General features: G+C 39.6%; 6 protein-coding genes and 1 long non-coding RNA gene across 13 annotated transcripts; 6 read left to right on the forward strand and 1 right to left on the reverse strand.

Annotated features, from left to right (window-relative positions):
* The first annotated feature begins 1916 nt into the window (after window positions 1-1916).
* LOC131537401 (uncharacterized) lies at window positions 1917-8314 on the forward strand. Of its 2 annotated transcripts, none has more exons than XR_009270271.1 (3): window positions 1917-3254; window positions 7934-8019; window positions 8130-8314. It is a non-coding gene; the product is annotated as an uncharacterized LOC131537401 (long non-coding RNA). The 2 variants fall into 2 exon arrangements; XR_009270270.1 differs by lacking the exon at window positions 1917-3254 and adding an exon at window positions 5780-6181.
* An 18445-nt stretch (window positions 8315-26759) lies between these two features.
* Window positions 26760-48187, forward strand: LOC131537678 (phospholipase A and acyltransferase 4-like). The gene is made up of 6 exons (XM_058771270.1): window positions 26760-26975; window positions 27418-27523; window positions 28203-28438; window positions 28619-28751; window positions 32387-32605; window positions 48076-48187. Exons 1-4 carry the CDS (start codon window positions 26967-26969, stop codon window positions 28724-28726), a joined length of 459 nt encoding a protein of 152 aa, XP_058627253.1. The 5' UTR covers window positions 26760-26966; the 3' UTR covers window positions 28727-28751; window positions 32387-32605; window positions 48076-48187.
* On the reverse strand, window positions 44139-66521 carry LOC131537677 (chymotrypsinogen B2-like). Of its 3 annotated transcripts, XM_058771267.1 has the most exons (7): window positions 59899-60464; window positions 57386-59859; window positions 48678-48698; window positions 48425-48590; window positions 48070-48338; window positions 47813-47955; window positions 44139-46252 (listed from the first exon to the last, which is right to left on the reverse strand). In XM_058771267.1, the coding sequence occupies exons 2-7, from the start codon at window positions 57567-57569 to the stop codon at window positions 45953-45955; spliced, it is 1083 nt and encodes a 360-aa protein (XP_058627250.1). In that variant the 5' UTR covers window positions 57570-59859; window positions 59899-60464; the 3' UTR covers window positions 44139-45952. The 3 variants fall into 3 exon arrangements, with proteins under 3 accessions (XP_058627250.1, XP_058627252.1, XP_058627249.1); XM_058771269.1 differs by lacking the exons at window positions 57386-59859; window positions 59899-60464 and adding an exon at window positions 66019-66521; XM_058771266.1 differs by having other exon boundaries at window positions 57386-60464.
* On the forward strand, window positions 61609-65536 carry LOC131537679 (phospholipase A and acyltransferase 1-like). The gene is made up of 3 exons (XM_058771271.1): window positions 61609-62020; window positions 63696-63925; window positions 64063-65536. Exons 1-3 carry the CDS (start codon window positions 61915-61917, stop codon window positions 64156-64158), a joined length of 432 nt encoding a protein of 143 aa, XP_058627254.1. The 5' UTR covers window positions 61609-61914; the 3' UTR covers window positions 64159-65536.
* A 15060-nt stretch (window positions 66522-81581) lies between the features above and the next one.
* Window positions 81582-93432, forward strand: LOC131537589 (gastrula zinc finger protein XlCGF7.1-like). Its single transcript, XM_058771159.1, has 2 exons — window positions 81582-83040; window positions 91372-93432. Exon 2 carries the CDS (start codon window positions 91377-91379, stop codon window positions 92238-92240), a length of 864 nt encoding a protein of 287 aa, XP_058627142.1. The 5' UTR covers window positions 81582-83040; window positions 91372-91376; the 3' UTR covers window positions 92241-93432.
* Window positions 93433-101361: 7929 nt separating this feature from the next.
* LOC131537570 (gastrula zinc finger protein XlCGF7.1-like) lies at window positions 101362-108042 on the forward strand. 2 transcript variants are annotated; one of them, XM_058771128.1, is made up of 5 exons: window positions 101362-101617; window positions 102687-103564; window positions 105544-105622; window positions 105909-105992; window positions 107910-108042. In XM_058771128.1, exons 1-3 carry the CDS (start codon window positions 101560-101562, stop codon window positions 105547-105549), a joined length of 942 nt encoding a protein of 313 aa, XP_058627111.1. In that variant the 5' UTR covers window positions 101362-101559; the 3' UTR covers window positions 105550-105622; window positions 105909-105992; window positions 107910-108042. The 2 variants fall into 2 exon arrangements, with proteins under 2 accessions (XP_058627111.1, XP_058627110.1); XM_058771127.1 differs by lacking the exons at window positions 105909-105992; window positions 107910-108042 and having other exon boundaries at window positions 102687-105587.
* Window positions 107935-136612, forward strand: LOC131537549 (gastrula zinc finger protein XlCGF57.1-like). 3 transcript variants are annotated; one of them, XM_058771083.1, is made up of 6 exons: window positions 110926-111157; window positions 111238-111690; window positions 121994-122079; window positions 135143-135248; window positions 135932-135971; window positions 136077-136612. In XM_058771083.1, exons 2-5 carry the CDS (start codon window positions 111312-111314, stop codon window positions 135967-135969), a joined length of 609 nt encoding a protein of 202 aa, XP_058627066.1. In that variant the 5' UTR covers window positions 110926-111157; window positions 111238-111311; the 3' UTR covers window positions 135970-135971; window positions 136077-136612. The 3 variants fall into 3 exon arrangements, with proteins under 3 accessions (XP_058627065.1, XP_058627066.1, XP_058627063.1); XM_058771082.1 differs by lacking the exons at window positions 110926-111157; window positions 135143-135248; window positions 135932-135971; window positions 136077-136612 and adding an exon at window positions 107935-108103 and having other exon boundaries at window positions 121994-125722; XM_058771080.1 differs by lacking the exons at window positions 135143-135248; window positions 135932-135971; window positions 136077-136612 and having other exon boundaries at window positions 121994-125720.
* Window positions 136613-137637: the final 1025 nt, after the last annotated feature.

Genomic DNA, 137637 nt, shown 5'->3' on the forward strand with positions numbered 1-137637 from the left:
TCCCGTCCAGAAGAACTTAACAAGAGTCTTTTGAATTTCATCTATTATATTTCTTGGACCATTTAAAACCATCAATTTCTGCCAAAGGGTGGAGGCTATAAGATTATTAGCCTATAGGATAACTGTGGTAGCAACCATTTCCATTTAGACAACTTATCAAGCACTCCCTCTACTAAACCTTCCCAATTTTTCATCCTATATTCATCTTTTCCAAGTTATACTCCTAAGAATTTAATACCTGACTTCCCCCATTTAACATTTTCTGGGAGTTCAGGTAAAGAGCTTCCTTCAGAGCCATACCATAAAGCCTCTGTTTTGTTTTTTCCAATTAAGTTTGGCAGATGAAGCTCCTTCATAAATCTTTAGAGGTTCTTTTAGACCTTGAATATCATAATTATTTCTGACCATAACAGTTATATCATCTGCATAGGCTGAGAGCTTAATAACTTCAGCTCCTGCCCTGCTGGAAAAACCAGCATAGACCAGCGTAATTCCTATGCTGGTTTATGCTGGTATATGCTGGTTTGGTGCTGGTTTAGCTGGTGGACCAGCATGGTCTTGCTGGTGATGCTGGTCAACCAGCATGGTCTTGCTGGTGATGCTGGTCTACTGGTCTTGCTGGTGATGCTGGTCTACCAGCCTGGTCTTGCTGGTGATGCTGGTCAACCAGCATGTTCTTGCTGGTGATGCTGGTCTACTGGTCTTGCTGGTGATGCTGGTCTACCAGCCTGGTCTTGCTGGTGATGCTGGTCTACTGGTCTTGCTGGTGATGCTGGTCAACCAGCACGGTCTTGCTGGTGATTCTGGTCAACCAGTATGGTCTTGCTGGTGATGCTGGTCTACCAGCCTGGTCTTGCTGGTGATGCTGGTCTACCAGCCTGGTCTTGCTGGTGATGCTGGTCAACCAGCACGGTCTTGCTGGTGATTCTGGTCAACCAGTATGGTCTTGCTGGTGATGCTGGTCTACTGGTCTTGCTGGTGATGCTGGTCAACCAGCACGGTCTTGCTGGTGATTCTGGTCAACCAGTATGGTCTTGCTGGTGATGCTGGTCTACCAGCCTGGTCTTGCTGGTGATGCTGGTCTACTGGTCTTGCTGGTGATGCTGGTCAACCAGCACGGTCTTGCTGGTGATGCTGGTCTACTGGTCTTGCTGGTGATGCTGGTCTACTGGTCTTGCTGGTGATGCTGGTCTACCAGCCTGGTCTTGCTGGTGATGCTGGTCTACTGGTCTTGCTGGTGATGCTGGTCTACCAGCCTGGTCTTGCTGGTGATGCTGGTCTACCAGCCTGGTCTTGCTGGTGATGCTGGTCACCAGCATCCCAGGTAGCCAGCGGAATCAGGCCGAATGCGGCTGAGTGTCGGCTCACTCGGCAGCGGCTTGCCAGAATTGAGCCAGGTCCGGCCTGGCACAGTAATGGTTGCCAGATTTGGCTAGGTTTTGGATCTGTGGATCTGGCCCGATTCTGGTTGAGAAACGGCACATTTAGCCACATTCAGCCCGACTGTGGGCCAGAAGTCTCAGTCCTAAAATGTCAAAAATTCAGGTTTTACTTCTTATTTGCTCCTTATCTGAATATTTGGTCCCCACAATTAAAAAAAAAAAAATAAAACTGTACACACACAATCAATCAATTAGGCTGAATTATAAAATTACAAAAATATATATTTTTAAACAAAATACTTTAGAGTTGTAAACCTTTTGCCTGTCAAAGTTATTTATTCAATTTTATTATTATTTTAATATTTCTATAAATTTTTAGGCTGACCTCAAATGGACTTTGCTTATAATTTAAAAATGTTCCCTTAATCTAAATTGACACTTTCTGACTGTGTGTGATTGCAAAAACTGATACCTCAGTAAGAAGTGGTAAACTTTTACAAAATATGATTTCAGATGTGTGAAACTTTATTATTAATAACTGTAACAATATATATATATATATATATATATATATGTGTGTGTGTGTGTGTGTGTGTGTGTGTGTGTGTGTGTGTGTGTGTGTGTGTGTGTGTGTGTATGCGCCTTTGTTCTGCAGTGAGGGGCTACTGCATTTTTGTGACAAATCAGGACATAGATGTGTATAATGACAAGGGTATGACAGGTATTACAAGGTGAAGGTGACATCTCAGGACATTGACCCATGTCCCCACTTTTCAAAACGCTTATAAATCATACAGAATTGAGTGTATTGAAAATCTGAAATAGCAGAAAGTCTCCTGTAAGGGGTAGGTTTAGGACAATAGCACATACAGTTTGTACAGTATAAAAAGCATTACGCCTATGGAGAGTCCCCACTTTTCACAAAAACAAACGTGTGTGTAATTTATTTCATTTTTTTTTTTTTTTAAATAATCTAAGATCAGGCTACAATCATTACCTCATGTTATATTTTTCCTGGCAAAAAATAAAAAATAAAAAAAAATCAATAGATATAAATGTAACTTAACTATTTGACACCTCACGAAAGAACCGGAGGTTATATAAGCTGCGGTCGTCACGTGACGCGCACAGCCGGACTCTGAGTGGACGAGCTTTCACGAGGTAAAGTATTTTTTGTGTACACAAGTATAAAATCGACGGCCTGTCATTTAAATGTACCATAAGCCTACTGTTCACTGTTCAAACGAGCCGTTCCGTCTTTATTTTGTACGGTCCGCTCTTCAGCGCCGTTAATTACCGTTAATTACCGTTAATGCCGTTCTGTGTGACGTCATTTGCGCAGATCTGCTAAAATTGAGAAAACCTCCTTTCGTTTCACATTCATGTCGGTCAAGGTAACGTTAGTTTAAAAAAATGTAGCCATTTACAATTAATATTTTCACATTTAAGCAGTGTTGTCTCAGATTTGTCTGAGTGAGAGCGAGCGACACTGACTCACACTGAACGCGCTCTCTCTCTCTCTCTCTCTCTCTCTCTCAGCGTGTGTGATCGAGCGAGCGAGAGACAGAAGACTCACACAAGCCAATGTAGCCTATCCTTATGAGATAATAATAGTAAAAATAATAATATTTCTGCTTTTTAATAACAAATAATTACTATAAAAGTAAAACATGTATGCATGTGTATACACCAGGGAAGAAATACAAGTCATATTCAAGCAAAGTTATAATTATTTTCAAAAATGAAAATATTTATTGTTTTTTTCTTTCTTTTTTCAGATTGTCATCCGATTGTTGTAAGTGATCAGTCAAGCAGTCATCCTGCATCTTGGATTTGCCATGTTCAGTTTGTACAAACATTATCTGATATTGAGTGAGGCTTTTTCTTTTGCTCCCCTTTGTTTGTGTGTCAGTAGCTGCTGCACAGAACACCACAGCACAGCACAGCACACCACAGCACAGCACACCACACCACAGCACAGCACAGCACAGCACAGCACACCACACCAGAGCACAGCACACCACACCACACCACAGCACACCACACCACACCACACCACACCAGAGCACAGCACAGCACAGCACACCACACCACAGCACAGCACAGCACAGCACACCACACCACACCAGAGCTCAGCACAGCACACCACAGCACACCACACCACACCACAGCACAGCACAGCACAGCACACCACACCAGAGCTCAGCACAGCACACCACACCACACCACAGCACACCACACCACACCACACCAGAGCTCAGCACAGCACACACCACACCACAGCACAGCACACCACACCACACCACACCACACCAGAGCACAGCACAGCTCAGCACACCACACACCACACCACAGCACACCACACCACACCACACCAGAGCTCAGCACAGCACACCACACACACCACAGCACAGCACACCACACCACACCACACCAGAGCACAGCACACCACACCACACCACACCACAGCACACCACACCACACCACACCAGAGCTCAGCACAGCACACCACACCACACCACAGCACAGCACACCACACCACACCACACCACACCACACCAGAGCACAGCACAGCTCAGCACACCACACCACACCAGAGCACAGCACAGCACACCACAGCACAGCACACCACACCAGAGCACAGCACACCACAGCACAGCACAGCTCAGCTCAGCACACCACAGCTCAGCACACCACACCACACCAGAGCACAGCACAGCACACCACACCACACCAGAGCACAGCACAGCACAGCACACCACAGCACAGCACAGCACACCACACCACCAGAGCACAGCACAGCACACCACAGCACACCACACCAGCACAGCACACCACACCACAGCACAGCTCAGCTCAGCACACCACAGCACAGCACACCACACCAGAGCACAGCACAGCACAGCACACCACACCACACCAGAGCACAGCACAGCACAGCACACCACAGCACAGCACAGCACACCACACCACACCAGAGCACAGCACAGCACACCACACAGCACAGCACAGCACACCACACCACACCACACCAGAGCACAGCACAGCTCAGCACACCACACCACACCAGAGCACAGCACAGCACACACAGCACACCACACCACAGCACAGCACAGCACACCACAGCACAGCACAGCACAGCAGCACACCACACCAGAGCACACCACACCACACAGAGCACAGCACAGCACCACACCACACCAGAGCACAGCACACCACACCACCACAGCACAGCACAGCACACCACACCACACCAGAGCACAGCACACACCACAGCACAGCACAGCACACCACCACACCACACCAGGCACAGCACAGCACACCACACCACACCACAGCACAGCACACCACACCACACCACACACAGCACAGCACAGCACACACAGCACAGCACACCACCACACCACACCAGAGCACAGCACACCACACCACACCACCACAGCACACCACACCACCACAGCACAGCTCAGCACAGCACACCACACCACAGCACAGCACACCACACCACACACACCACACCAGAGCACAGCACAGCTCAGCACACCACACCACACCAGAGCACAGCACAGCACACCACAGCACAGCACACCACACCAGAGCACAGCACACCACAGCACAGCACAGCTCAGCTCAGCACACCACAGCTCAGCACACCACACCACACCAGAGCACAGCACAGCACACCACACACCAGAGCACAGCACAGCACAGCACACCAGCACAGCACAGCACACACCACACCAGAGCACAGCACAGTACACCACAGCACAGCACAGCACAGCACACCACACCACACCACACCAGAGCACAGCACAGCACACCACACCACCACACCAGAGCACACCACACCACAGCACACCACACCACACCAGAGCACAGCACACCACACCACACCACAGCACACCACACCACACCACAGCACAGCACAGCACACCACACCACACCACACCAGAGCTCAGCACAGCACACCACACCACACCACAGCACAGCACACCACACCACACCACACCACACCAGAGCACAGCACAGCACACCACACCACAGCACACAGCACACCACAGCACAGCACAGCACAGCTCAGCACACCACAGCTCAGCACACCACACCACACCAGAGCACAGCACACCACACCACACCAGAGCACAGCACAGCACAGCACACCACAGCACAGCACAGCACACCACACCACACCAGAGCACAGCACAGTACACCACAGCACAGCACAGCACAGCACACCACAGCACACCACACCAGAGCACAGCACAGCACACCACACCACACCAGAGCACACCACACCACAGCACACCACACCACACCAGAGCACAGCACACACCACACCACAGCACAGCACCACACCACACCACAGCACACACCACACCACACCACACCACACCAGAGCTCAGCACAGCACACCACACCACACCACAGCACAGCACACCACACCACACCAGAGCACAGCACAGCTCAGCACACCACACCACACCAGAGCACAGCACAGCTCAGCACACCACACCACACCAGAGCACAGCACAGCACACCACAGCACAGCACAGCACACCACACCACACCAGAGCACAGCACAGCACAGCACACCACACCACACCACACCACACCAGAGCACAGCACAGCACACCACACCACACCAGAGCACAGCACAGCACAGCACACCACAGCACAGCACACCACACCACACCACACCACACCACAGCACAGCACAGCACAGCACACCACAGCACAGCTCAGCACACCACACCACACCAGAGCACAGCACACCACAGCACAGCACAGGCTTTGGCTTTGTAAGTATATATATTTTTAAGCTGACTCAAACATTTTCTCAATTTTTTTTTATTTAGGTTCATTAAATATATGTCATGCAGCAGTTATTTATTTATTTATTTAACAGGCTTGCATTATCTGATCTGTTTTAAAAGTTATGTATTTTGTAGTTTGTTAGTGAATTTTAATTATTTAATTACACAACATATTATGTGAATAGTGTAATAATGTTCCTGGTACATTTCTTCTAATATTTTTGTGATTACTTTTTCTTCCTACCTGGTCTTTATGCTAAGTTAGGAAAACCAGCTTCATGTTTAAATAGGCAAACTTGTGCCACATATACCAGACACACACACACACACACACACACACACACACACACACACACACACATATACCAGGACAGCCAGGCACAAGAACAGTTTCTTCCCCAGATTTTCAAATAGTTGTTGTCAAATAGTTAAATGTAAAATAATCTAAAAAATTACCCTTATGACTGGTTTTGTGGTCCAGGGTCACATATTAAGTCCTGTTTTCCTTGAAATTGAACAAAATGAAGTTTTTTCCCTTTGAATTAATTAGATTTTTCTGAGCCCATTGGCAGATATTTGTTCGTTTTGATCGTGAAATCACTTTATTTTGATCAGTTTCTCAGAAAACAAGACAGAAATACTGAGGAAGAGCATCGGTTTATTGAAGGTTCAGTAAATGTTATTTAGTTACACACTTTGTTAAAAGAATGAAAAAGTAATGGAGATCTGTTGAAAGTTGTATTTTCAAACTTTGAAGTGTTATTAATTTGCATTTAGAGACCATATTGACATGCTGCATTCAGTTTATCCCTTAAATCTTACATTTTTCTTTACCTTCATAAAATCTGCATAAACCCTGTACCTGCTAATATGCATCACTCAAATATGATTAAATACATATTTATTTTTTCTTTCAATAGTGCCAAGTTATAATCACTCCAATCCAAGTCATGAATGTGCCAGAATGAAGGAGTTTGTCTTCACATCAAAAAACAAAACATAATAATAATAAATAAATAAATAAAATACATTTAAAAAATACAATAAAGTAAAATAAACAAATTCATTACTTAAAAAAAACATTAACTTATACTAAACACTAAAACTATATAGATATAAAAAAAAAAAAAAAAAGACAAACGCACAACAAATTTTAACTAAACATTTAACAAAATTCAGCTCAATATTAAGTTTGTTAAAGTGCTATAATAACAACTAAAGCTTAATGAAAAAAAAAATATATATATATATATATATAAACGCACAACAAAATTACTAAAACTTTAACTGGAATTTTAAAATAAATATTGAAATAAAATATTATTAACTGTTAAGGTCTTTGCACACAGAGTCTGAAATTTCGTCACGCATGGAAACCAGAGGCGGACGAAGTACACAACTCCATTACTTGAGTGAAAGTACAGATACTGCTGGTCAAATATTACTCCATTAGTCAAAGTTGTAAAGACAGAATTTTATTTTAGTTACAGCACAGAGGTACTTGCTTTTAAAAGTACTTAAGTACCAAAAATAAATCTACAGAACAGTTAAATGCCTTTTTATTCTCATCTTATTTTTATTATCTGTGTGTCGTTGTTGTCTCTGTGAACTGGAAGCTTTTGACACTAAAATAAATTGTTTGTATGTGCAAGCATACTTGGCAATAAAAGCTCTTTCTGATTCTGATATATATTTTTTATAAATATATATTTATTTATTTTTCTGCAAATACTGCAGTGTGCTGGATGGAGAAACTGAGAGGTTTATAAACAGAAGGCATGGAAGAAGAGAGCAGGTCCTAAAACAAAGAAATTCTTCTTAAGGTATGCTCCAAATTTACCATTTACCATCGAGTTCACTGAGATCTGACTAACTGTGTGTCTATATGTGTCCCCTCTTTATCTCTCTTTCCTTTTTTTCTGTTCTCTTTTAGGATAAACCTGAGGTCCTGGGAGTTCTTAGAGGTTCTAAAGTGTTTTTTATGCATTTGTTGATGTCAAATTTTCAATAATATATTCAAATAAATTCTCATAGTTTTTACATTTATATGGTGTCATTCCAACTGGGGGGTATTGAAGGGGGAACTGTGTGTGTGTGTGTGTGTGTGTGTGTAATATTTGTGGAAACAACAATACTGGCTTTAATAATACATTTTTGTAGTTTTAGAGAACCAATTAATTACATGAACAGTTTTTTTTCCATGTAGGCTATATATATATATATATATATATATATATATATATATATATATATATATATATATTAGTGGTGGGCATAGATTAATTTTTTAATCTAGATTAATCTAGATTAATCTTGGAATTAATCTAGATTAATCTAGATTAAAATGGCTCATTTGAATTCTGCCAAGTAGATCAGAATAAGTTCACTACTAGTAGTAAACAACTAGCAGTCATCAAGAATTTAATATTGATAATAACATTGAAGACATTGTATGATTATTCCTTAAAGATAAGGTTTTAATAGTTTTAGTAGTAGTAGCCTATTACGTTCTGCCCAATGTCTTCAAGTGAAACCGAACTTTTATTTTGACGGGTTGCCGTGAATACCTTTACGTTTCTGTGTGTATATGATATGAGGATAGTTTTTCTCAAATGAAACGCTCGAATGCTCGTGAAGTGACTCTCAGAGCAGTTCTGGAGTTGGTCATGTATTTATGTCCTCATTTAGTGAGGCGACAGACCGCAAGCGTCACGCGCTTCTGCATGAGTAAACAAACCCGCGCGTCTGCGCCATACATTAACACAGAGACACGCAGAAGTCATATTTAAATAGACGTTTTGCGGCTTAATATTTACAAATAGGAGTGGGGTGTGCTTACTTGTGTGTGTGTGTGTGTGTGTGTGTGTGCGAACGGGCGGAACTCCGCTGTCTTGGCGATACAGAGAGCGTGACCATGTAACGTAGAGACAGAAATGACTTGCCGATTTCCATTGGGAAGCTTCTTAAAAATATATTTTCCCTGAAGCAAACCCGGCGGCTTCATAGCTGCATCCATTTTAGCACGCATACACACAGGTTCGAAGACTCGTTCTCGCCCCCTACAGTGCAATTCGGCTCGGTATACATCCGCGCTAAAATATCAAGGTGAAAGTCATCATAGCTTGCGTAGTATAGACCCAGCTCCCAACCCAACTTTGAGGATAGATTAACGGCGATATTTTTTTTATCGCCCGATAAGAGTCTCGCGTTAACGCAGCACGTTAACGCCGATAACGGCCCACCACTAATATATATATAATATTGTTTTGGTAAATTTTGTTGTTGTTGTTATTAATTTAATTAATATTGGTTTGTATTTCATATACATTTCCATTTGGTATCCAGACTCGGGCCAGTACCGGCTAATTGTATAATCTATGCTGGCGTGATTGTGGCCTGATGACGGCAGTGTCGGCTCAGTTTCGGCAACCGGACTCGGACCAGCGTACTCGGGCCGATTCTAGCGCGTCATTCACTCCCGGAATTCACAAGAGTCCGGCAACCGCATCCGCATCCCATGCTAGTCACCAGCGTACCACCAGCATCCCATGCTGGTCACCAGCATACCACCAGCATCCCATGCTGGTCACCAGCATACCACCAGCATCCCATGCTGGTCACCAGCGTACCACCAGCATCCCATGCTGGTCACCAGCGTACCAGCGTACCACCAGCATCCCATGCTGGTCACCAGCATCCCATGCTGGTCACCAGCGTACCACCAGCATCCCATGCTGGTCACCAGCGTACCAGCGTACCACCAGCATCCCATGCTGGTCACCAGCGTACCACCAGCATCCCATGCTGGTCACCAGCATACCACCAGCAAACCATGCTGGTCACCAGCATAATACCAGCACCAAAACACAACATATGCTGGTCTTGCTGGTATGACCAGCTATGCTGGTCTATGCTGGTTTTTCCAGCAGGGTGGTTTCTCACTTACAAAAATGCCTGATAATTTAATTCTTAATAAACAAAGTAGAGGCTCTATTGCCAAAGCATACAACTGACCAGACATAGGACAACCTTGTCTTATCCCTCTTTTCACTTCAATTGGTACACTTAAATCTCCTCCAACTTTAACCATGCTCATAGCATCAGTATATAATATTCTGATCCATGATAAAAATTGTTCACCAAACCCATAACACTCAAGAACCTTAAAAAGATAATGATGATCTACACGATCAAAAGCCTTCTCCTGATCTAGAGAAAGCAGGCCAAAATCAACATTATATATTCCAGCATAATCCATAATATTCCTCATTAAAAACAAATTATCATAAATAGACCTTTCGGGTATACAATAGGTTTGATCTTTCTGTATTAACACATCAAGAACACATTTAAGTCTATTTGCCAAACACTTTGATAAAATGTAATGATCAGAACATAAAACAGCCACTGGTCTCCAATTTTTTAGCAGACAAAAATCTCCCTTCTTTGGAATCAAAGAGAGCACTGCTCGTTGACAACTTTTTGGTAGAACCTTTGCTTTATAGCTTTCCTGCTAAACTTTAAAGAAGTCTTTTCCGATTATTCCCCAAAAAGTTTTGTAGAATTCTGCTGGTATTCCATCAATACCTGATGCACGACCAGATGAAAGTTGATTCACTGCATTTGTAACTTCCTCAAAAGTCAAATCAGAGTCTCTTTGCGTTTCGTTCCTCCAGCACAGGCAAATTACTTAAAAGTTCATCTGCAACAAGATTTCCTGTGCACTCTTTGGCATATAAATCCACGGAGAAATCAACCGCCAGTCTCCTCATTTCCAAAGGATCTGAAGTCACATTTCCATCAGGTGTACGTAATGCATGTGTGGCGGGGCGGTGCAATTTTGAAACACAAGCCCAAGGTTTTACTAGTAAGAAAGTCCGACTACGCCACCCTAGGAGTTAACCCCAGGGAAAATACTCAAACCACTCAAAAATTTAGTAATAAAGCACACAGGTTCGGTTCCCTCATATAATTAGGCAAGAGACGCGAGTCAAGTATAAAAATACAAATGTTTATTAAATACAAAGATGATTTAAAATGTTGGACACTAATATGAGACACTAAAAACCCCACTTCAAACAAAAACAAATTACAAGAGGCAAATATAATAACAAAAACCCACTTAGTATGTAGCAGTTATGTGTATATGCAAAACAAAACTAAATAATACCAGCAGCGCTGAGGCTCCCCACGGCGGGAATCAATGTAGAGTTCGGTTTTACAAGGGAACGCGTCCACACGCACACACACTATCAAACACTCAAAGTGTACACCGCACACGATAAAGAACCACCACCACCACGAGGAGGAAGATCAAGCCACCCGTGGGACCCCAGCTCCTGCAATAAATCCAAAATTAATTAAGAAACTATAAAAATGAACATGGAAATGGCAATATGGACCTCACTAATGAAGCAAGTCCTCACAACAGTGGATGTCAATAACAAAGAGATAAAGCAATATAACCTTACAAGGATCAAATAGTTGGTCACCTGAGATCATCACAAAACCACTTGAACAAAATAGATGATCACACACAAGTAGGGTTGCATTAATGAATGATTGATCACATGCATCAAGAGCTATAACCACTTAACTGGGTTTACAGAAAAAGAAAAGAAAATCAAAATCAACCAAGAAATTAATTAATGGCGATGATCGAGTCTGCGCGGCTGTAGAAGCAGCAGCACTTTACAGCAGCAAACAATCACGGCATAGAACGAGAGGGAGAATCCTACAACGAACACAAAAGGAGACGTTACCAATCATATTATCCCCACTCCCAATTATAATTGCGTTTAAACACTTACCATCAGGATATCACGCCAGATAGCAAGCTTTATAGGCACGGATCTGTCACAGTCCACCAGCAGCACAATGGGACACAGGAAACCACGCCCACTTTAGCATATGAAAAGAAATGTAAAACCCACAAAACCATACTAGCCCTATACAACGAGCTCCCAAACATAAACATACACATACCCGAGAGGCGAACAGTCATCGAATCCACCAGCACCCAAAGACAAAGCTGCACTACGATCAACAAAACGATTTCAGGTTACGCACACCCTAACCATTTCTAAATTACCACCTATTACAACATAGCACACTTACCTACAGCCACCGTCAACACAGGCAAATAAAGGGGGGAAAACGGACGTGACGCATCCCAGGTAACAGCCAATCGGTCTTTAAATAGAAGGTACTACACTTGCTGATAGGCAACCACTGCTGTCAATCACATAATCCCGTTACACATGCATATAGTTAGTATGAAAACACTTCTTATCCAAATTAAAAAAGAACTTTGTAGGAGCATCCATATCCTGTAGAGAAACGTAATGTGATCTAACAAGAGCTCTTTTTACTTTTTTGTTTAACATATTGCTTAGCTCTTGTTTCTTCTGGCTAAGATCATCTTGTAGATTTACATCGTTTTGATTAATTAACATATTCTGAATATTTGAAATATCATTCTCTAATTTGACCTTACATGAAGTGTATACAATAAATTGTTGACAAAAGTTTAATCTGAATTTTCCCTATTTCCCACCACTGAAGTAGATTATCATAATCTTTTTTTTCCTCAACCCAGCAATTCCAAAACAATTTAAAATCCTCATAAATATTAACATCTTGAGTTAAATTAACATCAAAACGCCAGTAATAAAATTGTGGTTTTGTTTCAGAAACAATAGCATTCACAGTAATAAGCTGATGATCAGAGATGATACAATGTGTGATATATGCTCCTATCACCCTATTACATTGATTATGATGTAAATAAAATCGATCTAAACGTGCCGCACTAATTCTACCTACTGCCACTTTAACCCAACTATATTGTCTCACATTTTTATGTTTTTCTCTCCACACATCTACTAACCCTAGCTGAGCGATTATTGCTTTTAAAACTTTCGCAGATGAAGGATGTGGTTCTTCTCCATTCCTATCAATAACAAAATCAAGGGTGCAATTAAAGTCTCCTCCAACAATTAAAAAATCTTCTTGTGGTAGAGAACCAAGAGTATTATTAAGCATCTCAAAAAGTCTAATTCTGTCCCTACCAACATTTGGTGCATAAATATTAACAAAGACAAAACTCATATCTTTTATCTTAGCTTTAATTAAAAGAAGCTGCCCTCTTTCCAATTGATTAATAGATAATAATAGATATATATATAGATAATATATAATATGACTAAGAACAAACAGACCATCAGACCACAAACCCCAATCTACCTCATTATTTACATCACTGTGTGTTTCTTGTAGAAACATCACATTAATTTCTTTGAACTCTATACTTTCTTTTAGCAATAACCATTTATTTCTATCCCTAATCCCATTTACATTAAGGGACCCCACTCTTAGGATATCCATAATAAGACTGGATAGGAAATTAGAGAAAAACAATAGTGTGAAAAAAAACAGACAAAATTGATATCCATTGTGCCCTTATTTTAGTTTACTTTTCATTGCCCGGTGTTGCTCCTGACTGGTTTTACTCCTTGCCTAATTACTGTTATATATATATTTTTTTTAAATATATAAACCTTTTCTACTGAGACAATACTTCTAGGCTACATTCTAGTCTTACTTTCATAATGAATAACACAGATTTATCCAGATTAGGAAAAGACTTGCCAATTTCAGCATTTTTACCCTTTGTCTCATCCAAGAAAGCATTAATTTGCTCAACCGAATACAAGTCACTTCCACAATTAGTCACATCAAAGTCAACACATGAATCATCATCTCTACAATTCTCTACAGTTGCTTCTGACATATCATCCATTTCTTCACTTTGCCCATCAAGCATTTCATTTTCCTGCTCTGGATCTCCACAAACATCTCCCCTATCAACAACATCACTGCAACCTGGAACCTCAGCATCATTCACAATATTTTCAGAAACATTTTGCCTTACCTCAGTGTTAATGTCTGCCTTTTCAGGTTGTTGTGGTGTACTTTCCGTCACAATCTCCGACTTATCGGATGGGCCTTCTCCTTCAGTATTACGTGCTTTGTGCGGGCAGGAGAAACGTTTGTGTCCAATATCTCCGCATTCAAAACTCCACAAAGTCTCCGTGCTAGCATACACTATGTATGAGTTCTCTCCATAACATACCCGAAACGACACATTGAGCGTTTTAGTGGGAGTGCTCAAAAACATGTAAACTTGTCGCCTAAAAGATAGCAAGTGCAGCATTTTTACAACCTAATGGAATCTCTTTTATAGTGCCGGCAATTTTACCAAATCTAGTTAATTCTTTAATGATACCCTCATTACCAACAAACGGGGTCAGATTAGAGATTATAACTTTCGTTGCCGGTGTTGTGCTGAATTCTGACCCCCGCCAGATTATTACCTCCCTAGTATTGGTAGGTTTAGGGTTAGGTGTGGGGGAGGGGTTAGGATTAGGCAATCAGGTTGTGATTTCAAGGAGGGGGGTAATAATTTGGCAGGGAGTCGAAAATGGGCACAACACCGGGGCCAACAACGGTGTGATAGGCACGTACGTTTCATTAATCCAAATGCCGCTTTCAGTCAAGTTTTTCACCTGATTTTCATTTCTCAAAGAGACAACGACTGCCTTATTCATTTTTGAAGCAGAACTAATATTTTCATGACCAACCTCAGCTCCGACCGCAAGGAGAACATCTTCAATCGATGTATTCATCTCCGGTGTACACCTGAATCCATTCCGGAGGGTGAGAGGCGACGCACCCCCTACGGGGCTAGACGTCACACTGCCTCAAACACACACACACACCACGCGATATATGAAAAAACCTACCCTACTTGCTAAAACTGTGTTCAAAAAGGTGTGAAAACAAAAAATAAAGAAAGAAAAAAAAAAAAAAATAAAGAAAGAAAAAAAAAAAACAAGAAATAAGAAATTAACTTGGAAAAACAGAAAATTAGTAAATGCTCTCCCACACGTGTCTCTCACACATGTAGCGAATTAGCTTAAAAGGGAATTGTATATAAATAATTACAATTAATTATGATTAATTACAATTATTTATATTTATATCGGCTGACAGTGATAACTGTAGTAGAATTAAATTGCCATCAACTGATCTGGTCGTCCAGCGACCATTCAGTGCAAATTCAAATCAACTCTAAGAAAGGATATTTTCGTGGCCACAGAAAATACTTTCTTAAGTATTAATGCATTAGAGCATGTAGCGAGGGTCAGAATCGTAAAGGGACATTAATTTGCAAGGCAGAACCAGAAACTCATGTAATTTGTGCACACAACTTTTATTAACTAAACGCTAACACACATATAACTAATCTAAACAAACAACAAACATACATACACTCACGCGTATATACAAAAGGGGAGCTAATGTGGATGAAAGAAGCCATTAGAGAAAACAGAATGCAGTTATAGAAAGAGTCGGTTAACCACCTGAGTAAAACCATCAGCGCCGTTTATAACGGGGTCTATAACTTATACTAAATCTCTGTTTAGTTTAGTTAGATGTACCATACTTGCACTTCCACATGTGTCTGGAATGCAGTCTCGGAGGAAAAGTCTTGGTTTCAAGTCTTGGACTCGCGATCACGTTCTTCTGGGTTGAAGAGTGATGAATTCCAAAGAGGTTATTCTTGTTCTGAGGTCCGTGTAGCAAAACTTAAGTGTCCCGAAGAGTTCTAGCTCACATCCTTTTAGAATCTAACAGAACCGCAGACTGAGATATGTTGGAGCCCACTGGGCACGCCGGCACCAGCTCAGGCTCTCCACACGGCCAGTAGTCCGGGATTCTTAGCAGAAGAGAGTGCGCAGAAGAAGCAACAAAAAAAAAAACGCGTGGAGCTGTGTGTGAGCTCTTTAAAGTCTGCGAAGAGTCACACCTCTCAGGATGGGCTTGACCAATGAGAAAGGCTGAATTTCCAAGCGGGAGTTTGGAAATACTGGGGGGCTTTATGGCCCTTTGTCTGAGAGCATGGTAATTTGCAAAAGGGGTTGGATTGAAAGTTATTATACAGACTATTAAAGATTCTTAGGACACTGATATGTTGCATAGGTATCAACATGTAATATTCACTCTCACTTAGATCATCCAAAGACGAATTGATAGAGATCAAACATGTTACAGTTAGAGTGATATTAACTAGTGATCTATTATAAGCATGCATAAAACAGTATACAATACAAGAGCAGTAATAATATACACAATGACCTAATGATATGTGTTCATTCAAAGAAAGGTTTTTCTATGAATTAATTAAACAAGAGTCCATTTTATGGCATAATGTCTTTTTCCTATATGAAGTGAGTGATGCTTGACCATTTGCATTCCTTTGAGCAATAAAACTAGTGTTATCTGATGGGTTGCCATGGCACCGGGGGGGCCTGGAGGCGTTCCACAGACATAGGGGCACCTAAGGATGTGTACTGGGTGAGGGGTCTGTGATTGTTCGTTAATCTAATAACTAATTTCATTTGTTAAATCAAATCCAAATTGTGTCTGATTGGTCCAAATGCTACACACACGCACCCACTCCCAGCATCCACTCCAACAGAGAGAGAGAGAGAGAGAGAGGTGTGCGCGCGCTAGGAGAGCAAGACCTCGTGCTCGCTCGACAGTACCGGTGATTCTCAGAAAATAAATAATGTTTGGGCGCTTTTTTGAAGGGAAAAAAGTCGCTAAAGGGGTCTGCAATGTTGCTAAGTTGGCGACGCTGTGCATCTCCATTTCTCCAACTACAGTTGGGCCACGGGTCAAACAGAAAATACACGCTGCGTTAATTGTGCATTAAAAAATTTGTGCCGTTAAAATGAATTTGCGTTAACTTTGACAGCACTAAATTTTATGTTTTCATACAGACAACAGCCGTTTCTCAATATGCGTTCTTGTGGACTTGTGAAACATCATTGCCCAAAAACCTGCGTAATTTTCTAAATATTACTGTTATTGTGTCATGAAATGTAGTTTTAAGAGTTTTTCAGGCGAGAATGTAGTTGTTTAAAACTCAAATCTGCAGTTTATTTATAAAGACAATTATGTCATGTATTGTGCTCATGTATCCGCCTCGAGCAGCCTTAGCTTGGCTAGTCCTCCCGACATCTGCCGCTGGCTCTGATGTCTCTGTAGTGATTAAACATGAGAAACAATTCATTTTGGGTATATTTAACAGGCATTCATGGTCTCATGAATCTATGATTTGTTCCTGGTCATGTCGTTATTAAAGGAAGAAAAAGAGTCTGCTGTCGCGTGCGAGTGATGAGACGGACACAACTTCTCTGCTGAAACCTAAAGCTGGACGCAAGGAAAGTGCACAAACATCCAAACCATCATCATACCCCGGTGAGAACTTTAATTTCGATTCGGTAAACAAAAGGATGTGGCTGATGTAGCAGCAGATGCCGAAACAGTTCGTGACGCAGCAAATGTGTTTGTGTTCGACACTGAGAGATCCGCGGCCTTTCTGTTTATCTGTTCATCGCTTAACTATTTCAAGTTCAAATGATGACTAATATAGTTCAGTGCTGCAAATATCAATGTTATTGAGTTGCTTATCTTTGATAGTGTTTGATCGCTGGTATAGTGACGATAGAATATTGTTTATTTCTGAAGTTCATTTGCGAATAAGCCGATCGTTAAAATAATATAATTAACCTGAGTTCATAAACATGCTATGAAACTCTTAAATGTTCAGGTTAATTGTCAGTACTATGCTGCAAATTACACTTTGACAAGTGTACTAAGTAATAAATAACAATAAAATTGAACAATGCTGTATGATAAAAATAGATACAAAGAATCAGAATGACAACAGTGGTTGTTTAACGAGTTTATTTGCAATTCATTTACATATGTTGTACCTTTGTTTCTCTTTAAAGGTTTTTCACCTTTCTGCTACAACTTATGTCAGTTTTTTCCAAAATTGAACCAATAAAAAGAAGAGTGGAATCCAGTTAAGTGAAATTGTGCATGAAAAGAAAGAGCTTGACGGGCATCAAGGGCCACCACACACAGACGTGTCGAGGAATTTGGCAAAAATATACTTGAAAAATACTGGAAAGTGCACTATTACAAGAAAATTACAACACCCATGATTCATTTTTTACAGTGTAGGCTAATATAGCACATTTCAGGCTACAGTATGGCAGTGGTGGCTGTTGGCAAATTTTCTAGGTGGGGCGCCACATCCAAAAAATTTAGCATACATCCCTATATGATTTATCCCAGTATAACAAAAAGAAAAGGATTAAGACATGAAACATTTTAAATAAAGAAAATTGTTTTACCAAATTCAAGATTGAGGATGATTCTCACAAAACTATATTTTCTGTAAGCTTTTTTCCAGAAAAATTAAAACATTTTTTTTATTTTAATAATAATTCAAAATTGATATATTGGTATACAGTGCAACAACAAAATCTGTGAGGGAAAAATAAATAATTGTTACATTTGTTTAGACCATTTTCTATACATATATAAATAACTACAAGTCAAGCTGTACCAAGCAAGACCACACGGAGACGCCAACAGACCACTATCCCAGTCGCCTTAAAGTTATATAAATATACGCGGATCTGTATTCAGAATTATTAAACAGAGGAAAACACAAATAAAATAAAAAAATCTATAAAAACATCATGAATTTGTCGAGTGTGGTGACCTGAAGGCAGCTCAACATGACCAGTGAACAGTTCCTCTGTCAGAGTGAATGTTGATGCCAATACACCACTGTACATAGCAAACTCCTATAAAAACACGCTTCTTCAGCGAGTGTCCATTATAAAACACTTGCCAGACATTCGATCATACTGAAATGTGCTCATAAAGCTATCAGAGAGCACACATACATGGTTTGTTTATTTGCACACTAATAATAACGGACTTGCGCGCATCTAATAATGTAAGTTATGATTCATGTATGTCACTGATTGTAATCGTCTTTACCTCCATTACAATCGTCATCCATCAAAACTTCACTGGTAAGCCCATACAGACTAGTCCTGACTTCATATTTCTTCTTATTAGCGGTATATCCACATATTAAAAAACAACACTGACAGATAAACCACACAATCTTATTTCAATCAAATGTGCAGGACAATTCTGTTTCTACAACAGCAGAGTTTTCTTTAAGAATGTCCCAAGGAGATGACGTAGCGACCAGAAAGTTATAAAGGCACCTGCGGTGGAGACAGTGGCAGCTTCAAAGTGAAGGAAGCGCTCGCAGGGGTGCAGGAAGTATGGCATGCGACGCAGCGTTTCGTTCCCTCGGGGAACCATGGTTACATACGTAACCTGGGACGTTCCCCTTCGGGAACTCGAGCTGCGTCGATAACGCTTTGGGAACAACAATGCCCACGCCACCATACTGACAAATCCCTGCCTAGTGTGGAAAGGCACAGCTTAGGCAGAGAGGACTGAGGAGCCAGGAGTGGCATCAAGGTCAAGGCTGTAGAACCTGACAAAGGTCAGAGGGGTGGACCATCCCGCAGCATTACAGATATTGTGCATTGAAACACCAGATGAGAAGGCCTTAGAGGCCGCCATACCTCTAGTAGAATGAGCCCTGACCCCCAGAGGTGAGGGGAGATCAGAAGACTCGTATGCAGTGGTAATAGCATCCACTATCCATCTGCTGAGGGTCTGCTTGTTAGCAGGAAGACCCATCTTATAAGGACCGTAGCACACAAACAGTTGGTCCGACTTTCTCCACAGGGCAGCTCTGTGGACGTATGTGTCCAGTGCTCGCTGACGGCTGTGACACCAGGAAGTGAACAGTTGCCATTTAGCAGTGTACGATTTCCTCGTAGAGGGAGCTCTGGACTGGAGGATGGTCTCCACAACCTCGTTTGACAGACCGGATGCTATGAGTTGTGCCCCCTCAGGGGCCACACCCACAGTTTCAACAACTCTGGGCGGGGGTGAAAAATAGTGCCCCCTGCCTGTGAGAGGAGATCCCGCCGGACGGGAATCTCCCAAGGAGAGTCTTCTAGAAGGGCTACCAGGTCCGCAAACCATGGACGGCCCGGCCAGTACGGGGCTACTAACAAGAGACAAACCCCGTCCCGGCAAACTCTCGCCAGAACTCCCGGGAGCAGAGCAATCTGGATGTGATTTGGGACACGACTTGCTTGATAGTAAGCATCTTGAACTTGAGTCTCATGACTGAGTGGTTCAACAATCGCAGATCTAAAATAGGACGCAACCCCCCATCCTTTTTCGGAACGATGAAGTAACGGCTGTAGAACCCGGATTCTCTGTCGAGAGGAGGGACCACCCCGATGGCCTCCTTCCTCAAGAGAGTAGCTACTTCTTTTTCCATTACCAGAGCCTGCTCGGGGCCCACGAGAGTGGGGAACACCCCGTTGAATAGAGGTGGACGTGACCCGAACTGAATCTTGTACCCTCTCTCTACAGTGTGCAGGACCCATCGAGATACATTTGGCAGAAGCTTCCACGCTGCCATATAATGTACTAAGGGAACCAGTCTCTCGAGACTGGCCTCTGGTGTACTTTGAACTGCTAGCTCGGTGCCCTGAAGCGGAGGACCGGCAGGGGATGGCCGATCTAGCTGTTCTAGAGACTTTATTGGGGGTAGCGAGCCCCTCAGGAACGCTACGTTTCCGGGCGGAGGCTGAGGGACATACTCGCCGGAGACCGCTGCGCCCTGAAGCACCGTGGGTGGCAGGGTTGGCAGACCGATCTCCTGAGGGCACTGAGGAGAGACGGGCACCATATAATGAGGTGTGTACCGCTCTTCCCCAGAGGGGCCTGCCCTCCGACATCCTGGACTGAAAGCGTCAGGACCTTTTGGCCGAAGCCTTCTTATTGAAAATGATGGTCCTCAGATCCGTCATCTCCCTTGCAGATTTTGACCTGGAGTGCCGCCCCCCCTCATGACTTTCTCTTTGAGGAGGTTTACGAGTGGCAACGCTCCATTTTTGGACTTCTCGATATGAGGAGCTGGTACACGGCTGGGGCTGATTCCGCCTATCAGCCCCACTTTGAGAACGGTGAGGGAGAAATCGCTGAAAAGCTGCTGCCTGTTTCTTAGCCTCCTGAAACCTGTTGATGACTGTGTTTACCGCGTCGCCGAACAGGCCAGAAGGCGAAACAGGGGCGTCTAGTAGAAAGACCCCGTCTTTATCGTTAATATTAGACAGGGTCAACCACAGATGTCTCTCTGTGGCCACAAGGGCTGCCATAGACCACCCAATTGCTCTGGCGGTCTCCTTTGTAGCCCGAAGAGACAAATCTGTGGCTGTACGCAATTCAGCGATATCATCGTTCTTAATATCTTCTCCCTCATCCATTTCTTTTATCAGGTCAGCCTGGTATGCCTGCAACACCGCCATAGTGTGCAAGCAAGCTCCAGCCTGACCCGCTGCCGTGTATGCTTTACCCACCAAAGCCGAAGAAGTCCGAAGCGGCTTGGTGGGTAACACCAGGCGAAAGATAGCCAGCAAGCGTATCCTCGACCTGGGGAATCTTCCCATAACCGCACTCATTCAGCCCTACTATGTTTGAATAATATGAAACATATGGACTGAAGAGGCGGGCCGAGTATGGTTTATTCCACGATCTAGATACCTCAGTATGCAGATCGGGGAAAAAAGGCCCCGGCGTGGAGGCAGTGACTTAGGGTGCAGGAAGCGTTCATCTAGCTTGCTTTTAGAACGCTCCTGTTGATCTTTCTCTGCTGGCCAATCGATGTTTAACTTGGCCACAGCTCTAGTCACTACCTCCAACAGCTCCTCAAACAAGACAGACTGTGGTGGCAAGTCCACAGACTCGTCTCGATTGGCGCTAGTATCATCTCCCTCCTCAGAGGAAGACAATACAAACACTGAGCCCTCTCTAGGGGCAGAGGAAACCATTTCAGAACGTGCCTCCGTCCCCAAAGAGTGAGAGCTAGATCTGGCAGGGGAAGAAGGAGAAAAGGACGTGCCCGTCTCCATTCTTCGTACCAGATCCATCTGCGATCCCCACGATTTAAGGCGCTGCTCTGCCTCGGCAGAGGCGGGACCCGAACCGCGGGGAATGCTGGCAAGATCACCCTCCTCAAAGAGTGATCTCCAGGAGCGAAGCGTCCGCATTGAAAGACGAACACAATGCGGACAGTCGGCTCCCTCGAGCTGACTGCGCGTGCTTCAATCCCAGACAAGCAACGCACAAACTGTGTGTATCCCCACCCGTAATGAAGCGAGGGCAGGGAGGAACACACAGCCTGAAACGCTGCTTGTCAGACTCATGTTTCTTGCCAGATGCCATATCAATAATACGGGACAAACAACAGTAAATAGGACGTAACACACATAGAGCGCTTACTGAACAACAGAAGCTGCCGCTGTCTCCACCGCAGGTGCCTTTATAACTTCCTGGTCGCTACGTCATCTCCGCCAGTGATGTCAGCTGGGATTCCCTCGAACGGATTTCACACGAGTTTCAGAGCGTGGGAACACAGGGGCGTTCCCAAAGCATTATCGACGCAGCTCGAGTTCCCGAAGGGGAATCATCCTGGGTCCAATTCGATTAATATTAAAATAAAGTGATGCATGATAAAGACACCCAGTGCTCTTATGCTGATGTTGTTGGTTCACAAAATCAAAATTGTGTAATTGTCTGTTAAACATATATACATATATACATGGTGGGAGAGTGAGGGCAGGTAAAATTTTTACCTTGAGAAATAAACAAAATACCAGTCTCACCCCAACTACGCCACTATAGGAATTTCACCCAAAGAATTAGAATGAACCACCTTCAGAGGCATACACAGATTCGTATCACCAATTAGAGTCAGAGACAAGGGTAACAATACAAAAGTGATCTCTTTATTGACAAGTCTCGAATAAAAACAAATTTAGGGTGTATTCACACCAGGAAAGTCCAATAGTTCACTTGCTTTGGTCCGGACCAAATAGAATGTTTTTTTTTTTTTTGTTTGGTGCGGTTCGCTTTCACACTGCCCTTTTTGCAAGTGATCCAGAAATTATAAACAAAACCACAAGTGTGCTAAGATCATCCGTTCATTGGACAGAAATTCTCAAGCAGGGAAAAACAGGAAGTGCAAAAACAGGCTAATCATGGAGATCTTTCGTAGTGCAATTTTTATTCTTTTACTGATTTGCTGTCATGAGATAAAAACGCAATATGAAGAAACTTATGAGCATCATATATGAGACAATGTCATACAATGTTGTAATTATGACTTGCCAAAAATGAAATCTATAGATATGAAATACTCAAAGCATATCAAAATGTTAGTTTAAACATTTAACCTAGATAAATGTGTGCTAGGCACATATCCAATCATTTGTGCGGAGAGTGGAAGCTGAAGAGCGCTTCAGAACATCATACAAATACGCCGTAATTGTTACTCATAAAGGTAATAATAATACATCGTTCGGAACTGTAAAGGGTATATTTGTATTTGTGTGCACTCACAATATCAAGAAAACGGGCTTTTCTAAAATAAAGAAAACTAATAGGATGCGCTTCCCGTCAAAATGAACCATAACTCAGTGAATGTTTTCCTTACAGACATGATGAATATATCTATAGAAAGCTTTGAATTACTACAAAACGAAATCATATCCAAAACAAAAACTCTTTCATTATAATCCGTAAAGATGCATTTCTTTCTAAAGGCGCGTCCAATGAGGAGATGGCAAGTCAGGATTTTTAACTTCATCTTTGTGACACTGACTCAGAAAACACTAGTTTATTAATAAATAATTCAAATGTCTCCTTACTATTTCCCCCAGACACATTCATTGTAACTTTTGCTGGGGCTTTGCGGCAAGCTTTAGCCTATTTAGTGCGCTTATGTCACATTGCTGTGGGCGCTATGGTCACGAAAACTCATAATTTGCACGCGTTTTTAAGCATTGTGGTTTGAAAACAAGTAATTTAAGTGATTGAAATGCAAACAACAGCACTATATGCACGAGCTGTGTGTTTTCTGAGCGTGCTTTCTGAAATTGGATCGGATCGAGGCCGGTTCATATTCACACCTTAAACGAACCGTACCAGAGTTCGTTTGGAAGCAGACCGAGACCACCTCTTCAGCTGGGTCTCGGTACGCTTGTTTGGTGCGCACCCGCTGCATTCTCACCTGCCCAAACAAACTGCACCAAGAGGGAAAATGAACTCTAGTGCAATTCAACCGAACTAAATGAGGCAGGTGTGAAAGCACCCTAAAATAAATACTGAAACATTGGTTTCAGAATTTTAGCCACTCAAAGTCTTGGAACAAGTCAAAGGCCAGGGACTAGAGCTTACCAGTAGAGGCGGATAATCAGGCCACACTACCCGCAGGTGAATCACTGTACACACACAACGAATATTAAGACAAAATCACAACACACGGTGGAATAGTCACTGCACACTGTGAGGAAGATACCACCACCTAAAACAGAATCAGTCCTCTGCCCCTGGTGCTCAGGCCCTGCCACGACAAAGAAGATACACATCAAATAAATCACTTTGGGAAATAGATGGATTTACAAGCTCAATCAATCAAAAACAACCAAATAAATTACATTTTACAACCAACGAAACAAATACAAATCACAAGTATCATCAAAATTGAAAGAAACAATAAACAATACAAACCTAGAAAACTGGAGAATAAGACTTAAAAGAAAAAAAACAATTAGAAACAAAATAATTCAAACTTCAGGAACAAAGCAAACAGAAACACAAAAACAACGTCAAAGAAGAAATCAAAAAAAAAAAAAAAAAAGGAATTTGGAAACAGGACAGCACCGCAGTCGTAAATGAATGCGAAGCACCCCAACTAAAATGCAATTACAGGCCATCACCAAACCTATAAACAAAAAGAGACTGTTACTCTGTTAGATTTCTCTCCCATCCCAGTGTATCCGGGCATAAACAAATACCTACCGACCGTCGAGGGGGTTAATGTTTTACCAAGAGCCAACAAAACCGTAGCCTTTCCGACAAAGGCCAGTGTGGAAGAACGATCCAGCAGCTGCGTCAGGTTCTCACAACTGAGAAAGGGAGTAAGTTAACAACATTCCCAAATCAACCAACGTTTCCAAACTGCGTACATCGCATAATTATAAGTTAGTGAGAATTTAACAAAACATCCTCCTAGGGATGGCTGATGCAAAGCTGACGTTTCGACATGGTGTCGAGATCCCGAAGCGCAGATGTTACTGCTCCGAAGCGTGATTCCAAACACCCATGTCACGTGAACAGTTGCCAACTCTCCCGAGACAAATAAGCAACCGCAGCTTCAAAAACAAGCCCAATATATATATATTTTTTTGATGATTTATCATCATCAATATTATTTATCATCAATTATTTATTACCAATAAATGAGCCTGCAACATATTACACTGAAACCACTCTTTTATCTGAAAAGCAAAATCAGAAGCTATTTTACAAAAATTAGCAAACTGCAACAAAAGTGGGAACAAAACTCGTCTCCAATCACCTGTGAGCAGAATAGGATTGGAGAGATGAAAAAGGAGAAAAGCACAAGAGCTTCAAAGAGGAGCTGTAACATAGCCACAAAAGGTCATTACTGAAAGGTGTGGCCGTTTACAGAGTGCTGTATCAAAGCATATTAAATGCAAAGTTGACTGGAAGGAAGAATTTGGGTAGGAAAAGGTGCACAAGCAACAGGGATGACCGCAAGCTTGAGAATACAGTCAAGCAAAGCCGATTCAAACACTTGTGAGAGCTTCACAAGGAGAGAAGCTGGAGTCAGTGCATCAAGAGTCACCACGCTCAGACGTCTTCAGGAAAAGGGCTACCAAGCCACTTCTGAACCAGAGACAACGTCGGAAGCATCTTAACGGCTGTGGAGAAAAAGAACTGGACTGTTGCTCAGTGATCCAAAATCCTCTTTTCAGATGAAAGTAAATTTTACATTTAATTTGGAAATCAAGGTCCCAGAGTCTGAAGGAAGAGTGGAGAGGCACAGAATCCATGTTGCTTGAAGTCCAGTGTGAAGTTTCCACAGTCAGTGATGATTTGGGCTGCCATGTCATCTGCTGGTGTTGGTCCACTGTGTTTTCTGAAGTCCACAGTCAACGCAGTCATCTACCAGGAAATTTTAGAGCACTTCATGCTTCCTTCTGTTGACAAGTTTTATGGAGATGCTGATTTCATTTTCCAGCAGGACTTGGCACCTGCCCACACTGCCAAAGGTACCAAAAGCTGGTTCAATGACCATAGTGTTACTGTGCTTGATTGGCCAGCAAACTCGCCTGACCTGAGCCCCAGAGAGAATCTATGGGGTATTGTCAAGAGGAAGATGAGAGACACCAGACCCAACAATGCAGAAGAGCTGAAGGCCACTATCAGAGCAACCTGGGCTCTCATAACACCTGAGCAGTGCCACAGACTGATCGACTCCATGCAACGCTGCATTGCTGCAGTAATTTAGGCAAAAGGAGCCCCAACTAAGTATTGAGTGCTGTACATGCTCATACTTTTCAGTTGGCCAAGATTTCTAAAAATCCTTTCTTTGTATTGGTCTTAAGTAATATTCTAATATTTTGAGATACTGATTTTTGACTTTCATGAGCTGTAAGCTCTAATCATCAAAATTAAAAGAAATAAACATTTGAAATATATCAGTTTGTGTGTAATGAATGAATATAATATACAAGTTTCACTTTTTGAATGGAATTAGTGAAATAAATCAACTTTTTGATGATATTCTAATTATATGACCAGCACCTGTAAATGTTTTGTGTTTCTAACAAGATTCGAGTGAAAAGCAGAAGAGCAGTTGGAAGTTGCCATGGACCAGGTAAATATCATTTAATTAACTCAAACAATTGGGAAGAATAAAAGAGAACATCACTTACAGAAAAATAGATATTTTTGTTGTTGTTGTTGTTCTGTTGTTTTTGATAGACTGTTTGATACTATTAATCAATATTAATGAGGGTGGTCGCAAATCAGTATTTGCCTCTATTTAGTAATAGAGAAAATTTGAAAAGGTTCAAAAACTACGCAAGTTGTTCTCAAAGGTAACAGAAATAGCTAAACTTAGATATAATTCTCTCTGAAACGAGTGTATATGTCTGTGTACAGTAGCTATTTTTAACAGTTTCACTTTCTTGTTTTTATCTATTTACAAGCACAATGATAATGTGTTATTTTACATAAAATAGTATTATATTATAAGTGGACTAATTTAAATGACTCTGTAACTTTTTTTATATTACACCTGATATTGTCTCCTATAGGATTGCAAGTTGAAGCTTGGAGACCTCATTGAGATCTTCAGAAACGGATATGAGCACTGGGTGATTTATGTTGGAGAAGGAAATGTGATTCACCTGGTCAAAAACCGTGAGTTTTTTTGTTTGGTTGTTTGTTTTTTCATGCTTCACATGCTGCCAATTGAGCTGACCTTGTATTGGATCTGAAACTTTCCATTTAGGTCTCATGAGTTATGAGTTTTAATTTTGGCTATTTGCACTAAGTGTAAATAACAATGGGTTCTATTTAGGCTAAAATAGCAGGATTTTCTGCTAATACTTATTGCAAATAGACGCAATTATCTGCACCACAGTATTGTAGTACATTAAAACAGTATGCAGTAATTACGTATTGAGTGTAAATTATAGTTTTAATTCAATTTATTAAATGTATGCTGCCTTATTGGGAATAAAGCACTCCCTACACCTACCCTAAGCGATACTTTATTTTCAACTTTTCAATTATTTCCTTCATTTTTATAAAAAAATAAATGCCTTTCCGATATGATATGATTTGAAAAGGGGGAAAAAAGTTTGCCAGAAGGCGGATTCGAACCCAGTTGATTGCGTCAAAAAGAGTTGAAAAACACACGCTGTATCCTCTGCACCACTGGAGCTAACGATGGCCAGCCATCTTTTGTAGTGTTGACTAGCCCAATCACACATTGGTGGGCGGAGATAGTGTAAATAGCCTCTGCTGCCAACAAGGCGGGCTACTGCACTTAGTGTAAATAGACACTCTGTTTAATTTTTCATTTATTTCTCTGTAGCTGATCATTCGGACACTGGAGCTACAGTGAAGAAAGAAAAACTGCGGGATGTGGTTGGCTATGATGGTTACCGTATCAACAATCATCTGGATGACCAATATGAGCCACATCCCCTTGAAGATATTCAGCGGAGAGCAGAAAGTTTTGAGGGAAAGGCATTTCCATATAATGTGCTAAAAAGCAACTGTGAGCAATTCGTTACGCTGTTGAAATACGGAAAGCCACAATCCCAGCAGGTACAGTTTGGCATGACCTCACATACATAATTATATTGTACTCATAAATGTCTCAAAATCATAGGATTACGGACTATTATGCCAAAATGTTTTAACTTATTTTAATATTAGAATTAAGTTCACAACAGCAATAAGTTTCCACACAGTGATGTTAAAAATACTTTCTGTTCATCCTTATAGGTGCAACATGGAAAGGACATTCTTATTGCTGGTCTTCTTACTGCAGCAGGTGTCTTTGGAAGCCTTCTTCTAGGAACTTTAACAAAAAAACTCAATCAGGATCAATAAACATGGAAATGGGAAATTAAGAAAAGTACAGAGCAGTCTTTTGATTCTTTAAAGTCAGTAAATGTGGTTCATTTGATTACATTTAAATAATTTAAACAAACATCCTTACTGGCACCGGGATCCTTGCTTTTATTAATTTTATTATTTCAAAATTCAAAAGACGCTCACACAATGAGAAGCACACACAAACAGTGGGAAATGAAGAACTAAAAGTACAATTGTGGAGGCCTTTGATTATTCAATATTCAATAAAAATAATTTAAATAAACAATTAAACTTAAATGTAAGTATAGACACAAGTCAAGTCACCTTTATTTATATAGCGCTTTTAACAATACAGATTGTGTCAAAGTACTTTAAGTCGAATTGGAGGATAGAGTGTCAGTAATGTATAATAATAGGATTAAACACTCAGTTTTCAGTTAAAGGCATTTCATTATTGAATTGCAAGCACCAATGACCCATGTATCTCATTGTTCCCTATCTGTCGGTCACTACGAGTTATGTCGTGACGACATAGGGGATTTACTTGGGAGCCCAAATCATCTCTGATTTAAGAGAAAACGCCAATGAATATTGGCTAGTGGATTTTGCATACCTGCGCCACTCCCCGTGCACACGGGTATAAATAGGCGGCAGGTGCATCCACTCATTAGGCTTTTTGCTTCGGAGCCGAGTGGATGAGAAGAGTGCTGATCTCCACAAAAGCCTTTCATCTTTATTTTGTTCCTGGTTGGCGTCACGGTGCAGTCAGCGGATCCCTACCAGCAGCGATTCCCCTGGGCACTTCAACAGAGAGCAAATTCTGAAAGAGCAAAATCACGAACGGTCGCGTCTTTTTCAAGATGTCGTTCCGTTCGTGTATTCTTGGTTGCGGTCGTTACCTGTCTGCGGATGACGGACACGATCATTGTCTTCGGTGTCTGGGTCTCCAGCACACCGAAGCTGCGTTCGTGGATGACTCGTGCGCCTGTTGTGGGCGCATGAGCATGACATCACTGCGATCTCGCCTTTCTTTTCTGAAAAGATTGGCACCCTCTGCCGCCACCCGTCCCGATCTCTCTAGCTCGAGTAGAGGATCGCTGGCTGGCGCTCTGGGAGATCTGAGGGTTACAGTAAGAGCTTCTCCGCCGGGTATGTCCCGTCCGGCTCCCGGGTGATTTCGCTTGTTCGTCCCACGGGGCGCCCAGCATTTCATTCGGTGCGCCACCCGAAGATACGATGTCGATCGCAGCATCGGGGGATAGGCTTACGTCCTCTGAGGATGACGGTGCGTCAGGGCTGCCCCCTTCGGGTGTGGTTGCTGCCGCCGCACCAGACCCAGAGTTGACGGCCATGCTTGCCCGGGCAGCCAAGAGCAGGATGATTGGTTTCTCGGAGCTCGGAATGCTCCTGTCTTGTGCGAGGAGATTGCTGTCCTCCTGGCAAAGGGTGCAATCGAGCCGGTCCCTCCAGCCGAGATGAGGCAAGGGTTTTACAGCCCTTACTTCATCGTACCCAAGAAAGGCGGTGGTCTTCGACCAATCCTGGACCTGCGAGTCCTGAACCGGGCCCTACACAGGCTCCCGTTCAAGATGCTGATGCACAGGCGCATTATAAAATGCGTCCAGCCCCAGGATTGGTTTGCAGCGATCGACCTGAAGGACGCTTACTTTCATGTTTCGATCCTTCCGCGTCACAGACCATTCCTACGGTTTGCGTTCGAGGGTCGGGCATGGCAGTACAGGGTCCTCCCCTTTGGGCTTTCCCTGTCTCCCCGTGTCTTCACGAAGGCCGTAGAGGGCGCCCTTGCCCTGCTAAGGGAAGTGGGTGTCAGGATCCTCAATTATCTTGACGATTGGCTCATTTTGGCCCAGTCGCGAGAACAATTGTGCGATCACAGGGACCGGGTGCTCCGGCACCTCAGCCAGTTGGGGCTTCGGGTCCACTGGGAAAAGAGCAAGCTCTCCCCTGTGCAGAGAATCTCTTTTCTTGGTGTGGAGTTAGACTCGGTGAGTATGACGGTGCGCCTCTCGGAGGACCGCACCCAGTCAGTGCTGAACTGCCTAAGTTCCTTCAGAGGCAGGACTGTGGTTCCGCTGAAACAGTTTCAGAGGCTCCTGGGGCATATGGCATCCACAGCCGCAGTCACGCAGCTCGGATTGCTTCATATGAGACCACTTCAGCACTGGTTGCACTCCCGAGTCCCGAGGTGGGCATGGCGTCGCGGTACACTTCATGTGAACATCACACGGGAGTGTCACCGCTCCTTCAGCCCCTGGACGGACCTTGCCTTTCTACAGGCCGGGGTGCCCCTAGAACAAGTGTCCCGGCATGTCGTTGTCACGACGGATGCCTCCAGTACGGGTTGGGGCGCTATATGCAACAGGCAGGCAACCTCGGGGCCCTGGACAGGGCCTCGACTGCTTTGGCACATCACATACTGGCCCACGCGGACCTGGTTTCCCGAACTCATACTCCTTGCGACAGCTCTTCCCTGGCGCATCTCTCTGAGGAAGGACCTCCTTTCTCAGGGGCTTGGCACCATATGGCACCCGCGTCCAGATCTGTGGAACCTCCACGTGTGGCTCCTGGACGGGATGCGGCAGACTTGAGCGGTCTCCCACGGACTGTGATAGAGACCATCACTCAGGCTAGAGCTCCTTCAACAAGGCAAGCCTATGCACTGAAGTGGGGTCTGTTCGCGAACTGGTGTTCTTCTTGCCGAGAAGACCCCCGAAGATGCACGATTGGAGTAGTGCTTTCTTTCCTGCAAAAAAGGTTGGAGCGTAGGCTGTCACCCTCCACCTTGAAGGTGTATGTGGCTTGTAGAACCTGGTCTAAAAGAACGCACACACATGAGTTTAATTTAAGAACATTCCACTGGAACTGATCTTCCATCATCAGCTCGTAAAATGAGGAAATGACCAACACAATACCTAACTACATAATACTACTATTGTTAGAAATTGCAACAAAATTAAAATAGAAATATAAACTTTTGAACTGCGGGTTTCGTTTGGTCAGAGGAGAACTGGCCCCCCGACTGAGCCTGGTTTCTCCCAAGGTTTTTTTTTCTCCATTCTGTCACAGAGGGAGTTTTGGTTCCTTGCCGCTGTCGCCTCTGGCTTGCTCAGTTGGGGACACTTAATTTCTAGCGATTATCGCCGATTTGATTGCACAGATACTATTTTAACAAAAGGTTGAGTCTTTGGTCTCAAACTCCCACAGTTCAGTTTACTTCAAATTAGTCTTCCCATTAAAGCCATTATATTGTTCATTCAGACTGATTTGTGAATGCAGAATGTGCACAAACACAAGCTGATGATCCTGAATGTCTTGTTGAACGAGTGTTGATCGTCTGAGGCTCATCAATATTAACAGCTGCTGCTGAAAACACTCTTTATTTCATGTCAATAGCTCCTGTTCTCACCTCATTATTATGCTGATGTCTTCAGATCTCCTGTAAATTGCCACTTAAAGCTCATTTCATTGGTGTCAACAGACAGAGGGAATTTTTTGCTCACAAATATCTACATTTCTTTATATTTTTATGCTTTCAACTGTTTTTCTTACCATTAGTTTTATCTGGAAGAATTAACACAACATTATTTATATTCTGTTATCCATCAATATAAAAATGAACTCAGTAACTCAGAGATATATTTTTGATTTTGGCAGATCAGCTCCTCCAACATTGCAATTCATCAATGAAGCTCCTCCCATCATCAGTGAAGCTTCTCCCACTGTTCAGCAATAAATGCTGGACGATTCCCATCAGAGCATCAGGAAGAGCTGAAATCTGATCCAAGACTGAGTTTATTAAAGAGGACAGAGAGAAGATGAGAGATCCAGAGCCCTGCAGAATCAAACACACTGAAGATACTGAACAACAAACAGGTTGGTGTTTATTCTTCATTCATGATGCTGAAGAACATTCATGTTCGAAAGATTTAAGTACTTTATAAGATGGATACAAACTGTTTATCAAAATCTGATGGTTTAATTTTTAGTTTAAAACAAATGGTCAGTAAAGGAAGGTTTGAGAAACTTGTGTCAACATTAGACAATTATTTCAGTTTTTTTACTTTACATTTATATTATACCTGGTTTTCAAGTTTCTGCATCCAAGTTACCTGAATGTTGGACATTTCTCAATATAGTTTACAATATTGTGATTTTTGCCATTTCTTTTAGCAATAAACAGTAAACACCAAACTTTACAGAATTGCACTTAGAACATTTATGCATATCAGATATACTGGAAGACACGATTAAACGGCAGAAATCTGAAATTCCTATATATTATATATATATATTAGGGCTATATATATATATATATATATATATATATATATATATATATATATATATATTAGGGCTATCAATCGATTACATTTTTTTAGCTCCCTTATCTACATCCTGGTTTGTGTGTCTTCACTGAATGCAAGACTCAGAATGCAGAAGCAATGGATATAACTGATACAACACATTCCCCGCTTTTAATATCTGAAGAATTAATGCAACAGGACACAGCTGATCACTTACAGTAGGTAGTCAACCAGAATGCCTATTACCGCCATGCTAGCCACCGCGGTAATGCCGCAGCGGCAAATACAAATAACTCAGATGTGAAAGTCGTTCGCGAAATCACCACCAGGTGGCGCAAAGGGACGGTTGACACGCTGGGGTTTTTTTGTCCTTCACCCACCCGCTCGCTATTCACTCTTTGTTCACCCGCTGTCCGCTTAATTAGAATAATTTCTTCCTGACCCGACTGTTCTCACTAAATTTAGATCTCGTTTCCAGAATCTCACATTTAAATTTCCGCTACTGAAAGAGAGATATAGGCTAATGAATAAAAGTGTAGCCTGCACAAAATTGTATTTGTTATTTTATTTGTCTTGTCATTCGTTTAATATTTACAACACAATAGGAAAAAGTGTTGCAGAGAGAGAAAAAAAGTTTGTACAAAAAAAGTTGTACAACTTACTTTTTGTAGTAAGTTGTACAAAAATAGCCTTTTATTAATCTTGTCAAAATACTAAATTTGTTTGACATTTTTCCGTTAACACGGTAGGAAAAGTGTCGCAGAGAAAAATAAATAAATAGGACATCTGTCATTTAAAATGATAGGTTAAGCAAAATATAAACAAAACCGAGTTGATCAAGGACAGATCCACACTTTGCTCCACACTTACTCCCCATATCTCCTCACTGGACGCACCTTTAGAGAGAAATGCATCTTCATGGATTACATAGGCTAATGAAAGACTTTATAATTTTCGATTTGAATTATTTCGTTGTAAAGTAGTATTTTATAGCATTCTATAAATATATTTATTATGTCAGTGAGGCAAGTATTTGCTGAGTTTCAGTTAAATTTTTGTGAAGTGTTCCTGCTCAAGATCAAGAGCTTGTTTGTTTTCTTTAATTTAAAAAGCAACACATTTTTTTAATATTGTGAGTGCACACAAATAAAACTATTTGAGGCTTTTAATGATGTAAAATTACAGCGCATTTTAATTTTCCATTCTTAAGAAAAACAAAACGCAAGTGATCTCACTAGCGCCTCCATGTCCTTCAAAGCGCGCTTCAGCTTCCACCTTTAGCACAAACGATTTTATATTTATCACACATTTATCTGAAATTTTTAAATGTATATTGTGACATGCATGACGATTTTTTATGTCCCATATCTTGTTTATTTGAGAAGGCTAAACTGATCAAACATATGCTCAACTCACTGTCTGGCGCTGGCCGCATGGTATTTAAAAAGATAATAAATACAACTTGAAATTAACAAACATAAAATGTTCCAATCATGTTTCTAAATTAACTTAATAAAGAAACGAAACGAAATATAATCACTTTGCCATTAAAACCAAAACTGAACTTTTTAATGGCTGCAACAGCAGCTGTGTAAAGGAGAAGAGAGAGAAAGTTTGTCTCGGGAGTCGGGTAGCAAGCGGCATTTTATAGACCTGCTCCAACACACCGGTCTGTAATTATCAAGCACTGAACACCTTGGATTCACCTTGGTTTCACATGGGCTACAGAGTGGCATGGGCTCAAAATAGGCATTTTATCTGGGGCCCACATGGGTGAACCCATGAACAACTTTCTCACGAGATCCCATCCCCACGACATCAAACTACCGCGAGATGCAGCCCTGCCTCGAGCTGCAAGCAGGGTGGATCCCGAGAATTCATTCAGCATTTCCCATCCCCACGCGCACGCACTGCGTCGCGCCGACGCCATTACTGCTCACTGACTTGTCACGTTTCATTTAATCTGTTCGTAAACAATGACGTGTGCAAACAGAGAGAGTTCAGTGCGCTGGCGTCCAGGTGCGGGTTAACAAATTAAACATTGATTTAATGTTATACACAGTAATTGTTATGGTTACATATACATAAACGTAATTTTTTGAGGTGCATTACGCCTTTATTATTATGAAGTGAAATTAATGACTAACCATTCTCTTGCTTTATGGACACAAAACCAAAGTTACTTCGTCCAGTTGTGGTCAGCAGGATCACTGGCACGGAAAAACGTTCTTTCTTTATCAGACGTGTGTGTATTCTGCAGCTGAAAACACACTGCTTAATGTTACACATTATAATTATTTACATCATTTTATTTACATATTACATCAGTGATGCTCAGAGCAGGCTACCGATGGTGATGTACGGCCCTCAGACAGAACAGGAAGGTCGATCAGTGACAGCAGAATAAGGATGGAGCAAAGCGTGGATGATGCGCTGTCCTTGAAGGACGGACTCGGTTTTGTTTATATTTTGCTTAACCTATCATTTTAAATGACAGATGTCCTATTTATTTATTTTTCTCTGCGACACTTTTCCTACTGTATTAACAGAAAAATGTCAAACAAATTTATAGTATTTTGACAAGACGAATAAAAATAGCTAACAGGCTTTTTTGTACAACTTACTTTTTTTCTCTCTCTGCGACACTTTTTCCTATTGTGTTGTAAATGTTTTGTTAAAAATGAAAATTCGTTGTTAAAAAACGAATTATATCCTGACGAATAAAAATAAATACAATTTTATTAGTTTTTATATTACAAATACTATTTCGTTATATAATGTATTTGTTGAATAATGAAAGAACTTGTGAGTTTAAAATTACAGACGTTTTATTAATTTGTCCGGTATAGGCTATTTTGTTTAATTGTTTTGGCTAAATCCTGGCCAGGTTTTATTTATTCGTTTCTTGTTTAATAATGGGAATTAAATAATACAATGTGCTCACATTTTCACTAAAATTAAGGAAGGAATTAATAAAAATAAAAAAAATTCTACGATTTCCTAATTCGGGTATGTTATGTGCAGGAGTTGTCTAATGTAGCTAGTTCCTGTTAAATAAGGATAGATAACAAAGTAGATCCATGACATGTAGAAACTGTAATGTTTATTGTACGAATTAAATGTAGATTTTAAACATTTGTATTTGTGAGAAGTAATGTGAGACTGACATTTACTATGCTGCTTGAGTTCGTTCTGAATAACAAACGCACTAAAGTACTAAATTTCCTTCTGTGAATATGAATTATTTTAACTAGTTTATCTTAGATTATAGACCAACTGCAACCAATTTCGGCAGAGTGCTATGCAAAACGCGAGGGAATGTGCTCCAACGCATTCAAATTCTTACTTTTCAAAGTCTGTGGTTAAAGCGCCACTTAGCGGTAAAAGGCAGCAAATACACTTTTTAAATGTTACCGCCGCGGGAACGGCGGCGGTAGAAGTATTATTCTGGATGAGTAACATCTGTAGCTGTGTATAGGTTTATACTGTTTTACTTCATTTTTGTATGCCTGTGTTTATGTAGCACCGCTATCCTGTGAGGCACGACATTTCATTCCACTGTATGTCCCCACATGTAGCGGAATGACAATAAAGCTTAACTTGACTTGAACTTGACTTGACATGTCTTTGTCAATTTAAAGCACCCTTGCTAAATAAAAGTATTTGTTTCTCTAATCCCCCCCCCCCCCAATCTTTTGAATAGTATAGTGTATAATGTTACAGAAGCTTTTTATTTCAGATAAATGCTGATCTTTAGATCTTTCTATTCATCAAAGAATTCTGAAAAAAATAAATTAATATTGATAATAAAAAAAAATAATAATAATAAATGTTTCTTGAGAAGCAAATCAGCACATTAGAATGATTTCTGAAGGATCATGTGACACTGAAGACTGGAGTAATGATGCTGAAAATTCAGCTTTGATCACAGAAATAAATAATGTTTTAAAATATAGTTCCTCCTTGGGAACTCGAGCTGCATCACCTTGCTTTGGGAACGCCCCTGTGTGACCGGCTCTGAATCTGCTGTGTAATCTGTCCAATGGAAGGGCGCAACGTCATAGGCAGGTGACGTCAGACACCAGGAAGCATAAAAGCACGTGCGGCAAAGCCGGCGTCAGCCTTCTGTCATTCAGAACCGCGCTCTCTGTGTGTCTGTTTCTTTTCTGTTGTCTGCAAGCACTTTCACAGAAATACATAAACTGCACTCGATAAGACACTACACTGATTTGCATACACTATCATGTCTGTGAGTGGCTATAAGGGCGAGGGCAAGTCACGCTTGTTCAAGCCGTGTGTGTCTCCCTGCAATCGCTTCATCACGGCTGGAGACACACTCGAGCGTTGCGTGGCTTGCCTGGCTTTCTTGCGCGCTCGGCCGCCACCTCCACGTCGGAGCCTGCCGTTTTTTCCCGATCTGCATACTGAGGTGTGTAGATCATGGGGAAGACTGTACTCGGCCCGCCTCGTCATTCCCGCGTCTGACTATTATGGGAATGTTGCGGGTTTGAATGAGCGCGGCTATAGGGCGATGCCAAAGGTAGAACAGACGCTCGCGAGCTATCTGGCTCCTGGCGTGGTATCGTCCTTGAAGGCTCCGGCCCTGCCCACAAAGCCTTTGCGTACAACATCTACGCTCGTGGGGGTACTCAGCAGCGGGTCAAGTTGGTGCGTGTCTGCACACAATGTCTATGTTACAGGCATACCAAGCTGATCTGCTGAAAGAGCTCGATGAGCGCGAGCAGGTGAGCTCCGATGATATCGCGGAGCTCAGGAGGACCGCTAATTTGTCTCTCCGCGCCACTAAGGAGACCGCCCGTGCCACTGGGCAATCAATGGCTGCGATGGTGGCAGCGGAGAGACATCTGTGGCTGACCCTGTCAGATATGAAAGACAAGGACAGGGTCTGCCTACTGGACGCCCCGCTCTCGTCTTCTGGCCTGTTTGGTGACGCTGTCAACTTGGTCGTCGACAGGTTTCAGGAGGCGAGGAAGCAAGCGGCGGCGTTCCAGCGGTTCCTCCCTCGCCGCTCTCGGGCTCAGGGGGCTGCTGGGGATGAGCAGTCCTCGATGAGTACCGGCTCCTCATACAGGGAGGCTCAAAAAGAGAGCGCTGCCTCGTCTGGAACGTCGAAGCCGGATCTGAGGTCCATACTTACAGCTAGGAGGTCCCAGCAGAAAAAGTATCGAATTCAGTTCGCTTTTCCACCGACACGCTTCAGCGGCATGACTCCCACGCTGGTGGGCCCCGAGCAGGCTCTGTTTAGCCAGTCAGCTGAAGTTCAAGATGCTCACGCGGAGGCAAGTCGTGTCACAAATCAGGTCCGAGGACTGGTTTGTCACGATAGATCTAAAAGACGCATACTTCCACGTATCCATCCTTCCATGTCACAGGAAGTTCCTAAGGTTTGCTTTTGGGGGCAAAGCATACCAATATCGGGTTCTTCCCTTCGGTCTAGCACTCTCACCCCGCACGTTTACAAAAGTAGTGGATGCAGCACTAGCTCCGTTGCGGCTTCAGGGCATCCGCATACTAAATTATATCGACGACTGGCTGATTCTAGCTCATTTGGAGATGTCGTCCTCGCTCACATGAAACAGTTGGGGTTGAGACTAAACGCCAAGAAAAGTGTGCTTTCTTACTTATTTGGGCATGGTGTGGGATTCGTCCACGATGCAGGCACGAATGTCTCCTGCTCGGATCGAGTCGATCCTCGGCGTCAGTCAAGAGAGTGAGAGAAGGCCAGTCACTCACTGTCAAGCAGTTTCAGAGATTGCTGGGTCTGATGGCAGCTGCGTCCAACGTGATACCATTTGGCCTGCTATACATGAGACTCCTACAGTGGTGGCTCAAGACCAAGGGATTTTCGTCGAGGGGAAATCCACTTTGCACGATCAGGGTCTCTTGACGGTGTGTGCTTAGACATGTGGAGGAAACCTTGGTTCTTAAATCAGGGCCCGGTGCTGGGAGCTCTGTGTTGCCAGTTACCGTTAGAGACGGAATGCGTCTCTCACCAGTTGGGGAGCAGTCATGAGTGGCCGCTCAGCCCGCGGTCTGTGGAGTGGCCGCCATCTCCTATGGCACATCAATTGTCTGGAGATACTAGCAGTCTATCGAGCACTGAAATATTTTCTCCCAGACCTAAGAGGTCACCATGTGTTGGTGTGCACCGACAACACAGCGGTGGTCTCTTACATCAACCACCAGGGGGGTCTGCGTTCACGCCCATTGTAAAAACTGGCACACCAGATCCTCTTGTGGTCCCAGGACAAGTTCCTCTCACTGACAGCACTGTATATTCCTGGGTACCTGAACGTGGGAGCAGACGTACTGTCGAGACAGGGGCCGAGGCCTGGGGAATGAATGCTTCACCCCGAGGTGGTGAAGCAGATGTGGAGAATGTTTTATCAGGCAGAGGTGGACCTCTTTGCGACTCGAGTGAATGCGCAATGTCCCCTCTGGTTCTCTCTAGCTCCTCCAGCTCCCCTGGGACTGGACGCTATGGTACAGGCATGGCCGAGGCTGCATCTTTACGCCTTTCCCCCGATCGCTCTGCTTTGTTTTGACGAGAGTGTGCCGAGACGGTGTTCGCCTACTGTTAGTAGCCCCGTTCTGGCCGGGCAGAGTGTGGTTCTCGGACCTGATTTCCCTCCAAGACGGCTCTCCATTGGAGATTCCCGTCAGGAGGGATCTCCTCTCTCTAGCAGGGGGCGCCATTCTGCACCCCCGCCCGGAGTTATGGAAACTGGGGTGTGGCCCCTGAGGGGGCACAGCTCATAGCTTCTGGTCTCCCAGCTGAGGTGGTAGAGACCATGCTCCAATCCAGAGCTCCCTCTACGAGGAAAGTGTATGCCCTGAAGTGGAAGTTCTTCACTTCATGGTGCAGAGTTCGCCAGCAAGACCCTGTTAACTGCCCAGTTGGTACAGTTCTTGAGTATCTGCAGGTTAGACTCTCTGCAGGGGTATCCCACTCCACATTGAAGGTGCATGTGGCAGCATTATCGGCTTAGCACTCACCGTTCGATGGGAACACAGTGGGCAAACACCCCCTGGTGATATGCTTCCTCCGCGGTGTGCAGAGGATGAGGCCGCCAGTGCCTTCTCGTGTCCCCACGTGGGACCTGCAGGTGGTGCTAGAGGCTCTGTGTAGACCACCTTTCGAGCCCATAGAGGAAATTTCAGATCGTCATCTTACCCTCAAGGCTACGTTCTTGTTAGCGATCACTTCTCTAAAGAGAGTGGGTGACCTTCAGGCCCTATCAGTAGCCCCTTCCTATCTCGACTTTGCGCCCGGACTGGCAAAAGCATTTCTGTACCCTCAAGCGGGTTACACCCCTAAGGTCCCCACTACTGCACCACGGCCAATAGTACTGCAGGCCTTCCATCCTCCTCCCTTTCGGGATCCAGACCAGGCGAAGCTTAACTGTATGTGTCCTGTGCGAGCACTTGACACATACATCCACAGAGCTGCCCTGTGGAGAAGGTCGGACCAACTGCTTGTGTGCGTTGGTCCGCCCAGGAGAGGTCTCCCGGCTACCAAGCAGACTATCAGCCAGTGGATTGTCAAGACGATCACGGCCTGTTACGAGTCCTCTGGCCTCCCCTCGCCTTTGGGGATCAAGCCACACTCCACTAGAGATATGGCGGCCTCCAAGGCCTTCTCTGCAGGTGTCCCTGTATCAGACATCTGAAACGCTGCGGGTTGGTCCCTTAGTCCGGATTTGCGGCCTAGACATCAGTACTACCCCAGGTTCTTCAGTCCTCTCGTCCTAGTCGTTTATGTTGAGACATACACACAGGGCAGGGACTTGTAAGTCTGGCGGCGTAGGCATCTCGTTACCAAAGCGTGGTGACGCAGCTCGAGTTCCCGAGGAGGAACGTCAACAAGCTACACATGTAACCATGGTTCCTTGAGGGAACGAGACGCTGCGTCACATTGCCATACTTCCGGCATCCCTGCCAGCGCAGTTCTTCATGACTTGAGGCTGACGCCGGCTTTGCCGCACGTGCTTTTATGCTTCCTGGTCTCTGACATCACCCGCCTATGACATCGTACCCTTCCATTGGACAGATTACACAGCAGATTCAGAGCCGGTCACGCAGGGGCGTTCCCAAAGTTATTTTAAATAGTAAAAATATTTCACAATATTACTGCTTTTGCTGTATTTTGAATCAAATAAGTGCATGCTTGGTGAGCAGAAGAGAATTCTTTAAAAAACATGAAAAATCTTACTGTTCAAAAACCTTTGACTGGTAGTGTATAAATAATCGATGTATTGATGTGTTCAAATTTCTGTGCTTATGACTTGGCAAAACTTTACGTTGAAAGAATAGGTGCAATGTTCAAAATGTATTGGCTTAGTATTTGTAGAAAATAATAAATAGTAATAAATACTGATTAATAAATGAATGCAGTATGTTTTTGCTCATTTTCTATTAGAATTTAATATGTTTTTGTATTGGTTTGAATTGCATGTATGTATTCACTATAACAATTAAAAAAACATTAGAATTGAGTGTGTTTGGGGGGGAGGATGTTTGAGTTTGTCAGTTATATACTGATTTCAAGGTAATGGTACATGCACATTCTCAGGACCCTGACTATTCATTTCACACAAACCACCGGAGATTGCTAACAAGTATTTGAAGTGACAGTATACGAACATAAGATGCATGTATTTGACACAAACCGGTTGTGATCCCTGCTAGATATCTGAAGTTACATAATATGAATATAAAACGCATTAGACAATTAATTGCCTGCGATCGCTGATCCATTACCGACAAAAGGTGAGAGTCTCAATAATCTGGCTCATTTGACTTACAATGAAGAGAACAGGAACCTCTTCTACAAAACCTCTACAAACTTTGCTTGAGAGGATTATCTGATCTCATCATATTTACCTTAAATGCGAATTACAATGTTCTTCAGCTTAGTTTTTCATGTGATGCTATGTCAGGACATTGGATCAACAGATTTTAAATTGATTCTTAAATTTGAAATTCCACAACACTCATAATTCATATTAAAGGTATATTTAGGATCATTGTGCCGATGACCCATACTGAGTTTTGTAAAGATATGCTAACGCTATGATATGGATGTCTTTTAACTTGGAAAAAGATCTAATGATAATTTTTGGACAAAGTTAAGAAATTATAAGTTTAAACAGTCATTTTTCTGTCTCTGGACCGCTGTGCTGAAATGATGTTGCCTTAGAGAGAGATTGACTTTGGATGATGTTTCTTCGTCATGTCTGTTACGACAGAATCTCTACGGAAGAGATGTTTTTGTGCTGCTGCTCTCGCACCGCTGGATCTGAAGATGATCTAGTTACTGTGATTGTGACGTAGACTAGATAAGTGATCAAACTCTGATGTGGTTTCCTAGTGTGAATCCTTTCATGTGTTTCCAGACGTTCATACAGATTTGATCTCATGTTGCAGTGTGAATACTTGAAAAGTTATTTTTTCCCCAGTGCGACTTATCTGTTGCTTTTTCAGATCGAAAGCCCGAGTGGCTTCCTTCCAGTGTGAACTCTCATGTGATTCTTCAGATGTTTCATCGGGTCTAAAAGAAGCGTTAAATCAGTAAGATAAAAACCAGAAAGATTAAAAAAAATTATTAGTCCTATTACTAAAGTGTAGCAAATTAGCTTAAAAGGGAATTGTATATAAATAATTATGATTAATTACAATTATTTATATCGGCTGACAGTGATAACAGTAGCAGAATTAAATTGCCATCAACTGATCTGATGCATTAGAGCATGTAGCGAGGGTCAAAATCATAAAGGGACATTAATTTGCAAGGCAGAATCAGAAACTCATGTAATTTGTGCACACAACTTTTATTAACCAAATGCTAACACACATAACTAATCTAAACAAACAAACAAACAAACATACATACACTCACGCGTATATACAAAAGGGGAGCTAAAGTGGATGAATGAAGCCATTAGAAAAAAACAGAATGCAGTTATGGACAGAGTCAGTGAACCACCTGAGTAAAACCATCAGCGCCGTTTATAACGGGGTCTATAGCTTATACTAAACCTCTGCTTCGTTTAGTTAGATGTACCATACTTGCACTTCCACGGCTGTTGACGCGTGTCTGGAATGCAGTCTCGGATGAAAAGTCTTGATGGTTTCAAGGTTTTGGACTCGCGATCACGTTCTTCCGGGTTGAAGGGTGATGAATTCCACAAGATGTTATTCTGTGTTCTGAGGTCCGAGGAGCTTTGGTTGAATGGAAAGTCAAGGCCGCAAAGCCTGGCGTAAAACTTAAGTGTTTCAGAAGAGTTCTAGCTCACATCCTTCCAAGTTTAAACATGCCGGCACCGGCTCAGGCTCTCCACACGGGCAGCAGTCCGGGATCTTTAGCAGAAGAGAGTGCGCAAGAGGGAACTGTGCGTGAGCTCTTTAAGGTCTGCGAAGAGTCACGCCTCTCAGGATGGGCTTGACCAATGAGAAAGGCTGAATTTCCAAGCGGGAGTTTGGAAATACTGGGGGGGTTTATGGCCCTTTGTCTCAGAGCATGGTAATTTGCAAAGGGGTTGGATTGGACATTGATATACAAACTATTAAAGATTCTTAGGACATTAATATGTTGCATAGGTATCAACATGTAATATTCACTCTCAATTAGATCATCCGAAGACGAATTGATAGAGACCAAACATGTTACAGTTAGAGTGATATTAACTAGTGATCTATCATAAGCATGCATAAAACAGTATACAATATACAAAAACATATACAAGAGCAGTAAAAATATATACAATGACCTAATGATATGTGTGTTCATTCAAAGAAAGGTTTTTCTATGAATTAATTAAAGAAGAGTCCATTTTATGGCATAATGTCTTTTTCCTATATGAAGTGAGTGTTGCTCGACCATTTGCATTCCTTTGAGCAATAAAACTAGTGTTATCTGATGGGTTGCCATGGCACCGGGGGGGGGGGGCCTGGAGGCGTCCACAGACATAGGGGCACCCAAGGATGTGTATTGGGTGAGGGGTCTGTGATTATTTGTTAATCTAATAACTAATTTCATTTGTTAAATCAAATGAAAAATTGTGTGTCTGATTGGTCCAAATGCTACAAAAGTGTGATTTATCATGCTCTTCTTGTTTACCACTAGCACATGCTGATGAAGTTTTATTCTTCTATAAAAGGGCTATTCAATTAGTTTGTCATTGGGGCCGGTTCATGAAAAGCATCCCAAATGAGCGGCCGGAGAGATATGGCCTGCAAATACGAGTGACACAACAGCAATATAGGAGCCCATATGTTGTATTTTTGCACATTAAGACACCCAAGTAGGCTTTTTCTACGTTCAAACATGTTCATATGTTGTATTTTTAAACTGCATAACAACATCAGTGCATTGTACAATAGGCTTTTTTTTTTAACAAACATATTCAGATGTTGTTTTTTAAAGCATAACAAAATCAGTGCATTGTAAGATGCTCAAGTAGGCTTTTCTACATTCAAACAAGTTCATAGTTGTAATTTGAAACTGCATAACAACATCAGTGCATTGTACATGAGGCCTTTTCTACAAACATATTCAAATGTTGTATTTTGAAACTACAACAACATCAGTGCATTGTAAGATGCTCAAGTAGGCTTTATCTACATTCAAATGGGTAAATCAAAGAGCCATATTGCACTCATTTAGAAACTCATTTTAAGTGAAACTTAAGTGCACATAACAAAAAAGTTCATAACATGGAACATAATATTGTTTTATGGTATTTTTTGTTAAATAACGAAAGAAGTATGGTATTTGGGGTAAAAAGCACCCCTGCTGTTGGGGCTAAAGGCGCACAGTATTTAACATGATAATTAATAGATGGGTGACTTTTCCATTTGTTGACATGACATGGTAAGATTCATATGGTGAATATCATATATTATGTTGGGTTGTCCATATTAGAGATAATCACCATGTTTAGAATGAAACCATCATATTTAAAAAAAAAAAAAAAAAAAGGATATTAATCATATCATATAATAAAATATCATTTGTTGTTACTACTGTAAATCTACATTCAATTATTATTGGATCTCCTTCAATACTTTTATTACTGTATTTTAAAATATATTTTTTATATTAACATTTTAATGACAGTATATTCATCGAACAAAAATTTATTTTCATTTTTCAAAATAAACAGAAAATAGTACAAACTTTGGTAAAGTGATTTTGAACAAGTATTAACTTAGACATTATTTAAAAAACATTATTTTAGCTGAAGTATTTGTATCAATACCGTGTGTAGGGTAAAAGACCCCCCTTGCCACTTCATACATTTATACAATTTTTAAACAAAATAAACAACTTGAATGATTTATTTTCACACAAAATCTGTTGCACCATTAATGTTCAATACAACGTATATATATTTTCTGCAATTATACATTTTAGGCGCAGTGAATAGCACATTTTTTCTTAAGGTGGGCTTTTTGCCCCGTTGTACCCTATTAAAAAAAGATTAACACACATTCACGTTTGGGGAGGGGAGAGTTGGGCACCCGGCAGAAACATCAAACGGCGCCTGTTCTCCAGACCCTATATATCGGTTTTGCGTATTGATTATCAGACATATAAACATAAAAATAATTGGCAACAATAAAAAATAAAAATAAATGAATAGTAGAGATGGACCATATTGTTTTTTATTTTTATGCAAAGATCCTGAATCTCAGAGGACAGATGCATGCTAAACTTCATTATGATCTTATAATATCAATAAGAGAGCTTTTCAAGAATAGTACATTTATAGAAGGATAAAGAATGAATGGTAAATACAACAATATAAGTGCTGTTTCTCATATTCATGAGAGCATGCATTGCAGAACTGTCCTCTTCATCAAACAACCCTGAGAATTACTGTTCAAACAATCTTTAGGAAGCATGAAAGAGGGAGAAAGGAATGATGGAGAATGTGAGAGAAAGTGGAAATAAGAGGAGGTTGGGCATGCTTCTGAAGTTGGAGTTGGATGTTGATTGTTGAATGTCATTGTTGAATTCAACAAATCCAGGCTGGTTGCAGCCCATGTATGACTTGATCCAGTCCTGGTACTGGGAGACTCTGGCGAACACAGTGGGAAATGTGGGGTCAGCACATCTTCTACCAAAAATCACAATACCGGACTGAATCCACAAGGAGCCGTTCCTACTGACCATTGGACCTCCAGAGTCTCCCTGTATTGACAAACATTCAGAATTTATATCTCTGGCAGTATACAGTGAACAACTGTTATAGACATAATTATGCTAGTGTTGGTAAAAGTATGATGGCTGTGAGGCCAGCATACCAAATTCAATTATTTGCAGTGGGAGCGCTTAGCATTTTTCTCTTGTCACCGAGTTGAAAAATTATTATAAACCATCCTAAAAAAAACACACATCCTAAAAAAATAAGCTAAAACATTTTGAAAATATCCCTCTGGTGGCTGGCTGCAGTAAAGGTCCCTGTTCACTCCTTGTAAATGAATGGGACATAAAGCAAGCAAACAAACAAACAAAAAAAATGACTGCACTTCAAATATTTTTTCCCCCCAAAAAATGGGTTTTGGTCATTTTAGTTAGTTCCTATATCACACTGATGTAAGTGTTTGTTTTGTCTAATAAGTTTTGTTTTATTTAAGTTAAGTTATATAATGCCATAAAAACAGGGTGTGGCGTTTAGTGGTGGGCAAAGCGAGGCTTCGTGAAACACTGAAGCAGTCGAAGCAAATGTGTCGAGGCTTCGAAACATTTTGACACACGTCTCTACGGTGACACCTAGTGCTCATTTTCAAGTATTGCTCTGAAACAGCGTCGACAAAGAAACAATTAAGCGAATTGACGATTTATAACGTATGTTGTGTTAATCGATCCACCAAGTTATTTGGGGGAGTGGTTAGTGTTCTCGACTGGAATACTGTCTCATTGGGTTCGAATCCTGGGTGACGCAGTCATCTTGACAAAATTATAAAAAACAATTAAAATGTGTTTTTATTTTCGTGTAATGTGTTGAAACATCAGTCTGACATCTGAATGAACTCTTTGTGAATAAGTAAGTGTTATTTTGGTAATGAAAAATATACAATAAAGTACATCAAGCCACTTTTTTTTACATATAAAGATTTTTATTTAAAAATATTAATTGTTCTGCTGTTGATGGACTTAGCCTACTTCTTTTTTTTTACATATAATTTCTCCAACCCATGAAGTGAAGATGCGTGGGAGTTAGGTTGAGACAGATGTGCGATCGTGTGATTTGTTACCGACCTTGTCAATCAAACGCAGATTCGGCAGGTATGCCAAGTCTCGAAACACTTGTGACACGCCCTGATGCTTCGATCGCCTTAGTCACGTGACATGGGTGTTTCGAATCGCCTTAGTCACGTGACATGGGTGTTTCGAATCACGCTTCGGAGCAGTGTTTCGAAACATCTGCGCTTCGGGATCTCGACACCGTGTCGAAACCTTAGTTTCGTGTCAGCCATCCCTAGTGGCGTTATGATTGTGTGATTGGGTCTGAGGGAGTTTAGGGCGGGACTTTGATACTGTGGCTCTTCCTTACTCAGAGTCCAAAAGACGTCATCTGCACAAGATGACAGCAGATGTTATAGGAGTTCATGATTGGTGGAGTAAAGTCGGGGCTTAATTAAGCAACTGGGTTGGCAGTGTGAAGTTTGCAGGTGACAAAACTGGTGATTAGTGTTTTGGTAAATTGATATAATTAAAAAGGTTTAAAATGAATGACTGATGTCTTACCTGACATGCACCTTTTCCTCCCTCATTTAACAATCCAGCACACATCATATTCTTCGTGAATCCTCCTCCATAATTCTTATTACAGTCACTGTCACTCACAACTGGTATCATCACCTCCTGCAGTACATCAGGAAACTGGGTGGCTGTGACAGATCAGAGGACAATTTTATGGCTTTAAAAAAAACATTTCTAGGTAAACTGTTAAGGTTTACAGTGTTGTTTGTATTTGATTAATTATCAAAAGAATGTTCACTCACCCCCAGGTTGCAGCTTGCCCCATCCAGTGACCCAGCTCTCTGTACCTGTAACAAATGTACTGTTAACAGCAGCCAGACAGACCGGCCGAATGTAATCAGAGAAATTCACAGAGGAGGAGAGCTGGACCAGTGCTATGTCGTTGTCAAAAGGAGGACTGCCATAATTAGGATGGTTGATGATTCGACTCGCTCTCCTGGATGCCTCATTAAGGTTTGAGCCGGATTGGCTCCGACGACCGAAGTACATCACAGTGTCAGACTCATCATTCCTGTAAATAGAGAAAGTCTGCTTTAATCCCACTATTATCAATCTACAAATGCACCTTAAGCTTTATTTAAGCTTTAAACTTCATACCTCTGGAAGCAGTGAGCTGCAGATAAAACCCAGTCTTTAGTGATGAGAGTCCCTCCACAGTCATGGCCAATGCCGATGACATGAATGCTGACCTGCCACGGCCAAACACCTGCCATCGCATCCTCTCCTCCAACAATCCTGCCTCTGACAGGGACTCGACCACATACTGATGAGAGGAAGCAAAATTTCCTTCTTAAAGTGCCTCACAGAAGATTCACATTCAGACAGTTTTATGGCCATTATTACAACTTACCATCTAACTGGCAGAGGGAACCTGTGTGGACAGACAAAGACAAAATAAGCAGTCAATCATCTGGACAGAGCTGATAAACTGGGTTGTGTAGCTCACAATCACTTTTTTACCTGTTACATCAGCGCTGGTGCACATTTGTGTGAAAACAAGATCAAATTGTTCACCTGAATAATGTTGTTTCTGGATTTTAGCCAAAATACCCGTTAATTGATTTCAAATTCATGACATGAATAAAGTAACTAATCAGTTCAGTTTCACATGCATTATCTTTGTGAATTTGATACTTCTGGGTTGCTATAGTTTACATTTTAGTTTTAAAATAGTTATAAACATTTAGTGAGAGTTACTTAATATAAAATAATTATGTGCCTGTCTTGAGACCAAAATATTAAACAAATTAAAACACTCTTTTAGCTTCTTCAAAGTCACTCACCTGCATCCTTATTCTTGGCATCCTGGAATTTACATGAATTAAACTCATCCATCAAAATACATCAATTAAAGTGTTCCTATTATGGAATTTAGAAAATCACCTTTCATGCAGTATGTAATGTAGCTGTGTGTAAATGTAAAATGTCTGCAAAGTTGTAAAGCTGAAAGTGCATCATAAATAAAGTTATCGACATATACTTGCAAAGTTTCTCATAGTCAGTATGTTGTGGACCCATCAAAATAAGGTGTTAGAAGATATTAAACAGACAGTCTATTAATACTCTAATGATTGCTAGTTGACATGAAGTTGCAAAGTTACTTACTGTTAGAAGAATGTCTAAAGTGGACTGTAAAAATAAAGTGTTACCAATAATTGTTGTTGTAACGTCCTGTCAAGCATGCAAAATATGTAGTTTTGTGTGTTGTGTTGTGTTGTGTATAGTGTTACGTCCTGTGACGTATATTTTTCTTTAATGTGTTTCTGTGTTCTGTGGCCTGTAGCACGAAGCGAGATGAACAAACTCAGAGTTGCAGAGTAAGTTTTCAGTTGACAAAACCCGATAAAGCCAACCTGGTTTAGATCAGGTTCAGCGGGCTCACGAAGCTCGATACAAACATTACCTGACAACTCAAAGTTAGAAACCAGAGTTTGTGATTGAAAGTGTGACGTGTGCAGCAAACAGCCAATCACACGAAACGTGGACATCATTGGCAATTTGGATTCACTTCCAATATACAATATTCCAATATACACAGGCAGGAGTCAGGGAACAGGAAAACAAGGCAACACAAGATGACAAGACTAACATGAAATGGAGACTAGACTCAGTAAAGCAGCTATCACTAGGTGAGTGATAAATGCAGAACAATACTGGAGTTTAAACAGAAACACGGAATGGCTCGGTAAGGCAGCTAGCGCTTGAGGAGTGCTAAACGCAGATCAATACTCGGCAACTAGATCAGGATTTGAGGGTGTTTTATGTAGGGATGGCTGACGCAAAACTGACGTTGCGACACGGTGTCGAGATCCCGAAGCGCAGATGTTTCGAAACACTGCTCCAAAGCATGAATCGAAACACCCATGTCACGTGACTAAGGCGATCGAAGCATCGGGGCGTGTCACAAGTGTTTCGAGACGTGGCATACCTGCCGAATCTGCGTTTGATTGACAGGGTCGGTAACAAATCACACAATCGCACATCTGTCTCAACCTAACTCCCACAAAGTATAAAAGTGGAGTTAACGCATCTTCACTTCGTGGGTTTTTGTGAGAGGAGAGAGATTTTGCGATATAGTGATATTTATAGTGTAATTTGGTTATTTATATTTAGGCTACATTAAAAGTTATTATTAAGATATTGATAGATAGGCTATAGACATTGACAGATAATTAGGATAAATATACTGATACATTCATATAGGCATACATATACATTCAAATAAGTTAGAGATAGGATATCATAGGCTAGTTGATACATAGATTATTTCATATTGATAGATTACATAATAATGGAAGCTCCACGCAAGAGATGCCGTCCATCTGTGGTGTGGGAGCATTTCTATTTGGAAACACAAAATAAAGTGAGATGTATGTATTGTGATAGGCAGCTAGCCTACTGTAATAATACATCATCCATGATGCATCATCTGAGGAGCACTCATCCTGCCCTTTTGGGGGGTGCAGAGGATGGTAACATTGTCCCTGTACCTAGGCCTGCTATTGACACTGCTGGGCCATCTAAGCAAGGTATGCATTGTATGAAATCTAATTCAGATCACAAAGTGTTGAGACGCTGTGTAGAAAATCCATATTTTTAAATAGACTTAGGCCTATGTCAACCTAAGTCCTACAATTTAACATCCCAATCACAATTAACAATCATGTTCAAAATAGCTTCACTGAGAATATTTAAAAATAACACCTCAAAAACTTAGCCACTGTATTCAATATAGTTCTATATTAATAAATATATATATATATATATATATATATATATATGTATGTGTATATATATATATATATATATATGTGTGTGTGTGTGTGTGTGTACACACACTTCTTTGTTCAGGAAGGCTTCAAACTAATGAACCAACAGATTAGTCTTTATAGCTGTGGACTATTTCCATCTATATAGAAGAAGGTCTGCAGGCCAGATGTGGCAGGTACGAGTCATTCAGAGCCTTGGCATTGGCTACACTGCTGGACCCAAGATTCAAAATTGTGGCTTTTGGAAATCCTGCCAAAGGCCAGGGGGCTGAAAAGCACCTCACACTGGAGTGTGCTTCGTTGATGCGTTCAAACCCACCAACTCATGGTGAGCACTTTCAATCTTCATCTAATTTTATGGAGTTATATCATCTGTATAATTATGTAACTTCATATATGACATGAGTTTAGGCTTTGTAAGTAATTGCTATTTTCACTTTTTCAATCAGAGCCACAATGGTCAGCATCAGGTCCATCATCATCATCAACAACAGCAGCAGAAAGCCAGGACTGTTTGTGGGAACTTTTTGATAATCGTGTACGTGAATCCCACACAACACACAGTGCTACAGCTGATGCCACAGTGGAAGTAAAAAAGTACCTCACAGATGCATTTCTGCCCAGAATGGAAGATCCCCTAAAGTACTGGAAGGAGAGAGCAGTCATTTTTCCTAATCTGTACATTCTAGCTAAAAAGTATCTGTGCATGCCAGCGACAAGTGTCCCTTGTGAGAGGATTTTTTTTTTCAAAGGCTGGAGAAATTATATGTAAAAAAAAGAAGTAGGCTAAGTCCATCAACAGCAGAACAATTAATATTTTTAAATAAAAATCTTTATATGTAAAAAAAGTGGCTTGATGTACTTTATTGTATATTTTTCATTACCAAAATAACACTTACTTATTCATAAAGAGTTCATTCAGACGTCAGACATTGTTTCAACACATTACAAGAACAGAACAATAAAAACACACATTTTAATTGTTTTTTTTATAATTTTGTCAAGATGACTGCATCACCCAGGATTCGAACCCAAGGTGACAGCATTCCAGTCGAGCACACTAACCACTCCCCCAAATCACTTGGTGGACCAATTAACACAACATACGTTATAAATCGTCAATTCGCTGAACTGTTTCTTTGTCGACGCTGTTTCAGAGCAATACCTGAAAATGACCACTAGGTGTCACCGTAGAGACGGGTGTCGAAATGTTTCGAAGCCTCGACACATTTGCTTCGACAGCTTCAGTGTTTCACGAAGCCTCGCTCCGCCCACCACTAGTTTTATGTAGAGTATGTAATAGCTCTTAGGTGAGCGTGTGATTGGTGATAGCTGTGTGATCAGAGCATTCAGCTGTGTATGTGCGAGTATGTGTCATCAGTGCAATGGATGATGGGAAATGGAAAACCTCGATTTAGGTTTGACAAAACTGTTGCAATTAAGTCGTTTTGTCAACTAATAGTGTTAAACATTGACTGTTTGCTTTTTCAGAGTTCATTGATTATATAAAATTCAGTGGAGGTTGACTAAACTTTGAACTATCTGCATGTCTCATCCATGAGTAGGCCTATGCAATGATGGAGAACAAGCTTTTGGGGTGTTGAGACCCACAACCAAACTGACTGAGCAATTAACCTATAGTGAGCCCTTTTATTAAAATACCTGGAGGTAATACAAAAATAATAGAAAAATCCTCATATTCACTCAATTACCTGATCTAATTCACAACTTCAAATTCTCAATTACAATTACGTACAAATTAACTGTATTCAGTTGTGTTTTAGGCAATAAAACAGTCCAGTATAGTCAAATAGGCTACATTTCTATATTTCTATTTGTTTTAGTCGACGAAAAACTGATGACATTTAGTCTCTTTTTAGTAATGCAATTCTATTTAACCCAGTCAATATAGTATAAGCACCTAGTAGTATAGACGAAACCAAAATTTTCTTTTAGCCAAACCCATTTCAAACAAGGTTATCTTATTATATTATTGTTACCTTAGACTCAAGAATACATCCATTCCAGACACTCTGGAAGATGCTCTGATTTGAATTTACAACATTTATTTTACCAACCAAACGTTATAACATTTCGTTTCGTCTCGTTTTGGTCAACGAAAATGAAGAGACATTTTAACATAATTTTTATTTTGTAAACCACATTTTGTCTCGTTTTTATTCGTCAACAATATTGCATTATACATTTAATTATAGTCGTCACATGACCAGCATTTACGTTGCGTCTCATCTCGTTTTCGTCACGTGATAAAGGTTCGTTGACGACGATAGTCATAATTTTCATTGACGAAAGCAACACTAGTCGCAATTTAGATGTTTTTGAGATGGAAAAACGCAGTTTTACAGATGCTAGAAACATGGCTTTCAAATCAAAGATTGCTATCAAACAGCACACCTAGGTTCCTGACTGATGAAAAAGAATTGACAGAGCAGCCATCAAGTGTTAGATAATGTTCTAGGTTATTACATGTGGGGTTTTTAGGTCCGATAATTAATACCTCTGTTTTTTCAGAATTTAGCAGTAAAAAATTACTCGTCATCCAGTTTTTTATATCGACTATGCATTCTGTTAGTTTCTCAATTTGGAGTGTTTTCACCGGGCCGCGAAAGAAATATAGAGCTGAGTATCATCAGCATAACAGTGAAAGCTAACACCATGTCTCCTGATAATATCTCCCAAGGGTAACATATAAAGCGTGAAAAGTAACTGCCCTAGTACTGAGCCTTGAGGTACTCCATACTGCACTTGTGATTGATATGATACCTCTTCATTCACTGCTACAAACTGATGGCGGTCAGATAAGTACGATTTGAACCATGCTAAGGCACTTCCACTAATGCCAACAAAGTTTTCAAGTCTATTCAAAAGAATGTTGTGGTCGATAGTGTCGAATGCAGCGCTAAGATCCAGTAGAACTAATAAAGAGATACAACCACAATCAGATGATAGAAGCAGGTCATTTGTAACTCTAATGAGAGCAGTCTCAGTACTATGATACGATCTAAATCCTGACTGGAATTCCTCACAGATATCATTTTTCTCTAGGAAGGAATATAATTGTGAGGATACTACCTTTTCTAGTATCTTTGACAGAAAAGGGAGATTTGAGATCGGTCTGTAATTAACTAGATCTTTGGGGTCAAGTTATGGTTTTTAAATGAGAGGCTTAATAACAGCCAATTTGAAGGTTTTGGGAACATAACCTAATGACAATGATGAATTAATAATAGCCAAAAGAGGATCTATGACTTCTGGAAGCAGCTCTTTTAGTAGTTTAGATTGAATCGGGTCTAACATACATGTTGTTGGTTTGGATGATTTAACAAGTTTATACAATTCTTCCTCTCCTACAGTAGAGAATGAATGAAATTGTTCCTCAGGGGATCTATAGTGCGCTATCTGATGCGATACTGTAGCTGACGGCTGCAAGGATACAATTTTATCTCTGATAGTATCGATCTTGGAAGTGAAGTAGTTCATAAAGTCATTACTGCTATGCTCTTGGGAAATGCCAACACCTGTTGATGCTTTATTTTTCGTTAATTTAGTCACTGTATTGAATAAATACCGGGGGTTATGTTTGTTTTCTTCTAGAAGAGACGAAAAGTAATCAGATCTAGCAGTTTTTAATGCTTTTCTGTAAGATAGGGTACTTTCCCGCCAAGCTATACAAAATACCTCTAGTTTTGTTTTCCTCCAGCTGCGCTCCATTTTCCGGGCTGCTCTCTTTAGGGCGCGAGTGTGCTCATTATACCACGGTGTTGGACTCTTATCCTTAATCTTCCTTAAGCGTAAAGGAGCAACCGCATCTAAAGTGCTAGAAAAGAGAGAGTCCATAGTTCCTGTTACATCATCAAGTTGTTCTGAGCTATTGGATATACTGAGGAACTGAGATAAGTCAGGAAGATTATTTATAAAGCAGTCTTTTGTGGTAGAAGTGATGGTTCTACCATATTTGTAACAAGGAGTTGGCTTTACAGCTTTAGCTATATGGAATATACAGGAGACTAGATAATGATCTGAGATATCATCGCTCTGCTGCAAAATTTCAACGCCACTGACATCAATTCCATGTGACAGTATTAAATCTAGAGTATGATTTCGACAATGAGTAGGTCCTGACACGTGTTGTTTAACACCAATAGAGTTTAGAATGTCTATAAATGCTGATCCCAACGAATCTCTTTCATTATCAACATGGATATTAAAATCACCAACGATTAGGACTTTATCTGCAGTCAGGACTAACTCCGATAGAAAATCAACAAATTCTTTAATAAAGTCTGTATGGTGCCCTGGTGGCCTGTATACAGTAGCCAGTACAAACATCACAGGGGATTTATCATTAACACTTGTTTCTTTGGATAACGTTATATGAAGCACCATTACTACAAATTATACTTGAAACCCGACCTCTGAGAGATACTGAAAATATTTCTATAAATTGTAGCAACACCTCCCCCTTTACCTTTTGGATGCGGTTCATGTTTGTAACAGCAATCTTGGGGTGTAGACTCGTTTAAAATAATGTAATCATCTGGTTTTAGCCAGGTTTCTGTCAAACAAAGCACATCTAGTTTATGGTCAGTGAACATATCATTTACAAAAAGTGCTTTTGTAGAAAGGGATCTAATATTCAATAAGCCAAGTGTTATCATGTGTTTATCTGTATTATATATGTTTTTTATTTGTTGAACATCAATTAAATTGTTACTATTACTTTGGTTTGGATGTTTTCTGTATTTTCTAGTTCGGGGAACAGACACAGTCTCTATAGAGTGATATCTAGGTGAAAAAGTTTCTATGTGCTGAGAGTTAACTGACTTCTGTGACGTGAGGCGGCTAGCAGACGGTCGGTTTAGCCAGTCTGTCTGCTTCCTGACCTGGGCTCCAGTTAGTCAAATACGAACTCTAAGACTATGTGCCATATTTCTAGAGAGAAGAGCGGCACCACCCCAGGAGGGATGAACACCATCTCTTTTCAACAGGTCAGGTCTGCCCCAAAAATTCTTCCAATTGTCTATAAAGCCTATGTTATTTTGCGGGCACCACTTAGACATCCAGCCATTAAGTGACGACAGTCTGCTATGAATCTCATCACCCCGGTAAGCAGGGAGCGGACCAGAGCATATTACAGTGTCTGACATCGTACTTGCAAGTTCACACACCTCTTTAACATTATTTTTGGTGATCTCCGACTGGCGAAGTCGAACATCATTTGCGCCGACGTGGATAACAATCTTACTGAATTTACGTTTAGCATTAGTCAGCACTTTTAAATTTGCCAAGATGTCAGGCGCTCTGGCTCCTGGTAAACAATGGACTATGGTGGCTGGTGTCTCTATTTTCACGTTCCGTACAATAGAATCGCCAATAACTAGAGCACTTTCATCAGGTTTCTCAGTGGGTGCGTCACCGAGTGGGGAGAACCTGTTTGATGTTTTGATCGGGAACAGAAGAGTGGTGTTTTGACCCGCAACTAGGCCGCCTCACTGTCACCCAGTTGCCCTGCTGCACGGGCTCAACCGAAACCAAACAATGTACAGGACTCCCTGAGCTAGTCGCATCCAAAGCAGTATCTACAGCCCTCACATTCTTACTGTCCTCAACTAAAGTTTGGATACTAAACTTCTCTGTTAGCCTAACTATTTCCCTGCATTTATCACATGTGAATCCCTCGCTGCTGACAGAGACAGATAAACTATACATGTGGCAAACAGTGCAAACAACAATAGCAGGAGACGAAGCCATTACTCACCGTGATTGATGAATGATACCAACTTAACTTACCACTTACCACTGTTGTTTGATGAACTCGTGAAAAACGGAGCGAGAGAGAAATGAAAATGGAGCGAGAGAAAAAGAAAACAATAATAGGAGTGAATAGAAACGCAAATGGAACCGCAAGTGACAAGAGCAGTTTTAAAAGCGAATGATCAAATTAGTTAGATTAGTCTGAAAGATAACACCAGAAATATGGTGGGAATTAAGTTATATATTATCACTTTAGACAACAGGGAGTGAATGTAAGGTAGAGATTCAATAAAAAGCGAAGCTATATGGAGCTACAATCGCAAACCTCTCAGCAGCACAACAAACAGGAACAGACTGAAGCAATCGATAACAGATGACTGTATTTACATGGACAACTGTATTTACCTTGGCATAGTTGAATAATAAGAGTTCTGTACATGGAAATTACATACAGTGAGACATGGTTAGCTTCTTGCTAGCTGTAGCCTGTTACAGTACATAAGATTTCACTTACCACATAAACAGAGTAAGGAGAGATGACTGAGGATGATGGCGAAAGATTTACAGATCCTGAGCACCACTGACAAGCATCTGATCTTGTAAAATGTGTGGTAAGTACTGCCACTCCATAGTATAAACAGAGTTCGTGCGATCGCGAATCTCAAAAGCAAAGGTGAAAGTAAAAGTCCATCGTGCATTTGAAAGCAGTTTCAGTGACCCACATATTAATAGCGGCTCCCTGATGCCCGCATTTTATAACAGTATAATTACCCAACGATATAACTGCGAGAGAAAGTATTGAAATATATTTTCCTCCCTGTGTTTGCATCCTGTGAGCTACTGAAATGAGCCGCACTGTGAAACAGCCAATCAGAGCAGAGCTCATTATTATTCATGAGTCTTCCAAAATAAGCCAATAACAGACAGTTTCATTCTAGGGAGAAATCCTAGGGTTGTAAATGCACATGTAAAACTGTTTCTGGAGAATTTTTGCCCTTACCTAAGCCACATACCTTCTATGTAGATATCAGAGAACAATTTAAAATACTGCATCAATGCATTCTATGGCACCTTTAAAGTATTTGTCCATGGTCTTTAGATCCAAAGTTTTTTTTTTTTTTTTTTTGGTTCATCTTAGGTCAGACAAAAAGTTTAAGGCAAATATTGTTAGATCCAAAGGTTTTTACATTAGTTGTCAAGGGTGTTTACAAAGGTTCTTAATAATTAAATGGCTTGTCAGTTAATAAACAGTTGAAACAAACATTATTAAATGTACTTTTAATATTGTCATGTTGTAGGCTTTTTGTAAGATATTACCGGCTATGTAGAGAAGTGTGACTCCAGCAGCACTCAAAGCACTGTTGAACTTCATTCTTTTGTTCTGCTCTGTGATCTGACTGCTGTTTCTCCACTGTCAGAAAGCAAGTACAACTGCATTTATCAAGAGTTCCCTGTCTCCACCCCACCACTACGTTCATCTCTGACTCATATTTTTTTTCAGAAAAAAAAGCTTCCTGAGCTTTTCATAGGTGACTTTTGTGGATGTGGGTGGGACATGTCATCACCACCTTTTACTAAAGTTGATTTTGTCCCCACAACTTTTTAAAATAAAAATAATAAAAATAAATCTCCAATCCATCATTCTTCATAATTTAATTCACACCTGCATCATGAAATACACACAAGGCATGCACATTTAATCCCCCATCCTTCTACATGTTTAGCGCCAGTATACGGAAATGAATTGTGGATTAAATATATTTTAAAAAATGTCTGTGAATGTTACATTTCTAGAAACTGGTATTTTTCTTGCTATGTTTGTTTATGTTTTTTTTTTCTTTAATTGTCTATGAATCTAAGATTTAGTACGGTCTGTTTTTGTTTATTTTTTATTAAAAAAATAGTTTAATGAATAGCAACATCCGCTAAATGCTTGAAGTAGTGAAACTGTTTAAAATTCACTTGTTCGCTTAATTTTGATTTTGTGATAAAAGAACACTGACTAATATGATATCTATCTTTAAACATCATGCTATGCACTGATGTTGTATTGCACTGCTTATGAAATTGATGGTCTTATCAGAGAAAAGATCTGCATGTGATTTCATTATTCTAACCTACTTACATAGGCACCTGTATATGGCCACAGTGTGAGATGTACAGTAAACACTATTAATACTTCCAATAGCAGAACAGTCAATGATCTTTTAAGATTTGTCTGTTAACAGCATTTCAGGCCTGGAGGTACATAACTGAAAATGACTACATTATGTCCCTTTCACAAGAATATTAGACTGGGAGGAATTTTCACATGAAGTGGACGATCCCTGGTTTCCTCAGTCACACAACAGGTAAAACCAGACGACTTTCTGCAGTTTCCAGTGAGTCATTATATTAGGGAAATTACACACTCTTGTCAAATCAAGGTGAAAACAAGGAGGATCATTTTTAGCATTTATTTGCTGACAACTGGTCCAAATAACGAAAAAAGAGTGTTTCCAGACCTCAAATAACACAAAAAAATATAATAATAATGGTAACACTTTACAATAAGGTGTCATTTATTAACATTAGTTAATGTATTAACTAACATGAACGAACAATGATCAACACATTTATTATAGTATTTATGAATCTTTGTTAATGTTAGTTAATAAGCGAGATTAGCAGCCATTTTATGCTGACTTTCATATGTTTACGTGAAAATGTAGTGCAAAACCTATTCTTTGTTATGGCTGTGAGGAAGGAAATGGGTCTGGGGCTTTTAGCCTAAGACGTATGGGTGACAAGAAAATCCATAGGGCGATATTGGGCTAAGAGCCAGACGAGCTGAGGACGGGGGAGATGTATGTTTGTGACTTGAAGGGTGATCTAAGGCCTAAATATAAGGAGAAATGGGCTTCAAACTCATGATATAGTAGAATGTTATTTACTTCCTCATCATGTATGGAAAAACACAGCTGCGGAGAGTTTTTGTGATCTTGTAACCTTGAGTGCCTCGAGTGTGGATAGAAGGTGGAGGAGCACCTCCCCGTTTGTCGCACTCTGCAGAAACCTGTGTGTCTGTATGACTGTTTACCTTCTTTGCAAAGAATAAAACCTTTTTAAAGACTAAGAGTGAGTTTGTCTCTTATGGTGGCGAGAGTTAGCTAAAATTGCCTCAACAGCGGAGATAACTTTATCTCAAAATTTCCCTTCTCAAGTCTCCAAACACCGTTGTCGTGCAAATGAACGGCCAAAACGCATTAAAGGGTTTCTGTTTTCAGTTATAATGTCGTGTAAGCGGCCCCTAAAGTTAATAACTAATGATTTTTACAACAGAAATGAAAAAAACTAAAAAAAAAAAAACTAACTTTAGCTGGATAATAACTTTTTGTTGCTGTAGAGGCCAAAACAATATCTGTCCTTTGACTTTCCTATTTTCACTGTAAAGCTGCTTTGAAACAATCTGTATTGTAAAAGCTCTACATAAATGAAGGTGACTTGACTTGACTTGACTACTGAACCACAGCCAAGCAAAGGAGCAGCTCATTATAATAACCACAGCCAATTATGTTTGATGCAAACAAGTCTTTGGGAAAATGGGAAGGCACTTCCTCGTACCCTTATATCTATTGAATGATATATATATATATTTTTTAATAATCTAAGATGTAGGCTACATTTAAATCATTACCTTTGACAGGCAAAAGGTTTACAACTCTAAAGTATTTTGTTTAAAAGTATATATTTTTGTAATTTTATAATTCAGCCTAATTGATTGATTGTGTGTGTACAGGTTTAATTTTTTTAAGTTTTAATTGTGGGGACCAAATATTCAGATAAGGAGCAAATAAGGAGTAAAACCTGAATTTTTGACATTTTAAGACTGAGACTTCTGGCCCACAGTCGGGCTGAATGTGGCTAAATGTGCCGTTTCTCAACCAGAATCGGGCCAGATCCACAGATCCAAAACCAAGCCAAATCTGGCAACCATTACTGGGCCAGGCCGGACCTGGCTCAATTCTGGCAAGCCGCTGCCAGCACACAGCCGAGTGAGCCGACACTCAGCCGCATTCGGCCTGATTCCGCTGGCTACCTGGGATGCTGGTGACCAGCATCACCAGCAAGACCAGGCTGGTAGACCAGCATCACCAGCAAGACCAGGCTGGTAGACCAGCATCACCAGCAAGACCAGTAGACCAGCATCACCAGCAAGACCAGGCTGGTAGACCAGCATCACCAGCAAGACCATGCTGGCTGACCAGCATCACCAGCAAGACCAGTAGACCAGCATCACCAGCAAGACCATGCTGGTTGACCAGCATCACCAGCAAGACCAGTAGACCAGCATCACCAGCAAGACCATGCTGGTTGACCAGCATCACCAGCAAGACCATGCTGGTTGACCAGCATCACCAGCAAGACCATGCTGGTTGACCAGCATCACCAGCAAGACCAGTAGACCAGCATCACCAGCAAGACCAGGCTGGTAGACCAGCATCACCAGCAAGACCATGCTGGCTGACCAGCATCACCAGCAAGACCAGTAGACCAGCATCACCAGCAAGACCATGCTGGTTGACCAGCATCACCAGCAAGACCAGTAGACCAGCATCACCAGCAAGACCAGTAGACCAGCATCACCAGCAAGACCATGCTGGTTGACCAGCACCAAACCAGCATATACCAGCATAGACCAGCATAAACCAGCATGGGAATTATGCTGGTCTATGCTGGTTTTTCCAGCAGGGCTAATGAATATGTATGAGTATGTATAAGAGCAGCGGGACTAGTTGAACTCCAATGCCATTGTAGAAGTTGCAGCAGAGGAATTCTCCCGTAGTGTCCTGTCAGTTGATCACTGTCTTCAGTTTTCAAACTTGAAACTAAGGTATGTTATGTTTTTCCTATGCTATACAAGCACAGTGAAAACTATGGTAATGTAAGACTTTATTTTCAGTTTGGAATAAACCTGCTATTGAGTTCATCCTACATGGAAGTACAAGTTGATAGGATTTTGTTCAGTACTATATATTTGCCAAATGTTTTTTTTTTTAAGCCATGAATTTTGGAGACCTCCTTTCATACGCTCGCATTGGGTACACACACTGGGCGGTGTACACTGGGAAGAATGAAAAGGGAGAAAATACGGTTGTCGAGTTTACAGGTACAGTGATTCTATGTAGAAACTTCAAATCATGGTTTCCTATCTCTGACTAGCTTTTGTCTTCCTAAAAGTGCTTCTTAAATACTTTTTAAAAACTTTACAAGAACACTGATACACTGATACATCTATGTTTCAGCTACTGCTTTATGCAGTAAAGGATTAAAAACCACAGGTATAGTTGATATTTGACAGACCTAGAATGGGGAGGGTATAGTGGGTTCAGCCACTATAGAGCTTTCAAAAGCATTGTTTTACATGTGAATCGCATGCATAATTGTATTCATGGTTTGTATGCGCGATGCAATGTGAATATGAAACTAATGTTAATTATCGAACATCAACTTGTTATTTTAACCTTTTCAGTGGTGAGTTTAAAATATTCCAGCGGTCCCCCCAGAGTGAGTTTTTTTTAGGCGACCGTTATTTTAGAACGTTTCCCCTTAATGTTTCCATGGCGACGCGTCATGATTGTCACGTGACACACCGCGGCCACAATAACACTGTATGACAGATGGATCGCTTTTATTTCCTTTTTCCTTTTTTATTCAAAATATTCATAAACTTGATTACCATATAATCAACTATCTGATATTCCGATTCACAAATATGTGCAAATGAGTGTGTTTTATCGTTTAAAAACAGTTCTAAATGATCTTGATCGTGATCTGTAATGTGATATGGGCGCCGCCATGTTTGTTCGCGCTGCAGTTCAGAGAGTCCTGTCAGTCAGATTTACATCACGTAAATTCATCAATTTCTCGCGAAATACATGCAAGTAAGTGGCGGGTGAGATGGGTGAAGAATAGAGTGAACATTATAGTTACTTACACTATGTGTATTTGATATTAATAAAACACGTCTGAAAATTATATTTGAATGGATTGTTATTGCTGCTTCCATAAACATCTGAGTGTATTTTACGAACTCTAAATGTATTGTTTTACTAGTACTTATGTGTATTTAAATGTCTAAAGCATAAAATAAACATTATGTGGTTAAAAACACCGCATAGATGCGATTATATGACAAGTGCAGCTGCATCTCAGCGTCAGTCAACGCGCGAAAATGCAGTTTAAATTTGGCAGTTATGCGACTTCACCGAAAGTTCTAAATCCCATATGTGGGACCGTACCGCTCAAAAGGTTAACTGCAACGGTGATCAGTATTCTTTTCTTTTATCACCTAAACGTTCCTGTCTCAAAGCACTACTTCTATCACCCACGTCCTCGTTCCTATTGTCATAGGCACGACAAAATGTAAATGCACTGCACTGCACCACTGCAATGTATAAAACTACATAATGAAGAATTAAACAATAGTACCTAGCAACATATTTTGAACATGAGTACATATTCTGAAGTGTGTATTACAGTAACATGCATTTTATTAAGGATTTAATATGCATTTAAACAATAAGACATGTGTTTCATAGTCTGTTGTGTAATAGTTCTTAAACATTCTGGTATCGAGTTAACTGTTTACAGTATACTGTGCAGGATGTGCTTGTCTCTTGTATATTTTGATTATTATCCAGACATGGTCAGGTGACTTTTAATTGTTATTTATATCGCATTATTATTTTTACATACAATTACCCAGTTGGGTTTTTACTGGATCAATCTAGGTATGGGGGAAACAGTTCAAAACAGCTTTGATAGTTAAATATTTCCTTCAGGTGAAAAGGGACCAAACAGTAAAGCAGGAGCCACTGTGAAGGAAGGTCCGCTCAAGGAGAATTTCACAGTCAAAAATCAATGGCATGAGGAAACACCAAAATCTGAAGCAGAGATGAGAGCAAATGTTGAGAAGGTTTTGCGTGATGGCGCCGGAAAATACGGAATACTCGACAACAACTGTGAGCACCTAGCCACATTTATTCGCTACGGGAAAGCCCAATCACTACAGGTACATTTAAAATCGTATTCTATATAACTCTGATTACAAACATGATGCAGGCCTGAAATTACCACAATACTGTGTAATAAGGTACCCTGCACATCAGCTTCTAATTGCCTTATATTGGTCTTTTCTCTTTTATGCAGGCAAATCGCGTTCTCAATACGGCATCAGACTTTAACAACGAAATTGCAGATAACTTCGGTGCATCTGCCTTTGGTTCGTCCAATATGAAATTTTAATTATTTCTTCAATCTGCATTCCCCCTCCACTGCACTCACATGTTATTTGATTTGTAGTGAATGTTTTTTTTTTTTCAATCATATTAAAGTTGATTTGGCTCCATGTGTCTTGATTGTACAAAAATATCTTCAATTTAACAAGATTCATGTAACTTTTAGAACAGGTTTTTTTATGTCACTTTGAGAGGAGTTTTAAAGCAGCCAGTGGGATAATTAAAAATTTACTTCTTTTAAATAACCAATTCGCTACTTCCCTACACGCCGGCTCAGTGCACATCTCATCAGGGAGACGTGAACCTCTCCCCATGGCTCCGCTCCAGATCCCACCGCAGAAGCAGAATTAACAAGTTACTTTCCCGTTGCCAAACCTAAATGTACCATTACACATTGTTATATATATATATATATATATATATATATATATATATAATTTATTTATTTATTTTTTATTTTCTTTTACAAATCAAGGGATAACAATACAAATGTCCATGTTTTTTTGTTTTTTTACAGAGAAGGAATGCAATCCTTCACATTGGCCTAAAGCCAAACACAACAATCTCAATGCAAAAGTAAATCATTCAGAGCTTTTATTAAATGCACAGAAACTCTCTGATTCTTCCATCCAGATTGGGGTATTCTCTGCTTTTATTGTTATTTTATTTCTTATGCATTCCATTTTTATTCTTATGTATTTGTTTCCTTTTCATGTAGAGCACTTTGAATTACCATTGTGTATGAAATGTGCTAAATAAATAGACTTGCCTTGCCTTGTCTTACATTCTTTGTGGGAAAGGTAACGAAAAAAGTAGAAGAGGAGACAACACCAACATAAATTATTAGCCTTTCAAATGACACATGATGACCATTACTAAAAATTAACACTATTTTACTGTGTTAAAATAACCTGTATTATTAAAAATATAGTTTCCTGTCAAATTAATTCCATTTAGTTTTGTACTAGATCTTCACAGGGTACTTGCAGAGTTGTTAAAATAAAATTGAAATGAAACAGGCTGGGGCACACATTCGACAAGCCCTAAATATAGCTAGTCAGCAAAACAGGGTAACTGCAAGTTAAAAATAGATATGTTTTATACAATCGATACGTTATTCGTTTTTGTACAGCACTTTGGTCAGCCTTGGTATCTTGTATTGTTTGCTATAAAATTAACTGGCTGTTAAAAGTATTAAACTGAAAGAAGATTATACTGTTGTGTTTCAGTGATTAAACCAAATGTTGTCATTACATATTACACTAATCTTGTGTTTGAAACAGAGATTATGTGGACTGAAAATAAGTGCAACTGAATAAAAGCATTACATCAGGTTTTGAACGAATGACAAGCTGTGTTACAAGTGTGATCAGTTTGGATTTTTGTACTAAGAGTTTTGAAAAAGTACACCTTACTTGTGAAATTAGTACCAAAGCGAGCAACAAAAACTGTAAGTTCCTCAGCGTTCACATCACTGAGGATTTCACATGGTCCGCTCACACAGATGCAGTGCTGAAGAAGACACATCTACGCCTCTTCTTCCTGAGACGGCTGAGGAAGTTTGGAATGAGCCCCAGCATTCTCAGATCATTCTACATCTACACCTCTCTCTGCTGCCCTCAGGAAGACGTCTCCGCAGAATCCGATCGCACACTAGCCGACTGAGGGATAGCTTTTTCCCTCAGACTATCAGGCTAATGAACAGTCAGAACTAATACACCCTACAGCATACTCCCACTGTATGGTATGCAACGCACTGCACTTTAATTCTTTTTTTTTTTTTTTTTTTTTATTCTGCAAGTAAAGAATGTGACAATATTTACATGTGCCAAAATGTAGAAACACTAGGACAAACAAACATACATACTGATGGCCAACATTACAAGTCCCTTCTGATTAACTCCTGTATTTGCATTCATGTCTGTGAGCATGTGTGTGTGTGTGTGTGTGTGTGTGTGTGCGTGCGTGCATGCGTGTTTGTCATTGTGTCTAGGGTTGGGGAAGGAAGTATACAACTGAAATAGTATCATAATAGATTGATAACAGATATAAGTAGTGTAAAATAAAAAAAAATAAAAATAAAGACAGATGATAATAATAATAATAATATAGACAACAAATGTTATTAGCAACAATAACCATAATAATATTAACGATAATGATAATGATGATAATAATAATAATAATGATCATCATCATCATCATAAATCATCAAAACTGGGAAAGGGTGAAGGACAATGAAGAGGGCAAGTAAAAATAATAATATTAGTATCGAATTATAAATGAATAAATGTTTAATAATTGTTGGGGGTCACCAGCGTCACGCCCCAACGGTGGTGCCAGGGAAGGATGCTGCTGGGCAACAGGGCCCCCCCCATCTCCCCAAACATCAGCCATCCCCAGCCCCTACCTACATGCCACACTTATATGTCTATTTATTTATTATCTAATTAATTATGTTTTTAATGTGTAGATGTGTATATGTCTCAGCTAGTTTATGATGCATTAAAAAAAAAGAGAGACTTGTAGTACTGCACTTTAACTCTAACACAGTTCAAACTGGACTACACATACACTAATACAACAATCTATCTGCTACCACTGGATACCATCCAATGCACATCCATGACATTTGCATATCCAGCTTATGTATAATCTGCTGCACCTTTGCATATTATTGTTTGTATATGTATGTGTACATAATGTAGAATGTGTACATGTACGGTGTATAATGTGTATTGATAACTGTAAGTATGTATGTCTAATAGTACACGGTGTGTACTGAGTATATGTATGTGTAATTGCACATTGTCATCTGTATAAGTCTGTAAGTATGTAAATGGTACTGTCTATATGTAAATTGTTTCTGCATTGTCTGGAGCACGCTCTCAAGAATTTCACTCACCAAGGCACTTGTGCTGTGGTGATGTGACAATAAAAGTGATTTAATTTAATTTTATTTTTTGAAACGCTCTTGTTCAAGACCGAGACGGCAGAAAGCGTATCATGTTTGTTTTCTTTATTTTATAAAAACGTTTTCTTGATATTGTGAGAGCACCTTCACAGTTCCGAATGGTGTATAACTCTTACCTTTACGAGCAAAAATGACAGCATATTGTAAGTTGTTTACACTGAAAAAAAATGCAAGTGATCGCGCTGGCGCCATGTCCTGCAAATCGCACTTTAGCTTCCACTCTCTGCACAAACGGTTGGATATGCGTCTAACAGCGCACATTTATCTAGGTTTAACATTTAAACTAACATTGTTATATGCTTGAACTGTTTTATATCTATAGATTTTATTTAGGCAAGTCGTGATGATTTGAGAAGGCAAAATTGATCAAACTATGATCAACTCATTGTCTGCCGCTGGCCGCTTGGTCGTTACTTTAAAAAATAAAAATGTATATTTAAAGAACAAAAAATGCTCCAAACGTTTTTCTAAATTAACTTCATAAAAACACGAAACAAAATATAATCACTTTGCCATTACATACAAAACTGAATTATTTTAATAGCCAAAAGAGTATAAGCTGTTTAGGGAGAAGGGGGGCGGGGATGGGCTCGGGCCGAGAATTCTGATAAGCTGTCGAACAAGGGCCAGGCTAGGGCCTGTGCATCTCGGTTCAGGGCCAGCCTAGGGCCTATATTTCAGGCCTGTGCAGGGCTCTAGTGTGTAGTGCTGCTTACACTATTTTTTTTAAATACGTCGATAATGCTGCCATTCATATACTTTTCATGATAGCCAACATTTCAGCCCGGCATGTAATGCAGCTTGCGGTCACTAAATGTGTATGGGTTGATAATGTAAAACTCCGGACAAGTTTTCTTGTGCGCACCCGTTTTTAACGCATTTAGACTGTTGTACAGTCTGACATTTAATGACAACTGAGATCCCACAGTGTGACATGATCATCATGTTCATACAGTCTGACAAGTAACAATCGTAAGGACTATTAGAAATCGATACAGTGTGTGATTAATATCACATTTAAACTAGGGGTCTGTTATGGACGGACTCGGACACAAAGATGATAGGTGAGTATGAGGTGATTTATTGAAACCGGTTAAGCACACAGGTGAATTGAAAGGTCTTGAGAGGTGAGTAGATATCTTGGAAACGGCAATTCCGATGGGGATGACAAGGTGATGATACTTCTTTTCTTCTTCTAGGAATACAGGTAGACGAGACAGGTTGGATCCAGGGAGTGACACACACACTTCGTGCTGGGACTTCTGCAGAGAGAGAGAGGGCAACACAAGGAGGAGGAACACAGGAGGTAAGTTTATACAATGTAAGCGGTCTGAGAATATTGGAAGGATATAGTTCTCTTCGTTGTAGAATGTAGAGTTGTCTGAGTCCACGTAGCAAAGACGAGATCGGACACTGAAGTGTGTGTGGTGAGCTTTTGTAGTGTGGGCTGATGAGGAGGTGATCAGGTGCAGGTGTGTGTGATTAGAACTCCGGGGATGTGGAACGTTGTGATTGGTGGAGTGAAGGGCCTGACTGGTCTGTGACAGTACCCCCCTCTCCACGGCCCGCTCCTGAGGGCCGACCTCGGCGTCGTGGTGGTCTACCCCTGCCTCGGGGTGCTGGGCGATCTGGGTTGGCGGTGTGGAACTCCTCGAGTAGAGTTGGGTCTAAGATGTCATCCCTGGCTACCCAAGAGCGTTCCTCAGGGCCGTAGCCCTCCCAGTCCACGAGGTATTCCAATTTACCACCACGACGCCGGGATTCCAGGATCTCTTTGACTTGATATACTGCACCTTCGTCTAGGATTTGTGGGAGAGGGGTTTCTTCGTCCAAGTCAGGCCCTGTGGTGATAGTTGGAGAGAAGGGTTTTAGTAGTGAGACATGGAACGTGGGGTGAGTTCTATAGTGTTGTGGTAATTCGAGTTTATATGTGACAGGGTTGACACGTTCCAGTATGGTGAAGGGGCCAACGAATCTGGGACTAAGTTTCTTACAGGGCAGGCGCAGACGGATGTCTCTGGTTGACAGCCAGACCTTTTCCCCTGGTTGGTAGTTTGGGTTATCTGATCTGCGAGCGTCGGCTGTCAGTCTTTGTCTGCGCACTGCCTGTTGGAGTTGATGGTGTGCCGAGTCCCAGACTCTCGCCTCCCGGAACCAGTGATCGATGGAAGGGACATTGGATGGTTCACCTGACCAGGGAAACAGGGGAGGCTGGAAACCGAGTACGCACTGGAATGGGGTAAGGCCGGTGGATTGTTGTCGTAAGGAGTTTTGGGCGTACTCGGCCCAGCCTATGAACTGGTTCCAGGAGTTCTGGCGGCTATGGCAGAAGGTTCTCAGGAATCGCCTATCTCCTGGATTTTGCTCGGTCTGCCCATTGGACTGTGGATGATAACCGGATGAGAGACTGATGGTCACACCTAGGAGGAGAAGAAGGCTTTCCAGACTCGGGAGATGAATTGGGGACCTCTATCGGATACTATGTCTTCGGGGATGCCAAAATATCGAAATACATGATTGAATAAGAGTTCAGCTGTTTGGAGAGCTGTTGGGAGACCGGTGAGGGGAATGAGTCGACAGGACTTGGAGAATCGGTCTATGATGACTAGAATGCATGTATTGCCATTGGACGGTGTTAAGTCAGTGATGAAATCCACTCCTAGGTGTGACCACGGACGTTGAGGTATGGGTAATGGATGTAGTTTGCCTGCTGGGAGATGACGGGAGCTCTTGGAGATGGCACAGTCCGGGCAGCCTCGCACAAACCTTCTGACGTCCCTGGCCATGTTGGGCCACCAGAAGCGGTCTCGTAGCAGCGAGAGAGTTGCGTTGGCCCCTGGGTGGCCAGTACTAAGTGAGGCGTGAGTGGAGTGGATTAATGGTGTCCGTTGGGTCCTAGGTACATACTGGTGGTTTGGTGGACAGCCCGGCGGATTGGCGGGAGGTGTAGAGGAGGCGACTGGTGGAGAGGTCCACTGGATAGGACTGGTGATGATAGTTGTTGGGAGGATATTTTCGGGTTCCTGGTCGTCATCTTCGGGAGTATGGATTCTGGATAGGGCATCAGCCTTAATATTCTTGGTTCCTGGTCGGTAGGAGATTGTTAATTGGAAACGGGTGAAGAATAATGCCCATCTGGCTTGTCTGGGATTGAGTCGTTTGGCTTCTCGGATGTATTGCAAATTCTTGTGGTCAGTCAGAACAAGAAAGGGGTGCTTTGCCCCCTCCAACCAGTGCCTCCATTCCTCAAGGGCTAACTTAACCGCCAATAACTCCCGATTCCCGATATCATAATTCCGTTCCGCCGGGCTGAGTTTCTTGGAGAAATAGGCGCATGGATGGAGTCTAGGAGGCTTCCCCTGCTGCTGAGAAAGGACGGCTCCTACGCCTGTGGTGGATGCGTCTACTTCAACAATGAACGGTGTTTCGGGGTCCGGGTGCGTTAGGAGTGGTGCGTTGGTGAATGCTTGTTTGAGATCTTCAAAGGCTTTCTGGGCTTTCGGGTTCCAGGTGAGAATCTTGGTTTTTCCTTTCAATAGGTCGGTGAGTGGGCTGGTGGTGGTGCTATAGTTGGGAATGAATCGGCGATAGAAGTTTGAAAATCCTAGGAATCTTTGAAGTTCTTTAATGCTGGTGGGGACTGGCCAGGATGTGACTGCTTCCACCTTCCCCTTGTCCATGCGGACGCCACGATGATCTATAATGTAACCGTGGAAGTGTACTGAGGGTTGGTGGAAGGTGCATTTTTCGGCTTTGAGATAGAGGTGAAACTGACGGAGTTTGTGGAGGACCTCCGCAACGTGGTGGCGATGGTCGGCCAGGCTCCGGGAGTAGATAAGGATGTCGTCTATGTACACGATAACGAAGCGGTTTAGGAACTCCCGGAGCACCTCGTGCATAAACCCCTGGAAGACTGAGGGAGCGTTGACAAGCCCATACGGCATTACCCGATATTCGTAGTGACCAGTAGGGGTGATGAAGGCGGTCTTCCACTCATCTCCCTTTCGTATGCGGATGAGGTTGTAGGCGCTGCGGAGGTCCAATTTTGTGAAGATGGTGGCGCCGCGCAGTTGTTCAAGGGCTGCTGGAACAAGGGGAAGGGGATACCGGAATTTGACTGATTTCGTTGAGTTTACGGTAATCAATGCAGGGGCGTAGGCCGCAGTCCTTCTTAGCCACGAAGAAAAAGCTGGAAGCAGCAGGGGAGGTAGATGGTACAATGTATCCTTGATGTAATGCCTCCTCAATATACTCCTCCATGGCCTTTTGTTCTGGTGGTGAAAGTGGGTAAATTTTTCCATGTGGTACTGGCTCACCCGGAAGGAGATCGATCGCACAGTCCCATGGCCGATGTCGGGGTAGCTGGGCAGCCCTCTTCGGACAGAAGACGTCACTAAAGTGGGAGTAGCATGAAGGGATGTCGACTGACAAGTTTTCTTGAGGACTTTCTATGGATGTGGTGCCGATAGTTATTTGAGGTCTCTCCTGTTGCCTTGGTAGAGGTAGGTCGGGAAAACAGCGAGGAAAGCATTTCTCACCCCACTTTAGGACCTCTCCTGTCCTCCAAGACAGATGTGGATCGTGCTGCACCAGCCACGGTCGACCCAAAATTATGTCCACTGTCGAACCCTCCAGAACCAGCAATTGAAGGTTTTCCCTGTGTAGTTGCCCAATCTGTAGTTGAACTGGCTCGGTGCATAGATGAATGGTCCTTTTGGTGAGTGATTGACCCGTTATGGATTGTGCCTCGTAACTTTTCGGGGTGTCGAAAGTGGGGATGCGGAGCTGTTGGGTGAGTTTGCCCGAGATGAAGTTACCCGCGGAACCAGAGTCGAGGAGGACGGTGACTGTAAATACATCAGAGCAGGCAGTAAGCAAAGCACGAGTGGAGAGGGGCTTAAGCTTGGGAAGAGGAGAGGACAGAACTCACCAAGACCCGTTGTGGCCGCAAGGGGCACTCCAACACTCGGTGTCCATCGTCTCCGCAGTAGAGGCACAACCTTTGAGAAATGCGTCGTTGTCGTTCTGTTAATGGTAACCGGGTAGTATTGGTTTGCATGGGTTCTGGAGGGTCATCCCTCTCTGGTCGGCGAGGTGGAGGAGTAGCGATGGCGATGGCAGGATCCGGAGAACAGGACTGGATGCGATTAGAACAACGAATAGCGAGTTGAATTTTTCCAGACCATAGTTATCGTCGTAGGCACTGAGGTGGAGGCTGAGGTGAGGGTTGAGTCCTTGTCGGAAAACTGTGATGAGTGAAGGTTCGTTCCAACCGCTGGCGCCGGCCAGGGTTCGAAATTGTAAGGCATATTGGTGGATGGTGTTGGTACCTTGACGGAGTTGATACAGTTGTTCACCAACAGTGGAATCTCCAGGCGATACGCTAAACACTTCTTTGAAGTGATTGATGAAATTGTTAAAACTGTGGGTAGCGGGTCCAGCCTGGTTCAGAATGGTCTCTGCCCATCTCAGAGCGGGACCGGTGAGTGAGGTGACGATGTATGCAATCTTTGATTGGTCTGTGGTGAAAACGTGTGGGTGGAGGTTTATATTCAAGGTGCTTTGGAGAATGAACCCATCGCATTCCTCCGCCGAACCAGAGAAGGGCGCTGGTCTGGCCACAGGACTGGCGAAAACGATCGGTGAAGGAGTGCTCGAAGTGGGGTTTGGCGGTGATTGTGGTGGTGGAGCTGGTGGTGCCGTTGGTGCGGGCGGTTGCGATAGCAACTTCTTGAAAGTATCCACCAGCTCTTGAAAGGGGTCCGGTGTGCTCATCCTGTTGTGACGGTGTCGGTCCGATCTTCTGTTATGGACGGACTCGGACAAAAAGATGATAGGTGAGTATGAGGTGATTTATTGAAACAGGTTAAGCACACAGGTGAATTGAGAGGTGAGTAGATATCTTGGAAACGGCAATTCCGATGGGGATGACAAGGTGATGATACTTCTTTTCTTCTTCTAGGAATACAGGTAGACGAGACAGGTTGGATCCAGGGAGTGACACACACACACTTCGTGCTGGGACTTCTGCAGAGAGAGAGAGGGCAACACAAGGAGGAGGAACACAGGAGGTAAGTTTATACAAGGTAAGCGGTCTGAGAATATTGGAAGGATATAGTTCTCTTCGTTGTAGAGTTGTCTGAGTCCACGTAGCAAAGACGAGATCGGACACTGAAGTGTGTGTGTGGTGAGCTTTTGTAGTGTGGGCTGATGAGGAGGTGATCAGGTGCAGGTGTGTGTGATTAGAACTCCGGGGATGTGGAACGTTGTGATTGGTGGAGTGAAGGGCCTGACTGGTCTGTGACAGGGTCGACCGATTATCAGCCTGGCCGATATTAAGCATTTTTTATGATTATCGGTGTCGGTCATTTTCAAAACCGATGTGCCGATAAAATTATTTAATTTTGAAACGCGCTATTTGGCGCTGATGCAGCCTGTCAGAACTCACCACTCTGTGGCTTAGAGCAGTCTCCGCCCACCGCTCATCTGATTTGTTGGGAGTCATGAGTCAGACCAATCAATGTGGAAGAAGGCACTCAAACACTGAAAGCGCTTTCTACAGTTTCAGTGATCACACGTCAGTTGTCTCTCAAAGGCAGCAGCAGACGTTGCTCAAGTTGCAATAAATCACAATCCACTACACTGAAGTTGCAAAACACCTCAATATTGTCTATTTATGGTTTCCACGATGGGGAAAATGCAGACAGAATCGCGGAATCCAGTCAAAAAAGGGAATTTATTGTATAACGCACGGAGTCACGGAGTTCGTCAAAGTTTGGATGAATTAATCAAAAGTAGGTCAGTACACTTAAATCGACTCGCGCTATGGACTAGTATCTGTAAATATTAAGCTGCAAAAAGACTATTTAAATATGAATTCTGCGTGTCTCTGTATGTGTGAATGGCACAGCATCTGCAGTCTCACTAAATGAGGATATAAATACATGAACAACATCCCCAGAACTGCTCTGAGAGTTACTTCATGAGCATTTGACCGTTTCATTTGAGTAAAACGATTGTCATATCATAGGCTACAGACACTTAAGAGGTCCTCATGGCAACCCGTCAAAATAAAAGTTTGGTTTATCTACTACTACTACTACTACTACTACTACAACAACTTTTGTTTAAAAGAATAATCACACAATATGCTATTTCTTCCATGTTTTAATTATAATGGTAAACCATTTGATTAAAAGATCATTGAAATTAATGTTTTATGGCTTCATTTGCACTGCACTGTAAATTAAAACTAATCGAAATTACTGTCACATAGGCCAAGATTAAGATACTGTCACATAGGCCAAGATTAGGATGACATAAATTGTGACATTTCAATAGGCTATTGAACCAAGTGTGCCTATAACAGGCTATTAGTGTTATAGTTTAATTAAAATAGTTGCAGTCTTCTTCACAACTTCTACAATGGATCTATGAAGACAATTAAATTATTTACACTTATTATATTATAATTATGAGAGGTTATGCTATTACACATACATTTCTAACATGTAAATTATTGAAGCTAAATACTTACATTTCCCCAAGCTGTTTAGCTGTAGTACAGTATTCATAGGCTTAATCATGAAGCATGCAGTGGCCCCACTTTTAACTCTCTCTTTATATTACCCTTATTGTAGATGGATGCATGGAGAGGATGACAAGAGTAATAAGTGCAATCAACACCAGGGAAGGCAGTTTTTGTCAGAAACCTTGTTATTCTTAATTTTTACATTAATTTTCATTTTTACATCAGACATAATATATCGGTTAAAAATATCGGTTATCGGTCCACTTGGTCTGTAATAATCGGTATCGGCCCTGAAAAACACATATCGGTCGACCCCTAATTTAAACATAACATCCTGTTCTGCAAAGAGGGTAGGTCTGTCACCAGATCCTTTTTCTGCTCACAGATGATTTCTAAAACCATGCATGAGCCAACTGATAATCATCTCTTTACCCTTCCGATGAAACCCTAGTATCTCTTTTAGGCTTTGAACCAACAATGGTTTTTCGTACCATCCCAGACTGAGTCTCATTCACTAATAATTGCATAGATTATTTGTATTTATACGCACGTTCAAACTTCTCACGAAAAAAATCATGAAAAAGAAGAGGTTTGCTGTTCAAAAGTGTCCATGGGCGTAACAGGTACAGATAGTGGGACATTCACATTGACTCTATTGTGAAAAAGGCCCAGCAGAGGTTGTACTTCCTTCGCCAGCTGAGAAAGTTCAACCTGCCACAGGAGCTGCTGAAACAGTTCTACTCCATCATCACTGAATCCATCCTCTGCACTTCAATAACTGTCTGGTTCAGCTCAGCTACCAAATCTGACCTCAGAAGACTACAGAGAGTAGTCCGGACTGCTGAGCGAATCATTGGTACAACCCTCCCCATTCTCCAAGAACTGTACTCATCAAGAGTGAGCAAAAGGGCTGGTAAAATCATTCTGGACCCCTCACATCCAGCACACTCCCTCTTTGAACTGTTACCGTCTGGTCAACGCTACAGAGCTCTGAGCACCAGAACGACCAGCACAGGAACAGTTTCTTCCCTCAGGCAATCCATCTCATGAACACCTGACAATAATTATGGAACACACTATTTATACACTTATTTATCTAACACACATACTTAAGTCTACATTTCAATTGCACATAATATACCTGTACATACACAACTCTCAATTGTTATACACCTGTACATACAATTGTCAATTTGTATATTGTTATTCCTTATTTACTTGTTTTTTTTTTTTTATTCTTTTTTTTATTATCTGTGTTTTTTGTCCTGTCACTGTCATTCTGTTGCACTGCGGAAGCTTCTGTCACGAAAACAAATTCCTTGTATGTGTAAACATACCTGGCAATAAAGCTCATTCTGATTCTGAGATAAAAAAAAAAAAAAAAAAAAGATGCATGGAATGCGGTAACGAAGGCCATTAATGTTGTTTTCCCAGCGATTCTGACAGTTGAAGAAGTAAAAAAAAAAAGAGTGGTTTGATATTATATGTCTTAATACCCAAAACCTGTTAACAGCAAGTCTTGTCTGGTACCCAAAACGAGTATTATTATACCACAATCAATAACAATGGAAAATTACTGCTTCACAACAACATCCCGTGACACTAAAAACCTTGAAATGGAGACATTCTCTCTTCTCTTATTCATGAAGATAAATATCCCTTGAAACCACACAATCATAAGACTAAACAACAATGGAAAAAATAACATAAAAATAATAAAATAGTATAAATGACTAATCAATGAATAAATCAATGAAGTGAGTATATAAATGGCTAAAATGATTATATGATTAAATGGAATAATGATTAAAGCTAAATGATTATTGTTATGTATTGGAATTACTGGGGTTGTTTCCAGTAATGGTCACTAGAGGGGGCTGTTACCTGTGAAGAAGTTGATGTGTCGAAGCTTCAGTAAACAAGAGAGAGTGAACTGGGGCCTGTTCCATAAAACAAGTTTACCAAATAAACCAGGCTTATTTCAGTAATTCTGACTTATTTTCACTTGATTTGGTTTCTGAAAGCAGGAGCAGGCTAACTGTCAGACTAAGCTGAGCTCCTCTAACACTGACCAATAGGAATGCACATACAATTAGTTGACTTTATTATTAGTCCAAAAATAAAAGTAGCCTATACAAAAAAATACACCTTAAATAATCAAATAAATAAAAAATAGGCTACAACCAACTGTATTTAATGTATTGTGCCTAAAATAGGCTAATGACATCTTAACATAGTTGCTACTTGCGCATTTAGTTGATCAGCAGTTTCTAGCCATGCAGCCATTCTCTCTGAATTTATGACAGCTGCACCTTTTATGGTTATTAGAACATTAAAACATTGCAATCTAAAATGGCTCTTTAAAGCATTACAAATACTAAATCAAAAGTTAATAATAACAAAATAATCACGAAATTACATTATTTAGTCATACTTTTGGACTGATAGTCATGTTAACACATACATATAAAAAAAAAATCAAAACTTTATTTTGTTTGTTATTGTGCTTTGTGTATAACTCTTTATGCACAGTATTAAAATAGATAAATAATATAGTATCAGTTGGACATACATTCAATAATGTCTGACAACTTGAAAAAAATTGTCAGTATTATTAAAGTGCATATTACAGGTAAAAAAAATTTCTCAAATGAATATATAACCTTGTATGAAAATACCATATGAACCGTTAAAGTAGGATTTGAAAATGTTTTACAAGACGTGAGGACACAAATTTAGAAGGAAATTTAGAAGAAAAAGTGACGCTTTCCTTGACAGTTCTCAAAAGGCACTTTTTTTCAACATCGCGTCATATTACGTCACATAAGGGAGTCGTCTGCCGGGCTCTGCTTTGAGTGGTCGTGAGTGTTTTTGGTAGTTATTTTATTTAATTTTTTAATATTTTATTTTAAGCTTTTCACATTTCAAAGATCAATCCCCCAACGTCCATGCCAGCAAATCAAGGAAAAAAAACAAAAAACATTTTGAATTACAAATTTAAAAAAAATTAAAACTGTAATGACCTTGTAATCAATGTACTGATGCACATATGCATACACCCACATATAATATACATATACACCTCCATAAACATACATCGATCATACTCGTGTACCTATACAAAAGCAGTAATTTAAAAAAAATTAAAAAAAGAAGTAAAACCAAGGAACATCTTATACAAATAAATACCCAATTATGGAAATATATAGTTGTTACACACTGCTATTTTATCAGATTAACCACCCCACTTAAAGAAAAAAGTTAAATTCAGTTATCATTGGTCACCTTCCAAATATTCAAAGAAAGATTTCCAAATCTGTACGAATCTCATATCTAATTCTTTCCATATGTAACACATTACTGAGCTCTGTGAGCCATGTTTCAAATTTAGGTGCAAACTCTGTCTTTTTTGCTATGGTCATCCCATATTGAACTGTCTGGATCTGATTGAAACTATACTTCTCTAAGAAGGGGGCCCAGCCTAATATTGCAATAAGAGGGTCATGAGGAAAATCAATCTTAAGTACCTTTGAGTAGAAAGAAAAAACCTCAGTCCAAAATGTACACATTTTTGGGCAGAACCAAAATAAATGAGCCAATGAACCCTCATTGGACTTGCATTTAAGACACAAAGATGACACTGAGGGATATATGGAATGTAATTTGGCATGAGAGTAGTGCCAGCCAAGCAGGAATGGTAGCGTTCGATTTCCTGGGGGATGCAATCCACCAATACATTAATGCCCTTAGATCGGCTGCCCAGTAGTAATGCTGAAAACAGGGAACCTCGTTTGTTTTACAAATATGCGATTTAGATATATACGATGAGCTCTATATCCCCAGATAAATGGCATGATCACAGTATCAAGTGTTTTAAAGAATGACTGGGTTAAAAAGATAGGAACGTTTTGAAACAAATAAAGATATCTAAGTAACGTAACCATTTTGATTGTGTTAACACGACCAATCATTGTTAAAGGGAGTACACGCCAAGTCTCTATATTTTTCTTCAGTTTATCTATCATGACTTTGTAGTTTGTTTCGTACAAACTTTATAATATCTAGGGACAGTGATACCAAGATATTTTAATTCACTTACAGTTTTAAAGGGGAGACTATTAATAAAACCTGAATCTATATTATCATATAATGGCATAAATTCACTTTTCTGCCAGTTAACTGTGTATCCGGAAACGGCACCAAACTCTCTAATAAGATCAAACAAAAAAGATAAGGATCTTTCTGGCTCTGAAAGAAAAAGAAGGACATCGTCCGCATATAGACAAATCTGATGTTCTACATCTCCCATTATAACAGGAGTGATTTCTTATACGTATTACTAAAGGTTCCAAAGCGACAGCAAATGTAAAGGACTCAGTGGACAGCCCTGGCGGGTGCCACAGTGAAGACAACAAGGAGGGGATCTATTATTGTTTGTGAGAACCGAGGCAGAGGGTCAAAGGTACAACATCTTAATCCATGAAGAAAATTTTTGTCCCAGACCAAATTCTTCTATAGTACTTATAAGTCCATTCCACCCTGTCAAATGCCTTATAGGCATCCAGGGCTAGATGGGCTATTTTATTATGTTTGCTGTTGTTTCTGTACACAACATTCATAAGTCTGCGTACATTATGAAAAGAAAATCTCCCGGCAATAAAACCAGTTTGATCTTCGTGTATTATTGAACTAATACATTTACTTAGCCTATTTGCTAAAATTTTAGTAAATATCTTAATATCACTACCAAGAAGGGAAATCTGTGAGAGGAAAGGTCTGTACTCTCTTTATCTTTCTTTAAAATCAATGCAATATTTGCCAAATAAAGTGTCTCTGGTAATTTTTTGTTTTCAATAGAATCTTTGAACATCCTTAACCTCAAGCGGACAATTTGATCAGAGAAAGCCTTATAAAATTAAATGCAAAAGCCATCCGGGCCAGCCGCCTTACCATTGGGAAAATTCTTAATGGCTGTCAAAATTGCTTCCAGTGTAATGTTTGAATTTAATCTTTCTCTCTCATCGTCACTAATTTTGGGGAGTCCAAGAGAATGAAGAAATTTATTAATGTTCAGCGAGTCTCCAATACTCTGAGATGAGTACAATTCCTGATAGAATTGCCAAAATACATTGTTTATTTCTACTGGTTTAGTGGTCAAGACACCGGATTTTGACTTGATGGCATGTATAGCTCTACTAGCTTGTGCACACCTAAGTGTTACGGGTTGTGGTTGTGGATAAAAAGGGCTTGATGAAGGAGTCATGAAACAGAAATCTTTTAATAATCTTCAACACACGTATTCCATTTAACAACATTAAGCTGAGACAAAAAACTGAGGACTTATAAAGGAAAAGGAACAAAGGAGCAAACAAGATCATAAATAAAAATCAGGTGGGGAAGATAAACGATGATTAACTAATGACAAAGACAAACAGGAAACTAGAAGGGCAAACACGTAACACTAAGCTGACGATCTAGCAAGTGATTAGGTTTGTCTCCTAATTCAAATTGTTTTTGCTTAATCTTTAATAAAAGGGAGCTAGTTTGAGTAGATACAATGTTATTATATTCATATTTCAATTTCATAATAGTAGTCAGAGTTGAGCTGGAAGACGTGAGTTTAAACTGCTGCTCTAGAGCTGACAACTCCGCCTCTTATCTCAGAAAGCCTTTTGCCCCTCTGCTTTTTCAGTTCTGTTTGGTACGCTATCACTCGGCCTCTAATGACAGCTTCATGTAAACTGCAGCCGGTGAGAAGATAATATTCACATACTTCTTTCTTTTGTACTTTCGTCTTTGTTTTCTTGCCTTTGTGCGTCATGATCAGCTGTTCCTCAATCTTCACCGATCTAAAGACATAAGTGGCGACGTTTTTAATAACTGGCAAGACGCGGTAAAAGCCGTGTTAACAGGTTGCCTGCTGTTCGTTCAATCAGTGACGGTGACACCACAAACATGCAAATAAGAACGTTAACCGGGGTTTAGGAATGTACCGTGTGAAACATCTGTTAATGAACACCCAGGGTTAACAGTTAACCCCAGGCACAGTATGAGCAGTGTGTAACGTGATTACAGATAACCCGGGATTCTGCTTATGCAGGGTTCAGGATGACCCAGGGTTAACAATTTCAAGTGTGAAAAGCTCTATAGAGGGATCCATCTTTCTAATGCCCAGAAGAAGCCTCATCTTCATCTTCCAAAGGATAAGAAGCATCGGTCTCAGTGGTCTCGTTACCAAAGTTAGTTTGGCCGCAAACGTTAGCATCGGTTAGCACCGGTCTAGTTGAAATGTCTTCCACCGTGACAGTCAGGGACGGAGCCTTTTTGACAATCTTTTTAGATTTATTCATCATTAATATATTGACTTTGCTAACTGATCAAGTTAAGTAGGAATAACAAATTTTTATGATTTATTCCATCAAGTGTGACGGAGCTGGGTGAAAGTCACTCCATGTGCTACTCTCTAGCGCCCACCGGGTGGTTGTTTATGCATGAAAGACCATTATTGAAAGTAATGACCAACATTTTCATGTAATTACATGTTAACTTTGCTGCTGTCCATCTGCAATTGATATTACAATATAGTGATTCAAAACACACAGTTCATAAAAGCTTTTTCTATTCTAAACAGCTGTGGTTTGGTGGATGTGTCTCTGGCAAACGTCCTGTGCAGGCAATTCCATGCAAAAGTCATCCTTACCGTGAAAAAATCTAGTTTTTACCAAAAGAATAAAACCCTGTTTAACTTGTGCATTTAGGTCTGTATTCTACTGCATTAATGTGCTTTAATAGAAATTTGAAGGAAATCGCTATGTTTATCCACCACATATGAGGGGTGCACCTAAAGTAAAATTACATTTCCATTTGACTGTATTTCATGTTTTCAAATGAGAGACCAAAGACTTCCCTATTTTTTAATTTGTCAACAGTGAGTATTTTGTAGAAAGATGGAAGTAAAGTATCTGAAAAGTAAATGAACTCACTTTGTCTAAACAGCGATGATTTTTGAATTTATGAGGTCAGGACGCTTCAGCGCTGTGTGACGTCCGTAACGTTTTAAAGCTACATATTAATGCAATTAACTTGAAACTTAATGTACAATGCCAACTTATGGCCATACAATTTATTTTGTATCATTGCATATTAAAATAATTCACTATGTTATGCAGATGCACAATGTGAAACTGTAATCTAAAGAGAGAAAGAAATGTGATTGCTGCAGTTACTGTGGAGTAACAGAAACAGTTATTACACTGAAGCGTACAGAGAAAGAAACCAACTTGTGGAAAAAATAAGAGATATGGAAATTAGTGTCTTTTCAGTAAAACTATATTTCAGAATGCACAGAAACACCTATTTGAAAGATACGGGTTTAATTAACAGGATATAATTTTTTTTTGATTTGTTGTGATTTTTCTTCACGATCAGTTTTGAAAAGTTTACAGAGTGGAGTATCCTCAGCGAGGCAAGATATAGTAAATGAAATTTTACAAGTAATATTTAGAATCAAACAATTAGGAACAGAGGTTTGTTTTCTGTGGGTCCCGGCACATGTTGGCGTGAAAGGGAATGAAGAAGTGGATAAATTGGCAAAGGAGGCTCTAAAGCATCATGAGATTGATCTTAGCGTAAAGTTGAGTAAAAGCGGAAGTCAAGGGGATAATTGGAATTGAAATGAAAAAGCAGTGGCAGATGAAATGGGATAATGAAATAAAGGGAAGGCATTTGCACAATTTACACAGAAAAGTAGGGGTGGAAAGAAGAAGAATTAATGACAGGGAAAAAGATGTGCTATGGACTAGATTGCGAATTGGACATTCAGCATTAAATCACAATCTGTATAAAATAGGGAAACCGGAAACTGTGATAGGTGCGGACACTTGGAAACAGTGAATCATGTATTATTAGAGTGTACAACATATAACAGAGAGAGAATAAAATTAATCCAGTCATTGAAAGATGGTGGTATAAACAATTACTCACTTAAAGAATTATTAGGTGATGGAATAAATCATAGAATTCAAAATGAAGTATTTAGATTTTTAAATGACACAGAACTAGTGAACAGAATCTAAGGAAATGTGATTATTTTTATTAGGTAAGGTGTTACTTGTTATTTATTTATTTTTTCTGAGAATCAGTTTTCACCAAGTAGTGCTCCATACTCCAATCCAGTAGGTGGCGGAAATGCACCTTACAGTTGGTTTGCCAACCGCCAGTTAAACAGCAGAAGAAGAAGAGCATCGAGATCTGCAGAAACTCTGTAAAATAATAATAATAACTGACAGAAAACAGCTGAAAGAGTGAACTTGAAGACGAGGCGGAGACTCGAGGAAAAGAGGAGCAGTGAATTAACTTACCTAAGATATTGAATTCTTGTCTTGGTAAGTTATATTTAACATATTGCTGATGTTTTTTTTTGAAAGAAAAGTGTTGCAAACTGAGATGAGTTGTTATGTGGACTGATGTTAAAGCATGCCATAAAAGTGTTACAGTGTTCAATAACAGTTGAATCGATGGGTTAATGTGTTATTTTGAGGTTTGCATACATGTGATTTATTGATGTGAGTGTTTGCCTTGTGACTGCAAGGCTGTTTTTTTGTTTTGTTTTGTTTGGAGCAGCATTCCTGGGATTCGGTAATATTTCAGTCCCCCTGAGTTTCTAAAGTGGTGGTTCACCAAAATGAATCTTTTACAAAACTTTGGGATGCCCATTATAATCAATAAAAATAATTATTGCATTTTTATATTTTTTAGCATAAAATAATGTTTTATATCTATCTTAAACCAAGCATTGTGTCATGTCCCTGAGGCACTTCACTGAGTTTGTACTTAGAAAATTATTAACAAAATGTGCGTAGTGTCTGTTTTTTTTGTTTTTTTTTGGCAACAATGTAAGCATTTATTTGTGTTCCTTTCTTGTAAAAAAGATTTTTCTGAAAAAAAAAAGCTAAATATTTAATTTAAAAAAAACAGACTTTAAAGTTATGTCACCTCAACCCCGTCACACTAACAATTCTACGCCTATAATAATTTACTCCACCCATATGTGACATAATTTACCAGAAATGACATCATTCAGGTCTCTTTAATAGTGGTGCAGAAATGGTTAGTGGTATCATACTTTTAATTCATATTTGTGAGGCATGTTATAGTCAGGGAGGGTACTGTCAAGCTTAACAACTCAACCCTGTTACATAAAATTAAGATGGAAAATGATTACTTTTTCAACATTTTATTTTAATCCATAATTATATACAATGTATTTATTTTATTGCTGCCATATATGGTCGACTCTCCTACACTACAAGACAAGCAGTGGCCATTTTGAGTGAAAAACACAACCCCGTCACAAATATATGTATTTCTCATTGTGACAGGGTTGAGTTATTTGCTTCATTTATTAATAATGTTAATGAAAAAATATATAAAATAGTCATGGTTTCAGTAAATATATAACTCATATTTTTCTTTTAAAGGGGTCCTATGATGCTATTGTAAAGATCATTATTTTGTGTATTTGGTGTAACAGAATATGTTGACATGCTTTAATATTCAACAAACACATTATTTTTCAAATACTGTACATTATTGTAGGTCCTCTATGCCCCGCCTCTCTCAAACGCTTCGTTTTATGCAAAGTCCCTCCTTCCGACAAGCACAGTCTGCTCTGATTGGCCAACTGGCACACTGCATTGTGATTGGCCGAACACCACAAGCTGCGTCGGAAATGTAACGCCCCTTTCCATAATCGCGAGCTTCAGCTTTCAAAGTAAATCTAAACTGTTAATAATGTCCTTAGTTTTACCATCAGTTCAAACCCGAGAGGGAAACAGTCTCGTGACAGACACAGTGATGAAGCTCGTATGTGTTTGCACACAAGCCGCAATTAAGACGATTTCTGATGCGCTGTACACTCCGCAGTGATGTGACCCTCTCTCTATCACACACACACACACACAAGCCTTTAAGAAAGCTGACGTGCAGTGATGTGACCCTGTCTCTCTCTCTCTCTCTCTCACACACACACACACACAAGCCAGGATTAAGATAGCTGATGTGCTGTGATGTGACCCTCTCTCACACACACGTGCATATACACACACACACACGATGCGCAAAACTCTGCATTTGAACAGTCAATAACAAATACTTAAACTAATAACAAAACAAAACATACTTACAGTTACTGATTCAGAAGCGCCAGATTGTCATAGTAAAGTCAGAATTACCTCCTCTCCTAGGTTCACGAAACAGTCATCCATAAAAAACGTTGTGATAACATTTGGGTTGTGCTGTTCTGTTGTAAGTAATCTTAATGATTCCTAAATGCATCTACTTTCAGAAAGCCAAATAAAGTGCTTTTGCTTTTGCCTAGAAACACACAGCGTCTCCCCGTCATGGCTGCATCAACACTACTGCAGTTACTGAAACCACGCCTTACGCAAATATTTCCACACCGTGACATAGACATGTTGGAGGCGTGTTTAAATGAGCCGTTTTAGGGGGGCATGGACAAGTCTTAACTTTTATAAAGAATATCTCTTTGGTTTTGAGACTTCACTCTTTGCAACTTCAGGGATCTTGTCTATGCACAATCAGCTTGTAACAATCCAAAGAGAAAGGAAAGCTTGAAATCGCATCATATGACCCCTTTAAATAGAATTTTTGATGTAATATGTCCACTTAAATGTTGACAAGCATCATAAATCAGAAATTGCTCCCACATTTGCAGCAGAAAGACAATGTTGGCCATGCAGATATCTTGACCCAGAAACAAGGGGACAATATGATGAAGAAACAAAACCAAAACTTTAATTTAAGGCCATGTATCCTTTCAAATGTGTTACAGTCTTCAACCCCATCGCACCTTGTCACATTAACATTTTTAGAAGACAATTAAGAACAAAATTATTTCTTGCTGATTACCATGTGACATGTTAAGGGCTAAAACAATAAAATTGTGGATTTAGTTCAAATTTTTAATTAAAAATATTTTTTACAAAAAAATAAACAGACCGTAGACATACAATTTGTGCATTTTTAGTTTCAGTCCTGTACAAATGTGAAAATTAAGATAAATGTTACATTTGTTATCATTAAATTGTTATCAGGGACACATGAACCTGTTTGTTCTATAACAATTTCTGTGTAAAATCCTTTTTAAACCAATCCCATTTTGTCCGTTAAGGGGTTGAGAAAAAAGGTGTCTAAAGCGGAAAATAATAAAAGGTCTTTAATGCTTGAGGTGAGAAAATAGGATTTTTTGGGGGGTTTGATATGTGCCTAAAGCCTCGTTTATGCTTCGCGAGCCTCCGCTGACTGCGCGCACACCTCCCCAAACTGACGAGGCGTTTATACTTGACGTGTTCGCCGTTGAGATATTCTTTGAAACGACAGGAGGCGCACAAACGAAATCGTCCATTAAATCCGCAGGAAGTAGAAGAGAAGTAGGAATTTTACCGGAATTACGTCAGATCATTCAAGATGGACTATTGTTTGTTGATTTAATAAAATTTTACATCAAACTTTTTGTTCACTCTTTAATTTCTGTGCATAATGCAGACACATTTCTACATATTGTAGTATAACGTTATGTGGGTTATTCGACAGTGTTTGGAATTTGTCTTATTATTCTAACATTTCAAATTCGACCACATTATTAGAGTACAAGTTAGACAAAAATATTGCCACGTTGAGGCTCAAGTAGGTGTAACTGTTCAAATACCAGATTAATGTTATAATGTATATAAGTTGAAACCCTACCCAGATAGCAAATAGTAATTGAAACGATGTTAAATCAACATCCCACTGTCAACGATAAAATCATTGAATCAACGTCGAACTCTGATGTTGATTTTCATCATGTTGCACCCTCTATTATCATTGAAACAACGTTTAAATCATACCTAGAGATCAACAGAATTTCAATGGTATTTTAGTATACCACAGCTAGGTTTAATCTGAAGGTCTGTAATTTTAATATAATATTAAAAACATTATTATTAGGCTATAATCCTGCTTTATCGACAGCCAGGATGGGCTAGCAAAATATAGAAAATAGAAATACCTTTAGGCTATAACCTAGACTAGCACAAATGACACCCCACGCATTCTTTAAAAATTAAACAATCATTTTTATTGTATTATTTCTTTTTTTTTTGTCTTTTAAAGTGCTAACTCCTGCTGCGTCTGTCTTCCAGCTCCTCCGCCGGTCTGGGGCGAGCGCAGCCACTTCAGATGAGGCTTATTATACTAAAGACTTGCTTACTTGAAAACGATGTGGATTAATGATCTGAAAAAGGACAAAAGTAAATCACAGTGTCAGTAAACAGCAATTCAATTCAGAATCATCCACTGAAAGGTTTTTCTAAAGACTGAACAATTTTTATTCATGAATAATGGACTCCGTTCACTATATTTAAGTACAAGATACCTATATCACGTCACATCACGTAATTTTCTGTCACATGTGCTATAATGTCTGAATGGAACATATATCCACCTGCCACGCAAAGATTTTACCCCCTCTCTTATCTTGCCATCTCATAGTTAGGTAAATCATTTTATATTTCTGGGTAGAAACGCATTTTTGTTGAGGCTGTATAAGACGGACTACTTTTCGGACTACTTTACGGAGCACTTTTCAAAACTGCCCAATATGTTCATGGATGTATTCGAATTAAAGGGAGGCAAAGGATTAGCTTGCAGTGACATCTTTCATAAGGACAATTTATGAGGCCAAGTGACTCTAAAAAAAAAAAATCATGTTTATTATTTTATTAAATCAGAACTAATTGTTAACTCAACAAATTAAATATAAATAACTGGATACTTATAACTAATTAAATAGTAAATGTATTGATTAGAGTTACCATAGACAAAAGATTTTTCTGGTTGACTAAATTGCACATTCATTTCTGCTTAAATACTGGGTGCATGGAGGAATATGCATAAATCTCACCGCAAAAACAGGCTAATAAATTAACGAGGCATTTTAATTGTTTCTAAATGAAGTATGTGGGGCTAAGACGCCAGGCCTGGTTGTCAGGCGCTGTATAACAGCGCTTCCCCGCGCTCAGAAAAGGTGCAGAAGATCATCAAAAATCGTGATATCGCATAAGCACTAGTATAAAACGACTGTTATCATTTCTGAAAACAAACACAATGGAGTTACAAAACTGTATCGCACATCGCAGCCCTGCTCGAGGATTATTCATATTTTGGATTTGTAGGCTACGAGATGGTCTAATCGGCATTTCCAGTTAACATTACAACTCGAGACAGTTCTGCATTGAATAAAGTAAAGGTAAACCATGTCTTTTGTGTAATTCTGGCCCGCCGCTGCTGTGGGTAGAGCACTATGCTAGCGTTGGTTCCGCCGGTGTTCTCCGGCGGTCAGAAGAAATAGCGGTGCTGTGTTAATAGATTTCACGACACTAGCAATGGGTACAGACATGTATTTTGAGCTAGCTGTCACAAAAATAGACTGGACCAATGAGGTTTTGCTAACTTTATAACCTAAAAGAGATCAAGTACTTTTGGCAGATTTTGACACATTGGTAAAACAAAAATCTATTTCAGTGACTGCAGCACTGCGTCGGTTACTACATTAACCATCATGTTAACGATCAACCTAACAGTATTTGATTTGGTACAATTCATTCATATCGAACATTAAGCAAGCTTACCTGTACGCTTGTGCCAAGGTCCAGAAATGATCTGTGTCCGGTGCAGTACGTTGGTGTTGATCTCCCGGTCAACCAAAAATTGATGGATTTTCAATCATATTTCCCAGTCAACTATATATCGATGCATTTTCAATCATATTTCCCGGTCAACTATATATCGATGCATTTTCAATCATATTTCCCGGTCAACTATATGCCGATGACTCTTCAACAACAGCGTCGTTTCCCGGTCAACTATAAATCAATGACTTTTCAACACATTCAGCGATCGCCCGGTAAACCAAATATCAATGCTTAATCAATCATAAAGATAACTATAGATCAACGTTGTTCCAATATTGTTGCCATCAACATTAATAACATCAGGTTTTCATCGATATGGTAATGGTGATTCAACATTTATTTTGCATTGAAATTTCAACATCAACCATAATGATGATTCAGATGGAAAAACAATGTTTATTCAATGTTGGCTTGCTGTCTGGGTACAGTGTTTTGCAAATGTAACACTTCTATAAAGGTTAGGGACTGCAAAATGTACTTTGCCATAGATTAACCCATGTGATGTCTTTGTTATGTTATATAAAATGAGAAGATATAACAACAGTTCAAAAGAGCAATGTTGATCAATATTGTTTTATTCTGAATACAATATATTACAGACACATTGTTATGTGGTGCATAGAATACTTTGCTATAGTTACAGTGCTACAGGCATATGTGAATAATTATTTTAAAACTATTATAAAAATTACAAAGAAAATATAAGCTGTTCATGTTGACTGCGGCGCCGCGCGAACTGTTCGCTCGAGTCACAAAAAATGTTGTGCACACCGCCTGGTTTATACTTGCTGCGTCAGCACGAGCGCTAAGGTGCGCGCAGCGGACGGAGCGCAATTGAGGATTTGGGTTTCAAACTAAAGTAAAAGACCGCTTCTTAAACCAGAGAAGGTGAACATGTTGGTAAAAAACCATGCAAGTCCTGTCAGCGACAGACGGTTTAGTTTTACTTTTCTTTTTGCTTGTTATCTTTGCTGTTTACCTCACGTTACTCTACGGAGGCTTTCCTTATTTTGTTTAAATATTATTATTTATTTGATTTCTCAGTGTTTGCTAAATATTCTGTAATTTATGAGTTGCTATATAATACAGCATGTGATGTGTCCTATGTAGAGACAGACAGTAACTAAGTACGATTACTTGAGTATTGTACTTAAGTACACTTTTTTTCTGGAAACTTATGACTTTAACTTCACTACATTTGAAACACAAATATTGTACTTTTCACTCCACTACATTTCTATCAAGGTATTCGAAGTAGAAAGTCGTTAATATGTAGCAGCTTCAGTGGGTGAATTTTTCTTTTCTTTTTTTTTCTTCTCTAAAACGTGACTTTCTTTTTTTCAGACAGTTTATCAGTAATCACTCGTGTAGCGCTACATGAAGTGAATTCCCAGCATTTTTTGAACACTGACAGTTGCAAATGTGATATTTATTTACAACAATTTAATAAGAAGTTAATAATGTGGTATATGTTAGACACAATATTGTCTGATTTTGCTAAATTGTGTTAGTGAAAATATTACCTATAAAGCCACAGAAGAACTGTTGTGTGTCTTCTAATAAAACACAGGTGTTGGACTTGAAGCAGCACTGCACAGACCGTTCTGTGTATGACATTGAAGTACTGCGAGAGCATTTTTGAAATTTTTGTTTTGACGTCTTGCTGTTTTGCTTTTTTGTTAAAGCAGTGTTGCTGTTGTAAAGTTATACAGCTACAGTTGTGTTGCTGGGTTTTAAAGCAGGTTTGATTTTTTTTCTTATCACTCTGTATTTACAGGATTTCTGTTCACATGTGGATGAATGGCTACATATAGATGTGTGTGCGCACACTGTCAGAGCTGTGTGAGATCACTACCATCCTGCTTTTGTGGGGGTGGGTAGGGTTGTTAAATATATATATATATTTTTTTTCCCCCATAGATTTCTAACATTCTAAAAACTCTTTATTCCAAAGATACTACAAGTTAGTCAATTTATAGGGTTGGGTATCGATTCAGATGTCCCAATTCGATTCGATTTCAATTCGCCAGCTCTTGATTCAAATCTCACTTTTTAAATTTTTTTTTATTACATTCAGTGAATATAGTTTTAAAAAGTAACAAAGCACAAAGCTTTTTGCGATTACTGGACGGCAAGATTTCTTGCAGCGCGGGATTAAATTCCCGAATAAAACGCGGTAGCAGTCGGTAACTCTGGTGTAATTTGAACGGGAGTGGGCGGTTTAACAATATCCTGTTCCCGACGTCCTTTCAGAACAGCATATCTGCACTTTATTCTCATTGACCACTGGTACAGCCTGCACTCTGGTACAGAACTGTTATGCACGCGCTGCACTCATGAACCAGTGCAAAGTGTTAAACTTTAGTATTTTGACAAGATGAATAAAATAACTAGGCTGTTTTTGTACAACCTAAATTTAATTTTTTTTCTCTGCGGCACTTTTTCCTATTGTGTTGTAAATATTAAACGAATTGTATTCTGACAAGACGAATAAAAATACACTTTTTTTCCTACTGTGTTGGCAGCAAAATGTTAAACCAATTTTATGTCTTAAGACACAAAATTGGTTTAACATTTATTTGCTGTCAATAAATTCAAGACTCTTGACGATGAATAAAATAATAAATACAATTTTGTGCAGCCTACATGTTTATTTGTCAGCCTATCTCTCTTTCTTTTAGTAGAGGAAATTTAAATGTGAGATTCTGGAAACAAGGTCGGGAACGGTCGGGTCGGGAAGAAAATTATTCTAAGCGGACAGCGGGTGAACAAAGAGTGAATATATCGTGGGAGTGGGAGGGTGCGGAATAAAACCTCGCAGGAGCGGGACTAAAAAAACAGTCCCGCGCAGACCTCTAGTCTGGAGCCCTACTTTTCCTTTCAAATTTGTCTCTTTTTTTTAATGAGTTAATGAAAATCAAACTTTTGAAACTTCTTGAACTTTTTTAACTTTCATTTTAGATCTGATGGAAGAGAAGAAGGTGATGGAGGAACTGATGGAAGCAGGGAAGAAACATCAAGACATTTGCCCTCAGTGTGGAAAGAGTTTCTCATGCGAACAAAGTCTTAATCTTCACATAAAATTTCATAAGGAAATGAAGCCGTACGAATGTGACTGGTGCGATAAGATTTTCACACTTAAAGGAAACTTTAATGAACACATGAAAATCCACGCTGAAGAGAAGCCACACACATGTGATCAGTGCGGGAAGAAGTTCAGACTTAAAGGAAACCTTAATACACACATGAGAATCCACACTGGAAAGAAACCCTTCACATGTGATCAGTGCGGGAGGAAGTTCAGACATAAAGGAAACCTTAATACTCACATGAGAATCCACACTGGAAAGAAACCCTTCTCATGTGATCAGTGTGATAAAAGTTTCATACAAAAAGGACAGCTTAATGAACACATGAGAATCCACACTGGAGAGAAGCCCTTCACATGTGAACAGTGCGGGAAGAGTTTCAGAAAGTCAAGTGCTTTCAAAGTACATTTGCTCACTCATTCTAGAGAAAGACTATATAACTGTGACCAGTGCAGTAAAAGTTTTTTTAGGGCAGATTTCCTGAAGGACCACCTGACAGTTCATACACAGGAGAGGCCTTACGTATGTTCTTTGTGTGGAAAGAGTTTTAGACTGATGGGTAATTTAAAAACACATCAGAAAAGACACAGCGGCGTGAAGGATCATATTTGCTCTGAGTGTGGAAAGGCTTTTTTTTCAGTTTATGCACTGAAGAAGCACCAGACAGTTCACACCGGAGAAAAACCTTACCAGTGTTCACACACTGACAAGACATTCACCAGGGTTTCCGCAGGGTCTTAAAGTCTTAAATTGTATAAGAAAGTCTTAATTATGATTTCAAGAGGTCTTTAAATTTGGAGAAGGAAAGACCAGAGTTGAGATATGGCTGAATGTGACGATTACATTTCAAAAGGCTATGATTTCATTAAATAAACATGAGCGCTGAAAGTTCAAAGTCCGGTGCTGCGCTGCTTTGTGTTCTGCCTTTACCAGGAAAACTGTTATATTTCTGCCAAACGCGACACCTGCTGGCAGAGAATGAATCAGTTAACACAAGTAAAACTAGTGTGCGTACGAGTGCCTTTTTTCACTGCACGATTCAGTTGATTAAAATGCATTTAGAATGATCACATAATTTAAGATATGGGGGCAGAAAATGTATAGCCTATATTTATATCATTTCATATAGTTAATATCACAGGAAGAGTGCCGTTTTTTCTCCAAAGTCAGCATGATTACAAATGTGATATTTATTTTATGCAACAGTTCAATAAACAAGAAATTAATATTAAGAGACTTACGTTTTATACACCATATTTCCTGCTTTTGCTCTATTTCTCCAACAAAAATAATTCCAAACACGGCCACAGCGCTGTTTTACGTCTCTGAGCAACATGAAGGTGATTCGTTCCTGAATGAATCAACAGTTTAAATGATTCGGTTCAATCGCAATGACTCGCTTATTAACAATGATTTGCTGCCACCTACTGGCAGTTTTAATTTCACATTTAAAGTATCTTCATTTTTTTATGTTTTCGTGCCATGACTTCACCTTTTATGTTTCAAATATCAAAATATTATTTATGCGTCTGTAACTGTAGTAGGGGTGTAACGACTACCGATTCTCCGGCACGGAGAAAACAGAAATTAAGTCTATAATAGGACCACACAAAATATATAATAGACTATAATATAATTAACAGAAAAAAGGGAAAAAACTGTGCAACAAGTAGGCTATAGGCTACCTTTGTTTTTGTGACACTCTTAATGCATTTTATTTCTTTCCTTTATATCTTTGATTTTATTCCTCGGCTCGCGTTGGCGCTTCTCGCACTCACAAACAACATTAGTTCTAGCGTTGCTTGACATTTCAGCTATTCATCATTAAACTAAAATGTAGTCAACCAAATGTAAAAGTTACACTGTTTATTTTAAAAGGTCTGCTGTGAAATCAGCGTGCAGTGCCAAAACAAACATTTTTACGCATGTGAAGGATTTTACGAATATTGGGACATGAATTAAGTATAAAGCCATGTTTAGGCTACATAATAAATAATAGTTTAACGACCAAATAATACAAATATTGCAAAATGGAAACATTTGGATTCTTGTTCGAATGAGACAGGCTTGTGAGTGCAATGCCGTTTCAGCTTTGCTTGATGTTTGTGTGCTGTTTATAATAAATGCCAGCTTATAGCGTGAATTTTTTAATTTATTTTTTATTATAGTTTAATATATAATTCATTAATTTTATAGCTGCTTATTTTGTCATTCTTCTTCTGTAATATTGTTCTGTAATATTGTTAAATGGAAATAATGTTTATGTTTGTAAAGGTTTCCTTAAATTTACAGGTATTTGATATACATAAAAAATAATGTAATTGTTTGCAATTGTTACAAGGGTAACAAGGTTGTTTCTGGAATAAAATCAATTTGTCTTTCATGAGATTACTTCCTCTTTTGACCAGGTTTTGTTTCTCCATGTCGTAAACTCTAGGTGCAAGGCTTCTAAACCGGGTGTTTTACGTCTCTGAGCAACATGAAGGTGATTCGTTCCTGAATGAATCAACAGTTTAAATGATTCGGTTCAATCGCAATGACTCGCTTATTAACAATGATTTGCTGCCACCTACTGGCAGTTTTAATTTCACATTTAAAGTATCTTCATTTTTTTATGTTTTCGTGCCATGACTTCACCTTTTATGTTTCAAATATCAAAATATTATTTATGCGTCTGTAACTGTAGTAGGGGTGTAACGATTACCGATTCTCCGGTACGGAGAAAAACAGAAATTAAGTCTATAATAGGACCACACAAAATATATAATAGACTATAATATAATTAACAGAAAAAAGGGAAAAAACTGTGCAACAAGTAGGCTATAGGCTACCTTTGTTTTTGTGACACTCTTAATGCATTTTATTTCTTTCCTTTATATCTTTGATTTTATTCCTCGGCTCGCGTTGGCGCTTCTCGCACTCACAAACAACATTAGTTCTAGCGTTGCTTGACATTTCAGCTATTCATCATTAAACTAAAATGTAGTCAACCAAATGTAAAAGTTACACTGTTTATTTTAAAAGGTCTGCTGTGAAATCAGCGTGCAGTGCCAAAACAAACATTTTTACGCATGTGAAGGATTTTACACGAATATTGGGACATGAATTAAGTATAAAGCCATGTTTAGGCTACATAATAAATAATAGTTTAACGACCAAATAATACAAATATTGCAAAAATGGAAACATTTGGATTCTTGTTCGAATGAGACAGGCTTGTGAGTGCAATGCCGTTTCAGCTTTGCTTGATGTTTGTGTGCTGTTTATAATAAATGCCAGCTTATAGCGTGAATTTTTTTAATTTATTTTTTTATTATAGTTTAATATATAATTCATTAATTTTATAGCTGCTTATTTTGTCATTCTTCTTCTGTAATATTGTTCTGTAATATTGTTAAATGGAAATAATGTTTATGTTTGTAAAGGTTTCCTTAAATTTACAGGTATTTGATATACATAAAAAAATAATGTAATTGTTTGCAATTGTTACAAGGGTAACAAGGTTGTTTCTGGAATAAAATCAATTTGTCTTTCATGAGATTACTTCCTCTTTTTGACCAGGTTTTGTTTCTCCATGTCGTAAACTCTAGGTGCAAGGCTTCTAAACCGGGGTGTTTTTAGGTGCGTGATATTCAAATGACGATTGTTTTCAGCCGCCACATTTATCAACGTGTGATCATTCGTACTGCGAGATTGGCGGCATACGAATGTTTCATGAATCACACGTGAACTCTGTCGTAAGTTGATTTGTGCGCACGGATCTGCGTTCGTTTCTACGTTAGATTAATAAATGAGGCCCAGTGTGTGAAGAATTACCGTATTGACCCGAATATAAGACGATGTTTTTTCCTTGGAAATACATCTCAAAAAACGCGCTCGTCTTATATTCAGGGTCTAGACTTTGACATGTCAATAATACACCCGCAACAATAGGTGGCGCCAAAAATGCATAAAACGAGTGTGCCATGAAATATGTAATGTAATGTGTGTTGTAAAGATCGCGAATGAAAACAAATGAAAAAGAAAAGCTTACAGCAGCATGATCGTGACTGTCATGTTAGCCTGATGGGAACAAACTTCCTCTGTAAGTGATTTTAAAACATAAGACAGTACCCAGATTTGAAGACTACAATAAGATTTCACGTCTACTGATAATAACATTTTGGTAGGCTTCTATGAGTTGGATAGCCTAATTGTTATATAATTCAGATGGGCTACCTATTATCTACCTATTATTTCAATGGTATATCAAAATTTTCCAATGTCATTGTTGCAAAAACAAAAATTAGAATTGGAAAAATATGCAATATGAAAATAATTTGAGAATAAATGTGTTTTACAGAGAGAGGAAAAAAACAAAACAAGATTTGGTTTTCAAAAAGCCTTTTTCCAACAGGTACATCTGGAAAAAGGGGGGTCGTCTTATAATCAGGGTTGTCTTATATTCGGGACAATACGGTACTTGTTTTTTGATTGTATGAAGACTTTTACTACAGATGACAAACTGAAACTGCACCACACTGTGTGTTAACACAAGACTGTAGTAATTCAACTCAAATTAAAGTTTAAATTGATTTTGACAATTTTCTGTAAACCTGCTTTGACATTTTATGTATTGTGAAATGTGATATACAAATAAATGTGAATTGAACTGAACACAGGGTTTAAAGTTCTCCGGCACCATGCCGGATTTCTGGCGTGCGGCGTTTGGCTGAGGGAAAAAAAAGATAGTCACGTTTGATTTCATGAGATTGCCTACCAATGGTATGAGAGGAACACAGCTTTCACTCCCAACCAAACTAACATTACTAGCTAATCAGAAGTTTTTGCTCTTATAAACACGAGACGCTCATAATAGTATCCAATTGCAGAGTCGCAGTGGATGAATGGAAAAGAGGCCAGTTTCTCGAGCGATACACCTTGAAAAAGCTGTGAGGCGCAATGGTCAAAGATGTCCATCTAGCGCCATATTTACATAGAAAAGCTATTGAAAAAGCAGCGGAGCTTTGTAAACAGCTCAGAGTAATCACGTCATCTCCATAAGAACAATATGACTGCCAGAACAAATTTACCGATAGTTTTGAAAAGGTCCTGTTCACACATGATCTCTTAACGGCAATTAACCAGTAATTTACCAGTAAATAATATATTTGGCTTTTCACACTGTGCTTAAGCCCGGGTTATCGTTGTTCTAAACACCGCTCCGGAGCAGGGTTAGCACCGCATTTGTGGTGCTAAGTTTGTACAGTGTGAAACAGAGCGGTGTTTGCTTGTTGCTGCTGGACACTGGTAACATACAGCCAATCAGAAATTGAGCTGTGAGGCTCATGTCACGTCAGTAACAGGAAACACGCTTCGTGTCAACTGCAGCCGGTGAGAAGAAATATCAAAAGACAAAGCGTGTAAATTGGAGTGAATAGCAGATGGTATTATTCTTGTGCTACTGTACAAGTAAACACTAACTTTAGTCTCGCCACACTTAAAAGAAATTCAAAGAAATATTCACATACTTTGCTCCTTGTTTTCTTTCTTTTGTACTTTTGTCTTTGTTTTCTTGCCTTTGTGTGTCTCGCGAGGCTTAAGGGGCTGTTCACATGTTGCACCTAAAAAGGTGTGGAAAACACTAAGCGCGCCGCTTTCTCCTTTTTTAAAATTGTAATAAAATGAAAACTAAAAGACTTTCAAATCACATGAGCCGATATTTTATTAGCAGAGAACATAAATGTTTAAACGGATCAATTTTACACTTTTATCCACTAATTGAGCTCATTTCAAATTTGATGCCTGCTACAGATCTTAAAAAAGTTAGTAGGGGGGCAACAAAGGGCTGAAAATCAAGAAATTTTGAAAAGATTCAGCTGGGAGAACATCTAACATGATTAGCTATAAAAGGGATGTCTTGGAGAGGCAGAGTCTCTCAGAAGTAAAGATGGACAGAGGCTCTCCAATCTGTGAAAGAGAGCGTAAAAAGATTGTGGAATACTTTAAAAACAACATTCCTCAATGCCAAATTGCAAAGTAGAGCCCTGCACGGGCCTCAAATTTAAGCCCTGGCCCGAGACGCTCAGGCCCTACCCCGGCCCATGTCCGACAGCTTATCAGAATTACCGGCCCGAGCCCGTTTTCCCCCCTTCTCCCAAAACAGCTATTAAAATAGTTCAGTTTTGTATGTGATGGCAAAGTGATTATATATTTTTTTTTACATTTTTTTTTATTGTTAATTTTGAAAAACGTTTGGAGCATTTTTTGTTCATTAAACAAGTTATTTCTTTCTTATAGTAACGACCATTTGATCAATTTAGCCTTCTCAAATCATCACGACTTGCTTAAAATACAATCTATAGATATAATAAAACAGTTCAAGCATATAACAATGTTTAAACGTTAAACCTAGATAAATGTGCGCTGCATCCAATAGTTTGTGCGGAGAGTGCAAGCTAAAGCGCAGGACATGGAGGCGCCAGCGCAATCAATTGCATTTTTTTCAATGGAAACAACTTAAAATAGGCCGTAATTTTTGCTCATAAAGGTAAGAGTAATACATCATTCAGAACTGTAAAGGGTCTACTTTATTTGTGTGCTCTCACAATATCAACAAAACGTTGTGCTTTTAAGAAAACGATACGCTTTCCTGCCGTCTCGTCTTGAACAGGAGCACTTCACAAAAATGAACCGAAAGTCAGCGAATACATACCTCAAAAACTAAAACAGGCCCGAGGCCCGGCCCTCATCTGAACTATGAAGTGAAAATTGGCCTGAAGCCCGGCCATAGGGACGTAAAAAAGTCGGGGCCCATCGGGCCCGGGCCGAAATGCAGGGCTCTATTGCAAAGGCTTTGCAAATCTCATCATCTATAGTATCAAAAGATTCAGAGAAACTGGAGAAATCTCTGTGCGTAAGGGACATGACCGAAGACCTTTGTTGGATGCCCGTGGTCTTCAGGCCCTCAGATGACACTGCATCACTCATCGGCATGATTTTTCGTTGACATCTGCAGATGCCAACTAAAGCTCTATCATGCAAAAAGGAAGCCATATGTGAACATGGTCCAGAAGTGCCGTTGTGTCCTGTGGGCCAAGGCTCATTTACAATGGACTGTTTCAAAGTGGAAAAGTGTTCTATGGTCAGACGAGTCCAGATTTGACATTCTTGTTGGAAATCACAGATGCCATGTCCTCCGGGCTAAAGAGGAGGGAGATCTTCCAGCGTGTTATCAGTGTTCAGTTCAAAAGCCAGCATCTCTGATGGTATGGGGGTGCATAAGTGCATACGGTATGGGCAGCTTGCATGGTTTGGAAGGCACTATGAAAGCTGAAAAGTATATAAAGGTTTCAGAGCAACATATGCTCCCCTCCAGATGACGTCTATTTCAGGGAAGGTCTTGTGTATTTCAGCAGGACAATGCAAAACCACATACTGCAGATATTACAACAACATGGCTTCGTAGTAGAAGAGTCCGGGTGCTGAATTGGCCTGCCTGCAGTCCAGGGGCCTCATGTATAAACGTTGCGTACGCACAAAACGGTCATATAAATTAGTGTACACAATTTCCCATGTACATATTGGGATTTATAAAAAATAAACTTGCCGTGAATATGTGCGCACTGTACGCAGTATTTCGATATTGTGGCAGACACTGCTGGATTCGCTGGTCGAACGGTCCATTGGCAAGTTTAAATAGGTCAGATTATATTAGCCTACTGCACAACCAGGCTGCACGTAGGTGTTTATTTTGCGTGAAGGCAGATTTCTTCTGCGATCTTCAGAACATTATGAAAATAGCATTGTGATTGAAGGATAGTATCTGAAGCAAACGGTAAGATTTGCACATTTCTTTTATAATATTTAGTCAGTGACACCGCAATTACGTACACTTATTTGCACACACCGTAGCCTATTTCTGATTCTACTATAGCCTATTTAAATATCCTAAAACATCTTGATTTGTTTAAAACAATTATATACTGCTTTGGCCAGTGGAAAAGAAAGAGATCCATTCTATTCTAAAAAGATTCTCTGAGAAGTATTTTATATAATTTTGTTTTTATACAATTTTATTTTGATATATTTATTCGAAATCAAGACAAAGACAGTGAATGATCTTTAGCAATGTAATATACTGTACAAATAGCATTTTTAGTCCGCATGTCATATTTAACTAACGTCTTGTACCTTTGACAGTGTTAAACATGGTGCCACGTGGATGGGAATATGCATGGAAATCATATGCAGATGAGGTTATGCATCGTAAAACTAGGCATTGTAAGCTCCATATATGGTGATTTTGGGGAGGAGACACATGTACGCACAATCTAACGCTGACAGGGATTTATAAAAGGATTTTTGCGTAGGTTCTGGCGTACTTTTGTGCGTACGCCAAATCTAGCTTTTGTGCATACGTACACTTTTAGGATGAAATCTACGGAAAGTTTTATACACGAGGCCCCTGGTGACAAGCCTAGTTGCCACCCCTCATTCTGCTCTTGCCCCCCCTTTGCCACCCCAAGTATAAAATCCTGGATAAGTAAATGACATTTTTCCTTTTTTTTTTTTTTGGTGGACCCTTTAAGAATATTTAGACATTTGCGTTGGAAAACAGCTTCATAATTTATAGAACATAATTTGACTTATTATTTTCCCTTCAATTTATTCCTTGAATTTTCTTTAATTGGGATTTAAAAGGTCTTTATAAAGTCTTGAATTTATTTTACACTGAATGCAATTAAAATCAGAATCATTCTCACGGGAAACGACTTGTTTACATGCGGATGTGAGCGTCATGATCATGAGGAGAATCGGCTAATTCCGGTCCCTGGCCGGTCGATTGGTGCATCTCTAGTTTTAACGGTTTAACAAAGGAAGTTATTTTGAATGTATGTAACCAAACAGTTGAGGAGCAACACTGACTCGACTTTCATGTTTGGTTACAAACATTTTTCAAAATATCTTCCTTTGTGTTCAGCATAACAGAAATTTATACAACTTCAGGGTGAATGACAATTTTCATTTTTTGGTAGCTGTCCTTTTAACAGAACACACAACTTTAGTAGTGTATGTACATACAGGTGCATCTCAATAAATTAGAATGTCGTGGAAAAGTTCATTTATTTCAGTAATTCAACTCAAATTGTGAAACTTGTGTATTAAATAAATTCAATGCACACAGACTGAAGTAGTTTAAGTCTTTAGTTCTTTTAATTGTGATGATTTTGGCTCACATTTAACAAAAACTCATCAATTCACTATCTCAAACTCCCACAGTTCAGTTTACTTCAAATTAGTCTTCCCATTAAAGCCATTATATTGTTCATTCAGACTGATTTGTGAATGCAGAATGTGCACAAACACAAGCTGATGATCCTGAATGTCTTGTTGAATGAGTGTTGATCGTCTGAGGCTCATCAATATTAACAGCTGCTGAAAAGACTCTTTATTTCACGTCAATAGCTCCTGTTCTCACCTCATTATTATGCTGATGTCTTCAGATCTCCTGTAAATTGCCACTTAAAGCTCATTTCATTGGTGTCAACAGACAGAGGGAATTTTTTGCTCACAAATATCTACATTTCTTTATATTTTTTATGCTTTCAACTGTTTTTCTTACCATTAGTTTTATCTGGAAGAATTAACACAACATTATTTATATTCTGTTATCCATCAATATAAAAATGAACTCAGTAACTCAGAGATATATTTTTGATTTTGGCAGATCAGCTCCTCCAACATTGCAATTCATCAATGAAGCTCCTCCCATCATCAGTGAAGCTTCTCCCACTGTTCAGCAATAAATGCTGGACGATTCCCATCAGAGCATCAGGAAGAGCTGAAATCTGATCCAAGACTGAGTTTACATTTACATTTATGCATTTAGCAGACGCTTTTATCCAAAGCGACTTACATTGCATTCAAGTTACAGTTTTACATTTTATCAGCTCTTGCTTTCCCTGGGAATCGAACCCATGATCTTGGCGTTGCTAGCGCCATGCTCTACTATTTGAGCTACAGGAAAGCTTTTATTAAGAGTATTATTTAAGAGTTTATTAAAGAGGACAGAGAGAAGATGAGAGATCCAGAGCCCTGCAGAATCAAACACACTGAAGATACTGAACAACAAACAGGTTGGTGTTTATTCTTCTTCATGATGCTGAAGAACATTTTCTAACAACTGTTAGAAAGATTCAAGCACTTCATCAGATTTTGATAAACAGTTTGTATCCATCGTTATAGTTTCATTTTTAGTTTAAAACAAATGGTAAGTAAAGGAAGGTTTGAGAAACTTGTGTCAACATCAGACAATTATTTCAGTTTTTTTACTTTACATTTATATTATATCTGGTTTTCAAGTTTCTGCATCCAAGTTACCCGAATGTTGGACATTTCTCAATATAGTTTACAATATTGTGATTTTTGCCATTTCTTTTAGCAATAAACAGTAAACACCAAACTTTACAGAATTGCAATTAGAACATTTATGCATATCAGATATACTGGAAGACACGATTAAACGGTAGAACTCTCAAATTCCTATATATTATATATATATATATATATATATATTTGGGCTATCAATCGATTACCTTTTTTTTTAGCTCCCTCATCTTCATCCTGGTTTGTGTGTCTTCACTGAATGCAAGACTCAGAATGCAGAAGCAATGGATATAACTGATACAACACATTCCCCGCTTTTAATATCTGAAGAATTAATGCAACACAGCTGATCACTTAGAAAGACCAGTGAGGCAACTGTTCAAATACTTATGCTCACATCAGATAGAGGGATGAAACTCTAAAAGTGGTGAACTTCTTAGCTAGTAAAACGAATGTTGAAACACCTAATAATAAAACGTGTCATTCTGTAGTTTTGTCTCATACTCATCTTTTAATCATATCTACAGATTTCTTGACTCTAGAGCAAACAGAGCCGTCTTTACTGTCCAAATACTTACGGAGGGCGCTGTATTTAATAGTTCTCACTACAGAAACATGGGATTTGTGCCTATAATGTTTTGCATCTGATCATTCAATTAATTTATAAAAATGCACCAGAATTATCATAATATTTTCTAGCAGTCATCTACTTTCCGCTATTACAGTAGTGTTGACTTTCATATTTCTAGCTTTGAATTTTTTTTGATTTACTAAAATTGAAATTGAACTTTTTTTCTTTCATTTCATGCCCCATGGAAGAGATCAAGAGTGAAGAACTGAGTGAAGTGGAGGAGAAACATCATGACAAACCTGGAGAAAAACCTTTGAGTCACTCAAAGACTAAAAATACATTTTTAAAGAAAAGAGCCAAGAAATCTTTCACCTGCACTCAGTGTGGAAAGAGTTTCCCATTCAAGCAAAGTCTTGAATTTCACATGAGAGTTCACACCGGAGAGAAACCGTTCACGTGTGATCAGTGCGGGAAGAGCTTCACACAAAAAGTACACCTTAAAAATCACATGTGGATCCACACCGGAGAGAAGCCATTCACATGTGATCAGTGCGGGAAGAGCTTCACGCAATCAACACACCTTAAAGGGCACATGAGAATCCACACTGGAGAGAAACCATTCATGTGTGATCAGTGTGAAAAAAGTTTCACATACAAACAAAATCTAAATATTCACATGAGGATCCACACCGGAGAGAAGCCGCACGCATGTGATCAATGCGGCAAAACATTTCTTAGTGCATCAAACCTGAAGATACACCTGACAGTTCATATGAAGGAGAAGCCGCATTCATGTTCTGTGTGTGCAAAGAGTTTTTCACGGCTGCAAAGTTTAAAAGTACATCAGAAAATACATAGTGATGTGAGAGAGTACGTGTGCTTTGAGTGTGGGAAAACCTTTACTTCAGCATACAGTTTAAAACAACACCAGAGGATCCACACTGGAGAGAAACCTCATAAGTGTTCACACTGTGACAAGACATTCAGTGTGTCATCAAATCTGAAAAGACATGAGAGGATTCACAGCAGAGAGAAGCCACAAACATATGATCAGTGCGGAAAGACTTTCTCTTCTAAAAGTCACCTGAAGATACACATGACCAGATCACCACAGTCTGAGATCACAGTTAGTAGTTCATGTTTATGTCCTTAAAAACAAGGTGTCTTCTGTGGAAGAGCTGTGATGAGCGACAGGCCATTTTGTTGGTTGCTTGGTATCTGCTTCTCACATTGTTATGAAGTATTGAGTTGTAATTAACTCTTTCCCCGTCAGTGTTTTGGAAAAAAGTTACCAGCCACCGCCAGCATTTTTGAGCATTTTCACTAGGGCTGTGATGGTCGCCGTGACAACCGCGGTTCACGGTGGTCTGTTGCCACCAGCTGTAGTGCACGTGACGTCACACACTCTATAACAAGCATAATACAAAGTTTTGTGTACAAGTGTAATAATAGTAACAGTTGCAAATAGTTTTATTTAGACTATAAATCTATGCTAATTCACAAATTACCTCAAACACCATACACGGCGTTTTCTTTAGATTGGCAGGTTTGAGTGCAGGAAAATACAGTTTATTCTGCATTCAGCAAATTTATTTTGTGATGAGCAATGGACCTTGTTGGGAAACCAAATACTACATCGCCGATCTGGAATTATTTCCATTCATGTCACCCATCCATGTTTGTACAAGTGTCTTCAAGTTCTGATCGCAAATGCCCGGCTGGTTGGGTTTGTATTGGTGAGGCTTTCTCCAAACTGGCCAAATACGAACGAGACAGCGGTAAATGGAAGATGTTAACAAAACATACGCTGCGATTCCTATTCCACATTCCCGCTTGCTTGGTGGCGGAACAGTGAACCGTGTCTAAACCGGTCGCCGCATCGCAACACAACAGGTCGAGTCTGTCTACACAGGACATTTGAACTTTGTGTCAGTATGTCATAAATAGGACGAGGCAGTTTACTGTGAGGGATTTGTCGTGTCGTATCGCGCCGCATCTAGTGTAGACAGCATTACTTATTATACTGAACAAAATTATAAACGCAACACTTTTGTTTTTGCCCCCATTTTTCATGAGCTGAACTTAAAGATCTAAGACTTTTTCTATGTACACAAAAGGCCTATTTCTCTCAAATATTGTTCACAAATCTGTCTAAATCTGTGTTAGTGAGCACTTCTCCTTTGCCGAGATACTCCATCCACCTCACAGGTGTGGCATATCAAGATGATGATTAGACAGCATGATTATTGCACAGGTGTGCCTTAGGCTGGCCACAATAAATCCCTCCAACGTTACACTATAAATTAAAAATTGATATCAATTAAAAAAGTCTGTAAAAATGTTATCTCAAAGTTGTATAGACCTATTTCAAGTAGAAGTCACAGTTACGTCACTGCAAGCTGCGCGCGCATAGTCGTGGCAGAAAAAAAGTGGAAGCGAATTACACACGAGTGAAACAGGCAACACAACCCACTAGAAAATGTCTTGTTGTGCTGTTGGGTGTCAGAATAGGAATGCCGAAAAAGATGGCCTTCATTTTTATAGAATACCCTCGTCGAAGACACCATTTGAAGATAAATGTAGGCAATACAATATAACAACATATATATAATAATATTGTTTTGTTAAATTTTGTTGTTGTTATTAATTAAATTAATACTGGTTTGTATTTCATATACATTTCCATTTGGTATCCAGACTCGGGCCAGTACCGGCTAATTGTATAATCTATGCTGGCGTGATTGCGGCCCGATGCCGGCAGTGTCGGCTCAGTTTCGGCAACCGGACTTGGACCAGCGTACTCGGGCCGATTCTAGCGCGTCATTCACTCCCGTAATTCACAAGAGTCCAGCAACCGCATCCGGGCCGCTATCGGGCCGGATCATTTTGGCTACCTGGGATACCACCAGCATCCCACCGGCACCAAAACACAACATATGCTGGTCTTGCTGGTATGACCAGCTATATAAAATATGCGCTGTACTGTTAATGGGTGATGTCACTTACACAAAGCACGAATTAACTGAATCTAACATTAGTTCAAAAGTGCTTTGATCTTTCATGGTAAACTAATATTGCTAAATTAAAATTGTTCTGTGGTTTCAGGAATGATAATATAATCTTTCTACAAAGGAAGAGAAGCTGCAAAGGAAGGGAGCTGCTAACAGAAATGCAGGAAACACAGGTGAGCAATAGAAGAAATTAAACACATTCATATGCATTTTTTTCACAACATATTTTCTTATATCACCATGCATCTGTTATATTACAGTTCATTAAAGGAAGGTTTTGACAGGTAGTGACACAAACCTAAATACATGAACGTTAATAATTTTATTTTAAGAAATTGTTTGTGTATGTGTGTGTATGTACCGTTTTCTTTTCTGCATTTCACTTCTGCTCTAACTTGCTTCCTTTAAATAAAGCTAAATATCGTTGGCTCTGTGATAAATTGCATATTATGTTTCTAGATTATATGCTGATGGCCGTGCAGCTGAGGAGCGCAGAGTCTCCTGTCGGACAACATCTCTAAGTCGCTATGAACCATGTGACTAGTAAGTAAAACCTCAAACATACAGGACACTACTGTTCAAAAGTTAGAGGTTGGTATGATTTTTTTTAAATGTTTTTGAATGTGTTTTTTAAGTAAGTCTTCTGCTCACCACTACTGCATTTATTTGATTAAAAATACAGTAAGAACAGAAATATTGTAAAATATTATCATTTAAAATACCACTTTTTTATGTGAATATATTTTAAAATGTAATTTTTTTGCTGTGATCAAAGCTGTATTTTCAGCATCATTACTCCAGTCTTCAGTGTCACATGATCCTTCAGAAATCATTCCAAGATGCTGATTTCCTGCTCAAGAAACATTTCTGATTACTACCTTTGTTGAAAACAGTTTTTGCTGCTTAACATTTTTTATGGAAACAATACCATTCAAACATTTGTGGTAAGAAAAGAAAGAAATTAATACTTTTATTAATCAAGGGTGTATTACATTTATCAGAAGTAACAGTGAAGACATTTATAATGTTGGAAAAGATTTATATTTACTAAATTGTTTAATACATTTAATAAATGTTGTTAATTGTACTTTCTATTCATCAAAGAATCCTGCAAAAGGTATCACCGTTTCCACAAAAATGTTAAGAAGCAAAAACTGTTTTCAACTGTTTTAATAATAATAAATGTTCTTGAGCAGCAAATCAGCATATTAGAATGATTTCTGAAGGATCATGTGACCCTGAAGACTGGAGTAATGATGCTGAAAATACAGCTTTGATCACAGGAATAAATGACAATTTACAATATATTAAAATAGACAACAGTTCTTTTTAACGTGTAATTATATTTTGCAATATTAGTATTTTCTCTGTACTCCTGATAAAATAAATGCAGACTTGGTGAGCAGAAGATATTTTTTTCCCCCCAAAAACACTGTAATGTTTCCAAAATCTTGACAGTTACTGTATAATTGTTACTATATTGCTCAAATACCATTAATTGGATGGATTTGTGGCCCAAGATGCTGGGATAGGCTTCAGCCCCCAAGACCCTAGAGAGGATAAGTGGTTTGGAGAGTGAATAGATGGATGCATGAACTTCCAAAATACTTTCATTTGCTTTGATTTTGATTCTATTCTGACTGCTGTTCAGCTTAAAAATACCTTTCCATTATCGTTGTTTGTCATTTTGCATATTTTGCACTTTTTAGTGTGACATGAAATACGTACCAATAAGTACATATCACTGCAGTTTCCAAAATAAATGAACACTTTCACACAAATTTACAGAGTTGCGATTAATAAAGTGTAATTTTCGCACAATTACTTGAAGAATATCATGCTATGACTTCAAAACAATATTAATATGCTGGGAGATTTGAAAACTGATGCTTTTGAACGTTAGCATCGCACACATCCAGCTTCATATCTATGGGTTTTCATAGATGACAAGTTTGTTCGGTAGCTCACGGAGTACGGAGACGGACTTAGGAGACAAGAAGCACTGGTTCGAATCCCGTGTAACTACGGTTCGAAAAAGCAGTTAAAATCTGTGTAAAAGGAAGTTCAAATGGCACAGTTGCATCAGCTAATACGTTTTTATATCAGTTTTGCATTTGTTAACACTTATCGGGTAGGTTTAGGGCTGGATTTGGTGTAGGGCATATTTCCAACACGATAGAGCATCAACCTTTAGCGACAGTCCCCGGATATTTGAATTCTGAACCGCCGCAATACGTATCTGAAGCAACGTAATAAAAAAGCAGCAATATGTACCAATATCTACGTAATAAAAACATGCCAGGGTTCACATATTGAACCTGTGTTTTAGCGCCACTCAGTGGACATTTCTATTTGAAACTGCGGTGAAACGTGCAGCAAGGTACGTAAAACGGTGTTGCACAAAAAGTGCGCAGAGGTACGTATTTTTATGAGACCAGGTTGATATATTCTCATTTTTAGGTCCTGAGACCATATGGGGTGAGGATCAAGACAACCAAACCAAAGGTGGACTGTAACCTACTGGACTATATGATAGACTTCATACTGACCACTACTGCCATGTATGCAGCATGAAAAGTGTTTGAAAAGAGGGGCATTTCCTTCACCAAGTAAAAGTGTGGAGGATTCATCTGGCCTTCATCGGCCCCCATGAGGTGACTCGATGTAGAATAAATCAGCTTGCTTTAGGCTTGAAATGACTGAAATCTTCTCGTGTGAGTTGATATCATTTTAAACATTCTTTAAAGTACTTCTCATTTCTTGTGAATGTATTTTGTAGTATGTGTAAAACTTTTCCAATTAAATTAACCTTTTTTACCTTTATTGATATTGTAGTCAAGGTTGTTAATGCTATGGACTGCACACATCTGCCTGTGTTGGGCTTGTGTTTACAGGTTGTATAAAACTAGGCCTGGCTGCAACAACTAATCGATAATTAAAATAATCATCAACGAATTTGAATAGTGCATCAAAACAAACAGACCGCTCATAATTCTGACTAAAATACACATTTTGCTTAAATATTTTTTTGTTAGAAATTAAGTGTAGGTTTAAAACCCTACATGTAACACAAGTAATCATATTTATGAGAGCAGTAACAGTAAAGGCACTATTGTTGGAACTGTCCATTAATATAATATAATATAATTGCTCTGTTCAGACGAATGATTGTGTTTGTTCCTCGTACCTCTTACAAGTTAAATTCTGTTTCAAAATAACAAGCAATCTGTTGTTTTTAGGTTTAGAATGTAATGTTTGTATTTTAACAATTTAATGCTTATAATGTACAGCAGAGCCTACATAGATACATTCATTATATTTGTTTTCATAGGCAGGATGTGAAATGACATTCTTTAAAATAATTGATTACAATTATTTTAATTTAAAAATTATATATATATTTTATTTATTTATTTATTTGTCATCCAATTACTAGTATTAATAAAAAAAAATATACAAATAAATTGGTTATCAAAAAATATTGTTAGTTGCAGGCAGCCCTACATAAGATATCGTTAAAGAGGTAGGCGGTATAATGTTGTGTGTGAACACAAAGTCATGTTTATTTGTACAACATGTAATTAATTTCTATAGAGATAATGCATTATTGCAGTGAAACACTTTGCTATTTTTATTTTGTAAATTAGCAGAAAACCATCTCTACCACTGCAGTGCTTTATCACTATTTTTTAAATAAAGTTATAGTTCATAGTTCTGAATCATTTTGTCATGTGACAACAATATTTTCTTTCAGATGATGCAACTGCTATAATAAAGCCTGTATCATAGAATAGTAACTTGTCATTCTGTTTTTATTTTGTAGATGTTTGTTGAATAACTAGGCTTAAATGTAATTTGAGGTACTTTAGTAAAACCATGGTTAAACTATGATAATACAACCATAGTTAATTTGTGGTACTTGAACCATGGTTTTTAAAACCATGGTTCGCACCAAAAAACCATGGTTACTACAGTCATGGTTTACTACAGTTGTACTATAGTATTACTACAATATAACTAGTAAAACCATGGTATCAGAACCATGGTTTTTAAAAACCACGGTTCGCACCAAAAAACCACGGTTACTACAGTCATAGTCAGTGTTGGACACGTTACTTTAAAAAAGTAATTAGTTACTAGTTACTTCTCACAAATAGTAACTGAGTTAGTAACTGAGTTACATCATTATAAAAGTAACTAATTACCAGGGAAAGTAACTATTGCGTTACTTTAAAAAAAAAAAAATTCAAATGTCAAATAACTTTGGATGCCCCCAATATTAAATATGTTAAATTAATGAAATGGACACTAAAAATAATAAATTATTATTATAAAACATTGTACATTAATCTACACTATTTATCTACTGATGCTTAGTATCAGTCAGTCAAGCATTATAATATAATATTATGATAATTTAATATTATATGATGATAGAACTTTAGTAATTAGAATAACCAAGTATGAATGCATATTTGTCATCAATATAAAACGCACTAAGGATTAATGAGCTGCTGGGTTCATGAATATTAATCACGTTGTCTGCGTTCGTTTGAATTGATTTGCTGAAATCAAAACAGGGATGATAATAGGTGAGCGCCAGCCAATGAGATTGTTGTTTGCGCACTAGCCCCGCCCACTACCAGAGAAACCGCAATTCTTAAAAGCTGAAGAATTCCAAAGGAACTCCTTTATTTTGACAGGAAAATACAACAAAGAATATCGTTTACATGTAGCACGTCAATCCTGCATGTTATGAAAGACTCTCTTGCTCTGTATCTTTCTTTGCGTGCGTGTATGTGAGAGAAAGCGACGGTGAGGCGTGCGCCTTCACACTAGAGTTTATGGCACGTCAAATACAGCTACACTGCGCATCCATTCAGATGAACTGAAAAATTAAATTCTAATAATATAATATAGTAATGCCACATTTTATTGCCAGTAACGGTAACGGCGTTGTAACGGGGGAAACAGTAATTCGTTTGATTACTCGTTACTGAAAAAAATAACGCCGTTAGTAACGCCGTTTATTTATAACGCCGTTATTCCCATCACTGGTCATAGTTTATTACAGTTTTACTATAGTATTACTACAATATAACTGTAGTAAAACCATGGTATCAGAACCATGGTTTTTTAAAAACCACGGTTCGCACCAAAAAACCACGGTTACTACAGTCATGGTTAACTACAGTTTTACTATAGTAAAACCATGGTTAATTTTCGTAAGGGGTATGGTTCCATGAAGAACCTTTAATATCCAAAATAACCTATCATTGCACAAAAGATTCTTTGTAGCACAAAAGGTTCTTTAGACTATTTAATGGTTCTTCACAATCAACATTTTTGTAAATATTTTTTTCTGGAAAGTGAGATCAAGTGAGCTAAATTTTCCTAGCTGTCTGGTCCTGAACTCATTCCAGACTCATTTTCTTTTAGTTGTGTTCAATTATGCCACTGTTTTGGTTCAGTTCTGTCTAAAAAGATATGGACCAGTTTTGGGCGGGCGAACACGAACTAATCTGGGCCAGTCTTTAGCTGTTGATATGGGCCAGATTATTCCCCTCCTCTCGCCGCTTCACTCCAGTCCAGCGGGTGGCGCTAAAACACATGCGTTTGTTTGCCAAACACCAGTAAACCTCAGAAGAAGAAGTTCAGTTTCACAGAGCTCTCTGTTGTTTTGTACTGATGCTGGCTTCATACAAACGGTTAGAAATGTTTCTGTTCATAGAGAAATACAGTTTTTGAATCAGGTCAGTAAATCTCTGTAATATTCTCATCCTCACAGTTGTGACTTAAGTGTTGAAGCAAGCAGGAATATCTGGAGGAGTATCAGCTGAACTGAGATCTGCTGCTGTGAAGATGGTGTTTGTTAAAGAGGAGAGTGAGGAGAACATGATTAAACCAGAACCTTGCAGAATAAAACACGAGGAACCAGAACCTTTGAGAATAAAACACGAGGAACCAGAACCTTTGAGAATAAAACAAGAGGAACCAGAACCCTGCAGAATAAAACAGGAGGAACCAGAACCCTGCAGAATAAAACACGAGGAACCAGAACCTTTGAGAATAAAACACGAGGAACCAGAACCTTTGAGAATAAAACACGAGGAACCAGAACCCTGCAGAATAAAACACGAGGAACCAGAACCTTTGAGAATAAAACAAGAGGAACCAGAACCTTTGAGAATAAAACACGAGGAACCAGAAACCTGCACAATAAAACATGAGGAACAAGGAGGTTGGTGTTTATTCTTCATTCATCTTTAATGACTGTTTGTGGTACATACACAGATCCTTTATGCAAAAATAAGACCTTAACTATCATTAAAATGTCTTAAATTCATGTGTCAGAGTTCTTATGGAAATGTGACTGAACTGACACTGAGGATATTTAATTTAGGGCTGGACCAGAATAGTCGATTATGGCATTCGATTTTCAATTTTGAGATTCAAATTTTCTTTCTTTTTTTGAACACCTGGCATCCCCCGCAAAACGGTTCTCATTCCGCTTGTATATGAATCGCCCATGAGTGAACGTCATGATTCAGAGATTCATTTTTGAGAAGACAAAAATGCCAAAGACCTCAGCTGTGTGGGAGTACTTTAAAATTGAGTGTGGACAAGACAAAGGCAGTGTGCCAAATATATGCCATTTGAAACTGGCCTACCACAACAGCACATGAAGTTTGAAAAATCCTTTTATCCGCCATGTTATAATCAGTTTAAACTGTTCGTTAATTAAAATGTGTGATGCTGTTATTGAAAGTATTCTACCGTGTTCTTTATTTATTACAGTTCGTTGAACTTCGTTCATTTATCTTTTGTTCTTCTTTTATTTAAATAGCCTACCCTTTGCGGTGTAATTACTGTGCTGCTAATTTCTGATTTGGGAGTGATTTGTTTATGTTAGGCTACCTTATTAAAAGTATTGCTCTTAACAGACCTGTGTGTTTTGTATCACTAGTGCAGTGTCCGTTCTCGGAGCATAAGCCCTGACCGCATGAGGCAGGCCGCTTCTGGCTCGCGCTGTTCTGTAGTTTATTAAAAGTTTATTAATTCTGAACGTGTCGGTGTCCATATTGCACCAAAATGCCACACTGCACTCCCTTGGGTCCGCAGCAACACACCTGCCATGCGTGAATTGATTGGGTGAACGGTTCTAGACATAATAAAAATGCAAAGACAGACACGAAGAGATTCCTGCCTTTATTACAGAGAAGAATATGTTCAGCCCCCTCCCTCCGAAGCTCATAAAAATGGTATTCGGACCAGCCCTAATTTAATTATTACTTTAATTAGACTTTTATTTTTGCTTCTTGGAATCATAAAGCTGTATTGAACTTTTGAGTTTGAGACTGAATTTGTTTTTATGCTAGTAGAAGCCACATTTTAATTAAAGTCGCTATAGGACTGTGGTTATTTTAAATTGTGAATGTCTCAGTAGAGCATTATTTGCTTGTTCGGGACATTTCACTGTACATCAGTTACAGTAGCAGGCTTTGCAAACAGACTTCTACTGTAAGATATATGTGACCCTGGAGCACAAAAGCAGTCATAAGTAGCACAGGTATATTTGTTGCAATAGCCAAAAATACATTGTATGGGTCAAAATGATCAGTTTGTCTTTCATGCCAAAAATTCATTAGGATATTAAGTAAAGATCATGTTCCATGAAGATATTTTGTAAATTTCCTACTGTAAATAAATCAAAGCTTAATTTTTGATTAGTAATATGCAGTGCTAAGCACTTAATTTGGACAACTTTAACCCTTAAGTGCATGAATGTTTCGCCAATCATTATTAATCGGGTCTTTAGCGACCCGGACCTATATATCCATCACGGCTGGATTTCTGAATGCTGCAATAGCACAAAACTCTCTTGATATTTTAAGAACAATTACAGAAGAATAAAATAAAGCATATTTCATTACCTTTTGAAACTTAAAAGGGTTCAGTTTGAGCAGATGATTTTACCATCGCTGTCATCGTCAGAGCGCACTTCCACAGTACATTCAGCATCTGCCTCATATTCACGATCGCAACCATACTCTCAAAACGATCGTTTTCAATGACTTCATATTCAATATTTTGATCACTGGCAGCTTATTTACCACATCCAGCATCAAATGGCAGTGACATTTATATTCCATTGTGTATAATAATTGCTCTGCAGTAAAGCCTAGGGCTGTCGTGATAACCGCAATATCGCAATACCATGCTATTTACAAGCATAACCGCAGAGGAATGCAACAACCGCAGCAACCGCGATGTTTTCTTTTTAAGTTTACGCCCTTCTCGTTTTACACTTCGTGCATGTGTACTGAATATTAGTAATGATAACAATGTGTACCATGCTGATTTTTACAGAGGCTCAGTAAATTTGCTCTTAACAAGGTTAAACAGACAGTGAATGAGAGCGAGATCAACTCATCATGTATATTTGTGAAAACAGGTTGTCATGTCCAAGGAAAGCGAAATCTTAGCATCGACGCTCTGCTGGTCAGCTGAGCCTTTAAAAGTGGCGCTCAAAGTTAAAATGATTTCAACAGCATGTTTCATTACATCTCTCTTTGAATGAATCAGCGTTTTTGAACGTGTAGTTGAATGAACGGTTTAAAGACTCACTCAAAGACAGTCCCTTACCGCCACCGTTAGGGTTGGGTACCGAACTCGGTACTTTTAAGGGTACAGACCGAATTGCGTCGATACTACCGAGTATCGAATACCGGTAGAATTTCTAGAATTCACATTAAATCATTCGGTACCTGAGAACGCATTTGGGCGCATACGAGAGAGAGAGACATGATGTCACCCCTGCAACTCTTTAAAACACAACACACGGGGCAAACCGAAATGTTCTGAAGTGTGCTTACATTTCTAGGGTCATATGGTTTCCGCGAAAACGCGGACAGGATGGCGGAGTCCATTCATAAAAACGGAATTTACTTTATAGCGCGGAATGCCACGGAATTCGTAAATTTTTGGATGAATAAAAGAAGGTCTGTCGCTTAATTCGAATCACGATATGAACTCGTGTATGTGAATATTACAACGCAAAAAGACGGTTTAAATGTGAATCCTGCATGTTCCGTTAGCCTCGGTATGTTTGAATGGCGGAGACGCGGTTTTGTTTACTACACAAATACTGAAGCACACGTGAACTCTGCATCTCACTACATGAACACATGAACTTACAGGCTGTGAGAGTCACTTCATGAGAATTTTACCGTTTCATTTGAGAAAACTTGCATCATATCATACTGTATACACACAGAAACTTCACGGCAACCTGTCAAAATAAAAGTGCGGTTTAACATGTAACAGAAATATATTACTCTTATTTGTACAGTATAATGTATGTCTTTATATATTCCAATTACTGTCAAAATTAAATAAAACAATTAAATGATAAAAATAATTATTATAACTACATTAACCACTTAATTGTAGAAAAAATACAATTATTACAACTTTTTTAAGAAGAATATTCACACAATTTTTCTACCATGTATTAATTTTAACAGTAAACCTCTGTTTGTTTGCCAAAAATAAAAGGGTTTCATTTTCATTTGATTAAAAATAAATAAATGTTTCATGCCTTCATTTGATTATCAGAAAAAATAAAACTCAAGAATTTCTGGAAGAAAAAAAATAGTATGGCCCTATTGTTCAAAATGTTGAAATTGAGAGTTGTGGACTTATTTTTTCACTGAAATAAATGTTTTTGTTATTACACAGAGAGTAAAGTACCGAAAAAAGGTACCATTGGGCACTGGTACCGAATTTCAGGTACCGATACCGGTACTGTACCGGTTCAAATGTGAATGGTACCCAACCCTAGCCACCATGTGGCGAAACAATGAAACTGCACTGACTGACAGCCCTTCTAGAACTCGCAGGTGAAATATCAACAGAAAAATTATCTTGTCAGTCAGATTCGAGGATCAGAACTAACTGTTTTTATATATATATATATATATATATATATATATATATATATATATATATATATATTAGTGCTGTCAATCGATTAAAAAAATTAATCGCGTTAATAACAGTTGTGGACTGATTAATCATGATTAATCACAAATTTAAAATACTAGGATTTACCTGTAAATGTCTTGAAAAAGAAATGCATGACAAACTAGTTTAAGGAAACAGAACCTTTCACACTTCCGCCAGGTAGGAGACATAATCCTTATTATTCTTTTATCATTATTCTTTTGTTTTTATTCAGCCATTATCAGCCTTTAAACTGGCAATAAAACGTTTACCAAGCCACATCGCTTCAATCCCAGTATACATTTACCCAACTATTATCAAAAGTATTTCTAAATAAATGCAACAAAACATTTTCTTGCGACCTTACGTGAAGTATTATGACAAAATGCATTATGAAGAAGAATTGGACCTGTTCTGCAGCTGCATTAGAGCTAACATTAGCATCATGCTTCATAAGACAATTTATGAGATTAATGGTACACTTTCACTCAGAACTCACTTCAAACCACCATTGAGTGTTTGTAATCACATGTGGAATTTGGTCGTTTACTGTTGTTAAAATATGCTATTTATAGCCTTTTATATCGCTGCACAAATTAGCATTTCAGATGCACACATTCATTTCAAGAAAATCACATACAGACCATATCTATTGTAATCGTGTGTTTATTATCTTATATAATTTCTTATTTATTTCTGCTGTTTAAAAGCCTTAACATGTATGCTCTGCTGAAACTCATGTTGTTTGATGTTACAACCGCCTCTCTGTTCTTAAGTTGCCAGGGATACATTCCAAGTATAATACACATTAGTAAAAGGATCTATTTTAAGTATTATTTGTCTATATACACTTTGGGCGGTCGCGTACATTATAAAAGTAGCCCAAAAAAAACGCAACCCACGGCTCTGTAATTTTTCCCACGACTGTATTTTCAAAATAGCCCACTTGTGCCATGACCCTGGCAACACTGGTTTGCTGTACCCTCATCACACAATGATAGATAACCTTCCGTGCTGCGATGACGGGAAGAAGTTGGGGTCAAACCTTATCAAATGATTCATTTGCGTTAAGAAAATATTAATGCATTAAATTTTTTTGATTAATTGCATGCGTTAATGCGTTAACGTTGACACCCCTAATATATATATATATATATATATATATATATATATATATATATATACTGTGACGGATCAGTGGCCCTCCCCTCATTATCATCACCACCCGTCCCTTATTCGCCGCCTTCACCAGGCTCCCGACTGGAGTGGGTGGATGAGAGGAGGCGTGGGATCAACGCTGGCTGGCGGCGTGTGATGAGGCACAGCTGGACTGAATGAAGCCTCATCACCGCCGCTGTTAAACGCCCAGCGCGCCTCTCCTCGAGAGACCGGTCTCTTCCCCCGTGCATGCACGCTGGTGTCCTCGTGGGTCCAGGAAGGGTGCGTAGAGAGACATCGCGCCACCGGAGATGTGTGCTGCAGAACCCGCGGTCCGGGAGAACGCCGCACCCGTATTACGGCCGTCGGACCAGGATGCCGGGCCGATCAAGTCCCGCCAAAGGCCGAGGAAGAAGAGGAAGAGCCGCCGCTCAGAAGAAGCCGCCGCCCCTCGTAAACCGGACCAGACCGGGAGCGCGTGCGGCCACCGGACTCCGCCCCTTCCCTGGACCCTTCCCCTTTGGAACACTGCCCTCCTTCACGAGCCCCGCAGCACGACGAGGACACCAGACCCCCTGTTTATTTTGGACACTTCTTCCCCTGGACACTTTATTTTATCAATTTTGTTAAATAAAAGCCTCTCCGAGGCCTGACGCCACACCCACTGTGTCTGTCGTTGGCTCCTCCCGTCACAATACATACAGTGTAAAACATTTCAAAAGTTTTTTTTGTTTTAATTTTGATGATTAGAGCTTACAGCTCATGAAAGTCAAAAATCAGTATCTCAAAATATTAGAATATTTATATTTGAGTTTGAATAAATGACCATCCCTACAGTATAAATTCCGGGGATCTCTTGTTCTTTGAAACCACAATAATGGAGAAGACTGCTGACTTGGCAATGATCCAGAAGACGAACATTGACGGCCTCCACAAAGAGGCTAAGTCACAGAGGGTCATTACTGAAAGGTGTGGCTGTTTACAGAGTGCTGTATCAAAGCATATTAAATGCAAAGTTGACTGGAAGGAAGAATTTGGGTAGGAAAAAGTGCACAAGCAACAGGGATGACTGCAAGCTTGAGAATACTGTCCAGCAAAGCTGATTCAAACACTTGTGAGCGCTTCACAAGGAGTGAACTGAAGCTGGAGTCAGTGCATCAAGAGTCACCACGCTCAGACGTCTTCAGGAAAAGGGCTACCAAGCCACTTCTGAACCAGAGAACGTCAGAAGCGTCTTACCTGGGCTGTGGAGAAAAAGAACTGGACTGTTGCTCAGTGCTCCAAAGTCCTCTTTTCAGATGAAAGTAAATTTTGCATTTCATTTGGAAATCAAGGTCCCAGAGTCTGGAGGAAGAGTGGAGAGGCACAGAATCCATGTTGCTTGAAGTCCAGTGTGAAGTTTCCACAGTCAGTGATGATTTGGGCTGCCATGTCATCTGCTGGTGTTGCTCCACTGTGTTTTCTGAAGTCCACAGTCAACGCAGCCATCTACCAGGAAATTTTAGAGCACTTCATGCTTCCTTCTGCTGACAAGCTTTATGGAGATGCTGATTTCATTTTCCAGCAGGACTTGGCACCTGCCCACACTGCCAAAGGTACCAAAAGCTGGTTCAATGACCATGGTGTTACTGTGCTTGATTGGCCAGCAAACTCGCCTGACCTGAACCCCATAGAGAATCTATGGGGTATTGTCAAGAGGAAGATGAGAGACACCAGACCCAACAATGCAGATGAGCTGAAGGCCACTGCCAAAGAAACCTGGGCTTCCATACCACCTCAGCAGTGCCACAAACTGATCACCTCCATGCCACGCCGAATTGAGGCAGTAATTAAAGCAAAAGGAGCCCCTACCAAGTATTGAGTACATATACAGTAAATTAACATAATTTCCAGAAGGCCAACAATTTACTAAAAATGTTTTTTTTATTGGTCTTATGAAGTATTCTAATTTGTTGAGATAGTGAATTGGTTTTTGTTAAATGTGAGCCTAAATTATCACAATTAAAAGAACCAAACTACTTCAGTCTGTGTGCATTGAATTTATTTAATACACGAGTTTCACAATTTGAGTTAAATTACTGAAATAAACTTTTCCACAACATTCTAATTTATTGAGATGCACCTGTATATACTGTATATGTGTATATATATATATATATATATATATGCGGTAATACCGCATACCACGCTATTGAGCCACTCAAAATTACCGCAAGGGAAATTACTTCACCGCGACAGTCCTAGTAAAGCCATTTAAACCAGTTAAATTTTCGCTGATGATATTCGTTTGTTTTATGCCTGCAGTAATTATGAGTGAAACATCACGTCATCATTGTGTATCAAACAGTGCCACCCTGAGGAATAAAGATGCATTGCACGTATTGACTCATCAGATATGTAAATATAGTTACGCAGGAAAAAATACTTACACTAATACACACCTCGGGTCTCAAGCGACCCTATACACTTTTTACAAAAAAATAATCAGAAAACAGGCATTCTTCTATATTTCTCAATTTTTTCTTGTTATATTGTTTATTACGACGGCGTTTTAGTGCCTCGTTAAAAAATAAAAAAATCTAAGATTACGAGATAAGTCAACGTTTTCGAGAATAAAGATTATAGTTATAATATTTTGAGATAGGCTATTCTAGCCTTTTGCTCATGCAAATGGCCCGGATTGGGAGCACCGGGAGATATTCCAAACCTCAGTTTTCAAAATCTGTCAGTTTTATAGCGAAATAAAAACAATATGTAGGCTATATTGCAATGTGTTTGTCAAGCGGCATGTGAGTCAGTCGTCGTTCCGATTACAATAACGAATGACGAGACATTATTTTCATTATAAATTAGGCTAAATTAATTTTTTTTTTTTTTCATGCCTTATGATGTTCCTTCACTTTATATCTTGCTATAAACTTGAAATAAAGAGCAAAAACACATTTATAATTTGTATTTTGTTATAAAACTGGCAGAATTTGAAAGCTGAGCTGTGTGTAAAAGCAACAAAGCACAAAATGATGTCCTCATTTACAGTATACCATGAATAAAACAGTTTGTGAATAGTCACTTAAAGTTTACAGCAGAAAAGACAACAATATAACGTATGTTAATAAATTTGAGTCCACGTCAACCTTTAGAACGTTTTATTGCTGTTTAATTAAACAGGCTGTGAGGAATGAAAGTTTGGACGCCACAGACGTTTTTGCGGAGTAGGTGGTGGAATTTTCACAATAATTTAATGAATTTATTCACATAAATACAGTGATCTGTGACGCCACATTAAAGATCTTGAAAATCACATTATTGTAAGACACATAATTTGTGTTTCGTTATAAAACTGATTTTGAAAGCTGAGACTTTGTTTTATATTAAAAGCACTAAAAGCACAAAGCTTAAGCTATCGGGTGGCTGGCGCACTACAAATAAGGAATGCAATGGAAGACATGAAATATTATTTCCAAGCATGCTGTCCCCGCGAGTATGACACATGGTATGATTTCTTCTAATAATCCCACATATATTTGTAGTGTATTAAAAAGGGTTAAATAAGAGAGAGAGCTAACAGCGCCCCCCAAAGGAATGTCGACTGAGTGTGTGAGTTGATGTTAAGATAAACAGTTGTCAGTCTGTTAATAAATATCATATTCTTGATATTAAACCGTTTCCGTGAGTCCTTAATATTGACATCCCAGTAAGATGATGCAGCCGCTCGGACACAACGATATTCAAATCAAATCTGGTGGCCTGGCAACTTCTCCCGGCGCTCTCAATGTGCGCCATTTGCATGCGCAATATACTCTCAAAATATTATAACTTTCATTTCTACGATTTAAATTCTCTAAACATTTCGACTTTATTCTCGTAATATTTCGACTTTATTCTCGAAACATTTCGACTTTATTCTTGTAATATTTTGACTTTATTCTCGTAATATTATGACTTTAATCTCGTAATTTTAGATTTAAAAAAAATTTTTTAACGTGGCACTAAAACGCCGTTTATAATAGGGATGCACCGAATCCAGATTTTTGGGGTTCTGCCAAATACCGAATCCACTGGTTAAGATTCTGCCGAACCCGAAACCGAATACCGAATCCTACTCCCATCCTCAGACCATTAACACAGTAAACACATTAATGAAGTAAACAACGTTCGCAGCAGTGTATTTTTCATTTTATTTTATTTTAATGCACAACTCGTATTCTTTCGGATGTTTAATACGCAAATGTTTTAACAGCGGCGATGTTGTGTATTGTTTGGGGTCCTTGCCACCACGAGACAAATCGGCATTGCAAATTGAACATGTAGCTCGACTTGAATCGCCTTCTTTCAACTGAAAGTACTGCCAAACAACACTTTTTCTGCTCACGAGTTCCATTTTCACTTTCTCACATATACTGCATTCGAACGGTCCACCTTAAACACCTTCCCGTACTCAACGGCGGCGTGACGTTGACCAGTGTAGCGCTTAATGCAAGCTATGGGTTCGGTGGATTTTTAAGGTTCGGCAGAAACCGAACCCGTCAAAAGTCCAATATTCGGCCGAATCCGAATCCGAATCCTGGATTCGGTGCATCCCTAGTTTATAATGAATAGATTGAGGAATACATAGAAAGTTGATGTCTAACTTTAAAAACATTAAGGAGGGAGAGGGTGGAGAATGATGTACCGGGTCGCTAAAGACCCGTGGTATGCTTTTAAGGGTTAAAGGTGATTTTCCTAATATTTCAATTTTTTTTTTTTTTTTTTTTTGCACCCTCAGATTCCAAATAGCTGTATCTTACCCAAATATTGTCCTATCCTAACAAACCATACACCAATGGAAAGCTTACTTGTTCAGCTTTCAGATTATTCTTACATCTCAATTTACAAAAATTGACCCTTATGACTGGTTTTGTGCTCCAGGGTTACATATACCTGACAGCATTATCACAACATGGAAGTAAACTTATTTATTCTAATGTCTGATCAGTATTCAGTGATTTCTGATGTGTAATTATTCAAGTTCAGTCAGATTTTATTTGTCTCAGAAGTGTTCAATGTTTTTGTGTGTGTGTGTGGAAATCAAGCCAGTGACCAAACTAAACATTGTTTCTTATAATAGAATGAATATAATATGTTATCTAAATTATTAAATTACAGAAAGCGATCAAAGAACAAACCCTGTTTGCTGGAGCTGTCAATGTGTAGCGTTTCATTACAAAATGACAGCGCCATCTACGGGCCTGGCAGCATAATGCAGTGTTTTTAGACGTCTTCATGGATCTGTGTTAAAATGGGACAGTTTTGACATCGTTTTTGTCTGTACACAAATATTTTATCCTTTTATTTTTCAAATGTACCAATTGATTTTCATCTTTATAATGATTTCATTTTAGGCTTGATGAAAATGAAAGAAGAAAGACCAGATCTGAATGAGGTGGAGGAGAAATATCAGGATCAGAAAGACAATGGAGAAAAATCAGTGAGTTGCAGCATTAAAAAAACAGAAGTCGAAAGGCCTTTCAGCTGCTCTCAGTGCGGAAACACTTTCACACGTAAAGCAAGCCTTGAGAAGCACATGTTAATTCATGCTGGAATAAAGTCTTTCAGCTGCTCTGAGTGTGGAAAGAGTTTTACATATAAAGTATGCCTTGAGAAGCACATGAGAATTCATACTGGAATAAAGCCTTACAACTGCTCTCAGTGTGGAAAGAGTTTCACAAGTAAAGGATACCTTAAGACTCACATGTTAATTCATACTGGGAAAAAACCTTTCACCTGTGCTCAGTGTGGAAATAGTTTTATATGTAAAGGAATCCTGAGGGATCACATGTTAATTCATGCTGGAATAAAGCCTTACAGCTGCTCTCAGTGTGGAAAGAGTTTTACACACAGAGCCAGCTTTAAGAATCACATGTTAATTCATGCTGGAATAAAGTCTTTCATCTGCTCTCAGTGTGGAAAGAGTTTTACACAGAAAGGACACCTTCAAAAACATTTGGTAACTCACACTTCAGAAAAGCCTTTCAGCTGCTCTCGGTGTGGAAAGAGTTTTACACAAACAGGACATCTTCAAACTCATTTGGTAACTCACACTTCAGAAAAGCCTTTCGGCTGCTCTCAGTGTGGAAACACTTTCACGCGTAAAGCAAGCCTTGAGAAGCACATGTTAATTCATGCTGGAATAAAGTCTTTCAGCTGCTCTGAGTGTGGAAAGAGTTTTACATATAAAGTATGCCTTGAGAAGCACATGAGAATTCATACTGGAATAAAGCCTTACAGCTGCTCTCAGTGTGGAAAGAGTTTCACAAGTAAAGGATACCTTAAGACTCACATGTTTATTCATACTGGGAAAAAACCTTTCACCTGTGCTCAGTGTGGAAAGAGTTTCATATGTAAAGGAATCCTGAGGGATCACATGTTAATTCATGCTGGAATAAAGCCTTACAGCTGCTCTCAGTGTGGAAAGTGTTTCACAAGTAAAGGATACCTTAAGACTCACATGTTAATTCATACTGGGATAAAGTCTTACAGCTGCTCTCAGTGTGGAAGGAGTTTTACACATAAATCAAGCCTTAAGAGGCACATGTTAATTCATACTGGTGGAAAGACTTGTACACAGAAAGGACAACTTAAAATTCATTTGGTAACTCACTCTTCATAAAAGCCTTTCACCTTAAAGAGTAAATGTCTATGTAAGTAAATGTCATCTACTGGGTCACCTCAAGGGTGTGTCCTCTCTTCTTTATTATTTATCTTGTACACAAATGACTGTAAGAGTAGTTACAGAAGTAGGCATATTATAAAATTATCTGATGATTCTGTAATAGTTAGCTTTATTAGTGAGGAGGACTCCATGTAGGGTCCTGAGGTTGATGATTTTATTATGTGGCGTCAGAATGCTTTCTTAAAACTTAATGTTTCTAAAACCAAGGAGATGACTATTCAGTATAAGCAAACAAGCATTAATGGAGTAGGTATTATGAGTGTTGAACAGTATAAGTATTTGGTACTGTTTTGGATATCAAATTGTCCTTTTCTCCCAATACTGAGGTTTTGTGTAAGAGGGGGCAGCAAAGATTGTATTGCTTGCGGAAACTAAGGTCATTTAATGTGGACAAATCATTGATGTACATGTTCTACAGATCCTATATTAAGTCACTGTTATCTTTTTCACTGTTGAGCTGGTTTAATTCTCTAATGGCGCTTTTCCACTGCATGGTACGGCACGGTACGGTTCACTTTTGGGGGGTTTTCCACTGGGTACAGTACCTGGTACCTGGTACTTTTTTTAGTACCATCTCAGCCGAGGTTCCAAGCGGACCGTACCGTTACCAAAACGTGACGTGTAAATTTAGCTGATCACTGATTGGCCGGAGAAAATCGCCACTCCCTGCGTCATTGAACTTGCGCCCGAGACACAACAGACCCGCTAGATTTAAATCAGTACAGCCAGCGAAGGATCGAACGCAACTGTTTTGAATGAGCGCACCTTTCTTTTAACAACCAAAAAATGGCTTCGTTGCCTGTTGAGGAAGTACAGACTGTCCTCTCGTTGATAGCCGAGGAGCGGATCCAGCGAGAGCGTGATGCATCGACGCAGAATTAAAAGTTTTTCAAGAGTCATGGCAGTAGAGGCGGTGCCGTTCTGAACCGTGCCGAGCCAAGTCGTACAAGAATTGTCTTGAGAGGATTGTAAACCAGGGAAGTAAAATAACGGGGAGGAAGCAAATGACTATGGCCCAGTTATATCATATGGCGCTTTTCCACTGCCGTGGTTCAGCTCGGCTTGTTACGCCTCTGTTTGCGTTTGCACTTTAGTTTAGTACCGCTTTAGAGTGGGTGGGATTATACGTCATTTTGGTTGCGCCGCCTCTACTGCCGTGACATCACCATAAACGCGACATAAACAAACACACAACAAAACATTTTCATTCTGCGTCGCTCCATCAAGCTCTCGCTGGATCCACTCCTCGCCTGTCAATGAGAGGAACGTCTGTACTTCCTCTACAGACATGGTTTGGTTGTTTTAAAAAAGGTGCGTTCGTTCAAACAAAAGTTGCATTCGATCCTTCACTGGCTATGCTGATTTAAATCTAGCGGGTCTGGTGTCTCGTGATGCAAGTACAATAATTACGATTCTCTCTGGCCAATCAGTGATCAGCAGGGTTTACACATCACATTTTGGTAACGATACGACTCGCTTGGAACCTCAGCTGAGGTGGTACTATAAAAAGTACCAAGTACTATACCCAGTGGAAAACTCTCCAAAAGTGAGCCGTACTGGGCCGTACCGTGCAGAGGAAAAGCACCAAAAGACAGGTTTTAGGTAAAGCCCAGAGCATTTTGTTTGATGATTCCCACCCTATGTATCACGAGTTTGTCCTTCTCCCTTCTGGCATTCATTATAGAACCCCTATTAGTAAAACAAATCGGTTTAAACATTCATTCATCCGCTCATCTGTAAAGTTTTTAAATTTAAGGTAAGAACTTTTAGGAAGGAAATGGATTGTGTTTTTGTTGTTTATGTGAAATGCTTGTGCGCTGCAACCAAATTGCCTTCGGGAAATTAATAAAGACAAACTGATCTGAACCTGCTCTCAGTGTGGAAAGTCTTTTGCGTGTAAAGGATACCTTGAGACTCACATGATAAAGGGGTCATAGGATGGCCATTTTCCACAAGTTGATATGATTCTTTAGGGTCTTAATAAAAAGCCTATAACATGCTTTGGTTACAATTTCTCAACTGTAGTGTAAAACAACACCATTTTTGCCCTGTCAAAAACAGCTCTGTTCACAGCGAGCTTTTTCGGTGCATGTTCCTTTAAATGCTAATGAGCTGTGTTCAGCCTGCCTCTCGGTTCCATGGGGTGACAATCTCTCATGAGACTGTTAGCTTTAGCCGCATTTAGCCTCCAAACTCGGTAACTAGCACATTATTAGAAAAGGCGATTTGCAAAGATTCATAATGCAAAAATGTTTTCTGTCTTCACTTCTTCTGTCGGTGAAGCTGGATCACAAATGATTTGCGTGAGCATAGACGCATTTAGGTAGATTGGGAGCACATTCCCTTCTAAAACAATCAAGCCACTACGTTTTCAGCAGCTCAGATAGCAAGAGTAAATGATGACTGCTGTGTTAATATTTACATTCAATTCAAGTTTATTTGTATTCATGATACCAATCGTTGCAAAGCAGCTACAGAAAATATTATGTTTCTACATTATATTTAGGCGTAGGTTATTAGTGGTGACTATGGCAGAAATGTTCAGTAAGAACCATGCAGTTAGTTACAAATTACAAGTAATCAAACAGACGGTGAACACTATCAACTGCAATGATTATATGTTGCGAACTTGCGATTAAACTTTGCAATTGGGATGAAACGTTTCTATTAAGCCATATTTGGTAGTTTTATATGTTGTTCCAGGGTTAGCATCATCTGAAGTCTTCTGGGGGTTGACATCTTCTCTTCTCAGGTGTTCGGTCATCTCAGATCTTCGTAAGGCATGAATTTCGAATTCTTTTTTTAGCTTTACGGCGGATCGCAGACTTATAAGTGCTGTCGGACCAATTTTGAACTTTGAGGAGAAGATGAGATGGAGCCATTCGCTTCTGGCTTCGCAACTGTTTGGACGCTCTTGCCTATTGCTCTGCGCTTGGTTCCCTATTTATATACTTTTCTCAGATCTCTCTAAGATTTTAACTTTAGCAGATCAGCACAGTGCTCAAACAACACATTTTTTGGAAAAAGAAGACTCTTTGCCTCCCAGCAGCTTACATTCCGGAGACGGGAAAACATAGCTGTCTACATTCAAACAGACAAGAGAAAATGCCTTTCGTGGAATCTACTTGCTGCATGAACTGCCACAGACTTCTACAAATGATTGTGGTTCTTGAAACAAAGTTATTTGCTGGATTTCCAAAACAGGCAGAACACACAGCAGACGGTCATCATGGACCCCCTCAGCATACAGCGGGTGAGTCCTGTGAATTTCAACAGTTTATACCAAGTGTAGAGGAACAAGCCGAAACTGATCGACAGACTAAGATTGTCACGAATATATTGTATTGCTGCGGTAGCATTCTCTACCCCAGATACGGCTTTGACAAAGCTTGTAAACACTGGTATTCTACAACCCCCTATACATCTGAATGTGGGTGAGGAATCCCCAAATGTGATTGAACATAGATCGTATCAGCCAGCAGCTAACATCGCTACTAACAGGCGCTCAAGATCAAGCAGACAGCGGCATTCAGCTCAGAGTGCAGCCGAGCCCAGGACTCTGATTGTGGGTGACTCTATTATCAGAAACATCAGTAGCAGGACTACAACTACATGCTGCTTTCCTCAAGCAACCGTCTCTGATGTGGACAAGGAACTTCGGAACATTCTGATGAAGCACAAGACTGCAAATCGAGTCATCATGCATGTGGGGAAGAACGATATTCGGAAAGAGTAGTCAGAACTCCTTAAAAAGGATTTCAGTGAACTCTTTGAAACGCTTCAAAGACTTGGAAGTTCAGTCGTTCATCAGTGGACCATCAGTGCGTTTGAGACTGTTGATCATAACATACTTCTAGAGAGACTGGAAAACTGGGTCGGGCTTTCTGGGATGGTACTCAAATGGTTCAGGTCATACTTAGAAGGGAGAGGTTATTATGTGAGTATAGGAGAGCATAAGTCTAAGTGGACGTCCATGACATGCGGAGTCCCACAAGGCTCAATTCTTGCACCGCTCTTGTTTTGCCTGTATATGCTCCCACTAAGTCAAATAATGAGAGAGAACCAAATTGCTATGCTGTGATACCCAGATTTACCTAGCCTTATCTCCAAATGACTATAGCTCCATTGACTTTCTCTGCCAATGCATTGATGAAATTAACAGTTGGATGTCCCAGAACTTTCTTCAGTTAAACAAGGAGAAAACTGAAGTCATCGCATTTGGAAACAAAGATGAAGTTCTCAAGGTGAATGCATACCTTGACTCTAGGGGTCAAACAACTAAAAATCAAGTCAAAAATCTTGGGGTGATTCTGGAGACAGACCTTAGTTTTAGTAGTCATATCAAAGCAGTAACTAAATCAGCATACTATCATCTCAAAAACATTGCAAGAATTAGATGTTTTGTTTCCAGTAAAGACTTGGAGAAACTTGTTCATGCCTTTATCACCAGCAGGGTGGATTATTGTAATGGTCTCCTCACTGGCCTTCCAAAAAAGACCATTAGACAGCTGCGGCTCATCCAGAACGCTGCTGCCAGGATTCTGACTAGAACCAGAAAATCTGAGCATATCACACCAGTCCTCAGGTCCTTACACTGGCTTCCAGTTACATTTAGGATTGATTTTAAAGTACTTTTACTTATATATTTTATAAATTTTATAATTGGAATATTACATTGACTCCGTCTGCAGATGCTCAGTTCCCTGCTTACGGCTCGCCCCGAGTCCATCGTGGAGGAGCATGTTTGAACCATCTTCGTGCATTTTCCCGGGCACGGCAGTCTGAGGTGTCGTCTGAGAATCCGCCTCGGCTTCGGATGGCGTTGTTAAATGCCAGGTCAGTGGTAAATAAGACTGTTATTATTAACGACTTTTTCACTTCGCGGAAGCTGGATTTTTTATTTATTACAGAATCTTGGATTACTACTGGGGATCTTAGTCCCTTCTCCGAACTTTTACCCCCAAAATGTTTGTTTTTTAATTCGCCTCGTAAATCTGGTCGCGGGGGAGGCTTGGTTTCTATTTTTAAAGACACATTTTCTTGCCGGTCAATGGTGATTAATGACTATCGGAGTTTTGAGCTGCAGCTATTTACACTGGATCTGAACTTTCCACTTTTGGTTGCTCTGATTTACCGCCCCCCAAAACACAATATAAACTTTTTAAATGAGTTTGCAGACTTTTTGGGGGAATTTACACCAATATATGACAAACTGTTGATTCTTGGTGATTTTAATGTACATGTATGCTGCACTTTAGACTCACTAGCCAAAGAATTTAATACTCTGTTAAATGCATTTGATCTAGAACAACATGTCAATGTCCCCACTCACCAGATGGGACATACACTTGATCTTGTGCTGACATATGGCTTTTCTCTGTACAATCTTGAAGTACTTGACAACGGGTTTTCTGGCCATAAATCTGTTTTGTTTTCTGTTCCCTGGGTTTCTAATACTCCTAAAGTCACTCAACTTACCCGTCACTCTCGATTAATTACATCTACTACTAGCGAAGCCTTCTCATTAGCTTTTTGTGAGGCTATTAAATCAGTAGGTGTCAGTCAATGTGACTTGAGTGCAGAGGAGTTCCTGTTCAGGTTAAATTCCACATGTGTGGACGTCTTAGATTCAGTTGCTCCTGTAAAGGCCTCAAAACTCAAATCTAGATCTGAGCCCTGGATTGATGACAACATACGCTCTCTGAGGCAGAACACTAGGAGAGCGGAGCGTAAGTGGAAAAGGGATCGGCTCCAAATTTCCTTTGACATTTTAAGAGATTCATTATTTAAATTTCAGAAGGCAGTCAGAGCAGCAAAATCCAAGTACTTCACGACAATTATTGAAAAGAATTACCACAGACCTAAAACTCTTTTTACTATTTTTAATGCTGTTGTTAATCCAACTGTTTGTGAGCACCCAGATGTGTCAAATACTTTGTGTGATGACTTTCTTAGATTTTTTTATTAATAAGATTAGTGATATCAGGTTGGGGATATCTCCACCTGTTTTGGATCCTTCTATTTCTTCAGTCTGTGTTGTTGAGTTCAGCCAGTTTGAACCTATTTCTTTTTTACATCTCCAAGACATAATGTGTCAGTTAAAGCCATCTGGCTCCCCCATTGATGCTATTCCTCCTTATTTCCTGAAACAAGTTTTTGGTGCAGTGGGTCCCTATCTTGTGACCATGATAAACCGATGTTTTGAGACTAGCACTGTACCGGATGGTTTAAAACATGCTACAGTTTATCCTTTGCTCAAGAGGTCGAACCTAGATCCTTCTGTTTTAGCCAATTATAGACCCATTTCCAATTTGTCTTTTATTACAAAGATATTAGAAAAAGTAGTCCTGCAACAGCTTCTAATTTTTCTTGATGAAAATAAGATCTTTGAAGTCTTTCAGTCAGGCTTTAGAAAACACCACTCGACTGAGACTGCACTTCTGAAGGTTTTAAATGATATTCTACTAACTGGTGATGCTGGGGATCATGCTGCGCTTGTGCTCCTAGACTTGAGCGCTGTTTTCGACACTGTGGACCACTCTGTTTTGCTTGCTCGCTTGGAGCACAGTGTAGGCATAAAAGGAAGTGCTCTTGAATGGTTTAAATCATATTTCTCTAATCGTAGTTTTGGAGTTAATATTGGTGATCTCTCATCTAAAGTAGCTTCTTTGTCATGTGGTGTTCCCCAGGGATCCATACTGGCTCCTATTCTTTTTTCATTGTATATGCTCCCATTGAGTTCTATATTTAGGAAGCATGGTCTGTCTTTCCACACTCAAATCTATTTGCCCTTTAAACAGAGTTCAAGTGGTTTGGAAACACTTATGTCATGCCTGTCTGATGTGAAAGCCTGGTTGTCTTTAAATTTTCTTAATTTCAATGAGAGTAAAACTGAAATAATTGTGTTTGTTCCGTCGGACTCTCGTAGTACACCGATAGTAAATCTTGGTGATTTAACTTCTTCTGTGAAGCCTTGGGTAAGAAATCTGGGTGTCATTTTTGATGATGGTTTAAAATTTGACAGACAGATAAATACAGTGGTTAAGTCCTGCTTTTTTCAGCTTCGACTTCTAGTAAAAGTAAAACCTATACTGTCTAGTAAAAATTTTGAAAAATTAGTTCATGCCTTTATTACTTCTAGATTAGAATACTGCAACTCGCTGTATTTCGGGATTGGTCAGTCAGCCCTATCGCGTCTGCAGTTAGTTCAAAATGCAGCCGCTAGGCTTTTAACGAGTACCAAAAAATGGGATCATGTTACACCAGTTTTACGCTCTCTGCACTGGTTGCCTGTGCGCTATAGAGTCAATTTTAAAATTCTTCTTTTAGTGTTTAAATCACTAAACGGTTTGGCCCCTGCCTATCTATCAGAATAATTGATTGTACATCGGCCCCTTTTGTCTCTCCGGTCATCCAACCAGAGATTATTATGCGTCCCAAAGTCGAAGTTGAAATGCAGGGGTGACCGCGCTTTCTCAGTTGCTGCACCTAGATTGTGGAATGCTCTGCCCCTCTGTATTAGATCTGCACCTTCACTATCTGTTTTTAAATCCATGTTTTTTTTTTAGAAATTGTTTTGTATTGTCTTATTTGAATTGCTTTTGTTGTGCAGCACATTGGTCAACCTATGGTTGTTTTTAATAGTGCTATATAAATAAAATTGACATTGACATTATAAAACACTCAATGGCATAGGACCTAAATACATTGCAGATATGCTCACTGAATATAAACCTAACAGACCACTCAGATCATTAGGATCGAGTCAGTTTGAAATACAAAGGGTTTACACAAAAGTCCGCTTTTAGTTATTATGCTGCCCGCAGCTGGAACCAGCTTCCAGAAGAGATCAGACATTAGCCACATTTAAATCCAGACTCAAAACACATCTGTTTAGCTGTGCATTTGTTGAATTAGCGCTGTGCAACGTCCGAACTGATTGCACTATGTATAATCATTTTCTATTCTTAACCGTTTTAAATTCTTTTTAAATAAATGTTTATATCATTTTGTTTTTATTGTTGTGATTTATTTTAATTCCTTGTTTTTATTGTTGTGATTATTATTATTTTTAATGACTATTTCACGTCCTTTTATGTAAAGCACTTTGAATTACCACTGTGTATGAACATATCAACATATCTTCCTTTGTGTTCAGTAGAACAAAGAAATAACTTGAGTGAGTAAATGAAAGAATTTGAGCGAACTAACCCTTTAAGTGATTTTGAGTTTAAAATGTGCAAACATACAATTTCCAGATCATCGGCAGCCTTTCTGTTTTGCAGCCAAAGTTGATATGTTAAGCGACCATTCTCCGTTCTCAGCCTGTGCAAGTTCCATGCTTCTTTAAAAGATGTTTTAACTGGGGCAAAAATGCCCAATGCAGAGCAAAGAAGTGGATCTCATCATCAGGATTCAACAGTCCAGTCACTTCCAGATGGAAAAACAACATGTGAAACAAATCGAGGACTTGTGTAAACATCTCGCCAAAGGCGTTCAATTCTAAAAAAAAGAACACAAATACAACAGAACAAGTATCAACATCAACCGTTAATGCTAAAATAAATAACTTCTATAAAAACCTTGTCTGTGTGTTTAGATTTGTTTGGTTTTTTTGGTTTTTTTGACAGGTGAAGTTTAAATAGTCATGACAAGCAGTGCCCAATCTTGTTCCTGGAAATCTACCTCCCTGCAAATCTCCAGTTATAATAGTTATAATAGTCCTCTATGACTGTCCTGTACGAATATGATCCCTGCTGTGAGTCATGTCACACCGTGAGATCTTGGTTGTCTGTAATGCATCTTGATTGTAGTGCAGTCTGACATTAAAAACAGACACGCATAGATGATCAGGTATGCAAACAGGTAAGAAGTGAAAAAGGTGAGAATGAGGGGTGGGCGATATGACCAAAGTCGTACATCACGATAGGAGTAATTTTATTTCACAATAGCAATAAATATCATAATATAGTTATATTAACTTTAAGTAAGGATTTTGTAATAGCAAAATTTTGATATCATAAAAATTCCAGAATTCTTTTTACAAATCTATCTATCTATAGGGTTATACTAACCCTAACGAAGTCTATACTAATACTAGCCCAAATCTCAAATCTTCATGGTCATTCATCATATCTCGGCAAACATGTCAAGCCACCATAAATATAGAAAGGCATGATTATTATTTCAAACCATAAAAGTAATTTTTCATTTACCATTTCATTCACGAAGGAAGGCATCAAGCACAGTGGTCGCATTATTGTTAGTAGCAGCATTCAAATCATCGATACCTCCATGGATCACAAATCGCCAGCTGATTTGAGACAAAAATGACAAGACAAGACAAGAAAGGTACATCAGAGTATGTCTTACAGAGTAGCACCACCCTTAAAAGTCCATTTCTGTTGCAAAATTTTAAAATGTTTCTGATATATAATTTAGGAAACAACGTTGTTTTAAATATCATGCTTATTCTCACACAATATAATGTGTAGTAAATTAAAATATGTAGTTTCCTTTACTCACAATGCAATCTTAATATTTAAGGTTCCTTGGCATCAAAACATTTTGCAATTCCAGTTGTAAGGGTGGAACCAAAAAAAAAATTTAAATCAAATTACCGTATTAATTTATGATTTCCATCAATATGCCACATGCAGTTCAGAGCAGGAGTGCTGTCTGCGATGAAGCGTCCGGTTAGCCAGGGCTCGGAGTTGAGTTCTCTCGGGGTCCACTCTTTGTAGTGACTCACATACCCTAACAACTGCAGATAATGAGATGTTATTGCACTTCTTGTAATGTTACATTATCTTAAAGTAAAGTTAAGTAATATCACTTCTACTTGATGTGAAGTGAGTCTTGATCCCCAGGAAAGGGGAGAGCAGAGGACTCAAGGCTATGGAATAGCATCTTGATCCACCACATAGCATAAGTTCTCTGGCCGGAGGCCTCAGCCTCCGGAGGAAACGTGTAATTAGGGGGTGTCTACCCACTGATTGCCCACCAAGAGAGGTGTGGTAGGCCGAATTGCCGCCACGTAAACCTTCAAGGTGGAGTGGGTTAACCCTGCGGAGGAACAGGCCCCCACGAACTCCAGAACTGTACCAATCGGGCAGTTGACTGAGTTGAGCTGGCGGTCTCCGCACCATAAAGTGAAAAGTTTCCACTTCAAAGTGTACAGTTTCCTTGTTGAGGGAGCTCTGGACTGGAGGATGGTCTCAACAACCTCGGTTGAGAGACCGGAAGCTATGAGTTGAGCCCCCTCAGGGGCCACCCCCACAACTTCCACATCTCCGGGCGGGGGTGATAGACCCCCGCTTGTGAGAGGAGATCCCTCCTGACGGGAATCTCCCATGGAGAGCCGTCGAGGAGAGAAATCAGGTCTGAGAACCATACTCGCAACTTTACATTTTCTGCCGGTCTTAGTACACGATATAACTACAGAAGAGTCAAGTGTTAAATAGGACAAATATCAAAACTCTTTGGTCATTTTTGAATGCGATGCTACTGGTCTAATCGGATTCAATGACCTATGCTAAGCTATGCTAAAAGTGCTATCGCCAGACCCGGAGATCGGCTGAATGGATTCCAAAACGGTAAAACTCAACTTATTAACTCTGGGGGAGTTGGAGAATGAGCCTATTTCCAAAAAAAGTGGAGTGTTCCTTTAACAATTCTGTTGTATTACTCCGTGGCCAATGATAATACAAACAGAATGGTAATCTTATTAACTATGAGCAAGATAACAAAGATAACAAAGATCGACAGCTCAAGGCAGTAACTTATCAAGCACATAAACACAAACACTGCTCTTTAAAATGAAACAAAAGTTTATTTGAGCTACTCAAATACATTAAACTAAACTAAATCACATTGAACTAAATCAATGAAACACACACACACACACACATACATACTGAAGATGGGATTTACAGAGTTGCATGAAGTTCCCAAAATTCTAGTTCCAAAAATCATAAAGCAGAGATTTTTAGCTTATCTTTACTGCTTTTAGATTTATCACCAGTTTTACAGCAACAAAGGTGATTTTGTTCGTGAGCTGACAGCGGGTTTCCTTGATGGCTTGTCTCAGGGAATCCTGGTGCTGCGATTGGTTGCTGATTGGTCGTTGGATGACGTCCTTTCGGGAAAACCCCCATGGTGATTGGTTGGTTGCCTTGACCACGGATGTTGCTTTCTTAATGTTCTTCTTAGAGTTTCCTTGTGCAAAGACTTTAGGCTTTTAAGATTTCTGACAAAGTTTGACGAAGTGTTTGAGTTCTGGAGTCTTGCTCGCTTGATGGTACAGCATGTGAGCACAAGTTGTAGTGAGGTCAATGAAGGCCAAAGAGCCAAAGAGCGAGCGCCGAATTCTTTGTGTCACCAGTTTTTTTAAGCAGGCTGATTTGGTCCATCCCTCGACGTGATCTTCCAATCAAATTGTCCCTGCAGGGCAGGTCCACACCCTGTACAGTTCCTCTTCGTGCATAACTTAACATACTACTTAATAGATTAAAAATAACGTTATATCTATCATTGTTTTTATGGATCTCGTGAGAAGATAGCAGAGCAGGACAGGAAACCAGCCGAGACCCTTGGGCGCTATGTTGATCATTAATTAAGTTTACGACTGCAGATGACTGAGGGCAGACTCTTTAGATTCTTCTTCGAATGAGTTGATTCAATAGTTTATGTGTGTGTCCGTTCAATGAAGTACTACAATGTCATTTAATGGTTTTACATTTTAAAGTTGCGGATGCATGTGCATTAAGCATTCATTATGTTAATGCATCTTTGTTAATTTGCTCTAATTATCTGACAGAATCACTCTCCATTTGCCACTGTTTCCGGTGTGAATTCAGACTATAAAAGAACAACCATCAGCTCACAGACACCATCATCTACTGATGAACATCTTCAAGACACAGGTAAGATCATGTGTATATTGTTTAATGTCATTTTTGGGGGTTTTCCTTCAGGTCCTTGTCTGAGCCACTTCTCATTTAAGGGGTTGTGTTCAATAGTAAGTTTATCAGCTCATAAAAATCATCATCTGTCTTGTAATTGTCATTATGATTGCAGATCATGTTATCTCATGTATGAGTTCATATATTTGTATTTCAGCCTCTGGTATCACTGATTGTTTGTGGTTAATCAAACTAAGTAATTACAGCTGAGTTCACAAAACAGCAAGAGAATTAGGAAAGTCAGAGCATTTGTGCTTTCTCTTAGTGTTTGCAGGTTTCTTATTTGACCGAGGAAGTGAAAAACACTGTGAAAAATGAACTAGAAAACATTTTAAGTGTATTTGGGTAGTTGTGCCAGAACATTTTTTTTAAATTTAGTTTTCTTACCTTAAACTACCCTTTTTCATGACCTTTTTCAGCCTTAATTACAGTTTAACAGTCATTACCAATCATTTATATAACATTGAGTGAAACTTTAACATTGACCGAGTGTTTAATTAGTGTTGGAGCTGAACTCTTGTCTAGTCTGAGTTGGATCATGTACGCTCTTCATCTGTTTCTGTGGATTCCTGCAAGAAAAGTCTGTTTATTTGATTCGTCATTGATGTTATTGTGTTCTACTCACCACTCTTGTCTTATTTCAGCGTATGTAGCTTCCCCAGCCGTCTTGCTCCTTACTTGACTGTAAGATCTCACTAATTCCATCAGATATGTTACAGTTAAACTTGCTACTAAATGGAATAAAAGTTTATTCACTTTTGTTTGTATCTGAACGATGTTCTCCATCAGATCAACAGCGTTTGGATGTGTGTTTACGGTGTGGAGTTGATGGAAAATGAAATGAAAAGCTGAATGTTCTCCTTTGACTTCTCTGTGGAAAAATAAACACAAACCAACTGGACAAGTTCTGTCATAAATGTAAGTTGTTCAGTATTTATTGCTGTCACATGTCTGCCCTTCTAAGTTCCTCTCAATTCATATGAATTAGTTTAATGAAGTTTTTGAAGCATCAAACTGGCTGTTGCGTTGACTGTCAGTGGGACAGAAATCTCTCAGAATTAATTAAAAATATATTTATTTGTGTTCAGAAGATGAACAATTTTTCCAGATTTGAAACAACATAAGGGTGAATAAATGATGACTCAGTGTTAATTTCTGGGTGAGCTATCCCTGTAACATCACACATCTGCCATTTGAATGGCAACATTTAGACAGAAGAAACACATTAGACCATCTGTTTTTACAGATAATACAATTTTATAATGAGAAATTAAAGCATTTCTTACATATTAAAACTAATGACTGGTTTGTTATTTAGTGTTTCCTCTCAGGAATTTGTGAAACAATGGCACAACATAACACCAGCATCAATGGCTCAACTGGATCAGATGATGGTTTACTTTATTGGGAGTGGAGGGAATTAATATGGAAACAAGAATATGCAGAACTTGTATTTGTCCGTGTTCTTTCAGTCGTTGAGATTCCAGTCATGATCTTAACTCTGATCGCCTTGTGTTTCATCATCAAATCTCGGCCTGCTGCTTCAGTTTTTGTTAGTCATTTGATACTTTCAGATCTCATACAGGTCATTTGTATATTAATAGCAGCAACAACCTCATTGCCATATGATGTGATTGGTGCATATCAGTATTCTTTAATTGTGGGTCTGTATTTTATGGCATGTGTAGCTTTTGAACGATATCTTCTGGTTTCTCATCCTATCTGGTACAGATCTCACCATTCACTCAAACTCTCCAGTTTTATTTCTGTGATCGTCTGGTTTGTGCCTCTGATCTTTGCAGAAATAAAGCCCCATCATATTTATTTTAATGTTCTACCCCGGTGTATAGCGTGTTTAATTCCCTACCCCATAATCATTCTCTGTTTTGCTGGCACTTGGCGAGGTCTTTCTCACGTAATATCTCTGACTGCTCTGAAGCGCAAATTAATTTTGGGCAGTTTGTTCCTGGTGCTGTTGACTTACACACTTATCATTCTCCCTTGTGTGATTATGGAATTGATTGTAGAATTTTCTTCCTATTACAGTATTGTTGTTATGAAATTTTACTCCTATGCACAATTCCTTGTGTGTGTGAATCCACTTGCTGACTGTGTGCTGTATCTGTTCATGAGGCCTGATGTTGGTAATATGATGAAGTCTGTTCGCTGCTGTTGTAGACATCAGAGATTGAATCCCAACCAGGACGAACACTCTGTAGTGAATCCACAGAACAGCTGCTGTACTGTAGTGTGCTGTATTTCAGCTCGAAAGCCTTTATCTCATTCACTGAACACCTGCAGCACAGTTTAACCTGCTGATAAATGAACTGAAAAGCACTGAGCTATATTT

The sequence above is a fragment of the Onychostoma macrolepis genome, chromosome 03 (assembly GCF_012432095.1).
Source record: "Onychostoma macrolepis isolate SWU-2019 chromosome 03, ASM1243209v1, whole genome shotgun sequence".
Lineage (NCBI taxonomy): Eukaryota > Metazoa > Chordata > Actinopteri > Cypriniformes > Cyprinidae > Onychostoma > Onychostoma macrolepis.

Coding starts and splice junctions, on each gene's coding strand:
- LOC131537678 (XM_058771270.1), top strand. Junction 27,524..28,202: donor GATTCACCTGGTCAAAAACC/GTGAGTTTTTTT, acceptor ATTTCTCTGTAG/CTGATCATTCGGACACTGGA. Junction 28,439..28,618: donor GAAAGCCACAATCCCAGCAG/GTACAGTTTGGC, acceptor TCATCCTTATAG/GTGCAACATGGAAAGGACAT.
- LOC131537677 (XM_058771267.1), bottom strand. CDS start 57,569: ATGCACGATGGACTTTTACTTTCACCTTTGCTTTTGAGATTCGCGATC. Junction 48,699..57,385: donor CTCCTTACTCTGTTTATGTG/GTAAGTGAAATC, acceptor CTGTCCACACAG/GTTCCCTCTGCCAGTTAGAT. Junction 48,339..48,424: donor GCAGCTCACTGCTTCCAGAG/GTATGAAGTTTA, acceptor CTCTATTTACAG/GAATGATGAGTCTGACACTG.
- LOC131537679 (XM_058771271.1), top strand. CDS start 61,915: ATGAATTTTGGAGACCTCCTTTCATACGCTCGCATTGGGTACACACAC. Junction 62,021..63,695: donor TACGGTTGTCGAGTTTACAG/GTACAGTGATTC, acceptor TATTTCCTTCAG/GTGAAAAGGGACCAAACAGT. Junction 63,926..64,062: donor GGAAAGCCCAATCACTACAG/GTACATTTAAAA, acceptor TCTTTTATGCAG/GCAAATCGCGTTCTCAATAC.
- LOC131537589 (XM_058771159.1), top strand. CDS start 91,377: ATGGAAGAGAAGAAGGTGATGGAGGAACTGATGGAAGCAGGGAAGAAA.
- LOC131537570 (XM_058771127.1), top strand. CDS start 101,560: ATGAGAGATCCAGAGCCCTGCAGAATCAAACACACTGAAGATACTGAA. Junction 101,618..102,686: donor AGATACTGAACAACAAACAG/GTTGGTGTTTAT, acceptor GCCCCATGGAAG/AGATCAAGAGTGAAGAACTG.
- LOC131537549 (XM_058771082.1), top strand. CDS start 111,312: ATGGTGTTTGTTAAAGAGGAGAGTGAGGAGAACATGATTAAACCAGAA. Junction 111,691..121,993: donor AAAACATGAGGAACAAGGAG/GTTGGTGTTTAT, acceptor ATTTCATTTTAG/GCTTGATGAAAATGAAAGAA.